Consider the following 110,455-nt stretch of genomic DNA (forward strand, 5'->3'; position numbering starts at 1 on the left):
CCCCTCCCGGCCCCACCCTCCGGGGCCTGCCGTCTCCCAGCCTCCACCCCCCAACGGGGCCGCCTCGGGTCCTCCCGGCTCTCAAACCCACCGGGACAACTCGGGGGCTCCGCACGGGGCCTCTCGGGCCGGGAGGTTTCCGGGTGTCCCTGCACCTAAGGGCCTGCCCCCGTGGCCCCCGGGCCCTCTCTGCCTCACACTCTCCTATCAGCCCTCAGGATCCCTCTGGGGTAGGGTCGCCTGGCTGAGTCCCTCCAATACGCCAGCCTGCAGGAAGCAGTCAGCAATCCCCAAGCATTTGGGATCTTCGCTAGTCCTCCACCTACTCACCCACCCTTCTCATTCCAGGAACCTCTCTCCTCCAGTGAGACATGCCTGCGTGCCGGAAGGCGGCCCCCCCAGGACCAGGAGGCGCCCAGGATCGATTTTTCCTGAGCCCTTACAATGCCCATGCGTCTCCTTCTTCCTTAGGACTCAACGCTCCCATCTCCTTCTTCCCTCCCCACCCTCTGGTGCCCTCCCATGTCCCCCGAGCCCCACCACAGCCCACTGGGCTTCCACCAGACCATCTGCTGCAGGGCAGGAGCTCAGAACAGACTCTTGTCTCTGTTGTCTCCCCACACAGCACAGGCCAGCACCCCATAAAAGCTCAGGGACTGACTAAGCAGAACATTCCCCCAACAACAGACGTCCACTCTATCCCCCTTGGGTTCCACCCCACTCCCAAGCTTCCAACCTACAAGGCTCACCCCAGGTACCCCATATCCGGAGTGCGGATCTGATTCTGAGGAACAGCTTGTGAGGGATGATATCATGATTGCTGGGAGGGACAGCAAGGGGACCTTGGGGAGCTTTTCTCAGCTGTCATAAAGAACATGCACATAAACCCATTCTCCTCCCCCAGCCAAGAGCCACAGATTGTCTTCCCCTTCAAGCCACTTCAGAAATCACAGTGCAAGCGGAGAGAGCTTCTGTGTAGTAGGAGGGAGGGTGGGAGGTGGGGGTGCAGGGGGAGAGGAGGGGGCATAGTTTCTCTGAGATGAAGGCGACATCTAGTGGTTTGGGGGGAAATTTAATGCTATTTTATTCTTAGGGACGGTATTTCTTTATGGAACACGGGCTGCCTTGCACAGCGGCAGGGGTGAATAAAAAAAATAGCTGGGTGATACAGTCCTTACCATTGAGGAGCATACAATTGGACCCATGAGGCTCCAAGACCAAAGGCAAGCCCCCCTTCAAATGTCTCTTGCCCCAAGCCCAGTAGAAATGGAAGACAGCTCGTTTTTTAACAAGGAGGAATGGTAACTGCAGTTCCAGCTTCCAACACTGGTAGTGAAAAGGAATTTTGTTTTATCTGAGCAAGGAAAAGAAGGATATAATAGTCAAAAGGGTGACAGGAAAAGAGACGGCTCTAACTTTAGACCAAGCTAACCAAATAATACTTTTCAAGCAACTACATGCAGCTTAATGAGAGAAGCAAGTCCCAAATGACACAAGCTCTGCCAGAGTCACAGAATGCCAGGGCTAGAAGGAATCTTATAAATATGTTGTGCAACCCCCTCCTTTAAAGAGGATTGAAACTAAGTCCCAGAGGGGAAGTCACATAGCTTCCTCCCCCGACCTGATGGTTTTTGATGGCAGAGCGGAGACTAAAATCAGGCTTGCTGGTCTCTAAGGTGGCGTTCTGTACAGATATTCTGCTGACTCATGGAACTCACTATATGAAGCCATGCTTACAGGGCAATGGCCACCAAAGACCCAGACAAGTCTCTCTGGAACACCACTGTTGCCCAGACTCCCAAATAAGTTCAAGTGTGTGATATGTCTCTTCAAGCATCTTTCCCCCTCCCTCTTCCTTCCACTGGCCACTAATACTAGAAAGTGAGAAGAGGCAGGTACTTTTCCATTGATTTTTAAGGAAAGTAGAAGAGAGAGGGAAAGACAGAGAGAAACATCGATGTGAGAGAAACACATTGATTGATTGCCTCCTGCAGGAGCCCCGATCAGGACCTAGGCTGGGGAGGAGCCTGCAACCAATGTATGCGCCCTTGACCAGAATCAAAACCAGGACCCTTCAGTCCACAGGCCAACACTCCATCCACTAGACTAAACTGGTTAGGGCGGCAGTGAAAGGTTTTTGTTTTGTTTTTCATTTGGGGATGGAGGGTTGAAAACGTTAGATAAATGAAAACTTTGGTTACCTATATATTCCAATGCCTGGGAAATCTAAAGATCCTGCTGGCCTGAGCCAGATAGGATCCAACTTTCTCTCTGTGAGGCTGATAATGCCTCCTTCGCAGACACTGTCTATAGTTCCTTCTGGGACAGGGCCAGCCCAAACACCTCATTTCTGATCCAAAACGAAGCTGTGGAGCATCGGATCAGCTTGCTGCTAGAAGCTGCTGTGGTTTCCAAGCTGCCCTGTCCCTTAGTGCAAAGAAATCCTGACCTCAGTCACACTCAGGCCAAAGGAACCTCAAGCCCCTTGCTGGGTCCTGGAACCACCATGGGATTTAGACTCATGCTGATCTCATGACAAGCCTCGATGCTGCCACCTGCCTCCCAGTTCAGCACGCAGCAGTTTTATGATTTACCTGATTCTGCAGCTAACTCTGGACCCTCAGGTTTGCTCTGCACCGGACCGTGCCTCCAGGCCTGTAAGACTCCAGAGAAATAAAACACCTTCCAGTCTTCTCTCTGCCTGGCTAACCTGACTTGCAGAACAAGATTTTGATTATATGCCGTTCTCTCCTGCACACAAGACAGACAGGTCCAAGAGAACTTGCCAACAGAGGCAGGAGAACAGCCATGGAAAATGAGATAAAATGAGGCAGAAAAGATACATTTCAGATGCAGCATTTCAATAAGGGAGAGGAGGAAGCAGTGTAAAAAGAGAAACATAGCCCTGGCCAGTTTTGCTCAGTGGATAGAGCGTCAGCCTGTGGACTGAAGGGTCCTGGGTTCGATTCTGGCCAAGAGCACATGCCCAGGTTGCGCGCTGGATCCCCAGTAGGGGGCATGCAGGAGGCAGCTGATCCGTGGTTCTCTCTCATCATTGATGTTTCTATCTCTCTCTGTCTCCCTCTCCCTTCTTCTCAGAAATCAATAAGAATATATTAAAAAAAAAGAGAGAGAGAGAGAGAGAGAAACATAGTGAAATGTGTTGAAAACAAAGAAAGACTTTACTAAAATTCTGCATTTTCTTTTAACCCCAGCAAGGGAGAGATAGAATCCTGAAAACAGGTCAAACCCCCATTATTGCTCATGTGGCCACACCCCTCCCCTGCCCTACTTCCCTCTCTTTATATAGCAGCACACAGTCCGGTTCTAGACCTTAGGTCCTTTTTAAAAAAAAAAAAAATATATATATATATATATATATATATATGTATGTTTTTATTGATTTCAGAGAAGAAGAGGGAGGGAGAGAGAGAGAGAGAGAGAGAGAGAGAGAGAGAGAGAGAGAGAGAGAGAAACATCAATGATAAGAGAGAATCATCGATCGGCTGCCTCCTGCACGCCCCACACTGGGGATGGAGCCCACAACCTGGCTATGTGCCCTGACCAGGAATCGAACCGTGACCTCCTGGTTCATAGGTCAGTGTCCAACCACTGAGCCACGCCGGCTGGGCTTAGGTCCAGTTCGCCTTCCAAATCCTTAAAGAGCTGCTGTTATTGTTTAAAAGGTCAAGGGGTTTTACTTTGCCCTCACACAATGCTTTCTTTTAGAGTTAAAAAGTTTTTAAACTTAAAATCTTTTCAAATCAGATCTCAGCTTCTAACTTACCTGTCTAGATATGTATTCTAAAAGTTGAACTGGGCCTGACTGCAGTGGCTCAGTGGTTGAGCATCGACTTATGAACCAGGAAGTCACTGGTTTGATTCCCAGTCAGGGCACATGCCCGGGGTTGTGGGCTCAAGGCAGCCGATCATTGATGTTTTTTTTTTTTGTGTTTTTTTTTTAAATATATTTTATTGACCTTTCACAGAGAGGAAGGGAGAGAGATAGAGAGCCAGAAACATCGACGAGAGAGAAACATCAACCAGCTGCCTCCCGCACATCTCCCACTGGGGATGTGCCCGCAACCCAGGCACACGCCCTTGACCGGAATCGAACCCGGGACCCCTCAGTCCGCAGGCCAACACCCTATCCACTGAGCCAAACCGGTTTCGGCGATCATTGATGTTTGTATCTCTCTCTCTCCCTCTCCCTCCCTCTCTGAAATCAATAAAAATATATTTAAAAATAAAATAAATAAAAGTTGAACTGGTAATGTACTCTAAGGGGCCAGAAATACATTTTGTGAAAAGATAGTCTAGAAGAGGAGTTTTTCTATGGAAAACCTTCATGGAGAGCCAGTGATCCCTAAGAGAGAATTTCAGAATTGTCAGGAGAATTTATCTTCAAGATGATTCAAGCTCCAAGTGCCCATTTTCACCTGTCTGCCCCACCCATACTTGGACCTGCACCTCTGTAAGTGTCCAGGAAGGTGCCAGTGGCATCCACGGCTCTTCCACACTTGGCCTGTTTTCCCAGCTACATATACTGCTTCCTTCTGTTCCTATTACCACCCTTCACCATTATCACCAACCCCAGTAATTACTCACCACCCCTGAGGATCATCTGATAGCATAATGTCTCAAATATAATATTCTCTGTCCTATTTTTTCTCCACTCCACTTAAAATTCTACTTGCTGTCTTCACAAAATCTTTCACTGAGAAAAGTGGCATGTGTCCCCTCACCGTTTAAGCCCTCAATTTACAAATATCTCACATAAAAAGAAACAAAGGAAACATGATCACAGCAGCTTGTAGGGAATTGAAAAGTATTCATCACTATTTCATTCTGCTCTGCTTAGAATTTTCTAGAGAAGCCAGAGACTGGAAGAGGAGGCAGAGAAATCTGAAGCAAGATTCGACACAACTGTACTCTTCTGCATGGCTGCAATGTCAGTACAACCAAAAGAGTAGCTAGCTGTGGCGATGTAGGGTTGGCTGGCAGACAGTTAAGAGGCTCCTAGAGAAATCTAATCATGAAATGCTAAGTGCCTGGTCTGGGATGATGGATTAATAGTAAAGAGAGAAATACATGTGAGATACTTTGAAGGAAGAAACTGTTGGGGTCCAACCCCAGCGGGTCCAGGGGTCCCTAAAGGTGTGGACGGAGTCAGTGATGAAGGAATGACATGGAGGCTACGTCAGTTGATCAGCATAGCAAGGTTCTCCCACCAGAGGTTCTGTAGCCAAGTTCTGGTGCCATGTTCTCTCGCTAGGTTCTCCATCCAGCTTCTCCAGGTTCTCCTGCCAAGTTCTGTAGCCAGGTTCTGTCCAGGATTTTTTGCCATGTTCTCTCACTAGGTTCTGTCTCTAGGTTCTGTGTGTAGGTTCTCTCTCTAGGTTCTTCAGCCAGGTTCTCTCGATAGGTTCTGTTTCTAGGTTCTGTGTAGGATCTCCAGCCAAGTCTTGTCTCTAGGCTCTGTCTTCTGTTGTCTTGTTACATCTGTATTTATACCAGTTGATTTTAATCCTATCAATTTCTATTCCAAAGGTTAGGGCGTTTCTTATTCCAGGGAGTAAAGATTATGTAGCTTAAGCGTGATTGTTCTTAGTTAAAGTGATTAACTACCCACCTGGCACTTAGTTAAGGGGTTTTATTCCCTCCCTAACTTCAGGGAAAAATCCCTACCTGGGAAAACAACCTTTCTCAGAGAGGTGACCTTGGTTAAAACACATAGCGCTAAGGGGAGCAAACATATTAAGAACAGTATGCCATATACGCCAGGTTCCTTGAAACATATGCTGTGCAGATGTTTCTTCTCTGCAGTGACTGTGTCAAGCAGCAAGGATGGACCGGCTCCCGGCAAGAAACAACAAGACTTGGTGGCAGCCTGGATCTACTGGATAAAGAGGAAAGATTACTCTAAGGCAGGGGTCACAGAGGCAAAGGCCAGGCAGAAAATGTAAATGCAAGAGGCAGCTGGATGAAGATTCGCAAACCAGGAAGCCCCTGCTCCATCTAAAGTGGATGCCACCACTCTGGGATGGAACCCAGAGCTGCCATTTTTTTAAAATATATGTTTTTATTGAGTTTAGGGAGAGGGATAGAAACATTGATGAGAAAGAAACATCCATCAGCTGCCTCCTGCATGTCTCCTACCAGGGATCAAGGCTGCAAACCAGGCATGTGCCCTGACTGGGAATCGAACCATGACCTTCTGATTCATAGGTCAATGCTCAACCACTGAGCCACACCAGCCGGGCCAGGACTGCCATTTCTTAGTTTTCCTTTAGATGTCTCAACAGCCTCTGCGACAACTCTCTGGGCCTCCAGTCTCACTTCCCTCCAATTCATCCTCCACAATGTGTTCAGATGCCAAAGTGACTTTTTGAAACAAAAACTTAATTATGTCACTTTGCTGCTTAAAATCCTTAAATGGTTCCCCATGAAAGCTGTGTTTTTCAAACTGTTATTTTTAGCAGCAAAACCCTTCCTTCAAATAAAAGCTTAAGCACAAAACAGAAAAGAAGCCCAGCTGCTGTAGATGAAGTAGCAGTGCAGGACCCAAAACCTGGGGCCCCCTGCCCTTAGCACCATCTGAACCCCTGAACCTCTGGGCGGTACCTCTCAAACAGGGGGAGCACAGAAAGATTTCCCAAGGGGTATGTATGTTCAGGTGGTTTCAAGGGAATGCATTTCCAGATCCTCATCTTCCACGTGGACTCTTCCCTAAAACTGATCTGCCCAAGAATGGGCCGGTGTTCACACAGTCCTCCCACTTTGCAAAAGAAAGTCATATCCCTTGCCTAGGCCAAATCTTGTGATGACGAACTGTTCTAGGGTGTGAAAACTGCAGGGACACCAAGCAAAGGGGTATGTAAATGAAGACCTTGGTTTAGGGAAACTTAAAGATGAATCAAGGTACTTTAAAGCGATAGGGCTTCCTGCCTTTTCCCACCATGTACATTCTTCTGTTCAGGGTAAAACTTGGCATTGGAAATGAGCTGTTTAGCCCATGCTGGGATTCCCTATAATCAGCACAGCCCAAGGAGACTACATTAATGACACACTTTCTTTTTAAAAGTAGCTGGAGTAAAAATAAATAAATAAACGTAACTGGAGCACATGAAAATAATTGAATTGTACTGTATGTAAATTATACTTCAGTGACCTGACTTAAAACAAATGAAAAAATGTAATTGGAAAGTTGTGCAGGCCATCAAAAAATTCAAATACACTGAATAAAAGCCATGGATAAAAAATTAAGTGACCACCTGGCCAGCATGACTCATTGGTTGAGTGTTGACCTATGAACCAGTAGGTCACAATTTGACTCCCGGTCAGGGTACATGCCTGGGGTTGTGGGCTCAGTCCCCAGTGGGGAGCATGCAGGGAGACAGCCAATCAATGATTCTCTCCCGTGTTTGATGTTTCTGTCTCTCTCCTCTCCCTTCCTCTCTGAAATCAATAAAAAAAATATTTTTAAAAATAAGTAACTTATTTGGTGTGCTTTATTCAATAAGATTTTATTCTACTTTAACAAATTATCATGAAATATTTATTATTACAGTAAATCCTCAGCTTATTTCAACTTATAAAGGGATTAATATTTTCTATCTCCCATTAACAATTCATAAATTTAAATTTGTGATAATAAATGTAAGATTTCAACTTAAAACTGTGTGAGAGGGTTATTATTACTTTAGGGAGCTCATGAGCAAAAAAGTTTTGAGCTCTGTGGCTCGAAATAATGTTTTGAAAAGCAATGGCTACATAGTGACTTGATCCTGTCAGACCTAAGTCTCCCTTCTTCTAATAAATATTTAAAATAATACCTAGCCAGTTTGGCTCAGTGGATAAAGCGTCAGCCTGCGGACTGAAGGGCCCCAGGTTCGATTCCGGTCAAGGGCATGTACCTTGGTTGCGGGCACATCCCCAGTAGGGGGCGTGCAGGAGGCAGCTGATTGATGTTTCTCTCTCATCGATGTTTCAAATTCTCTATCCCTCTCCCTTCCTCTCTGTAAAGAATCAATAAAATATATTTTAAAAAAATAAAATAAAATAACAGCACCTTTATTGATCTAAAATGAAATCCATAGATAACAACCTATCTATACACATAATTTCAAAACACCAAAAGTGTCTTTCCTAGCTGTGATATAAAAGAGGAATGAGGACAGTAATAATAATAGGTATTTCGATACATAAATGGTTGGACATGAGTATTACAGAAGACTTAAGGAAGCACTCAGATGCATGTACCTAACTATAAGAAATGAGTCAGTTAGGATTTAAGAGAAGTAAGATCAGAGGCCATCACATTAAAAACATGCTAGATTAAACACTGGTGTTAGGATAACTAATAACAGACCAATTTATTTATATATAACAATAACACCCTACACAAAAGTTTGGTGGAACATTCAAAAATTAGGCAGAACTCAGGATCTCTAAATCATATGAAATTCAGGACATTTATTTGACATCCCAAATGTATTGCCAATGTTGAAGTATGAAGAGTAACAAGATAACATTTCTTCTCTTATGGAATACATGACCTAGTGGGGTTGGTAGAAAAATAAACACCTACTTTAAAGCAATATATTCTTAATTATGTGGAACTGTTCTCACGTTGCACATTGCAGAGTCCAATATTTGTGGTCCCCAACTATCAAAATGCCCGTAAAATCCACCTCCCATCACTACAGAAATCAAAAACGCCCCACAAATGTTTAAAATGCCCCTCCAGGGGCAGTACCGCTGCTGTTAAGAACCGCTGGCCTCCTGGATAGAGAACAAGCATGTTAGCCCACTAGGATCTGGCTCTGGCCTTCTCTCCAGCCTTCTCTGCTGCTACGTCTGACTTCTAAACATAAAGAACTATTCTTAGTTCCCTAAGTGAGCCACATTAGTTCATCAGCCTGAAATGTCTTATCTTCCCTTGACTTCTGACTAACTGTTCTTCTTTGAAGCCTTCCACCCCACTTTTTATAACCCTTAATACATTATTTTAAATTTTTAAAATATATTCTTATTGATTTCAGAGAGGAAGGGAGAGGGAGAAAGAGACAGAAACATCAGTGATGAGAGAGAATCACTGATCGGCTGCCTCTTGCATGCCCCCTATTGGGGATCGAGTCCAAAACCCGGACATGTGCCCTTGACCAGAATCAAACCTGGGACCCTTCAGTCCACAAGCTGAAGCTCTATCCACTGAGCCAAACCAACTAGGGCAATACATTGTTTTTAAAGTAGATAGTTACTTTCTACCTACCCCACTAAATTGTGTATTCCATAAAAGAAAGAACTGTCATATTTAATCTTTGTACCTTAACACCGTGCAAGACGTTTTACAGTCAAATAAATGTTTTCTCAATGAATAAACAAGAGCACAGATGAATGGATTCACTTTACCAAAAAAGAGGGGCGGGGGACTATTTCCTCTGAGACTGCAGAGAAATATGGGACAATGGGTTCAAGGATGGATTTAGTGATAAATTTAACTTATCTCTTGAGCACTGAATTCAGTGAGATGTAAACATAAGCTCCTCTCCTACCAGCCTTCTTCACCTATGCCATGATAAATGTCTCCTTCCCACTCATCACAACAGCATGAACAGATTCCACACCTCTCTGCTCCCTTTTGGTTACGTGAGAACTCACTCCAACCCAACTGGTTTAAACTCCAATCTCAGGTTCAAGGTAGAAGTCATCTCCTCCCCTCTTCCAGCCCAAGCCCGAGCCATGGCTTAAGGAACCTGAAGTGAGGAGGAGTATATGGTCCCTTCTATGACGTCTCCTCTTCCTCTTCTAGTTCTCTAGAAGGCGCTCTAGAGGGGTTCTAGCTCTTCTGGGATTGCGCAGCAGGAAGAAAACAGAGAGGAAAGAGATAACAGTCTCGTCAGTCAACAGAGTAGTTACACAAACCACTGCTGGTTGTAGATGACAGGCCATTCCAGCCTGTTTCCAGGCAGACGTCAAAATGCCAGATCTCTTATAGGGCACTGTGTATGTTCTTTAGAAAGTCCCATGAGGCCTCTAATGTAGACAACCCTGCTCCAAGTCATCTCCTTTAACCCCTCTATCTTCTGTCCAGCAGGCAGCCTGTCAGATGGGCTACCAGCAAGATGCTCAAGTCCAGCTCTCTTTCCCAGGGTCCCTTTGACCACAAGAAACTCATGCGTCTTTGCTAAGCCAAGCTATTCCACCATCACCCTGCCCAGTCCTTCCACCTCTCTTTAATTTCCTTTCCTCTTCTCAGATCAATGCAGAGCCTACCAAGTCTACTGTCCAAACATAGTTTAACCAGGGAATGAGAGATCAGTCTCTCTTTCATGTATATGCTCTTTGATACCCTCTTGCCTGGTTTGGGGCGAGAGAGAGGAAAGTACTCCTTACTAAGCTCATGACTCCCTCCCTTGAGTCATCTTATATCTTGTTGACGGGAAGAACACTATCCTTCAGAGTCTAGAGGGTTCCTCCCAAAATGATATCTTTAAAAAACTCTAAACTCCCCCTTGTGATGCTGCCTCCTATCAGTCTGAGAGTCACACAGAAAATCAACCTCACTAGTGAGCATTCTAGTGTTTATTTTGTGCCTATGCCAACAATGTGCCATGAGTGTTACGTCTAGTAACTTATTTAACCTGCCTAACAGCCCTCTAAGACAGGTTCTATTATAGTCCCATTTCGTAAAGACACAGACCTAGAGATGTTAACCACTACCCAAAACTACTAGTTAGTAAGTGAGGGAACAGAAATGTGACCACTTCAGAGTCACATCTACATTCAATTAAAAACAGTAGCCCCCAGCCCTCACCGGTTTGGCTCAGTAGAGCGTCAGCCTTGGGATCAAAGGGTCCAGGATCTGATTCCGGTCAAAAGCATGTACCTTGGTTGCAGGCTCCTCCCCAGCCCAGTCCTGGTGAGGGCTCATGCAGGCAATCGAACTGTTTCTCTCACATTGATGTTTCTCTCTGTCTTTCCTCTCTCTTCCACTCTCCCTAAAAATCAATGGAAAAAAATCCTCGGGTGAGAATTAAAAAAAAACACAGTAGCATCCAGATTGATCCTTCACTTCATTAAGCCAATTTAGAATAATTTTTAGTTCTTTTGATAAAATTTATCTTCAAAGAATCACTATTTACCACATACACACACACACATATATATATGTATATACATATATATAATTTTAAGTGGCTATAAAATTTAAATGAAGAACTATTTTTTCATCTATAAAAATTGTTTCAGAAATAATACCTAATGCTAGCAAGTGTGTGGGAAAATGGTATTCTCGTACACTGCTAGTGAGGTATGATCTGGTACAACAGTAAAAAGCAGCTTGGCAATCTCCATTAAAAGCTTTTAAAATATTTTTAGCATTAACCTATCAATTCCACTTTAAGAATTTAGCTAAAGAAAATCATAGACTTAGCCTTGACCAGTGTGGCTGAGTGGATAGAGAATCAGTCAAGGGCATGTACCTGGGTTGCAGGTTCAATCCCCACCCCCCACCCCCAATCAGGGCGTATGCATCTCTCATATTGATGTTTAAAAAAAAAAAAGCATAGCTTTCACCTCAAAGATACTCAACAATCTTGTCTTTAATAATAAAAGGTTAGGAAATATCTAAATTTCTAATTATAGGGCATTGTATAATTAAACTAGAGGCCCGATGCATGAAATTCATGCCAGAGTAGGCCTTCCTTCCTCCGGCTGCCAGCACTGGCTTCCCTCTAGCACCCAGCACCTGAGACCCAGGCTTCCCTATGGCCACTGGCAGGCACCTGGGACCCAGGCTTCCCTCACAGCCCCGGCTTTGCCCTGAAGGTCATCTGGAAGGATGTCCGGTCTAATTAGCATATTACACTTTTATTATTACAGATTATATTACCCTTATACATTAAAATCCAAGCAGCCCATTAAACATTATTTCAGAGATATATGATATCAAAGATTGTTCACCATACATCATTAAGTGAAAATAGGTTGAAAGATGTATGGAATGAACCCAGTTTCATTAAAAATACACACACACACACACACACACACACGAAACCTCGAATTGCATAAATCAAAATGTTGAGACGGCTGTCTTTGGGGATAGTATGAGTTAGAATTTTATATTTAACTAGAGGCCCGGTGCACAAAAATTTGTGCACTCGGGGGGCGGGGGGGTCCCCCAGCCCAGCCTGTGCCCTCTCGCAGTCTGGGACCCCTCGGGAGATAACGACCTGCTGGCTTAGGCCTGCTCCCGGGTGGCAGAGGGCAGGCCCAATCCCTAGGTGCAGCCCCTGGTCAGGCTCAGAGCAGGGCTGATTGGGGAGTTGGGGCACCGCCCCCTGTCATGCACAGAGCAGGGCGGATCGGGAGGTTGCAATGCCACCCTCAGTCACACTCAGGATAGACTGATTGGGGGGTTAGGGCACTGCCCCCTGTTACACTCAAGGCAGGGTCAATGGGGAGGTTGTGGCGCCACACCCTGTCACGCACAGAGCAGGGCCAATCAGGGGGGTGGGGCGCTGCCCCCTGTCACTCACAGAGCAGGGCCAATCAGGGGGTTGGGGCGCTGCCCCCTGTCACTCACAGAGCAGGGCCCATCAGGGGGGTGGGGCGCTGCCCCCTGTCACTCACAGAGCAGGGCCCATCAGGGGGTTGAGGAGCTCCCCCCTGTCACTCACAGAGTAGGGCCGATAGGGGAGCTGGGACACCGCCCCCTGTCACACACAGAGCAGGGTGGATCAAGGGGTTGGGGCGCTGCACCCTGTCACACTCAGGACAGGGCCAATGGGGAGGTTATGGCTCTACCCTGTCACACACAGAGCAAGGCCCGTGGAGGGGGATTGGGGCGCCACCCTCTATCACCCACAGAACAGGGCCGATCAGGGGGTTGGGGCGCCACCACTGTCACACTCAGGGCAGGGCCGATGGAGAGGTTATGGTTCTACCCTGTCACACACAGAGCAGGGTCCGTGGGGGCGGGGGGGTTGGGGCGCCTCACCCTGTCACTCACAGAGCCGCAGCGCTGCCCCCTGTCACGCTGATCCCAATGCCGGGAGCCTTGCTGCTCCGCTGATCCCAGTGCTGGGAGGCATATTACCCTTTTGCTATATAGGATAGAGGCCTGGTGCATGGGTAGGGGCCGGCTGGTTTGCCCTGAAGGGTGTCCTGGATCAGGGTGGGGATCCCCACTGGGGTGCCTGGCCAGGCTGGCTGAGGGGCTGAGGGCTGTTTTCCCGCTGGCAGTTGACTAAAAGCTCCCAACTGTTACTTGTTTTCTTTTTTTTTTTTTATTCTGGGCCAGCTTTAGCTCTGAGGCCTTGCTGCTGAAAACATCAATACAATGTTGCAGTCCGGGGCTGACTGAAAGCCGGTTTTGTTTAGCTTCTTATTTGCAACATAGTATATAGTTGCTTAGAGTTGCAGTTGAGAGGCCGGCAAGTGAGGCGGGAACGTTGGAGCCTGCAGTCCCTGGAGGAAGCAAGCCTCCCTGCTCGCTTCAGTGCATGGCTGCCGGCCACCATCTTGGCTGACAGTTAATTTGCATAAGGATACGCTGATTAGCCAATGGGAGGGGTAGCGGTCATACGCCAATTACCATGTTTCTCTTTTATTAGTGTAGATTGTATTTTCAATGATTGTGTATTACTTTTGTAATAAGAAGTATATGAGGGTGTTTTCTCTTTTAAACGGTATCACGGGGATGAAAAGATACCAAAATATTTTTTATGTTATTGAAATAGGTCTGTAGTTTCCATTTAACAAATATACCAATAAAAATTAATGTAGCTTTTATATATAAATTACAGTATATTTGTTTACAAAGATATATTACTTAAAACATTTTATAACTCTTTTATACAGCCCTACCACAGTTAGTATGCAGCTCAATAAATACTTGAATTGAATTAAATAGCCTAGTGTAAAATTTTTATAAACAATCAGGAAGAACACAGTGAAGTCCCAGTTTATAAATCATAGTAAGTCCCTCCATTATACCTCAATCACATTTGACACTGTGGACCATCACCTTCTTCTTAAAGCTCTTCCCATGGCTCCTGCCACAGCTCATTATCCCAGTCATCCTTCCATCTCACTGTCCGGTGCTCTCTCACTCCAGCAAGACCCTCTTCCTCCTCTGAGCTGTAGGCTTCCCACCCCCATGCTGTAGTTTCAGCTTTCTGCATTCTCCTTTCCATACTCACTTCCTTGGTGAGTTTATCCACAGTCATGACATCACCTGCCACCTCAATGGAGATAATTTCAGGGGCATGACCTTACTTCATTGGGTGTGGGCATGTGTGCTGTCATTGCTACATATATAAGGTATTTTGATGTTGCCCAACAGCAATGATAGGATTTTACAGTACAGCTCACAGAGGGAAAGACTGCTTGGAGCACCTGAGGAAGAGTTGTGGGCATCGATGGCAATGAACTCCTTCCCCTCCCCATAAAAGAAACCAAATAAAAATACATAAATAAATAGTGAGCAAAGCACATGTCTTAAGTGGTCAGGTTAATGGTGTCATACCTTGTTTAGGGATGCAAGAAACTAAATGAAATAATTAGCCAATAGAAGATTTTTTAAAAAGTCCTAGATTCCACATTTACAAAGCTCACTTATATGAATAAAGTACATATTTTCTTCTAAGTATGTTTTTTATTGATTTTTAGAGAGAGAGGATTTTTAGGGATATAGCAATAGAAACATCGATGAAAGACAAACATCATTAATCAACTGCCTCCTGCATGACCCCCACTGGGGATTGAGCCAGAAACCTGCACATGTGCCCTGACCGGGAATCGAACTGTAACCTCTTGGTTCCTAGGTCGACGCTCAACAACTGAACCACACCAGTCAGGTAACAAAGTACATATTTTTATTAATCACATTTTTTTTACTTTTCTGGTGGTCAGTCCTTGTCAGCAAATCACATTACTCTGTGGACTCACCTTCAAGACTAATCTGCCTCCCTTCCCTTCCAGTCAGATTTCTGCCCTTAAGCTTCTCCGATGTAGGAATTGCAAGACGCCACTGGGCTTGCAAATTCATTCTTTACACTCAGGGTATGTTAGTCAGAGGTCCTGAAATAAGATCAGGGCAACAGGCATCCCTTGCATCCAGTACCCAGAACATAAAGGTCACAGATTTTGGGAATAGGAAGACAGCAATTATGGGCTAATTTCTGACTAATCCTGGCAAGGAGAAAAGCGTATGGTAGAAAGCTCCAGATGAGGAAAAATAAACGGTAGGTGCCGACAGCCCCGGCCGGTGTGACTCAGTTCATTGGAGCTTTGTCCCATTTGTCAAAAGGTGGCGCGTTCCACTCTTGGTCAGGGCACATACCCAAGTTGCTGGCACATGTGGGAGGCAACTGATCGATGTTTCTCTCTCACATCAATGTTTCTTTCTCTCAAAATTTAATAAAGAAGATTTTTTTTTTTTAAGGTGGGCGCTAACAGAAATAGCAGACCACAAGAATCTGTCCTCACAGGCTTGACAGGGTCAGGTATCATGGATGGGTTTCAACCACATGGTTCTTCCTTGGCAACAGGTGCGGCCGGTGCTGGGACACTTGGTGCTGAGGCAGGTACACATGAGTAAGCAGCCCCCTGCAGCTGCATGCACTGAGCTACCTGCTCAGCTAGGCCACATGCCTCTGGCATCTATACTAACTTACCTCAGATGGGAACAGGGACACAGGCCTGCATCATCCCTGCCTTACCTCGTCAATGATGGTATGAGTTAACTGGTACACGCTACTCACCTAAAGGTCTACTACATCTTCACAGCTGGGATCCCACACCTTTCAGAAGTCCTCAGATCAGTTTAACATAGTCTGACCTGACCATTTAGACAGTCTTTAAGGCACTGCTCAGACTCTCTTGAATAAAAATTTCTTGGTCTCTCAGATAGCCGCCTCTCCCCTGCTTCTCTGCTTGAGATGGATCTGGATGTACGAGGGGAAGGGGACTCTGCAGCAGCAGGAAAGAGGTGAACTTGAGCAAGTGGTCCTCTGGCCTCCTATACCCAGCGCAATGTTTCTTCACCCTGTTTGCTGCTTACACTGCTGGCGATCATGGGCCAACTCTGTAGCTGGTATAACTCTAGGATCCCTGAGTGGTGCCCTGTGGCAGAATCCATTGCACTGTCTTCCCCTGGCATTCTTTTTCTGAGTCTGGTTGTAATGCCTATCACACCCCTCCAATGTCTGTGTACTGAGCACATATGAACAGAAACTGTTCCTGTAGTCTCTGCACCAAGGGCTTCCCCGTTGCACATGAAAATGCCCCACATCTTGACTTCCAGGGTCAGACGTTTTCAAGAAGTCTCACTGATGCCACTTTCAAAATATCTCTCCATTTAAAATCTACATTCCGCCCCCCGCCCCCCCCCCCCCCCATCTAGTTCCAGGCTTACCAGTCTGTGCCCACACTCAGCAAGAATGAGTGCATGATCGATTAATAATGTCTGCTCTGGATAGATGATAGGGGAGCCACACCATGAACAATCGTTAATTTCTTCTTCCTCAAATCCATCAATCCAAATTAATCTGCCCTCTTTATTTGTATCTACCAAAATCCTCTCAGAATTAGTTCAAGGGAGAGAAAAAAATGGCGGAGGCTTAGACGGACGTGTTGGTCCTTCGTCCCGGAGCAGATAGGGGCGAGCAGCTGAAACGGGTAACAACCAGCCCGATCAAGCTGGGGAGGTTCAGCTGAGAGACAGTCTGCAGCCAGGAAAGACAGAGAACTCCTGAAAAATGCGGATGGTTAGAGATTGAGGCTGAAACTTCCCCCTGGGCGCCAGCGCAGCGGCGAGACCACGCCATCTTGGGAAGCGGTTACCTACCGGCATCCAGAGATCGGCTACTAACCCAGCGGCTACTAACCCGGAGGCGGCGACTTGCGGGCGGCGCGACTGCGGGAGCCCAGAGGAGGCCTGCGCCCCTCCACGGAGGGGCGGACACTCCTCGGCGGCCAGCAGAGGCACAGCGACCACACCATCTTGGGAAACAGAGCTGCTTGAGACTAGGATCCTGGCCTCAGCACCACCCAGTCTGATCTCAGACGCATACCAGGACCCTGCAGCCACTGGGGACAGAGACCTGTGACCACAGCTACAGACCTGCAGACACGGAAAGTTCGGAGATCCCTGCTGCAGATCCGTGAGTAGCAGAGCCCATCCCCCCTTCCCCCAGGATCGCGGGCAGTGCCAGAGTAACTAACTGATAGACCTACCCCTTGCCGGGGCCTCAGCGCTGCAGAAACTTTGGCCTGAAAGTGCGCGAGCACCTTAGAACTGATCCTATGCGCACTTCGGGCTTCAGAGCCCTGGGCTGGGAGCAAAAACGCGCACAGCACCAGGAACTAATCCTGTGCGCACTGCTGGCATCAGAGCCCTGGGCTGGGAGCAAAAACGCGCACAGCACCAGGAACTAATCCTGTGCGCACTGCTGGCATCAGAGCCCTGGGCTGGGAGCAAAAACGCGCACAGCACCAGGAACTAATCCTGTGCGCACTGCTGGCATCAGAGCCCTGGGCTGGGAGCAAAAACGCGCACAGCACCAGGAACTAATCCTGCGCGCACTGCTGGCATCAGAGCCCTGGGCTGGGAGCAATCGCGCGAACGGGAGTTTGTCCGCCTAGCACAGGCCCAGAAACCCCGTTTCTCAGGGCAGGAGGCAGCACCAAGCACCAGTGACTTGACTGTGTTTCTTATCACCTGCGCCTGAGATCCTGATTTCCTGTGCATTCATACTAAGAGCCAGTGAATCCAATTCCTGGTGCAAGGGCACACAGGGACCCTGATTCTCAAGGTGAGGTTGCGCGAAGCAACAGAGACTCTGATACTGAACTCTTGGGGAACTCTGACTCCTGGCGCAAGCTAGGGGGCTCTGCTCTGGTGCTAAACACGCGTCAGGGGGGCCTCTATTTCAGCACAGTGCAGGCAGGGTCCCTAATTCTAAGGGCACGCGCGAGGCCACATTGAGTGTTGGCAACACTGACACAGAGCGAGCCTGGTTCCCACCAACCAACAACAACCACACATCTTAGTGTCAGAGCTCTTCAGTGACACTAGGGTGGTGGGAGCCTCCCACTGCGCACGGCCCAGGCCCACGCAACTCAACCTTTGAACCATCAGGAGATAATCAGAATGAAGAGACGACACAATACCCAGAGGAAAGACAATGAAGAATCACCAAGAAAGGAAATTAATGAAGCTGAAGCGTGCAACATGACAGAAAAAGAATTCAGAATGATGGTTGTACAATTCATTCACCGGATGGATGAGAAAATCAACAACCTATGCAAGAATCAGGAAGAAATGAAAAGTGATATAGCTACAATCAAAAACACCATGGAAAGTTTCAACAGCAGACTAGAAGAAGCAGAAGACCGAATTAGTGAGTTAGAAGATAAGGCAGAGAAACAAGCTCAATCTGAACAGCAACTGGAGAAAAGAATTAAAAAACAGGAGGAGAGCCTAAGGGAGCTTCAGGACAACATGAAACGAAGTAACATACGCATAATAGGGCTGCAAGAAGGACAAGAAGAGCAGCAAGGATTAGAAAATCTATTTGAAGAAATAATGACAGAAAACTTCCCAGATATGGGGAAGAAAAAAGTTACACAAATACAGAGAGTCCCAGGCAAGATGAACCCCAAAAGACCGACACCAAGACACGTCATAATAACGATGGCAAATGTACAAGACAAAGAGAGAATCTTAAAGGCTGCAAGAGAGAAACAGAGAGTTACCTACAAAGGGTCCCCCATCAGATTATCAAACGATTTCTCAACAGAAACACATCAGGCCAGAAAAGAATGGACGGAAATCTACAAAGTGATGCAAAGCAAAGGACTGAATCCAAGAATACTCTATCCAGCAAGGCTATCATTCAAAATTGAAGGGGAAATAAGAAGCTTCACAGACAAAAAAAGGCTAAGGGAGTTCATCACCACCAAGCCAGCAATGCAAGAAATGCTAAAGGGACTGGTGTAAAAAGAAGAAATAAAAAGCCCAGAAAGAAAGCAGCCACAAAAAAATAGAAATGGCTACAAACAAGTACCTTTCAATAATAACTTTAAATGTAAATGGACTAAATGGTCCAATCAAAAGATATCGAGTGGCTGAATGGATAAAAAAACATGACCCATACATTTGCTGTCTACAAGAGACCCACCTCATTAGAAGGGACTCACACAGACTGAAAGTGAAGGGATGGAAAAATATCTTTCAGGCAAATGGAAATGAAAAAAAAGCTGGGGTAGCAATACTTATATCCGACAAAATAGACCTCAAAGTGAAGGCCATAACCAGAGATAAGGAAGGCCACTTCATAATACTAAAGGGATCAATACAACAAGAGGATATAACCCTGATAAACATATATGCACCCAATGCAGGAGCACCCACATACATAAGAAAACTCCTGGAAGGTATCAGGGGAGAGATCGACAACAATACAATCATAGTAGGGGACTTTAATACACCACTAACATCACTGGATAAATCCGCTAGACAAAAACTCAGCAAAGAAACAGCAATCCTAAATGACTCACTAGATCAGATGGACTTAATTGACATCTTCAGAACACTTCACCCCACAGCTGCGGAATATACATTCCTCTCAGGTGCTCATGGGACATATTCAAAAATAGACCACATATTGGGTCACAAGCAAAGTCTCCACAAATTCAAGAAGATTGAAATCATAAAAAGCATCTTCTCAGACCACGATGGCATAATGTTAGAAATAAACCACAATAAAAACAACCCAAAATACTCAAACACTTGGAAGCTGAATAGCATGTTATTAAATATTGATTGGGTTACCGATGACATCAAAGAAGAAATTAAAAACATCCTGGACACTAATGACAATGAAAACACAACAATCCAAAACCTCTGGGACACAATGAAAGCAGTCCTGAGAGGGAAGTTTATAGCTCTACAGGCCTACCTCAAAAAACAAGAAAAAATGGTAGTTAATCATCTAACTCTACAACTCAAAGAATTAGAAAGAGAGCAACAAGAAAAGCCCAGAGTGAGCAGAAGGAAGGAGATAATAAAGATTAGAGCAGAAATCAATGAAATAGAGACCAAAAAAACAATACAGAAAATCAATGAAACCAAGAGCTGGTTCTTTGAAAGGATAAACAAGATTGACAAACCCCTAGCCAGGCTCACCAAGAAGCAAAGAGAGAGGTCCCAAATAAACCAAATCAGAAATGATAGAGGCGAAATAACAACAGACCCCAAAGAAATACAAATGATTGTTAAACAATACTACGGACAACTCTACTCCAACAAACTAGACAACCTGGAGGAAATGGACAAATTCCTAGAAAAATACAACATTCCAAAACTCAATCAGGAAGAATCTAAAAATCTCAATAGGCCAATAACGATGGAAGAAATTGAAGCAGTCATCAAAAAGCTTCCAGCAAACAAAAGCCCAGGACCAGACGGCTTCTCAGGGGAGTTTTACCAAACTTTTAAGGAAGAACTGAAACCTATCCTCCTCAGATTACTACATAAAGTCCAAGAGGATGGAACACTTCCAAACACATTTTATGAAGCTAGCATCACCCTAATACCAAAACCAGGTAAAGACAACACAATGAAAGAGAATTACAGGCCAATATCCCTCATGAACATAGATGCCAAAATCTTCAACAAAATCTTAGCAAATCGGATCCAGCAGTACATCAGAAGGATCATACACCATGACCAAGTAGGATTTATCCCAAGGATGCAAGGATGGTACAACATCCGTAAATCAATAAACGTGATACATCACATAAACAAATTGAAAGAAAAAAACCACATGGTCATATCAATTGATGCAGAAAAAGCATTTGACAAAATCCAACACCCATTTTTGATAAAAACTCTCAGCAAGGTGGGAATAGAAGGATCATACCTCAACATAATAAAAGCCATATATGGCAGGCCCACAGCCAACATCATACTCAATGGACAAAAACTAACACCATTTCCCCTAAGAACAGGAACAAGACAGGGATGTCCACTCTCTCCACTCCTGTTCAACATAGTCCTGGAAGTATTAGCCATTGCAATTAGGCAAGAAGAAGGAATAAAAGGCATCCAAATTGGAAAAGAGGAAGTAAAACTGTCCTTATTTGCAGATGACATGATATTATACATACAGAACCCTAGAGACTCCATCAAAAAACTACTAGACTTAATACATGAATTTGGCAATGTAGCAGGATACAAAATTAACCCCAAGAAATCCGAGGCATTTCTATATACCAATAGTGAACTTTCAGAAAGAGAGATTATAAAAACAATCCCATTTACCATCGCACCCCAAAAATTAAGATACCTAGGAATAAACTTAACTAAAGAGGTAAAAGACCTCTACTCAGAAAACTATAGGACGTTGAAAAAAGAGATAGAGGAAGACATAAACAGATGGAAGAACATACCATGTTCTTGGATTGGTAGAATCAACATCATTAAAATGTCCATACTACCCAAAGCAATCTATAAATTCAACGCACTTCCCATTAAAATACCAATGGCCTTCTTCAAGGATCTAGAACGAACTCTCCAAAAATTCATCTGGAATAAAAAAAGACCCCGAATAGCTGCAGCGATCCTGAGAAAAAACAAAGTAGGTGGGATCTCAATGCCAGATATCAAGCTGTATTACAAAGCCACTGTTCTCAAAACTGCCTGGTACTGGCACAAGAACAGACATATAGACCAGTGGAATAGAATAGAGAGTCCAGAAATTAGCCCGAACCAATATGCTCAATTAATTTTTGACAAAGGAGGCATGAACATACAATGGAGCCAAGATAGTCTCTTCAATAAATGGTGTTGGGAAAATTGGACAGATATATGCAAGAAAATGAAACTAGACCACCAACTTACACCATACACAAGAATAAACTCAAAATGGATAAAGGACTTAAATGTACGACAGGAAACCATAAAAATTCTAGAAGAATACAAAGGCAACAAAATCTCAGACTTATGCCAAAACAATTTCTTCACTGACACAGCTCCTAGGGCAGTTGAAACTAAAGAGAAACTGAACAAATGGGACTACATCAAAATAAAAAGCTTCTGCACAGCAAAAGAAACCATCAACAAAACAACAAGAAAACCCACCTCGTGGGAAAACATATTTGCCAACGTCATATCTGATAAGGGCTTAATCTCCAAAATTTATAGGGAACTCATACAACTTAACAAAAAGAAGATAAACAATCCAATCAAAAAATGGGCAAAGGATCTAAATAGACACCTTTCAAAAGAGGACATTCAGAAAGCCAAGAGACATATGAAAACATGCTCAAAGTCACTAATCATCCGAGAGATGCAAATCAAAACAACAATGAGGTACCATCTCACACCTGTCAGAATGGCCATCATCAACAAATCAATAAACGACAAGTGCTGGAGAGGATGTGGAGAAAAAGGAACACTTGTGCACTGCTGGTGGGAATGCAGACTGGTGCAGCCACTATGGAAGGCAGTATGGAGGTTCCTCAAAAAATTGGAAATGGAACTCCCATTTGACCCTGTGATCCCACTTCTAGGAATATATCCCAAGAAACCAGAAACACCAATCAGAAAGGATATATGCACCCCGATGTTCATAGCAGCACAATTCACCATAGCTAAGATCTGGAAACAGCCTAAGTGCCCATCAGTAGATGAATGGATTAGAAAGCTGTGGTACATCTACACGATGGAATACTATGCTGCTGTAAAAAAGAAGGAATTCTTACCATTTGCAACAGCATGGATGGAACTGGAGAGCATTATGCTAAGTGAAATAAGCCAGTCAATGAAGGAAAAATACCACATGATCTCACTCATTCATGGATAATAAAGACCATTACAAACTTTTGAACAATAATAGATACAGAGGCAGAGCTGCCTCAAACTGATTGTCAAACTGCAGTGGGAAGGCCAGGGAGGGTTGGGGGGGAGGAGGGAGGGGATTAAGAGATCAACCGAAGGACTGGTATGCATCCATATAACCATAACTAATGGACATAAGACACTGGGGGGTAAGGGAGGGCAGGGGTCTGTCAAGGGCGGGGGGGGAAAAAAGGACACTTATGTAATACACTTTGTAATACTTTTAGCGAAAAATTAAAAAAAAAAAAAAAGAAAAAAAAAAAGAATTAGTTCAAGCTTTATTTCTTCTATGAAAATCACCTGGGCTATAGTGGCTTTACCCTGATTTGAATTAACATCATTTATCTAGTTACGTAATATTAATACTGGTTTATAAATATTGATAGTAAATAGCACTTATTACTGACACTTGAAGTGGCTTGAAGAAAGGTGGTATCATTAACACAGAGCATGACTTGTTTTAAAGAAAATGTGAATGGTTAGCTATAGAGATACCTGGTGCTCTGGCCACCAGAAAAGAGGCCTAGCAGTTCTCTGAAGATACTATCAGTGAACTCTTTTGGCAAAAAAAAAAAAAAAGATATCAAAAATGGGACTGAGCCCTAACCGGGTTGGCTCAGTGGATAGAGCGTCAGCCTGCGGACTGAATGGTCCCAAGTTCGATTCCAGGCAAAGGCATGTATCTTGGTTGCGGGCACATCCCCAGTGGGGGGTGTGCAGGAGGCAGCTGATGGACTTTTCTCTTTCATCGATGTTTCTAACTCTCTATCCCTCTCTCTTCCTCTCTGTAAAATATCAATAAAATATTTTTTTTTAAATGGGACTGAAACAAAAAACAAATTGTTTTTGCTTAATTAAAGAAGAGAGTATTGCCCTAGCCAGTTTGGCTCAATGGACAGAGTGACAGCCTGCGGATCAAAGGGTCCTGGGTTCGATTCCAAGGGCATATACCTTGGTTGCAGGCTCTCCCCCACCTCCCCACCTGAGCCCTCAGGGCTCGTGCAGGAGGCAACCAATCGATGTTCTTCTCTCACATCGATATATCTCTGTCTTTCCCTCTCTTCCACTCGCCCTAAAAAAAGCAAATATGAGATATTGTGGAAATAAGCATCAGTGGAAAAATATCCTCGGGTGAGGATTAACATAAACAAACAAACAAATAAACAAATAAAAAATAAACTTTACCTTTTAATTTGAAAAGAAAAAAAGGAAAGAAAGATTATTTTTAAAAAAAGAGAAGAGCCCAGCTGGTGTGGCTTTGTGGTTGAGCGTCGAACTATGAACTAGGAGGTGGGGGCACATGCCTGGGTTGCAGGTGTGTGCAGGAGGCAGCCGATCAATGATTCTCTCTCATCATTGATGTTTCTATCTTTCTCTCCCTCTTCCTTCTTTTCTGAAATTAATAGAAAGTATTTTTTTTTTTTTAAAGAAGAAAGCATTAAGTCTGGTCACTATTCCTCAACAGTAACAGAAGCATGAGCTCACTTACTATGATTTTCCACCCTGTTCTATGATGCCACTCCCCATATTGCACTGTAGCTGACTATATGTAGCCTGAGTCCCTTTTCTCAACAAATCAGTGACCCTTTGTGGAAAAAGGTTCTTCCTCTCTATCATACAGGAAGATAAAGTAGTTTGCCAAGGAACTGAAATTCTTCCTTCAGTTGAGGAATCACAATAACATTTTCTTGACTTTGCCAATCATACAATGGGATGTTCACTAAAACACAACTACTCCCACCCTAACCGGTTTGGCTCAGGGGATAGAGCGTCGGCCTGCAGACTCAAGGGTCCCAGGTTCGATTCCAGTCAAGGGCATGTATGTTGCGGGCACATACCCAGTGGGGAGTGTGCAGGAGGCAGCTGATCGATGTTTCTCTCTTATTGATGTTTCTCTCTATCCCTATCCCTTCCTCTCTGTAAAAAACAACCCAATAAAATATATTTAAAAAACAACAACAAAAGAAACCACAACCACTCCCATTAAAATGTAAACTCCATGGAGCAAGGACATTGTCTAGTGTTTTCATCACTGTATTGCCAGCACCTGATCCAGTAGGTGACTGATATATATTTTACTAGTGAATCGTTAATACTTAATAAATAGTAGATGAAGACAATACACAGAAAAAGCTAATGTTTATATCCTACCATGTCTGTTTTGAGAGAGGTAATCTTCATTTCAGATTCGTCTTTTCCTATTGCACCTGTTGTGCTGCGAGGAGAAAGTTAAGAAAATGATCAAAATGAATCATAAACATAAAAAGACTGAAATATAAAAGCTAAAACTTCTAGATATAGAAAAAAACACAGGAGAAAAACTTTGTCACTTTGGTGTAAGCAAAGATTTCTTATGTAGGGCACAAAAAAGCAATAGTCATACAAGAAAGAAGGAAAAAATTAGATTTCACAAAAATTTAAAATTTATGCTCTTCAAAAGACTCCATAAAGAAAATAAAAAGGCAATATAAAAGAAGCCATGATGAGACTGAAATATTCATTTTTTTTAAAAATCATTAAAAATAAAAAGCCAAGCCACAGACTGGGAAGAAATATTTTTTAAAATATATTTTTTATTCCTCCCCATCCCCTTTCCTTTCTCAATCCACCTCATCAAAGTTAAGGTCTGTTATCAATTTGGTGTGTTTTCTTCCAATTTCTATACACCTCATTTTTGTGTGTGTTTTTTATGTATGTATTTGTACTACAAATAGGATTATATAAAACATTGTTATGCAACTTCTTTTTATGAGATCTATTTTTTTTCTAGTCTTCTATTTCTTTTGTATCTTCTCATTATCCTTAATTAAAACTGTACACATAAAAATTCTGCCAAAGTTGGAGTCTAGAGGTAGGGTGGGTCTCAATTAATCTCACTATTATATGGCCCATTAATCACCCATAATAGGATGGACTCGGGCTCAGCTTAGCTGAACAATGAAGATCCTAAAGAATGTTAACCATGTGTCAGGCTGAAAAGTTCCTTTCAGCAATATGGAGAAGGTTCTTAAGCAGGGAAATCTCATGATGAAGACCATGTTTCATGAAGAATAACATGGCAACAGTGTATATGATATAGACCAGAAGAAGGAGAGATTGGATAACAGGGAGACTAGCTCAGTGACGAATAGGAAATAGTAAAGCTGAAGAAATAAAATTCTGGACTATAGTTGTGGCCAGTGAAATGAAGAGAAACTTTTACTGAATTATAAGAAGGTAGACTAGTAGAGGGGGAAAAAACCCACAAATGACTGGAATTAGAAGAGCTAGATTTGAATTCCAACTGTGAAATTTATTAGCTATGTGACCTTCTGGCAAGGCACTTCTCTGCTCCATATCTCAGTTTGCCTGTCAATAAAATGAAGAACTTGGAATACTGGGGTCTCTAAGAGTATTTTTCAGAACTCTTTTTTTTTCTGGAAAAAAATTTTATTTTATTATTTTTTTAAAAAATATTTTTTATTGATTTTTTACAGAGAGGAAGGGAGAGGGACAGAGAGTTAGAAACATCGATGAGAGAGAAACATCGACCAGCTGCCTCCTGCACACCTCCCACTGGGGATGTGCCTGCAACCAAGGTACATGCCCTTGACCGGAATCGAACCCGGGACCCCCCAGTCCACAAGCCGACGCTCGATCCACTGAGCCAAACCGGTTTGGCTGGAAAAAAATTTTAAAGGCAAGATTGTTCTCACAGAAGCATGGCTAACGGGCTAATAGCGCCAGCTATCCTTAATTTCACCTCTCAGCCACCCTTGAGGCATTCTTGAGGAATCGCCAGAGGACTAGAGAACAACATTTGATAAATATCTAAAGACTCTACTATCAGCTCTAATATTCAATGACTCAAGGGGTAAAATTAGCAAAGAGAGGTACCCAGGAAAATAGTAATGATGTTAATAGCTGCCACAAAATCATATAATAGAAAGGGTGAACTGACTTCCAATAAATTTACCTGCTTCCCTTTATAGGCCAAACTCAAATTAATGTCCAAAATCTCATCCAAACCTTGTGCAATGATAATCTAACCTCCATATAAACAATTCAGTCACAAGTAGTTCATTGCCTAATGTCAGCTCATTCCAATTTGAGGTCCTCTAACTACTTAAATGTTCTTCCTTATTAAGCCAAATTCTGTGCCCCATCACTGTTATCTGAAATAAAGGTCTGCATTCCACCTCTGGAACCATTCTAACCCTTCCACAGGACAGTCTTTCAACTGTTTGAAAAGGGCTATCCAGTCTGCCTTGATTCTCTCTCGCTCTAGCCTGCCATGCATGGTCCACGGAGGTGGCCTACTCTGGTTTTGGATCAATTCAACAGTTTCTAAGCATCTAAATGCAAGTAGATTTTCATTTACTTGTGGGTTTAACCAGTTAATTGCCACATTATTTTGAATTTAATTAAAAAAAGCTCTGCTGCTTGTGTCTATAGATGCTTATGATGTACAAATGTTTAAATACTTAATCAAAACAGATAATCTTCCTTTAAATGTCTAGTTTCGTAATGAAATGTAAATAGAACCCAAATTCATAATATGTTGACTATTCTTTTCTTGCTAAACATACACTGCTCCCAGTGTATCAGAAGTAGATTGCTAAATCTTCGACCCAAAGCCAATTGTAAAAACATCTAGCCAGGAATGCAAAGAGATCCAAGACTCAAGGTCCAATGAAGCAACTGGGACTCTACAGCTCATAATCTTATCAACTTTCAGGGGAATCTAATTCTCACCAGTACAAAACTCAATTATCACCAAGGTAACAGGGACTATCAATGTGAAAAAGCTCCATTCACCTTTCTTCATCCCATTCATTCCATATTCCACTACCAGGTCTGCAAAATCAGGGTCTGTGACTTGGGCCTGGGTATCTGCTATACTGGGTAGTTGGAGAACGGGGAGTAGGAAGTATGACTGAGTCCCTTCGGTGAAAGCAAGCCGGCATGGCCACAGTCTGATCCCTTGTGGGAGGGCTGCGCCTTTACGGTTTCCTGTGCTCCAGTTGTCCGGGTAACCTGAGGCCTCCCTATTTGTGTTGGCATCATGAGGCCAAGAGCGGAAGCAAAGCTGGAGCAACCAGGAAGACCTGCAGGAAAAAAATGTGGGTAATGCAGCAGTTATACCACAGGAAGGTCAAGCCCAGGGCATAAGAATTACCTGTTTGGGAAGGGGTTGGGGTACTGCCTTGTAAAAATTTTATTTCCAAATTCCACTTCCAGAATTTCTGATTCAGTAGGCCTCGGATGAGATCAGGAACCTGCAATTTTAAGAGGCTCCCTCCTACCAAGTAAGACAAAGACCACACTTTTAAAAATCTAGGCTAAGCAAACAAATCACAAATTGGGAAGAAAAAGTATAACCATCTATCAACTTCAGAAAGGTGATATTCTAGAACAGCAGTTCTCAACAAGAGGAGAGGGTGGGGAAATGTTGCCCTCCAGGGCACATCTGGCGATGTCTGGAGGTATTGTGGGTTGTCACAATGGAGAGGGTACCTCTCCAACCCACAGAGATCAATGCTGCATGCAGTTTTATGTCACAGGACAGAGACTTAGGGGAGAGCCCCTGGAAAAAATGAGAACCCAAAAATGATCTTTTAAAAATAGTGAACGTTATTATAAATATGGACAAGGAGGAGATGAGAAGAACAGACAATACTGGGAGGGATGCGTGGACAACAATGGTGAGCAGGGAAGGGAGTCGGGACAAAGGGCACCGGGGACAGCAGTGGGAAATGAATGCTGCTCCCCCGGTTGGAGGCAGCCTATGCAATGTAGAAGGCTGGTGAAGAGGGGATACGCTTATTAAAAATAATATACAAGCAAAATAATTTTAAAAGACAAATGGATAAAGGAATTGTGAAGAAGTAGCTTTAGGATCTGTTAAGCATAGATCTGGAGTGAAAAGATGTTAGAGAAACTTCTGCAAAAAGAATGCTGAAGACTGTTCAGCAATGACAAAAGAAAATGAGAGAACTTCTAGAAGGAGATCAAGAGTTATGTGAGAAAGGAAAAGAAGTTACTTATGACCTCCTAGCCACAATCACCCCCAAGAAAGACGATTCCAGAAGTTCCCTGGATTTACTGAGCAGAGATCATAAAAGGGAAGAGGAGCTGGAGACACACCTAAGAGCTCTCCTCGAAAGGGAAGAGGGCAGACGTGGTGCTCACAGAGAATGGAGGAGTAAGGTTCAAAGAGGAGGAAAGTCATTTGTGAGAGAAAAGAGAAGGGAGGGATTTGGCAGCCATTATGGAGAGGAACTTCAGGGGCTCTTTCCCTTAGAGAAAGAGAGAGATTGAATAAGGAATTTTTTGCCCTAACTGGTTTGGCTCAGTGGATAGAGCATCGGCCTGCGGACTGAAGGGTCCCGGGTTCGATTCCAGTCAAGGGCATGTACCTTGGTTGTGGGCACATCCCCCGTAGGGGGTGTGCAGGAGGCAGCTGATTGAGGTTTCTCTCTCTTTGATGTTTCTAATTCTCTATCCCTCTTCCTTCCACTCTGTAAAAAAAAACAATAAAATATATATATTTTTTTTTTAAAAAAAAGGAATTTTTTAAGTTTTGCTTTGAGTTATGGAAGATGACAGGAAACCTTCATCTTTTACCCCTCCTAAGAAAGCTTCTATAAAAACTGACACTATCAATATAAGCCTAACCAATGGACACAGACAACAGGGGGGTGGGGGCATAAGTTGGGGGAGGGGTAATGGGGAGATAAGGACACATATGTAATAGTTTAATCAATAAAGAAATAAAAAAACTGACACTATCAGGACTCTAGAGGTTAGGTTTGTGTTTTTTTCTAGGTTGTGCCAACATGTAAGACTGGCCTCCAAACAGACAAGAGCCCAGCTTTGCGTGTTTTCCTGTGTTTGAGGTGACCGTAAGATTTTTTTGAAACAGTCAGAAGACAGCCAGTGATGAAGTACTAAGTTCCAGAGTTTTTAGAGCTCGCTAACACAAGAGTCACTCAACTCATCTGGCTATTTAAACTTAAATAACTAAAATTAAGTAAAATTAGAATTCTGTTTTGTAGTCACATCGTGCTAGCCACATTTCCAAGGGGCTGGTGCCTAATCATTAGACAGGACAGGCAGGGAACATTTCCATCAGTGCAGAAAATTCTACTGGACATGCTGGAGGGGAAAAACACACAGACAAAAAACAAACCCCTTTCAAATCTTTAAAGAGCTGCCACACTGAAAAGAAAAATTTCTTCCATGCTGTTTCAAAAAGCAAAACTCCAGGAAAATATGAGATAACTAAAGCTAGATAGCAGAACTGGCAGCCCCCACTGCAGGAGAAGTAACGCACTCCTTTCGGTAGAGACAATCAAGCAAAATCTACTCTGTCACCTTCCAGCGATGAGAACTAGATGCATTCTGCCTATTTAGTTTGAGTCTATAATTTTAAGAAAAGAGCAATTTATCAATGAGATAAAAGCGAGAGTCTCATAAATGGAATTTTAAAAGTCACTACTGCAATAAGCAGATTGTGGAGCAGGCAGGAAAAATAAAAGCAAATAGGGAATTCAGTTAAATTAGAGGGTGGTTAATTATGAGTGCAAGCAGAAAAAAAAAACAAAAAACAGAAAAATTTGGTGAGAATGGTTCCAGAGGTGGGGTAGGAAAACTTCAATATGGGTTATTAATAGAAACTTAACTATAGTTGAAATCCAAACTACAACCATAGCATCTTTTATATTCTCTGCCAGAGAGAACACTGGTCTGTTTGGGTATAGCAATTGTATGTTCTTGAAACTCTGGCCCCTCCCTCCCACCCAGCTACCTTTCATCACAGCCTTACAAGTCTCTCTCAGCTCCTGAAACACAGCCTCTTTCATGAAGTCTCTTCATGTTCACAGGAATGACTCTCCTCTCAGCCTTCTCCAGTCTGAATACAGAATGCCAAACGGTGCTGTCTCTTAAACTTCTATCCTAGCTATAAATTTACCCATCCTCATCTTTCACCCTAAAATATATTTGGTCTGATTATAATGTAATATACTAAACACATATTCATTTTTATTTATTTTTTTAAATCAAGTCTCTGGAGATTGGCCCAGACACCACCATTTTTTTAAAAATTGATTTGAGAGAGAGAGAGGGAGAGAGAGAGAAATACTGATCAGCTGCCTTCTGCAGGACCCCCACTGGGATCATGCCCAGACCAGGAATCATACTGGTGACCTCTTGGTGTACAGGACGACGCCCAACCAAGCCACATCAACCAGGGCCATGTTCATATACTTATATTATACTTATATTGACTTATGGTTCTATTTTCTGTGCATTTTAGTCTGTGTGTGTACGTGAGAACATTTATTCACACACATGAAAACCTCTATTACTGGCAAGCATTTAGGAATCTGACACTAAGATATGAAGTTCATTATACAGTGCCCTGCCCAACACCAGGCTTCAGTCGATTTTACAATAATGGTCATGCGTCTGGATGCAGAATGTGGGAAAAAGAGACTGAAGTAGATGTGAATTTGAAAACTTTTTTTCTTATAGGAAAAATAAGGAAACATAAGCATTTTTGCTATATCTAGAAGACTGTTTAATCACAAAGGGAAGGCCGAAGACTTGGTGAAAGCAAGCATGATAGATTTTACAAACAATCCAGAATAAGAAAAAGGTGATAGAAGAGCAAAGAAGATAGAAGTGGATCATGCAGAATAAATAAAGCATTACCTTTTAAAAATCTGAAGTCTTCCCAAAGAGAAAGGAGAGGAAAAGAGATTTCAACAAGAGTGTTAAAGATGGAAAAGAGCCAGAAAGGGCTGTGAGCTTAAAAAAAAAAAATTCACTGAAGAAGCGGTGGTGTATGTTGGCAAAGAGAAGTGTAGAATTGAGGGGAGGGAGAATTTATAGTAGAGGAAGTTGGTGTGAAGTTTTCCTTTAAAGATGCCCAGCAGAGCAAAGCAGGAATGAAGGCGAAGGCCACTGGGAATAAGGTAGGGCTGGAGCTGAAACAGCACAGGAGAAAGCAACTGGGCTCAAAGTGGGTGTTGTTGTTTTTTTAATTAACTGACCCAGATTTTCTTGTTTGGAGCCAAAGGCAACTGTAGGATTTAAGAATCTTAAAAATAAATTATAAAGATCCTAATCCTTATAATTGCTATTGGCCCAAGGTAACATAAATTATAAAGACCATAACAGAATTAGAATGAGTTTCAGACAAATACCAAATACCATTTTAGAGTTGGTTTTAGAAGAGAAATTGGACTTTATTGCTATGCTGTAGAAATACTGTCATGAATAAGACTGCTTTAGGTCCTAGCTGGTTTGGCTCAGTGGATAGTGTGGCCTGGGGACTGAAGGGTCCTGGGTTCGATTCTGGTCAAGGGCACATACCTGGTTGTAGTCTCGATCCCCAGTAGGGGGCATGTAGGAGGCAGCTGATCAATGATTCTCTCTCATCATTGATGTTTCTATCTCTCTCCCCCCTCCCTTCCTATCTGAAATCAATAAAAATATATTTTTTAAAAAAACTACTTTAGCTTTCTCTCCTTATCAGCCACAGGGAAAATATAGAAACTTTGTAGCTACATACAAAGACACAGAAGATAGTATGTAACCTAACATATATGGTAAAACAGAGTTACTTGTCTTTGTACATTGTAGCCCAATGCCTCCGTCCCAAGAAATGTTTTACTTGGTTCAGGATACATAGGGCAGGTTAAAGGACTGGACAGAAAAAAAATTAAGGTTAAAAATAAAGACCACAGCCCTAACTGGTTTGGCTCTGTGGATAGAGCATCGGCCTGCGGACTGAAAGGTCCCAGGTTCGATTCTAGTCAAGGGCATGTACCTTGCTTGCGGGCACATCCCCAGTGGGGGGTGTGCAGGAGGCAGCTGATCGATGTTTCTCTCTCATCGATGTTTCTAACTCTCTATCCCTCTCCTTACTCTCTGTAAAAAATCAATAAAAATATATATAAAAAAATAAATAAAGACCTTAATATGAGGGAGAGGAAAACTAGAAGGGCTATGCTACTGATACAGAAAACAGAGACATTAAAGACATGGAATTCAGTCAAATCAGTGAGGGGAAAATGGAGGCAAGACAAAGGAAGGAAGGCTCAATACTATATAACATCTTGGTAGCCTCACTTTGGATTTCAAATCAGAAATTGAGTCAAATTTTTCAATTATTAACAAAATTCAACAGATTTAAATTGTTTGATAAATATAGTCATGCAATTTAAAATAACTATAAAAAGTTGCAAATCAATCTCTCTCTCTCTCTCTTTTTTTTACAAAGACTTAATGACAGGCAATAAAGCTAGATACAAATAATCTTGTCTTTTAAGCCATTCACTACTCTTCCTACTCAGAGAACAAAACCAAATTCCTCACATCTGCATTCAAAGCCTTTAATGAGCTGGGCTGGCCTGGCTCAGTGGTTGAGCATTGACCTATGAACCAGGAGGTCACCTTTGGATTTCTGGTAGGTGCACATGCCAATCAGTGATTCTCTCTCATCATTGATGTTCCTCTCTCTCTCCCTCTCCCTCTCCCTTCCTCTCTGAAATCAATAAAAATGTGTGTGTGTTTAAAGCCTTTCGTGACCTAGCCACAACTGCACCCAAATAACCTTAACTCCCCCCACTCCCTTACCTACTCTTCACTCTCCCCGTGCACAGGCCTCCTGACCGAGTCTAGGGGGTGGCCATCCCCACCTGCCTACCTGACATGGCAGTCTCCTTCCACCTACAGGCTCTGGCTGGCCAAGGCCTACACTGGCGAGGTGTCGTCCGGCTGCTCGCCCTCCTCATTGCGCTGCAACCCTCCCTCCCTTTCTGGGCCTCCGGGACTCGGATTCTCCGATTTGCCCGGGCCCCTTTCCCTCCCCACGCTAGGGCCTTCTCCCTGATCCAGGACGTTCTCCCAGGGGCTCGTTCCCACCTGCTCCACTCAGGCACAAGCTCTGCACTCGGCCTCTATTAGGTCTTTCCCACCTGGGGCGGAACCAGAACCTGGACGTTCAGCACCCCCTCGCTGCTCCCCAACTCTCTCGGGTGCTTCCATCACCCTCCAGGTGCTCCCTGCAGCCACCCCTCTGGAACTCCGGTTCCCCAAACCTCCCCGCGGCCGCAGCCAATCCTTCCTATCCGGCCAAGGCGGTGGGGGTCAGCGGTGACTCACCCGAGAGCTGGCCGGCGGCTGGGGGGCCGGAATGCGCTCACTTCCTCAGCGCGCACCTGCCCGGTGCTGCTGGAGCGCTGCCCGGCCGGGCCTCCGGCGGATGTTTTCTGTCCCCGCGCTGGCGGCGTGCGCCAAACGCCCCCGCGCGCCAACCGAGGCGCCCCCTCAACTGGCATCTCGGAGGCCGCAGGAATCAGGAATCACGGGGTTGAGCCCTAATAACTAACACTCCTACACACACACTCAAAAGCTGGGCCTCCAGCCCCAAGAACCTACACAGATGCGCACGCACACACACACCAATAGACATGCAAATGGATTCAACCGACACCTTCCCGCCACTCCCCCACCCTGGGAGAGGGATCTTGGCTCAGCCCCAGCCTTTCTTCCCAGGAGCCCCCTACTCCTACCTCATCTTCATTACAGGCAGTTCTCACTTCTGTCGCCATGCCCCCCCATCAACGCCAATCCCCACTGGGCCCCTTCGCCTTCCAGCATCACCGCCACCACCTGCATGCTCTCTAGCTCTCCACTAGTGTCGCCCCCTACTAGGCTGGCTCCAGGCTGCAGGAGCAGAAGGTAGTCCATGATCCAGACCTCAGGTGTCAGCTAGTGTCCCTCGCACAGAAAGGCAGCAGCAGAGCTATTGACCACGAACCAGGTTGCTGGGCCCTTGTGGTAGACAGGCTTCCTAATCCACCTGCTCCAGCCAACAGAGCAGTCCAAGGCCATGCCTCCCACATGCCAGCCTACATCAGGGCACCCTGCTTCAGCCATGAGGTTCCTTCTCTCTCTTGGCACTCCTCTAACGTGGAAAGGCTATCAGCCCTGACGAGGGTGAAAGTGTGGTACAGTCTGCATCTCCTTCCACTTAAGCTGTCTCCTTGGAAGAGGACAGATAGGGAGTTTGAGGTGGACTGATGAGTTGCTTCTGAACAGTGAAGAGCGGAGAGGCAGGGTAACCTTCTACAGAAGTCAGCCAGAGTAGCTGTATCTGACCCACTGGATGACAAGGAGTCTCGGGGTAAATGGGACTAGAGACTTGGATGGAAAAATAAAATCCATGCCAAAGTGACTGGCCCTGTCGGTAGGAGGGGACTCCCTGGAATAGGAGCCTGTGGCGTGTAGAAAAATGAAAGAAATCCAGTTTAGCCAGAGGACATTGGTACCAAAGAGATGGCCAGCATTAGAGTGATCAGAAAAGAGAACGTGAGAGTTTGCATGAGTGAGGATGGGAAGAAATGGATCAAAATCCACAAGAAAAAGCAGTACTAAGTGAGCTGGTAGGATAAGAAAATCTCTCTTCCCAGGGTAGAAGTGAGGGTACTGGCCTAGGGAAAACAGTTTTATCAGCAACACTGTTGCTCAAACCAAACACTTAGAATTTCAAAGATACAAAGACCAAAACCAAAAACCAAAATGCTCCTGGAGGTAGTTTTTAAAGGAGGTGGTAGGGATGACATGGAGCATGAGTGTGAAAGGGACATGAGTCTATGCCTGGAGACAGCAGAAGCTCAATGTCATTAAAAGGAATATCTACCCATTTTGTCTCTGAGCTCTAGCACCAACCTCAGTAGCTAATATTTTCTGAGGGCTATGTGCTGGGGACAGATAACATGCATGATCTCATTTAATATTCTTAGCAACCCTACGAGTAGTACCATCCCAATTTATAGATAAGGAAACAGATTTAGAGAGGTGAGTAACTTGCCAAAAGTCACATAGCTCTTAAGTGGAGTCAGGATCTGAATCCAATAGTCTGACTCTGCAACCTTTGCTCTTAATCACCCATCTCGGGTTCTCCACAACCTGCAGGAAACCCAGAAGAGTATGTCAAGGGGTAAATTCCTAAATCCTCCCTCCATAACATACAGGAGAGAGGGGCACCTCTGGGAAACAGACGACTCCTACGTTAGAGCATTTGGAGGAAACGTCCCTCTGAAAAACCATCCAGACGGGGAGATCGCCTATCTGCTATATGTTTGGGTGATGAACAATGGAGAGCCCATCTCTGGATGCCTGTGGAAAAGAGACAACCTACCCCCTGACCCCCATCTCAGGGGAGCCATGTCTCTAGGATACTTCAGGGAGACCCTGCCCTGGGGTCTGAGAGAAACAGTCTCCACTCCAGGTGCCTGTTTGCTCTCCTGGAGCCTCTGGCCGTCGCACCCTACAGCAGCTCCTGGGTTTGGCTGGGGCACAGGATTAGCCATCCCCAGGAAATGCCTCCCTCCGGTCCAGGCAGGGATCCCAGCACATCCACCCCTGGAGAGAGTGTGTGTGGTATGGTGGGGTGGGGTGGAGTGGGGTGGGAGATGGTGGAATGCTTCCTTCTCTCCAGGTCAGAGATCTGGGGACCACCTGGGGGCCCGCACCCCTCCCACCTCCTTGCTGGGGGAGTGCCCAGTCCAGTGCCTCCTCCATGGCCACCTCCCTCCCCCTAGCTGTGCAGGGGCATGAATCAGCTCTCACAGCTTGTTAAAGCTGGACCTCTTGTTTTCATGCCCTCACCCCAGGAAACAGAGTTACAGCTTTTCCAGCTCTACTCAGCAGGGGGCCAGGGTCCTCACTTTATAAACATCTCCAAGCCTGTGAGAGCAGAGGGCACGGAGATGGTGTGAGACAGGAGCCCAGGGGAAAAGACAGACACTAAGACTCGAGGAGAGAAACGAAGAAGAGCCAAGGAGACAAGACCGGAGTAGCCTGACCAGAAGCCAAGAGGGTCCGAAAGGGCTGTGCTCCAGAAATGGCCCTAAGGATGTTCTGGGCTGGACAGGCTAAGGGGATCCTGGGAGGCTGGAGGATCATCTGCTTGGTGATATCTCTGCTCCTTCAGCACCCAGGAGTCCACAGCAAATGCTACTTCCAAGCTCAAGGTAACGCTGGGTGAGGCATTAGGAAAGGAAAAGGAGCAGAGGGCATTCACTGGTTGGAGGGGGGCTTAGAGATGATTCGGGGTCACTCAAAAAAGGAAAGACTAACTATGGGGAGAGTGTGCCCGTAGCTCTCTCCTACTCCAGGATGATTCTATCTGCCGCCACTGCTCCCCGATACACTAACATTTCCTGTTCTTCCCCAGCCCCCTGCCACTATGAAGGGAAATATTTTACCCTGGGTGAGTCTTGGCTCCGCAAGGACTGCTTCCACTGCACCTGCCTGCATCCTGTCGGAGTGGGCTGCTGTGACACGTGAGTGATCAGAAACGGCCAGAGAGAATGGCTCTGATGGGAGAGATGGCCAGGGCAGGACTAGATTCTGTCATGTTAGAATGAACAGAATATCAGTATGAGGCCGACCAAACCTGAAGGTAACAAGAGTGTGAGAGAGAAAGCTTCAGGCTACAAAGTGTGGAAGGTAGGGGTGGATCGAGAAGGAAAATATTGCTGCTATGAAATGAAAAAAATCCAACTATGGTAGGTGAGAATTTAGTTAGGGGGACCAAAGGGGCACCAGGGGAAGATCTGGGAGGACTGCTGGGAGAAAGGGAATGTGGGGAGGGAAAGGTGGCCCTTCACTGTGCTGACTCCTTCCCCATCCTTTGGGTCCCCAGGTCCCAGCATCCCATCGACTTCCCTGCTGAGTGTGAGGTACGACAGGAGGCAGGAACCTGCCAATTCTCCCTGGTACAAAAATCTGACCCTCGGCTGCCCTGCAAAGGGGGAGGGCCTGACCCAGAGTGGGGCTCGGCTAATACCCCTGTGCCTGGGGCTCCTGCTCCCCACTCCGGCTAAACTCAACTGATCACCCTTCTGCTGACTGCCCACTGCTGCTGCCACTTCCAGGGAAACCACTAGCAGCTGCCAATTTATTCTGAATAAATAAATTAATGCTACAGCTGAAAGCCTGCTTCTCATTGTCCGTGTCATTGGGCCCCAGGTGGAAAAAACGGGCCCTACTAGAGTCCAGGTGCCGAGTTCTCAGGATCCTGAAGAAAGTAGTGCTGTGGTGGGCCAGTTTCAGATGGTTATGGTGCTGGTACTGGGGCCTGGGGCTGCATATGAGGCCAGGGTCGGGCTTGTGGGCAGCACCTTGATGGGGAGGTCCCAGCTGAAGGTGTCTACAGGCACCTGCTCAGGCCCTGTCCAGGTGACAGGCTCCGGCTGTTCCATAGGAGGTAGGAGCACCAAACCTGGTTCTCGGGATGTTACAAATTCAAAATGCAATCGCCACTTCAGGGACACTGGAAAAAAAGACATAGACAGAGGCATTAGAAGCTAGAATTAAAAGCCAATGACAGGGTATGGTTAGCAAATTAGCAAAAACCTGTATTTGGGAGGGGGAAAAATCACAGGACAGGGAGCTAGGATCAAGGGGTTTTTCAAAGTAATCTAGTGTGTTAACCAGAATGTGACAATAAGGACAGCAATGTCAAGAATCTAACAGCCCAAATGTGAGACAGTCAAGATGTGATAGCCTAAAGTTAAAGGGCTCGGGAATCAGCGATCAGTGAATCACAGGTCCCCGTGAGAATGGGTAGGGAAGGAGAGCTCCAAAGCTGTTAAGCGTGTAGGGGTCAGTGCATCTAGGAAACAGGTTGAAGATCTAATAGAGTGTTAAGGGTCAGAAACTGGATGTGTGTCCGAGTGTTAAGAATCAGGATCCATTACATTGTACCTAAGGACAGTATTTTGCTCTCTCCCCACCTCCGATAATGGTCAGGGTCTCACCAATGGCAGTGCAGAAGCCTGGGGTGGAGCTGAGAGGGATGGGGAGGGAGAAGCTGGTTCTGGTTGTATGGAGGCAGGACTCCTGGTGTCGGGCATGAGTCACATGGGACACAGAGGGGGCACCCCCTGCCCCGCGGCGCCGCTGGTACTCTGGCTGTACACGCTCCTCGGTCTGCAAACTTACTGAAAACTGGGAGCAAGAACAGTGTGTGCTAGCAGGCACTGGGAACTGCCGACTCGAGGTGAGAGGGCAGCCCAGCCTCAGCCTGCTTTACCAGAGACCCCACTCTCCACTATACATACCACCCCTCTTTATGCAGGCCCTTCTGCTACCCTAGCCCTTCAAGCCCAGCATCCCATAAGCCTCTCTCCCTTCTCACCTGCAAACAAGCTACAGTTCCTTCCCCTAAGTTTAAGGTTCCCACCACGTCCTCGCCAAGTCTGTATACAGATTTGAAGATGCCAAATGTCCCAACTTTTCCTCGGCCGTCACTGATATTGTATAGATCTGGGGAAACAGGACACTGTAAGCCTGGAGTCCACACTGGAGAATGTCTAGGACTTGGAGCCAGAAGCCAAAAGCGGGGGCGGGGGCGGGGGGGGGGTGCCTTTTCTTTATAATCTGGGTGAGGTATTAGTGGATCCTCAGAAGCATGTGGCAGTTAGGAGAACTTGCCCCTGAGACAGGAGGGGAGGAGGGGGTGGGACAATCTTGAAAGGATTCTCACGGAGGCTGCGGCAGGATGTGGCAGCCATGAGGCGCTCCCCAGCCAGCTCAGCTAGCCATGAATCCTTCTTCCCCCCTTCATCCTCCTCCAAGAATGGACTGGATGGGGCTACAGCCTCATCCTGGGGAAACCGGACATCCTGAAGGCCTGGAAAGAAAATGAGCAGAGAAGTAGTGCTGGGAGGGAACAGAGGTAAGAGTAGAAGTTAGGTAAGAGTGGACCCCAACCTGAGAGGGCTGCAGGTCAGAGGAGACATGGCTGGGGTACACATCTAAACCTCTTCTCCAGAGCTCGCCCTCTACAACCCCCTCGCACCTGCCCTAAGACCAGGAAGCTTCCCTCCAGCCCCTCTCACCAGCTCTCTAACCCCATTTCTGCTTTGGTGAGCCTCTTCCCTAGCCCTTCCCTCCAGGAACCCTTACTTACCAGTCAGCACAAGAACCCTCAGAGGGACCCTGAGTAGCGTGATGGGTGAGTTGACACGCTGGCAGCCAATGGTCAGTTTGTAGACATACTTAACTGACTGACCTCGGAAGGAGGGTGGTCCCTCTATGGGCAGCACTTCGCTGTAGGAGTCTGGTTGGGAAGTAGTAGTCAGGGCAGCCAGAGGCAGCCAGAGAAGTCCTCCCTCCGGGAATCTCAGAAGGGGTGGGAGACAGCCACTTACATGATTTGGACTCCCCAGGTTCTAGCCTCAGGTCACAGAATAGGATTTTTGGTGGAGTGGAAAGGATACACTGACCCCTCTCACCTAAAAAAGATAAAGACTGCAGTTTAATGACCCCATTGTCCAGTACTGGACGAGGCTAGCACATCAAGTGGGGGCAGTAAGCACTGCCAACAAATGACAGCTCACAGTAAGCTATCCCTCTTTTCCTGTTGTGAGATAGCAACAGTCTTACATCCCCAAAGCAACAACTGAAACCCCCACATCCCCAAGTCACGGAGACTGTAATGACCCGCCGGAACAACTTAAAAATTCCACCTTCATCCCACCAAAGGCAACTGCCCGTCTCTAACCTCGGTGTGGTAGAAAGACAGTCTGGCTCTCAGGCTGAACATCTGGCTGGTTGGAGTCTGGGGGAGGCAGTGCGACTCGACTCTCACTGGCATGGAACTGGCAGTGGATCTGTGCACTGGCCCAGGCCAGAGCCTCACTGTGGGAGGAAGTAAAGGAGGCATCAGGGGAGTTCCTGACCTCACCAGAGCTCTCCCAAACGCCCTACCACACTGTCTAGAGACCAACATGGTTAGGTGCTGTCTTAGGGCCAGGAAATCAGGACCCCAAAAGGAAACCATTATTACCAGAAGGGAGAGGGGGGTGGGGAAGGTAGAAGAGGGCAAAGAGGGGATAAATGGTGACAGAAGACTTGCCTTTGGGTAATGAGCACACTGTACAATATACAGACGATATTATAGAACTGTATACTTGAAACCTACATGATTTTATTAACCAATAAGCTCAATAAAAAGAAAAAGAGACCATTAAATAGAGAAGTGCACTGTGGGTAAAAGGGAATGGGGGAGGGGGGTGGACGGCAGAGTGGAGAGCTATGCCAACCCCATCGGATAAACAGTCGCTGCTCCAATGACAGCACAATGCGCAGGAAGGTGGCGGTGTCGCTGCAGGACAACCTGAGCTCTGGCTTCGCACTGCAGACACCAGGCTTCCTGCCAGAGGACCACCTCAGGGCCAGCATTCCCACCTGGATGCCGAGGTGGCCGTGGGGGGCAGCGGGTTGGTGACCGTCACCACACACTCCAGCGCCTCCCCCGCCAGGAACACAGGACCCCGGCTCAGCTCTGCCACTACTTCGATCATGTCAGCTCCGGAACCGGACCTGGGAGGAAACAAAGCGGGTCAGAAGTCAGTCCCCTGGCAGGGGGGGGTGTCTGCGTGGAGCTCGGGGGTGAGGACGCAAAAGACCGGCGCCAGCACCGCGGCGTCGGAGGGAAGCGCCTGCCTTTGGGTGCGGGAGGCGGGTGGGCGGTAGGGCCAGCTGGCTCAGCGCTGCCCAGGCGGAGGGCGTCGCTCCGGGTGCCCGCTGCCCGCCCTCCTCTCAGTACCTGGTTAGTCCCCCTCCTCCCTAACCCCAGCCCGGCCTCTGCCCTCCGCCCCCCGCGGCTCCACGTCCCAGCCCCAGACCTCGGACACCCGTCCCCTGGCGCCCGCAGCCCAGGCACCTCGCCAGGAGGAAACCCGGGGGTCTCGGCGCACAGAGGCCCTCACCTGCCCGCCCCTCCCGTCCCGGCCCCGTGAGTGACGGCGTCCGCGGTAGAGGCGGGACTTCCCTTCGGCTCCCTCCCGGGACCGAGCCCCTTCCTGCCGGAAGCGCCCGGCGGGCCGGACCGGAAGGGGTTCGCGTCCTGCCGCCGTGGGTCACCTTCCCACGGCCTGGCACCTGGGCGCGGGCGCTGTCCCAGTCCCCGGCCGGCGGGACCCGGCGCCCAGCCCGGGGGGACCCGGTGCCGCGGCCCGGGGACGAGGCGGAGGCGGCCGCGCGCGCCCCGGCCGGTCCCGGGGGCGGTGCCTCGCGGGCCGGCCCCTCCCCTTTCCGCTGGCCCAGTAGTCGCCCTTTGGCCCGGCTCGCTCATCATCGCGGCCCAATGACGACGAGGCCCGACCCTTCCCGCCCAGGCCCCGGAGAGACGACGACGGGGAGCTCGAGGCGGCTTCACTGCTGTCGCCTCCGCCGCAGCTGCAGCCTCAGCTCCCGGGTTACACGGAGACACCTGCTCACCGCAGCTTCCCCCAGCGGCCGGCCCGCCAGGACGGCACCTAACAACAGTCGGCATCCGCCTCTGCACTTGGCTGGCGAGATACTTTGTATCAGAAGGCGCGGGACCTGGGGCCATCGAGGTCGTGGGGACCCAGGATCCAGGGAGCATGGGGACCGGAGTCCCCGCCTCGGAGCAGACCAGCTGTGCCAAAGGGGACCCACAGGTTTACTGCGCTAAAGACACTGGAGACTCTGAGGCTGTGCAGGTCACTGACGGCGAGAGCCCTGAGGACAGTCGATCCCGAGATGAGCGGGGCTACAGCGATCCGGAGGACCCTGGGCAGCTGATGGCCTCCTACGAGGGGAGAGCCAAGGGCTACCAGGTGCCTTCCTTTGGCTGGCGCATCTGCTTGGCTCATGAGTTTGCAGAGAAGAGGAAACCCTTTAATGCCAATGACATCTCCCTCAGCAACCTGATAAAGCACCTGGGCATGGGCTTGAGGTGAGTAGATCCCACCGCCTAGAGTCCCGAGGCTTCACTTGGTTCCAGCACGAGACTTCCAGCAGAAGTGGGAAGGGGTGAGAAAGCGGGATGTGCCTTGACCCAATCAAGTGGCTTTTATCCCCAACAGATTCTAAGCCTTGATTTTGAAGAGTAAGACCAGGTCACATCTTGTTGCAACCCTTTACTCCCAGTAACTTGCCTTTTTAGTAGGAAAGAGCAGAAACATCTAGGCCTGCAGCCAGCCTTTCCCATTAAGCTCCCTCTCACATGCTCCCTCTTTTCCAAAGATTGGTCTTTGGAGTTAGCTCTGTGTTGTAGGATAGGAAAGGATAGTGTGGCTGCTGAGGTACTGACACAATGTTGTTTTATTGGGGCGGGGATGCGTCTCAGAATCCCCTGAGCAGCTGGAGTATTCTCAGTACCTCATTGAGGCACACCACATTACAGTCCAGCACCCATCACGCTTTAGTTCCAAGGCTGCCAGCTCTCTCAATCCTGAGAGGGTGATGAGGGGTGCTGCTCACTCTACTCTGAGATAGACTGGCCCTCTGATCAGAGGCACTGCCATAGGTGTCCCCAGAGCTCTTAGGAATAGCCTTCCAGAGCCTGCCCGGGTGTCTCCCTTGCCCCCGCACTCCCTACCCAAGGATTGCAGACACCCGAAGAGCTTACTCTGGCTGTAGAACTCCTCTAAGTCCCTCCATATCCCCACTGAATTAAAAAACTAGAGACTAGAGACCAAGACCCATTAACAGGAACAGGTGGATGTGAGGACAAAAAGCATCACCCTGAGGTCATCCTGAGTCATTCTACACAGTAAACACAGAGCCACGGAGTGAGGCTTGAAGGCTGTGAAACCCAGCGCTGACAGCCAAAGGGTGCTTCCCTACCCTGGCTGGTTGTGCTCAGTGGTTAGAGGGACGTCCCATTCACCAAAAGGTCCAGGGTTGAATTCCCAGTCAGGGCCCGTGCATGAGGCAACCGATGGATGTTTCTCTCACATTGATGTGTTTTTTTCCCTCTCCCTCTCCCTCCTTCCCTCCATCCCTCCCCCATCCCGTCTTTCTCTAGAATCAATGAAAAAATATATCCTCGAGTGAGGATTTTTAAAAATAAATAAATGGATCCTTTCCTTTCCCATTCAGTGCTCTGGGGCTGGGGTGGGGAGTCCGTTTACCTAACCCCAGACCTGGGTAGTGGGAAGGGCCTGGTGCCGCCTAGGAATGCCTCTCCTTTGCTAGTAACTGTGGGTGGCCAGTACCAGAGAACAGTCATCCCTAGCCCAACCTTTGGGTCAAAATAGAATGTAGAGCTAAGGTGCTAAGAGAAGCACTTTGGGGTGCATGTGGTGGGGACATTGAGGTCAAGAACAGTTGTTTGGAGCATTATCCTATACACCAGGGGTCCTCAAACTTTTTAAACAGGGGGCCAGTTCACTGTCCCTCAGACCATTGGAGGGCCGGACTATAGTTTAAAAAAAAACTATGAACAAATTCCTATGCACACTGCACATATCTTATTTTGAAGTAAAAAAACAAAACGGGAACAAGTACAAAATTTGTATTTGCATATGGCCCGCGGGCCGTAGTTTGAGGACCCCTGCTATACACCAAAAGGTTGCAGGTTCAATTCCCGGTCAGGGCACATACTTAGTTGGGGTGCATACGGGAGGCAACTGATCAACGTTTCTCTCTCACATTGATGTTTCTCCCAGTCTCTCTTTCTCTTCCTCTCTCTTTAAAGATGTTTCTCATCGATGTTTCTATCTCTTTATCTCTCCTTTCCCCTTTCTTTAAAATCAATAAAAACATATCCTCAGGCAAGGATTAAAAAAAAGAGCAGGTGGGTATCCTACCCCTCTGTCCCTGTGTATGAGCTGCATCAGAGGCCTGAAGCTATGCGCAGGCCCCTGGACCTTGGCTTCCCACATCAGCATAGAGTGCAGGCCACTGACACAGGGCTTTTGGAGTGGGATGAGGTCCTGCTCTGGGGAGAAACAGGGGTGAGACGGAAGAATTCTGAATGGTAATTCTTAAGTTGGGGCTGAAATTATGGAAAGGCCAAATAGGTCAAGAATGGTCAGCTACTAAATTCGGGGAATGGGAGAAACCTAAGAGAAAGCTGAACTGAGGGTCCTCGAATCAGGAGCTCCAAAAAGACAGAGTTCTCTTGGCCTCAGTGTGGTAAGAACTCAATTTTGATTGCTCTCCCAGACAGAGTCCATTCATTCAATAAATATTTAAGTGCCAGTTCTATACTAGATACTCCTTTGTTCTGCCTCTCCTCATTGCCCTAATGCCCACTGCACTCTCTTTCCCTTCACCAGTCCTTTCTGGCCTCTAGTTTCAGAGTCCAGTTTCCTCTAAGTTGGCAGGAAGGATCGTCTGCTTTCCCATCATCTCATCTTTGTCTTCCCTCCCTTTCCCTCTACCCCCAGAATGTAACTTCCCTATTCGTTATGCACATTTCTCCTCCCCTTGCTCCTGTCTATGTTCATCTCTCTTACGCCCCACTGTTTGTACAATCATATGTAAATTCAGCAAATATTGACTGCAGACCACGTGCCCTGCCCTGTGCTTGAAGCAATGGGTAATAATCATCTAGTCGTTGTCACTGTCCCTTTCCCCAAGGAACTTAAAAGTATGTCAGACTCACGTGAGGACACTGAAATAACAAGACAGCATCTGATTGGGAATTGAGATAGTGTATGTACAAGTAATGACCATACCTGACACAGGTATTCCACTTTATGGCCTTCCTACCTATTATGTCATTTGCTCATTCCATGAGGTGGGTAGTTTGGTAGGGCAGGAGGTATCCTCATTTTGTAGATGAGGAAACTGAGGCTCAGAAGGGTTACTTACACAAGTACATGGTTATAAGTGTTGTGCTTGAATAGTGAATATAAAATGGCTGGGTAGGGAGTAGAACTGGGAGAGGGCAGGGTTGCAAGAAAGTAAGATTAGAAGATGGTCTAGGACAGATGTCATTGAATCCCAAACAGAATCATTTGCCTGTGGGACACAGAGCTGTGACAAGCCCAGGGAAATGTTGTTGTTTTTTAAGACTTTACTGGGATATTACAAGAGAGCAAAATCACAAAACTTACAGCTTAGAAATCAAAACTGGCCCTTTCAACACCTCGGACAAAAGCTGCTGGGGTGAGTAAAGCAGTGGCCATGGAGTTAGAGGTGAGGAAAGATCAGAAAGCTCCTGAGGAGAACAGAGAAAAGAAACAAAGACAGTCCCACACTGTAAGCTGGGGACTGGGAAGATGAGGGGACCTTGATCTGTAGAGAAGTTGAGAGGAGGAGGTTTGGAAGCAAAGGTGGGATCCCTGGAACATGTGATGGGAAATCACAGCTGGGTGTCCAGAAAGAGGTAGGCGACTGCAGCCGGGAAGGCACTCGCCCACAACCCCTTCCATCACACTGCCTCCTGCTCCTCAGGTACTTGCAGTGGTGGTACCAGAAGACTCAGGTGGAGAAGAAGAAACCTTTCATCGACCTCATCAACTCTGTACCCCTGAGACAGATCTATGGTGAGCCCCACCCCAGCTCTGCCCTGTTCAGAGAGGGCGCAGCCTCCAGAGAGGGCACAGAGTGAGGCAAAGATGTTTCCACTTAGGCAAGCTTTACTGCCCCCAGCCTCTAGGGCAGCGGTTCTCAACCTGTGGGTCACGACCCCTTTGGGGGTCGAATGACCCTTTCACAGGGGTTGCCTAAGACCATCGGAAAACACATATATAATTACACTGTTTTTGTGATTCATCATTATGCTTTAATTATGTTCAATTTGTAACAATGAAATTGGGGGTCACCACAACATGAGGAACTGTATTAAAGGGTCGCAGCATTAGGAAGGTTGAGAACCACTGCCCTAGGGGGTCCCCTCCCAGCTTTATTGATATAATTGACATATAACATTGTATAAGTTAAAGTGTACATGTTGATTTCATATGCCCATGGTTTTTAGAGGAACCCATCTTTATAGTCTAGAAAGTGAGAAATGGGCTTGTTTTCCTCTACCCATTACCCTAGTCATGGTCCTGATTCTCTTTCTAGGTTGTCCCTTGGGTGGCATCGGAGGAGGCACTATAACCCGAGGCTGGAGAGGCCAGTTCTGTCGTTGGCAGCTTAATCCTGGAATGTACCAGCACCGGACAGTCATTGCTGACCAAGTAAGAGCCAGTGGTGGAGGAGAGGGCCAAGACAGTACCTCCCCATGCCAGGAAGGGCCTCTTAGCCATGTAGGATGTGGCAGGCAGATGTGTAAATGATTCAGTCCAGTAAGTCCTTTCAGGATGCTTCCTGTGTGCCCAGCCCTGTGTACTGTAGGAATGAGACACTCACAGAGTACACGTTCCTTGAAAGAGTTTACAGCCCTGGCACCTCTGCCCTCCATTTTTCTAATAAATACCTTCTACCTACGTGCTGCCCCCCAGCTCCACTCACTGAGCCAGTACTCAGCCACAGAGTGCAGAGAATTCCCAGATCACTTCACCTGCTTGAAAGAACACATGGTAGGACCAGAAGGGGAAACAAAACCAATGTCTGCAAATCATGAGGAAAACAGATGCATATAAAGCACCAACTGCTCACCATGATTTGCCAGCCCTCAGCCAGAGGTCAGCTCCTCTGCTGGTGATCACTCTTCTGGTCTCTCTGGCTGAGGGCCTGGGAAGCCCCTCGTCTCCCAAGCACAGATTTCTAGCCTTCCCTTTTCTGAAGCTTTGCTTCTTTTCCCTCTGTTCCTTCCTGGGCTGAGATTGCCAGAGGCATGTGATCTACTTTTCATCATCTCTAGTGACCTCTCATGTTGAGTTGTCCACCAAGTTCCTATTTCCTGTCTAAGGGATGCCTCCAGCTTCAGCTCATCTTCAAAGGAGAAATGACTAGCAGACCTTGAGTCCAATTAATGACAGTGCCCTTCCTAGTTAGCTTTACCAACCCTGCCCAATGGTCCCAAGCTTCCTTTCTGGCTCATCACTCAGGTATCCCAAGGGGAATGCCTTCCAGAATCATGACTCTACAGTTAAAGTAGTCATTGCATGCTTAACATGTGTTAGAACTTTTGTGTAATATTTAATACTTAAAGACAATCCTATAAGGTAAGTATATTATTATACCCGTTTACAGAAGAAGAAACTAAGATCTAAAGGAGTTTAGTAACGTGCCCAAGATCATATGGTTGGTAAAGGGAAGTACTGGGATTCAGTTCCCTCTGTGGTTAAGAGCCCATGGTCTTGCCTAGCCTTTGTGGTTCAGTGTTTGAGCGTCAAACCTGTGAGCCAGGAGGTCATGGTTCGATGCCTGACCAGGGCACATGCCCGGGTTGCAGGCTTGATCCCCAGTGTGGGATGTGTGGAAGGCAGCCAATCGATGATTCTCTCTCATCATTGTTGTTTCTCTCTCTCTCCGTCTCCCTTCCTCTCTGAAATCAATAAAAAAAATTTTTTTTAAAAAAAACACAAAACTATTTTTTTATATATGTTTTAAAATATCAGACATACTCTGAACCAAGGGAAGAGATATCAACCCTTCATAGCCCTATCCTCCAGAAGCTTAAATCTTTTTTTTTCAAATTCTCACCTGAGGGCATATTTTTATTGATGTTTTAGAGAGAAGGGTATGGAGAGAGAAACACTGATTGGTTGTCTCCTATACATGCCAACCAGGGATCAAACTGGTGACCTGGGTATGTGCCCTGACTGGGAATTGAACTTGCAACCTTTTTGGTATATGGGATGCCTACTAACTGAGCCACCTGGCCAGGCAAAGCTTAAATTTTTATTATTGATTTTATAGAGGAAGGGAGAGGGAGAGAAAGAGATAGAAACATCAATGATGAGAGAGCACTGATCAGCTACCTCCTGCACGCCCCACACTGGGGGTCAAACCCACAACCCGGGTTTGTGCCCTGACTAGCATTCGAACCGTGATCTCCTGGTTCATAGGTTAACGCTCAACACTGAGCCACACTGGCCGGGCAAGCTTAAATTTTTATTAGGGGACTTTGAGAAGAAGACACTGTGAGACCACATCAATGCCAAAATGAGAGACACTGAGCAAAAAAGGACACTGCTGCAGACTTTGCCCTTCTCTTCCTACTCATGCCAACGCTGCCTGACTGATTGGGAGTCACAGCTGGAGAGGGGGACCTCAGTGAACTAGAAAGGGTCCCTGCCCTCAACCCATGGAGCAGTCAGAGCCAGAATGTAAATAAACACATTGTCACACACTAGAGGCATAGGGGGATACACAGGAGAATGACTCAACGATTGAAGAGAAGAGATGGTATTTGGCCTAGGCCTAAAAAGACGGGGGTGTTTCACCAGATTTAGAATGAGCATGGGCAAAAGCATGGAGGAAATGTAGTGTGCTCAAGGCATAGAGTATTTGATATGACCAGAATATAGGTGCTTCAACAGGTAATGAGTCTAATGAGCAGCGACAGGCCAGATCAAGGTCTGGAAATCCAGGTAGAAGAGTTTAGTCTGAAGGCCATGGGGAGTCACTGAAACCTAAACACAGACTAGCATATCTTGATTTGTCTATAAGAAAGAACTGATACCCAGATGCATAGGGATGGAGGGTAAAAGCAGAGATGGCGAGGGCTGGCTTAGGGCAAGAAGACCACAGTGGTGAGAAGGGAGAGGAAGTCTGGGAGATAAATGGAGGAGGCCGGACGTGGTGGTGACTCACTGAGCTTGGGGGAGAGGCCTGGGGGTGAGTGAGGCTGTGATGCAGTGGTAACCATTGCAGGCTCTGGAAGCAGAGGAGCTACTTGGAAGAGAGGGAGACTAGTGTGAAGTGCTTGTGGGTTACCAGGTTCTAGCCTATCTTCTTTCTTGGTTTAGTTCACAGTGTGCTTGCGTCGGGAAGGGCAGACTGTGTACCAGCAAGTCCTGTCCGTGGAGCGCCCAAGTGTCTTGCGCAGCTGGAACTGGGGCCTGTGTGGGTTCTTTGCATTCTACCATGCCCTCTATCCCCGAGCCTGGACTGTCTATCAGCTTCCTGGCCAGAATGTCACCCTCACCTGCCGCCAGATCACACCCATCTTGCCCCATGACTACCAGGTGAGAGTCCCTCTGTTTCCTCCATTGTCCTCCCTTCCCTGGGATCTGTCTCTGTTGGAAATTCCATGACCTGTGAAAGGGGTTGGAGCATGAACATCATACTGTTTTCCAGGACCACTGCCCAACTGGTCTTCTGTCTCCTGGTAGGTAGCCTGCCTGGGAATATGGAGAGATGCTAGTGGAAATCAAGAATATTTTGGGAGCCGAAACCGGTTTGGCTCGGTGGATGGAGCATCGGCCTGCGGACTGAAGGGTCCCAGGTTCGATTCCGGTCAGGGACATGTACCTGGGTTGCGGGCACATCCCCAGTGGGAGATGTGCAGGAGGCAGCTGATCGATGTTTCTCTCTCATCGATGTTTCTAGCTCTCCATCTCTCTCCCTTCCTCTCTGTAAAGAATCAATAAAATATATTTTAAAAAAAAAAAAAGAATATTTTGGGAGGCCCGGGCAGTGTGGCTCAGTAAGTTCAGCATCAGCCCATGCAGCAGGAGTTCACTGGTTTGATTCCCGGTCAGGGCACATACCCGGGTTGCAGGCTTGATCCCTGGTAGGGGGCATGCAGGAAGCAGCCGATTGATGTTTCTCTCTTATCAATGGTTCTATCTCTCTCCCTTTCCTCTCCCTCAATTTGAAAAAAAAAAAAAATTAAAAAGAATATATTGGGAGTATTTGAGTCAGGTCCTTGATACAAGGCTTGATCATGGGGAATGGGCCCAGGAGGAGCCACACTGGGACCATCTGAGTCTGATCTCTTGTTCCCAGGACAGCAGTCTGCCTGTAGGAGTCTTTGTGTGGGATGTGGAAAATGAAGGTGATGAAGCCCTGGATGTGTCCATCATGTTCTCCATGCGGAATGGACTGGGAGGTGGGGACGATGCTTCAGGGGGTTTGTGGAATGAACCCTTTTGTCTGGAGCGTAATGGGGAGACCATACGGGGGCTGCTGCTGCATCATCCAACCCTTCCAAATCCCTACACGATGGCTGTGGCTGCACGACTCACGGTACGGAGCCGCCTGTCCTATACTATACCTTAACCTGCAACCCCTACTCCCAGCCAGCCCGAGCCCACCCCATCCCACCGTGGTCTCTTCATTTCCCAAACTCCTGAGTCCCACTCTCACCACAGCCCATAAGCCTGTGGAACTTGGAGGAGGTGGGAATATGTAACAGGAGCTTGAGCAGTTTGGAAGCCAGCATTCTTTGGAGCTTCCCTTCACAGCTTTTGGCCCTTTAACAGGCAGACACGACGGTAACCCACATCACAGCTTTTGACCCTGACGGCACTGGGCAGCAGGTGTGGCAGGATCTACTTCAGGATGGACAGCTGGACTCCCCCGCTGGTGATGGGGGGGTCTAACAGGGAGGTGGTGGGAAAAGAGATTGTCCCTGTCTTGAGAGCAGGGTGGGAGGCCTGGTAATGAATTGGCCTTGCTCCCGTCTTAGGGATCCTTGGGGATGAAGGAGGTGTCTGTGCTGATTCCTCTGTGCTTCTCTCAGGTCGAAGCACCCTCTCGCAGAAAGGGGTAGGCATCGCTGGGGCTGTGTGTGTTACGAGTAAGCTGCCACCTCGAGGCCGGTGCCGCCTGGAGTTCTCACTGGCCTGGGACATGCCCAGAATCATGTTTGGAGCTCAGGGCCAGACCTACTACAGGTGAGGGGACAGAGAATAGGGATCCAAGGTGGTAGGGTGTGACCTGGAGCCCATGTTCTTACCCCTCCCCTTTCTTCTCATCCCAGGCGATACACAAGGTTCTTTGGCTCAGATGGTGATGCAGCACCCGCCCTTAGTCACTATGCACTGTGCCAATACGCAGACTGGGAAGAGAGGATCTCAGCTTGGCAGAGCCCAGTACTGGATGACAGGTGTCAATGGGGCCATCTCTTCCCTTCCTCCCAGGCACTCACACTCCAATTGGGGCTCCTTAATTCATTCTCCACCCACCAAAGTCGGCAGACTTGAGCTGGGATTCACTTAGTGCCCCCACTCAACTGAACCGCAGAGTCCTTCCTTTCCTGGGAGGTCCACACTTATTAGACCACTCCTTCCTGACTCCCCAGGTCCCTGCCTGCCTGGTACAAATCTGCACTCTTCAATGAACTCTACTTCCTGGCTGATGGAGGCACAGTATGGCTGGAAGTTCCTGAGGACTCCCTACCAGAGGAGCTGGGAGGGAGCATGTGTCAGCTCCACCCCCTCCTCACGGAGTATGGTCGATTTGGCTACCTTGAAGGTACGGGCTGCTGGTGGCCATAGTATGGCAGGCCGTATCTGTGAGGCCAGTTAGTGCCCTACCACCAGGCAGGATGGTGAGTGTTGCCTGCCCAGGTCATTGGTTGGGATGATGGGTAACTGGCAGGTATAGTGTGACAGTGCCCCACCCCCAACTCCAGAGGACAAGCTAGGTAGGGAGGGGAACATGAAGAGGAATTCTGGCAACAGTGTGTATCCCTCCTTCCTCCAGGCCAGGAATATCGCATGTACAACACATATGATGTCCACTTCTACGCTTCCTTCGCCCTCATCATGCTATGGCCCAAACTCGAGCTCAGCCTGCAGTATGACATGGGTGAGGGTCTCTTTTGTGCCTCTTCTGCCCCCTTAGCTCCTCCGACCCCTGAACCTTTGTGGTCCCTCACATTGTCTTTTTCCCCCATCATAACCTATACCCGATTTACTGGTTTCCTTCTGGGGTCACACACAGCCTTACACCACCCCAAGACTGCCCATTCCCCCCCGCCCCCCCCGCCCCCCAACTTGTATGTTTGCTCCCCCAGCTCTGGCCACACTTGGGGAAGACCTGACATGGCGACGGTACCTGATGAGTGGGGTAATGGCACCTGTGAAAAGGAGGAATGTCATCCCCCATGATATTGGGGACCCAGGTAAAAATCCTTCCACCTCAAGGTCAGCTTCCCTCCCTCTTCCCTACCACCAACACAAATAAACCAGGTTCCCTTCCCTCCTGCAGATGACGAGCCATGGCTCCGGGTCAATGCGTATGTGATCCATGATACTGCTGACTGGAAAGACCTGAATTTGAAGTTTGTGCTGCAGGTTTATCGGGACTATTACCTGACAGGGGACCAGGGCTTCCTGAGGGACATGTGGCCTGTGTGTCTGGTAAGGGATGCATGTACAGGGGCATGACTGGTGTTTGGGGAGAGAGAGCTGGCTGTCTTTCCCTAGTATCTAGGTCTGCACTCTCTTGGTCCCTCTCTAGGCCGTGATGGAGTCTGAAATGAAGTTTGACAAGGACCAAGATGGACTCATTGAAAATGGAGGCTATGCAGACCAGACCTATGACGCTTGGGTCACCACAGGCCCCAGGTTGGGGGACAGGGATTTACAGGGGACCTGAGATGGCAACTAAGCACTAAGGGACTGTGGGCTCAAGGAAGGGTGACTCATTGCTTGTTATATAGCATGGGAATGGCTGGAGCTGCCAAGTCTGACCCCTAAACCCATTTTCCTGATCAGTGCTTATTGTGGAGGACTGTGGCTGGCAGCTGTGGCTATGATGGTCCAGATGGCTGCTCTGTGTGGGACACAGGACATTCAAGATAAGTTTTCTTCCATCCTTAGCCGGGGCCAGCAAGCCTATGAGAGACTGCTATGGAATGGTGAGCTGGGGGATTCCTAAGGAGTCTTAAGGCAGCTGTGGGAACACAAAGAGACTTACTTTTGCCCTTCCTCCACTCCAGGCCGCTATTACAACTATGATTGCAGCTCTCAGCCTCAGTCCTGTAGCATCATGTCTGACCAGTGTGCTGGCCAGTGGTTCCTGAGGGCTAGTGGCCTAGGAGAAGGAGAAACTGAGGTGAGAGAGACTAGGAGGAGGAACCAGGTGGGTTTTTCTTGGAAGAAGCAAGTTTAAGAGACTGTTTCTGCCTTTGCCCCTCTAGGTATTTCCTACCCAACACGTGGTTCGTGCTCTCCAAACTATCTTTGAATTCAATGTCCAGGCCTTTGCAGGAGGGACCATGGGGGCTGTGAATGGGATGCAGCCCCAGGGTGTCCCTGATAGATCCAGTGTCCAGTCTGATGAAGTCTGGGTGGGCGTGGTCTATGGGCTGGCAGCCACCATGATCCAGGAGGTAATGCACTGCCTTCCCCATCTCTCCCCTGTCTGTCTCATGGCCCAGCACTTCCTCAGCCCTCAGTTATTTGTACTGCCTAACCCATGCCATCTTATTCACCTAGAAAGCCTCCCTCTTTCCCCTGGCATGCATTCCATCTCCTGCCTTCAGTCATCTGCCTGTGGGTTAAATTTATCTCCCCCGTTAGCTGGGAACTGCCTAAGGGCAGAGACCCCATTGCCTCCATCTGTCCAGTTAGAGACTATTCAGGGGGTGCCAACTAATGTGACTGCCATCTCTCCCTACAGGGCCTGACTTGCGAGGGCTTCCAGACAGCTGAAGGCTGCTACCGTACTGTGTGGGAGCGCCTGGGCCTGGGCTTCCAGACCCCGGAGGCATACTGCCAAAAGCGAGTGTTCCGCTCCCTGGCCTACATGCGGCCACTGAGCATCTGGGCCATGCAGCTGGCCCTGCAGCAGCAGCATAAAAAGGCTGAGCTCCAAACATCCAGGGCACAGGACTAAGCACAGGGTCTAAACTCGGACCAAAGGAAGTCATGGCAAACCCAAGTCCAGAGTGAGCCCCCTGAACTGTGGGAGGGAGGCACTAACATAAATCCCACATGGCATTTGCTCTTCCCTAGCCCCCGTCTTCTGCAACCCTGAGCCACTAGGACAATCATGCTCCCCTCCCCTTCTCCCCACCAACTCACACCAGTAAAGGGGTCGAGGGTAACCCAGGCATCAGAATCACTTATTTATTTATTTCCTCATCCCATCCCCTCACTGCATGAAATGTTCAAGGTCAATTGATTCCCCCAGGTCCATTCATGGGGTGATAGACATACATGGGTACAAATAAAAGACCCAGAAAGATGGTAAGTGTGGTGTGTTGGAGCCCTAAGGCATCCTGACGGGGCACAGATGCTAAAACTAGCCTTCTCGTATTCCTTTTCATTTGGCCTCCCATCTAGCCTGAGTATCTGCCCTGCAAGATAACAGATATGGGGCTGTGGGCAGGGAGCCATTCCCCTTCTCTTGTGAGATTTGCATGCAGGGGAACGATGGGACCCAGGGAGGCGAACTTTGAAAAGGGATCAGGGAGTGGCAACTTCAGGGGAGGCTCTGTGCCCGGAGCCTGAGGCATGTGGGAGGGCAGGCAGCAAGAGTTGCCAGGAGCCTGGAGCTCATGGTCTGAGCTATCCTTTGGTTCCTCCGACTGCAGGACAGACAGCTCCAGCTGATGAGGGAGGGCACGAAGCTGGCGGGATAATACTGAGAAGAAAAAGACTCTTTAGAAGCAGGCCAGGCTTCTCCCACTAGTTCACCCATAATACTATCCTCAAGCCCCTCACCTCCATGCTCAGCTGGCAGGCTCCCCCTGGTGCCAGAGGAGTACATAGCAGGTACAAGGGCGAGACAGAAGGAGAACAGTAGGACCTGGAACACAAGAAAAGGAAATGATGAAGAGCTCTGGATTGCACCCATCCCTGCACCTGGAAGAAGGATCTCTCCTTCCATCACCATCCTTACTAGGACACAGGTGCTGCTGCTGCTGCTGGTTTTGTTAGATATCTCAATCACCATGGCCTGGAGTCTCCTCAACTGATCCAGGAGGGACCTAGAAGAAGAGGGGACAGTGAGCAGCCCTATCCTGGCACCCTGAGATACAATGAAACCTTTCTGTTAAGGCCACCCCTCCATCTGTGCACTAGAGCAGGGGTCCTCAAACTTTTTGGCCAGTTCACTGTCCCTCAGACCGTTGGAGGGCTGGACTATAGTTTTAAAAAAAACTATGAACAAATTCCTATGCACACTGCACATATCTTATTTTGAAGTAAAAAAACAAAACGGGAACAAATACAATATTTGTATTTGCATGTGGCCCGCGGGCCGTAGTTTGAGGACCCCTGCACTAGAGCCTCTAAAAATTTAAATTTAATAACATGTATACCTCCTGTATACATGAGAGAGACCTAGAAACAGTAATTCTCTTTATGTCCTATTTTTGCAAATGACTTCCTCCTCTCTGTGGACAAAATGCCTAAAGTTCCTCATTAAAACAAATACACACCTCTGCCCTGACTTAAACTCCTTTGCAAATAGTCAGTGGTTCTACACTGCCTAATTAGCTACACACATAACCCTCACCAGGCAGTCTAGATTCTCTACCTCTGGCCCAACTCACCTATGTTAGGGTTCCAGCCAAACTGAACTACTCTGTTCTCTCCCTACAACGCTCCTCTCCTTCTATACCCCCACCCCAACTCCTAGAGTCCTATCTATTATTAAATGTCATCTGCCCTATGAGGTCTTTCTTACTCTCTCTTTTTTAAAAATATATTTTTATTGATTTCAGAGAGGGGGAGAGAAACATCCATGATGAGAGAGAATCATTGACTGGCTGCCTCCTGCACGCCCCACACTGGGGGTCGAACCCACAACCTGGGTATGTGCCCTGAACAGGAACTGAACTGTGACCTGGTTCATAGGTCAAAACTCAACCACTGAGCCACTCCAGCTGGGCTTTCTTGTCTTTCTTGATACTTAACTTATCCTTCGTTATGTGTGAATGTATTCCCCATTACTGTGAGCTTAGAATCAGAAACCAAATAAGGGCAAAGAATCAGACCTTGCATGTAGGAGCTGCCCAGTTGGAAATCAAGTGTGGAGCAGGAAAAAAGTGAGACAGCAGGAGAGGGAGTGATGTTACAGAGAGGTGCTTACAGGTTCTGTTCCTCCAGGAGCTGTACTTTGTTCTGTAGCTCCAGATTCTGGGCTGTGTATTTCAAGACCCTGAGGGAATAACAGGGATGTGGGGATATGGCCTGGCTCCTCTCTTCAAAAACCTCCCACTTCCAACTACTTCTGTTCCCCCAACCCCAGAGTCCCTCTCCCGTCATACCTGCTCTCTAAACCCCCCACATACACCTTCTTCTTCCTGCGGCTCTCCTGAGCAGACTTTTTATTTCGAATCTTCCTCCGTACTCGTTTCAAAACTTGTTCCTCCATCTGAGAGAATGAATACAAGGAAAGGGGGTCTCAGACCAGAGTTAGAAGGTAACTGAGTTCAATCATCTTCCCGATGCAGAAATCCCTTCTACAGCCTCCCTTACCAATAGGCACTTCGATTCTGGCTGAATGCCTCCGAGGACCCGCTGTTAACACCCTCACAAGCCAGACCATTTTTAATAATTTTATTAATTAAAAATCTTCCTTATTCTGAGCCAACTCCTGCCTTCCACCCATTGCACTTACCTAATACCTACTCTCTGGGCCATATAGAACAAATTAAATGCTATTTTAATTTGGCTATTTTAGGGCACTCAACATTTCCTAAGTTAATCTGGGCAAAAATTTACCTCATTTATCTCCTCAGAATGGACCACATCCTTTTAATATCTGGGCTCAAACCTGGACAGTAAGATGTGGTCTATCCAGTGTAATGAAGAACAAGACAGGAGCTGCCCTTCTAGAGGCAATACCTCTTAATATAGCCTCCAAACCCCACTCACCTTCTTAGTAACCATATCACAATGCTGATTCATGCTTTGAAGAAATTAAAATTTCTTAATCTTTGCCAGTAAATAATGATTGCATCATAGTATATCATGCTTGTGAAGCTGCCACGCATTCTTGCTATACTACTTAATCCAGCCTAAAAACTTAACTCTACCTTTCAGCTATAGATGGATTACCGTGAAGGCAGTGAAGTCTAAGTGTCAGGACCCCTTGTTTGCAGTCCTTTCCAAGTCCCTATACTACTAACGCACTAATACTTTTGAATTCTTCTTAAAGAGAACACGCAAATTCGTGTAAGCCCCACAAAACCAGGATCTCCCCCTGCAGCTAGCATACTAACTACATCCCCCAGTTTCCTATTAACAGCAAATTTGCTAAATTTCTCACTTCAGTCCTTTTTCAAGTTACTGATAAAATTAACAGAACTGGCCTACTTGGGACTCACAACCCCCCTCCAGCCTTTACTCAACCGATGGAAGGCCTACCTTAGTGAGAGGCAGCGTTCCAGGCAGAGTAAGCCCCTCCTGCTCCAATAGCCTCTTTTCCTCATCTGTCAGGATCAGCCCAACAACCTCCTGGGGTTAGGAAAGGTGGGCAGCAGAGGAGCAAGGGGATGTCAGAGAGGAGTGAGGGATCCGGCCCCACCTCCGCAATGTGGGAATAATCCTCCTGAAAATCAAGTCCAGTACCTGCTCTTCCGGGTCCTCCACGTGCAGGGGGGTCATCTGGACCCCCTCTTTTCCACAGCTCCCACTATCTGCAAAAGGGAAAGTGAATAGCCAGGCCCTTGCGTCCTCTCCTTCCCCCCAAACTTCACTATTTCATGCTCACCTAGATCTATGGAAACATGTTCTTGGGAGAGAGAGTAGGTGTGGTCATGGTGGACAAGACAGGGATTAGAGTTGCTGAAAATGTTCAACGACGCTGGGGGGCTCGGCAGGGAGCGCAGGAAATCCTCGACGTCCCAATCGCTCAGTGCCTGCACGGGGTTCAAATGAACAGTCCTGGACCTATCACCACCCATGCCCCACGAACACCCCGGCCCGCGCCGACCGGCCTCAGAGCCCCCACCCACCTCCGAAAGCGGCAACTCCCAGTCCAGCGGAGCCTCCAAGACCTCATCGGGCGCCGCCCCCAAATCTCCCCTTTCCTCTAGCAGGAAGCCCAGCAGGTCCTGTTCACCCGGGTCCAACGCCAGCTCCATATGGGAAATCTACCGGGAAAAATGGACATAAACACAGGAGTTCAGCCCTCCACCTGGCCCCAACCCCGAATCCCAGGCACAACACCCACCGACGGTCAGCCGGCCCCACCTAACCGCGACTCCCTCTTCAGCCGGCTTTCCGCCTCCCAGTCTCGATTTTCCTCAGCTTCCAACACAGCGGAAGTGACGCAGACCCCGAGGTATTCTGGGAGTTGGAGTTCTCGGAGACGCGGAAGTGGCCTACGTGCGGCGCCACGTCCCGGGAGCTATGCAAATAAAGGGGACGTCCCTGCAGCCTCCTCACACCCTGAGGGCGGGCATTCTGCGCCCCCGGCTCCGCCTGCGCCCCGGGCTAAGGAAACGGAGGATCAGAGACTAAAGGGGAACTCGAGCGCAGTCGGAGCGTTTTTCCCCCGGGTTGCGCCGCACCCTCGCTTCCTGCCGGGAGTGGTGGCCCGTCTTCGGTGGGATCCCGAGCACCGAGAGCTGGGGCCAGAGCAGCTTCCTGCAGTCCCCGCAACCATAGAGCGCGGGCCCAGGGCGCCGCCCACGGGTGGGGGACGTTCCGGGGACGGAAGTGGCCCAGAGAGTGCCGAAGGGAGGGCGAGGCCGGATCTCGGGAGCCACCGGGAGAACGAGCCGGCTAGCGGGCCGGCGGGCGGGGCATAAGCCAGGCAGCGCAGGTACGTCCGACCGGGCCGAGCGGGAGCGTTTGGGTGGGGCCGCGAGGCCAGGCGCGGGAGGCGCGCGGGCGGGGCCCCTGACTCCTGCGCCTGCTGTTTCGGGGCTTGTTGGAGAGGTCAGCGTCCAGTCTATTTTGGCTTGGGCTCGGAATTTAAAGTAGATCCTTTTGGGGAGCCAGGCCCTTTCTGGGAGCGATCCTCTGACTCAGATGAGTTTGGGGAGGGCGGGGAGTGGGGTGACAGTGAGGTGCAGGGCGGGGATCGGTTTTGAGGTTTGCTGATAGCCGGTATGTGGGTAGGAGAGCTTTGGGTGAGCCTGGGATGAGGTGGAATTGGGTTGAGGAATCAAGGTTAGCTTTAGAAGTTATAGAGCCCAGGTTAAACATTTAGAGTTACTAGTGTGTCAGGTCGGTTTGATGTGTGCAAAGTTTGGATTAAGGTCACTATTTTGTGTTCTAGGATGGCCAACCGTAAGTCAGCGTTCAGGGTCAACAACAGGAACTGGTTAGGAATTCAGTTTTTAGGGATTAGAGAACCATGGCATGGTCAGTTTTAGGACTAAATAGTGGAGGGATGGGCCAGGAAAGGGATGAATGTCAAAGCCGGTGTGGGGAAACAGGAAACAAATTAGGGTCAAGGTTAATGTTAGGAATTAGGGTCAGTTCTAGAGGTGGTGGTTGAGGTCAGGGTAGATGACCTGAGGCAAGTAAAATTGAAGAAGTTGACAGTAGCAAATCTGAGCTTTCCCATCATTTCATAGCACTCTCCCACCATTTTCACTCACTCATTCATCTGCATACTTCTTGGTCGTCTGATGAATAGCCTACACCCAGCCCAACAGAACTAGTCCATGCTCTGTGCCACCCCCTGGTTCTAAGCCTCCTTAATTTCTTGGTCTAGTTGTAGGTCCCCTTCCCCCACTCCCCAAACAGAAAAGAGGAAATGAGACCCAAAGAGGAAACTGGGTCTTGCAGATCCCACGCCCAGCCAGGCCACTGACCACACCCCCAAGTCACTCCCAGCATGACCCTGCCACTGACCATAGCACTGTCCCTTACGCAGTCTGACCCAGCCACTGGCTGCAGCCCATCCCCCCTCCACCACTCCAGCTTTACTTAGACACTTCCAGTGTCCCTTCACTCTTCCTCCATCCCCGCCTAATTTAGCCACTGACCACAGCCCCATCTCTTCTCAGCCTTCTGTAGCCTGACCTAGCCTGTGACCTCACTTCATCATTCCCTGATTTAGCCACTGTCCACATAATTATTCTTCCCCTTCTCCCAGCCTGATCTGGTGACTGATTATCTACTACCATCTTCCCCAGCCTTCCTCTATAACCTTGTCTTCCCCATTTCCAGCCCGATACAGTCACTAACCCCATCCCCCCTTTTTTCTTCTTTTTTTAATTTTAAGGGAAGGTATGTACATGCTTTTGATTTTTTTAAAAATTACAGTTGACATACAGTAATTTCAGGTGTGCCACAGGGTGTTTAGGCATTTATATACCTTACAAAGTGGTCACACCAATAAGTCCAGTACCCATCAGGCACAGTGCACTAACCTTCTGCCCCTACCTAGTGCTAACCACATCCCATCCCCTTTTCCCCAAAGGCTAACCACATCCCCTGACCACAGCCTCATCTTCACATTCCCAGCTCAGCCTGATCCTTCCTTTCCCCCTTCCCAGTTTCTTACCTAAACTCAAGCTTCCCCAGCTACAGAGTAGCTGTTAATGACAAGAAAAACCCAGCCTGACTTTGGGTTCTGGTTCCTGATGGTTGACAGAACATACTGTCATCAGGTCCTGTCTGTTCTACCTCTTAAACTTCCTAATGAGTGACATCCTTCTCTCCACTGTTCTATCTCTGGCTTCATTACTTCTCACTTATGCAAATGCAGTGTCTTTCTAATCTCCAAGGTTATTTTTCTAAAGTCCAGTTCTGGTATTTTCCTTCTCTACTCACAGCCTCCCTTAGCCTCCTGTTACCCTCCAGTAGGTCAGATCCCTCATACGTCTCTCTAGTCCTCCCTGGCCTTTTCATCTAACCCTGACTTGCCCATCACTGCTCCCTTGCAGGTACCCTGTGCTTCAGCCAGCCTGTCTACTCACTTCCCTGAATGCTCCTACGTGATTTCCTGCTTCTTCACCTTTGCTTATGCTATTCTCTCTGCCTGGAATGCTACCCCTGACTCATCTGCAGCTGGTCTAGTGGAGAGCTTGGGCTTTGGAGTCAGAGGGACCTGGGTTCGGATCGTGGCTTCACAACTTAAGTGTGTGACTTTGGACAAGTACCTTGAACAAGTGTTTAACGTCTTTGAACCTCAGTTTTATAATCTGTAAAAATGGAAATAATGACACCTACCTTGCAGGGTTGTTGTAAGGATTAAATGAAATTATGTATACAAAGCAATGGACATATAGTTAATAAAAAGATAGATGGCTGTTATTTCTATATTACCTTTATTTTTTTTAAATCCTGACTTCTAAGAACATTTTTCATGGAGACATTTTGGTCCTCCTTCCCTAACCTAAAGGGATCCTCCCCTGAGCACACACCTCTTGGCTTTTACCACATCCTGCCCTCTGGTACAATTCTGTGCTTAACTTATCCACTACTCTGACTGGGAGCCCCTTGAGAGCAAAAACCAGGGAGGGCTTATCTTGGTTCCCAGGGTCTTCCCTACAGCAGGACTTCAGAAATGCTTGCTGGATGAATGGAGGGAGGATAGCTACATAATGGGAGAAGAGATGTGGGGCGACAGTTGTGCTTGCTGATAGAGGTGTATTTGTGGGGAAGCTGTGTGTGTGGGATGAGGTCTTTATGGGAAGATAATGTGGTTGTGATGGGATCTGTGTAGGGGCTGTGTGTTTGAGATAATGTGTATCTAGAGACAGTGTAAGTAGCTTTGTGGGAAAGAGCCCTGTGCGTAGGCTCTCTTGGGGTACGTTTGGGGAGAATGAATGTGCATGGGTAAGGGCATAGGTGAGGAGAGGCGGTGTTGGGAGAGGTCAGGTCCAGACCTTTAGCTGCCCAGTCCAGCCCTAAATGAGCCTCCAGCAACTTGAGGCCGGATATGTCAGTCTCACCCACAACCCTCACCACTCCCCCTCCTCGCGGTTGCGGACTCAGAAGCCAAATTTGGTAACAGACTGAGTGTTGCTCCCCCAACCCTCTTCCATTCTGACTCTGTCTTTAGCTTTCTCTCCCGCTTTGTCCCTCTCTCTAACTCCCTCCCTATCTTTCTGCGCCTCCGTTTGTGGGTATCTGCTCTGACTGTATTCTCTATGTGCCCCACATTCCTCATCCCCGGTATACTGACATTCCATTCCTTGCTGGGATTTGACCTCCTGTCCTCCATCCCTCTCCCGCCCCCCCCCCCCCCCTCCAATTGCCCAACTCCTCTGGAATGTATCTCAGGAATGTCTTGAGGGAGGAGGAGTTCCCTGGGAGGGGGACTTGAGGGGGGGGGGTGTTGTTGTTGCGCTTCCTCCATAAAATATGGGAAGGGTAAGAAAGTTCTCAGGCCAGAGCAGGAACTAGGTAGCTTCTCCCTATACTTCCAGGGGCCTGGTTCTATGCCCTCATCACCCTCAATTCACTCCTCCGTTCCCTTCCCTTCCCACCCTCTGGTAACTTGTGGATGTCCACTCAGGACCAGCCTGAGAGTAGGGGTAGGGATGACTCAACTCCCTTATCGGGGTCTCACCAGAGGTTTCCGTACTTGAGGAAGAAGGGGGTGTCCATATGTCCGGAGGAAATGGGGGGAGATGTGCAATTTCAGCTTTGGGTGGAGGGTCCTTTCAGTCTTGCCCTCGGCTCCTCATCAGACTCCTCCACCAGCTTCGCTCCAGTCCTCCAGAGACCCCACATCCAGGTCTGTCCACCTCCTGGGAGAAGTGCCAGGGAATGGGGAGGTGGGCAGAGAGCTGGACCGGGAGACGGGGAGGGTGCTCTCTTGCTTGGGAGTAAAGTTAGAGCGAGCTGTGGTTTCCTCTCTTTTGAGACTCTTGGCTGTTGAGGATGTCAAAATGGTCCATTAGACCCTAACCCAGGCCCTGCCCTGTCTCCTGTTTCTACCTAAATTTTCAATCCCCCACACCCCATCCTTTCTAATTTCTTCACCCCAAAAAAATATACCCCTCTCAACTTCCCTGGTACTCAACTATCTTCTGTATCCCAACACTCCTAATTCTGCTTCCAACTTTGCCCCTAATCCTGCTATCCCACTTGGGGCTAGCAGTTTACCAGGAGGGGACCGGGCAGCCTGGATGTGCTCACTCGGTTAAGAAGCCAATCCCCTTACGGAGCTGGGTCACATCATCAGCTGCCAGGCAGACTTGGCTTCCTGTGCACTATGCGCCACCTGCCGCCTCTAGTGGCTCCTCCAGCCCACTAGAGTTGGTGCCAGGAGGCCGGCGGCCGGCAGGTTGGGACTAGTATCCTGAGAAGCACTGAAAATACCATCGGGGAGGGAGCGGAGCCGGAGGGAGAGTCTGAGAAGGACTTACTGAAGAGGAGAGAGTGGGAGGGGTTGTGAGGGGTTGTTGACTTAGAAGGAGCTGGGACTGGGTTAGAAGAACCGGGCTCTTCCTCTGACCTGCCTTGAACCTACACCCCCGCCCCCTCCCCCCCCCCCCCCCCCCCCGCCCCGTTCTTCCACAGGGTCTGATTCTTTCTGCAAAATTGAAGAGTTGACTAGATAATTTCTGAGATCCCTTTGGATTGGAGGGTCATTATTCTAGCTTGATTGCCAGGGAAGCCAAATATGGGCGAAGCTCCTTGCACATCTCAAGTTAGAGGAAAGCTGGGACAGGAGTGCATCTAGGTGGCTTGAACAGCCAGTATTTGGTCTTCCTGCCAAACTAGCTGGACTCAGTGTTTGCAGGCTTCAGAAGCCCTTGGGAATTATCTAATGTAATATCTTCAGGTTGTAGAGAAGGAAGCTGAAGCTGTGAGAGAGAAGGTCACACAATGAGTCAGGGCAGAGCTCTGAAAATCCCAGACAGGGAAAAGCCAGCAAGCAGGATTCCATGTGAGACAGAGAGAAAAAGGCTGAACCCGGAAAAGATGAAAACAAGGCAGAGTCGGGCTGGGAAAGGAGCAGAGACAAGGAGCAAGAAAGAGACACTTGGAAGAAAGAAAGGAGGCACAGATTCTAGTGGTGAGGACAGGCGCCGTCCCAGGTAACATGGAATCCCAGACCTGCTCTTGCACCTTGCACACCAGCTTCTCCTTCAGATGTCTTAGATGGTTAGGACTGGTCCTTTTGATGTAACTAACCTTTCACTCTTTAAAATTACTAAATAAAACAAAAGCAGCCTCATTACTGTCTGTTTTGGTGAGTCCCTTTCAAAAACACCCCTCCCTGGGACTCCATATGGGAGACCTTCTCTCCTCCTGTGAGGGTGTCCTAACACCCTGATGCCATGGGCCAGGTGTAGCCAGGCTGGAGAAGAGAAGCTGCCACCATGGTTGCACTTTCGCTGAAGATCAGCATTGGGAATGTGGTGAAGACGATGCAGTTCGAGCCGTCCACCATGGTGTACGATGCTTGTCGCATGATCCGTGAACGGATTCCAGAGGCACCAGCTGGACCTCGTGAGTCTGATTACCCATGTGACTGGGGCAGGATTGCTCAGTCCCTTCTGTGTTCCCAGGCTCTTAGCCTCGAGGGATGACCCTTTTGCCCCCTAAGGCTGCTTATCCCTCAGGTCTATGCTCCATGGTTCCCGCCCTCCCCTTTTAGCCCTGAGTCCCTGAGGAACTAGTAAGGGCAGTGATGCAGCCATTCAGCCACATTGGGGTCCTCAATTCTGAGGTGATCCATCCTCTCTCTTAGCCAGCGACTTTGGGCTGTTTCTGTCCGATGATGACCCCAAAAAGGGCATATGGCTGGAGGCCGGGAAAGCTTTGGATTACTACATGCTCCGCAATGGGGTGAGTGTCGCTTCATCAAGGATCACCAACATCCTCTTCCATCAACTTCCCGGTTCCACCTCCTGTTTTCAGCACCCACGTCTGTTGCCTCTGACCCCTCCCATGCTCTCTGTCTATGACGAGCAGTCATAATACCCTGCCTTTGAGTGAGCCGTTCTTGTCCTTGTAATCTTTCCTCCCTCTGGCCCTGTTAAAAGGAAGTAATGCCTCTAGCTTAAAGTGGGCCCCTATCTCCTATTCCTGCCCCACAGGACACCATGGAGTACAGGAAGAAGCAGAGGCCCCTGAAGATCCGCATGCTGGATGGGACTGTGAAGACTATCATGGTGGATGACTCTAAGACCGTCACTGATATGCTCATGACTATCTGTGCCCGTATCGGTAAGGGCGCTCAGGGCTCAGGAGGGAGGCTCCAGCTCTGGCAAAAGACGCTGCCTCCTACCCCTCCCTCTCTCCTCCCTCCAGGCATCACCAACCATGATGAATATTCTCTGGTTCGAGAGCTCATGGAAGAGAAAAAGGAGGAAGTGACAGGCACCTTACGAAAGGACAAGACACTGCTCCGAGATGAGAAGAAGATGGAGAAACTAAAGCAGAAACTGCACACAGATGATGAGTGTAAGCAGAAGTAGAAATAAGTGGGCCCTGGAAATGGTCAGGGTGGCAGGGGTCAGCCACTTACTGTTATTTACTGAACACCCACTTTTGCAAGCACTGTTTCAGACACGGGGGATGCATCAGTAACCAAACAAAGTCCTATACTCACAGAACTTAGCACATGAGTGGGAGAAGGTAGGAAATGAAGAAATGAACAGACAAAAAGCCAGAGATAGCACAGGGGCCATGGGGCCCGGCACTGAGCAGACTCTGTGTCCCAGTGAACTGGCTGGACCACGGCCGCACACTGAGGGAGCAAGGAGTGGAGGAGAACGAGACGCTTCTGCTGCGGAGGAAGTTCTTCTACTCAGACCAGAATGTGGACTCTCGCGACCCTGTACAGCTGAACCTTCTCTATGTGCAGGTGTGGAGAGGATTTGCCTGGGGCAGTGGAGGTGGGAGCGGGGCCAGCGAGGGGCACACAGCATTCACCTCCTTTCCCTCTGCTCTCCAGGCACGAGATGATATCCTGAATGGCTCCCACCCTGTCTCCTTTGACAAGGCCTGTGAGTTTGCTGGCTTCCAATGCCAGATCCAGTTTGGGCCCCACAATGAGCAGAAGCACAAGGCGGGCTTCCTTGAGTGAGTGACTCAACGTTCCACACCCCGTCAGCGCCCAGGACTCTCTGCCTCTGTGGCCCCAATAGTCCTGTCTCCATCCCAGGCCTTCTCACCCCACTTTCTCTCCTGAGGTGCCAGGGTTTGACCACATGGGTACCCTTTTAGCTCCTATCAGCCATTTGTCTTCTTACTGGCCTCATGTGGAATATGAATATAGTTCACATCTCTTCCCCTGCTACGTATGTCTGAAGCAGGCATATAGCTTTCTTGAGATCCTCTGAGGAATTTTACTGCAGTGGCCAGAGGGAAATAAAGGGTACATTTTTACTCAAGCGTCCTACAGGCATGGCCATTCTAGTGAGCACCTTCTGCTCCTGGCTCCCAGAAATCATGCTCTTGACCCTCTTTCCCTCAGGGACTGAGCCTCCAACTCAAGTTCCCTCAGTCCCTTTCCCTGTAGGGAGAGACACAGGCTGCATTCAAGAGCTAATGCTAAGTCACCTCGATTTCAGGAACAATTCGGACTCTGTTCCCTCAGAGTCTTCCTTCTCCCTAAAGCTAACACTGTGTAGACATTTCCTCACACCCCTAGGCCCACAGTCATGGCCCTTATGTCCCCGATGCCATCCACTACATGCTGACCCTCCCTTTTCTGGTGTAGCCTGAAGGACTTCCTGCCCAAGGAGTATGTGAAGCAGAAGGGAGAACGTAAGATCTTTCAGGTGAATGGGGACGGGAAAACGTTTGGGATGACCTGGGAGCTTTGCTGCTTAATCCTACTGACTAAATGGACCCCTGCCCCCTCCCATCTGCTCCCACCTCGCTTCTACCCACCGCGCTGTGCTCCCGCCTTTCCTGTGCCAAGAAAGCAGAAGACTTGGGCTTAAAGTCTCAGCTCCATCACTGTATTTGCCGTGGAATGCAACTCAATATTCCTGTTTTCTTTTGTTTACCTCTCACATGGGATAACAGTCCCTGCCCTGCTAGGGTTGATAGGAGAAGCGTATAAGACAGTGCACCTGAAATTACTGTGAAAAGTATGCCTTTGTACAAATGTAAGGTGTTACCCGCACTCTGAATATTCAGCCCCAAAGGCCATCTGTTTGACCTGCCTCCTGACTGTCCATTCATGCCTCCAGAATGTCTGCCAGTTCCTTACCTGTGTCCCTTGAACTTCGCACCTGCAGATCCTTTATCAGCCCCCAACGCTTCACCCTCTCATTTCTCACACTCTGCACTCCCTCACCTTTCCTTTATCCCCCTAATACTCTCCCTTACAGTTAACATCCCAACCTAACTCCTTGTCTGTGACATTATCCTCCCCAGAGTTTGCTAAATCTTTTCTCATTTCATGCTCTAAGGCACACAAGAATTGTGGACAGATGAGTGAGATTGAGGCCAAGGTACGCTACGTAAAGCTAGCCCGTTCTCTCAAGACCTACGGTGTCTCCTTCTTCCTGGTTAAGGTGGGTTGTGGACCTTCTCACTGTCCTTGCTTCCACTCTCACCCTTGCCTCTCTGAAAGTCGGATCCTGCCCTCAGTCTCGTTTCCCAGCATTCTCTACCTAGTGAAAGCTTGCCTGTTGTCAGTTCTCCACCACCACATCCCTCCCTACCCTTTGTTTTCCCTCCCTTTCCCTTTTCCCTAAAGTAGCCTTGTCCTGGGCCCACCCATAGACACCCTCGTTTAGCGCTCCTGCTCACCTCAGCACCCCCTTGTGGTCTTAATCTGAACTGACGGCTCACTTCTCATTCAACCTCTGACCTATAACACCAACACCAACAGGAAAAGATGAAAGGAAAGAACAAGCTGGTGCCCAGGCTTCTGGGCATCACTAAGGAGTGTGTGATGCGAGTGGATGAGAAGACCAAGGAGGTGATCCAGGAATGGAATCTCACCAACATCAAGCGCTGGGCTGCCTCTCCCAAGAGCTTCACCCTGGTGAGCCTTGGGGGCTCAGGGGAAATGGCTTTGGAAATTTCAGAGAATGGGCAGCTGCAGAGGTCTTTCCACCTCCCTCAGGGCAGGTGTACTGAATGCGACTCCAGATAAAAAGGAGAATTTGGAACTATTGCAGGAATATGGAGGTTAAAGGAGAGGAGAGACTCCTAGAGACTTAGGTGACGTTTAAATGAAACTTATTCATTAAGATAAATAGAACAAATTGTAAATGTTAAACTGAGATCACGGGAAATGGGGAGAGGGAAGAAAAGGGTGATGGAAAACATGCTTTCCCTGTTTCAGCAGCAACTGTGCACTGTAATATTCCCCTCTGGCTTTATAATTTTGGTGTTATGAATTGAAACTGATACCAACTTGACAAAGTGCCCTAATGAGAGAAATTAGTAAATGCTAGTTTTCAGTTTTTAAAACGTGCTAACCTTCAAGTGTGGTCATTTAATGGTAAATGTTAGTGTCCTTCTAATTTTATTACCCTGAGAGAAAAGAGATTTCCTAAATAGTATGTGTAGCATAAAGACCACTGCTCAGAATAAAATATTTCCCTCCAGTGAGGGACATAGAGAAATAGGAGATTGATGAAAATGGAGAAATAAAATGAGGCAAGCTCGTCCTAGAGGGCTGTTGGCGTGGGAAGAAACCCCATCAGCTAGACCTTGGGGCTCCCATTTGCCCTTTTGCATCCTGGACAGATTACCAAGCTTTCCCACTGAGCCCCCCCTTGTCACCCTAGGATTTCGGGGACTACCAAGATGGCTACTACTCAGTACAGACAACTGAGGGGGAGCAGATCGCACAGCTCATCGCCGGCTACATAGATATCATCCTTAAGAAGGTGGGCACTCCCCACCAGCCTTCTTTTTATCTTCCTGTACCTTCTCCCCAAGCTGCTCCGTTAGAAATGGGGACCCAGATTCTGGAAAATGGGTGATTGGGGGGAAAAAGAGTTTGCCTTTTCCTCACCTCCTCTTCCTTAACTCTTGTTCCTTTTTTCCTTTCTACAGAAAAAAAGCAAAGACCACTTTGGGATGGAGGGAGATGAGGAGTCTACTATGCTAGAGGACTCTGTGTCCCCCAAAAAGTACGAAGGGGGCTGGGCTGATCCCATCCTTCAGGGGCGGGGAAGGCAAGCCTAGACTCCACATAGTGTTGCGGGGTATGGAATACTTAGAGCAGTCCTGTAACAAGTCGAAGGCTTAAGGAGACCTCACACACCACTCAGACCGCAGGCCCTGCGACGGCAGTAGAGCTGGTGGGAAGGGCATGAGAGGAAGGAGGCCTGAGTGCTCCTCAGTGTGTCCCCTCTCTAGGTCGACAGTCCTTCAGCAGCAGTATAACCGGGTGGGGAAAGTGGAGCATGGCTCTGTGGCCCTGCCTGCCATCATGCGCTCTGGAGCTTCTGGTCCTGAGAACTTCCAGGTGGGCAGCATGCCACCGGCCCAGCAGCAGATTACCAGTGGCCAGATGCACCGAGGACACATGCCTCCTTTGGTAAGAGCGCCCCCACTGCTACCACAGTACTAGTCCCGCCCCCGACCGCAGCTGGGCCCAGCCCCAAGTTAGGCAGTCCCTTCCCCGACCCTATTTGTATTCCTCTCCCTGGCCTCAAGTTCTCACATACCTTCTCTCCGTGTTCCCTCGTCCTCCTCTCCTTGTAGACCTCGGCCCAGCAGGCACTCACGGGAACCATCAACTCCAGCATGCAGGCTGTGCAGGCCGCTCAGGCCACTCTGGATGACTTTGACACTCTGCCCCCTCTGGGTCAGGATGCTGTGAGTATGGGATGGAGGAGAGGTCAGCTGTACTGAAGCTGAGACTCCAGGGAACAGGGTTGGGGTTCATCAAAACAGAGCAGATCTTGAGGTGTGTTTCTCTTTCTCTCAGGCCTCTAAGGCCTGGCGCAAGAACAAGATGGATGAATCAAAGCATGAGATCCACTCCCAGGTAGATGCCATCACAGCCGGTACTGCCTCCGTGGTGAACCTGACAGCAGGTAGGCTGCACGCCGAGCTCACTGTGTGGTGGGTTAGGAGGAGGGCGAGCGTGTGCAAGCACGAGTATGACAGGCTCGGGTGTGACTGCACCTTGACTCACGGAAGGGACAGTGTGACGTCTCTCAGGACACGTGTGTGACTGGGTGCCTGTGACTGTGCTCCTTCCCAGCCGTCCTCTAGTCTGCCCTGCCTCTCACACATGCTCCCCTTCCTCCTCTCAGGGGACCCTGCTGAGACAGACTATACTGCAGTGGGCTGCGCAGTCACCACAATCTCCTCCAACCTGACGGAGATGTCCCGTGGCGTGAAGCTGCTGGCCGCCCTGCTGGAGGATGAAGGCGGCAGTGGCCGTCCCCTGCTGCAGGCAGCCAAGGGCCTCGCAGGCGCAGTGTCAGAACTGCTGCGCAGCGCCCAGCCGGCCAGCGCTGAGGTCAGGGGCTATGGGATGGAGCTGAGGAGGACAGAGGGTTCAAGCCCAAGGAAGAGGGGACAGTTCTAGCCACAGGATGAAAGTGTGGGAGCCCTGAGCACGTAGGACCCATGGGCGTGTGGGCAGGGGTTGGGCAGCTTCTGACTGGTGTTCACTCTCCACAGCCCCGTCAGAACCTGCTGCAAGCAGCTGGGAACGTGGGCCAGGCCAGTGGGGAGCTGTTGCAGCAAATTGGGGAAAGTGATACTGACCCCCACTTCCAGGTTGGTGACTTACCCAACCCCCAGAACCCCAGCTCCTAGGAGGTGACCTCTGATCCTGAGTCCAGCTCCTAGCCCTGCTCTCTGAATTGACCCCTCAGAGCTAACCTGAACCTGTCTCCAGGAATGAAACTGGGAACCTCCGATCCTTTTTTAGGGGATGAGAATTCAGAACCTCTGAATCCAAACTTAACCTACTAACTAGTTCACCCTTGGTCCTCATTGATTATATTTTTTAGCCACCTGTCCTCTTTTCCCTATCTTTCCCATACATAACCCTGGCCCTCACTCGAGGACATCTTAAACCCCTGCCGTCCTTTAGGCCTTACCACCCTGAGGACACTGTTCCTCTAGCCCCTTCCCCACCCCGTGCCAGTTTCCATTTTCCTCAGTTGACTTGTCATCCTGAATTTCCCATGCAGATATGTGCACCCAGAGGGTCTGGGGTTCGATCTCCCCACGATCCCCCCACGGTAACGGCCTCTGGCCTGGGCCTTCCCAGCTTTGTCCTCTGAGCCGCATACACTCGCTTCTGCACCTCTCCCCCAGCCTCCTGGGGAGCAGGACATGATGGGAGATGGGGAGGCAGGGCTTGGGAAATGGGATCAGGGAGGGTAGTGCAGGGACTTGTTCCCAAGACTCCAGGGCGACTGCTCCCAAGATGGAGAAGAAATGAAGAAAAGAAGCTGGGGATGAGAGGGGCCCTCTAATTACCTCCTCTGTCCACCCCTGTAACAGTGCTGCCCTTCCCTCCCATCGCCGACCGAGTGTATCCGCCTCGCACATTTCTCCCTTGGGTGTAGGCTCTGTTTCTCTCGGTGTAGGTTCTGTCCTACTGGGCGCTCAAGGCAGGGGCTTGGGGTAGGTTCTGGTTGCTTCTGCATACTGTCCTGTGATTGGAGTCAGTGGGAATAATGAACCAGCTTACGCCTCCGAGAAGGGTCCAGGGATCCAAGCCTGATCTCAGGCCAAGCTGACTGCTTTTCTCTCACAGGAGGTGCTGATGCAACTAGCCAAGGCCGTGGCAAGTGCTGCAGCTGCCCTGGTCCTCAAGGCCAAGAGTGTGGCCCAGCGGACGGAGGACTCAGGTCTTCAGACCCAGGTTATTGCTGCGGCAACTCAGTGTGCCCTGTCCACCTCCCAGCTGGTGGCCTGTACCAAGGTGAGTCCCAAAGGTTGCTCTAGCCCAGCGGTTCTCAACCTGTGGGTCGCGACCCCTTTGGCGGTCGAACGACCCTTTCACAAGGGTCGCCTAAAACCATCCTGCATATCAGATATTTACATTACCATTCATAACAGTAGCAACATTACAGTTACAAAGTAGCAACAAAAATAATTTTATGGTTGGGTCACAACATGAGGAACTGTATTTAAAGGGCCAGAAGGTTGAGAACCTCTGCTCTAGCCCATGCCGAAGGCGGGTGCTGCCACCCACACAAGAGCCTCTTATTTTATCTCTCTGGTTCCCGTGGTCTCGTTACCCAACCCAGTGACAAACACCCCGCCTCATGACTCCTTTCCCTTGCCTACAATTCTGACATTCAGCTTGCCCACAGGTGGTGGCACCTACAATCAGCTCACCTGTCTGCCAAGAGCAGCTGGTGGAGGCCGGACGACTAGTAGCCAAAGCTGTGGAGGGCTGTGTGTCCGCTTCCCAGGCAGCAACAGAGGATGGGCAGCTATTGAGGGGGGTTGGGGCGGCAGCCACAGCCGTCACCCAGGCCCTGAATGACCTGCTGCAGCATGTGAGGGCCCATGCGACTGGGGCTGGGCCTGCTGGTCGTTACGACCAGGCCACTGACACCATCCTGACTGTCACCGAGAACATCTTCAGCTCCATGGGTGATGCTGGTAAGGACACCACTCCTGGGAAGACAGAGAAGCCCAGTGAGGTTCGCCGAGCCCATTGGACATTCCCTTGCAGACCTGCCACCTCCCCCTAAGGACTCAGCACAGGAGACTGGGTTCCCCGTCTGTAAAGCAGGAGTAGAACCCCTGCCCTGCCTTCCGTGGCGCATTGAAGAATATATGAAAGTGTATATAAAAACAGATGGAAGGTGGCATTAGGCGCTTTACCCCACCCATCACTCCCTAAAGCCTTTACAAAACATGTCTCATCCTATTTGCTGAAAATACCCATGGAAGACTTTTCCCTCCCATCAAAGCCCACTGGGAAATTTGTTTCTCTCCAAGATCCTAGATCCAGAAAATAATAACTCCAAGGAAATCACTCAAGAATTTCTCCCAAGTCTCTGTGGTCACAAAAAGCCTCATCTCTGCGTTGTCTGCACCATTGTCCTGCACCCCTGGCACCCTCTCAGTGTCTCGGGTCCTCACCTGATTGTGCCCTGTCCCCTCAGGTGAGATGGTGCGACAGGCCCGCATCCTGGCCCAAGCTACCTCCGACCTGGTCAATGCCATCAAGGCTGATGCCGAAGGGGAGAGTGACCTGGAGAACTCCCGCAAGCTATTAAGCGCTGCCAAGATCCTGGCTGATGCCACAGCCAAGATGGTGGAGGCTGCCAAGGTACAGAGACTTCTGTGCAGACTCCCAGGGTGGGCCCTGAAGGGAAGTAGACCAGTCCAGACGGTCACCCTCATCTGATGGGGAGACCCAAGTGAAGCAGAAAATACAAGAGAACAAATACAGGAGCTCTTAGGAAGTAAATATGTCCCTAAGTTGCCGGTGGACGGTGGCCCAAGCTTCCAGCCAGTATGATTCCCAGAGTCCTTGCTGCCTGATTGGCAACTGTACCCCTTTTCTTCCTTTGAGTCCAAGGTCTGCTGTTTCTTCTTTTCCCTACTTTGCTGCCATCACCTGCCTGGATCCCTCTGCTTCCTGGTCTCTCCTGTGAATGCACATAGGCCTCAGCCCCAGGGCCTCCGCTGCTAGCACTGCAAAGACAAAGCAGTAGGACACGGGGCACAGGGTGCAGGGGACCATCAGGAAGAAGCCAGAAGAATCCCCGGCCCCTGGGCTCTGGATGTTTCAGTTTGCAGGAGTAATCAGGTCCCCTGCCTTGGTATTCCCGAGGTCCCTGCTCCAAACTGCATTCTTGTCCCAGAGAGTCCTGCTCACCCCATTTGCCAGTGGGATTTTGTAGAGGCGGGGGGAGAGAATATGATCCCTTCCCCAAAGAGGAAACGAAACAGTTTCACCTAAAGAAGGGGTTTCAGCATCCCTAAGGGAATCCAGGGTCCACCTCAGATTTCCCATCCCCTGGCCTGAGAGGGCTCCTCTCAGTGGTGATCATGACTTCAGGAGAAGAAGTCTGAGTCTGGAGAGGTCAGAGCAGAGCTTATTGAGGGTGATGGCTGTCTCTCTCCACCTCTCAGGGAGCAGCTGCCAACCCTGACAGTGAGGAGCAGCAGCAGCGGCTACGGGAGGCAGCTGAGGGCCTACGCATGGCGACTAATGCAGCTGCACAGAATGCCATCAAGAAAAAGCTGGTGCAGCGCCTCGAGGTGAGGCTGGGAAATGAACCAGGAGCAATTGTGTGCATGCAGTGGGAGGACTGAGGCTGGGAGGGACCTGTGAAGAGAGTCACTTAATATTTCCTTGGAGGATGGCATGGGCAGGATAGGCCAGGGACTGGGCATGGGAATGCCTGGGGCTTGTCCTGACTACTCCTTCCTCACAGCACGCAGCCAAACAGGCTGCCGCCTCGGCTACGCAGACCATTGCTGCAGCCCAACATGCAGCCTCCACCCCCAAGGTCTCTGCTGGCCCCCAGCCCCTGCTGGTGCAGAGCTGCAAGGTGAGACTCCAGGAAGCATGGGGTGGGAGGAGGTGTGGGAGGAGAGGGACTTTCCCCCAGCTTGGGGATGGGGTGACTGTCATGACATTTTCATCTGCAGGCTGTGGCAGAGCAGATTCCACTGCTGGTGCAAGGTGTCCGAGGGAGCCAAGCCCAGCCTGACAGTCCCAGCGCCCAGCTAGCTCTCATTGCTGCCAGCCAGAGCTTCCTTCAGGCAAGGCATCTTCTCCCCACCTCTCAGACCAGACCCTTCCCACCCTCCTGTGTCCCCTATAGCTCCCACAATTTAAATCTCTGCCCGTAGCCTCTGTCCCAGTACTCAGCCCAAATGCTCACCACGTCCTGGCTATCATCAGTCCTTGTACCAAGCCCAGAGGAAGGATGGTGCCCTTCATCTGCCTACCTATTTCCCTACAGCCAGGTGGGAAGATGGTGGCAGCTGCGAAGGCCTCAGTGCCCACAATTCAGGACCAGGCTTCAGCCATGCAGTTGAGTCAATGCGCTAAAAACCTTGGCACCGCACTGGCTGAGCTCCGCACCGCTGCCCAGAAGGTATGGGAGCTGGCTGTCTTTTTGGAAGATGAGGGTGGAGTCCTGGGATACTGGGGAATCTGCAGAATAACCTAAAACAGGAATAATCATGTAACCTGAATCATCAGTGGGACATAGCGGTACCTCGTACATCCCAAACCCCCATGTCATTGTAGGCTCAGGAAGCATGTGGGCCTTTGGAGATGGATTCTGCACTGAGTTTGGTACAGAATCTAGAGAGAGACCTACAGGAGGTGAAGGCAGCTGCTCGAGATGGCAAGCTTAAACCCCTACCTGGGGAGACGGTAAGTATGCTCAAGATCTTGTTCTTACTCAAACCCTGACGTCTTTCTCCCACCTATGCCCCAGAGCTTCCCAGACGCTCACTTACCTGCTGGCTGCCCCCAAGTAGCTTCTCAAGTTCCCCCTTCCCAGTCCCCCTTGTATCTGATCCCCCACCTCTGAGACTCCCCTTTTATCCCTAGATGGAGAAGTGTGCCCAGGACCTGGGCAACAGCACCAAAGCAGTGAGCTCTGCCATCGCCCAGCTGCTGGGGGAGGTTGCCCAGGGCAATGAGAATTATGCAGGTCTGTGGGCAGGGCCCGGAATGGGCATCTGGTGAGGGGGCCGGGGGAGTAGGAGCTGGATGAGGGATGGGGCCTGGCAGAGGAGACCACTGGGACCAGGGCCTGGTGATGAAGGGTTTTTCCCCTCTTCCTTCTTCTCCTGTCTTCCCAGGTATTGCAGCACGGGATGTGGCAGGTGGACTGCGGTCCCTGGCCCAGGCCGCTAGGGGCGTAGCTGCCCTGACATCGGATCCTGCAGTGCAGGCCATTGTGCTTGACACGGCCAGTGATGTCCTGGACAAGGCCAGCAGCCTCATTGAGGAGGCAAAAAAGGCAACTGGCCATCCAGGGGACCCTGAGAACCAGCAACGGCTTGCCCAGGTCAGGTATTGGGAAGGGGCCACTTCCTCCCTCACCCCCAGATCCCATGAGAAGGCCCACTCCGATGGGCAAAGCCTCATCTGCACTGACAAAGGCACAGCTTCTCAGGTCTGCTCCTGAGATCTGGACCCCACCCTCTCTCTCCACCCTAGCACACCTTCTCAGTTAGGCTGAGGCAGGGACAGCTAAACACCAAGTTTGGGGAAGCTGATCGCTGTTACTTGATACCCTAACTTCAGCCCACTCAGCTACAACACCCCCTTTCCCCTTCACTTTCAGAGGCAGTAGTGTCCCATGGGGAGAGGAGGGGATCTCCCACATTGTCTCCATTTTGACACCTCATCCCCTTCCTGCCTCAGGTGGCTAAAGCAGTGACCCAGGCACTGAACCGCTGTGTCAGCTGCCTACCTGGCCAGCGCGATGTGGATAACGCCCTGAGAGCAGTGGGAGATGCCAGCAAGCGACTCCTCAGTGACTCGGTAGGAGGACTGGGGCTTTTCCTTTCATCTCCAGACCTCTCCCTGAGCCTAACTTCCCAGACTTACTCCCTTCCATTGCTCCCAGGCTCTGGGCCCACCTCCCAGCACTCCTTTACCGAGTTCTCCCTCGCATTCTTGCATCCGATGTCTCTCTGACCCTGCAGCTTCCTCCCAGCACCGGGACATTTCAAGAAGCTCAGAGCCGGCTGAATGAAGCAGCTGCTGGGCTGAATCAGGCAGCCACAGAACTGGTGCAGGCCTCTCGGGGGACCCCTCAGGACCTGGCTCGAGCCTCAGGTCGATTTGGACAGGACTTCAGCACCTTCCTGGAAGCTGGCGTGGAGATGGCAGGGCAGGCTCCGGTATGAAGAGGGTTAGATAAGGCACCTGTGTGACCAGGGAGTCCTTTCCTGCTCCTGGCTCCCTCCCCTCCCCAGTCTCTAGCAGTACTTGAGTGTGGAGAGAAGATACCTTTTAGAGACAGGTAAGAAAGGACTAGACAATCTGTTGACTTCCTCACCTTCAACAGAGCCAGGAGGACCGGGCCCAGGTTGTGTCCAATTTGAAGGGCATCTCCATGTCTTCAAGCAAACTTCTTCTGGCTGCCAAGGCCCTGTCCACAGACCCGGCTGCCCCCAACCTCAAGAGTCAGCTGGCTGCAGCTGCCCGGTAAGTAGGAGCTGGGAAGCCCAGCCCTAGAACATTGGAGAGACTGGGAAAGGGGCATTTCACAAGATGTCCCTGGCTTAGAAGTGGTTCCATACAAAAGAGAAATAGCTAGAGACTCCCCATGTATATAGGACCCAGGAATGATGACCTGTGCACCCATTCACTGAACTCTCTGCTCCTCGCAGGGCAGTGACCGACAGCATCAACCAGCTCATCACCATGTGCACCCAGCAGGCGCCAGGCCAGAAAGAGTGTGACAATGCCCTGCGAGAACTGGAGGTGGGCACTTGGCAGGGTTGAGGTTGAGGAAGGTGTTCCGGGTTTGGAGTGAGAGAGGTGTCTTACTTGGCTCTCCACCTACACAGACGGTCCGGGAACTCCTAGAGAACCCAGTCCAGCCCATCAGTGACATGTCCTACTTTGGCTGCCTGGACAGTGTAATGGAGAACTCAAAGGTAAGTGCAGCCGGGAACCCAGGAGGACAGGGCAGGAATTGGAACTACCCAGGGGCTGCTCTACCCCGCTGATGACAGAAGCTGACTCCCCTGACACCCTCTGTTCCTCAGGTACTGGGTGAGGCCATGACTGGCATCTCCCAAAATGCCAAGAATGGAAACCTGCCGGAGTTCGGAGAGGCCATTGCCACAGCTTCCAAGGCCCTCTGTGGGTTCACCGAGGCAGCTGCACAGGTTATTCTCAGTGGCTCCTGGAATGCTCCTGCTTTCCCTACCCCACCTCCTCACAGCCTGACACACCTTATGTTTCCCAAGCCGACTCTATGGAAACGGGTTCTTTATCCCTCCTGGAGTACAGAGATTTGTCAGTAATCATAGAACACCAACAGTTACGATCAGTGTCTCCCCGAACCCTGGTGCTTTGGGTTATGATTACAGTGTCCAACACTGGGCCTTTTCCAGCCCTCGCTTTCTTGGTATGTACTAATTAGCATATGTCCATAATTTTTCACATAATTATTACTTGATTAAAGTACCAATGACTAAATTTCCAGTTATCTGAGTTACCACTTAACTTTGCCTTTTTCCACATTATAAAATATAAAACAACCTGTGGTAGCTCTGAGAATATTTTGCTTTAGTATATGAATTCTTAATACTAGCTTGAAAGTTCATCATCTTGACTTAAAGGCCTGCCGTCCAGCTCCCTCAATCTCCCCTAGCTCCCGTTCCCTTTTCTATTGGGTGGCCTGCTTTAAATGGCTTGACTTATTCTGGAAGAGCATGAAGAGGAAAAAGCAAAGCTATCATGTGTTGAAGTACAAACCAAGCCTTATGATAGTTTTCCAAGCATACAAAAGTTTTGGCAACCATTATACCCTTTCCTCTCTCCAAATCTCTGAAGCTTGGAGGAGTTGTAAATGTTAATTAGCCTAATGACCTCCATAGTTTTAGAACTATGTCTTTAAAAGAGGCTTTGCATGCAGGGGGTGGGGTGGGGAGCTTTCTATAGTGTCACTATAGTTTACACATACCTTTAATTTAATTTGTTAATAACTTATTAATGATGGTTTAATTTGTTAATAACCATTTCATTAATATTGTTTAATAACTTAAGTTGTGAATACCTAATTTGTATTGTTTATTAATATTTCTACTCATATAGAACCCCGGTCACTAAACTTACTCCTACTCTCCTTTGTCCCCACTGTCACTATTTGATTCCTACCTGAGGAGTATTCTTTATTCCTCACCCCGAATTTCTCTCTCCCCAGGCTGCTTATCTGGTTGGTGTTTCTGACCCCAACAGCCAAGCTGGACAACAAGGGCTGGTGGAGCCCACACAGTTTGCCCGTGCAAACCAGGCAATTCAGATGGCCTGTCAGAGTTTGGGGGAGTCTGGCTGTACCCAAGCCCAGGTAACCCAAGGAAACAGGTACCATGGGCAAGTCTGGGAAAGGATACTGAGCCAGGATGGACTGGCCCCGTGGGGAACGGGGAGATGCAGGGCGTGTGGGGAAGGAGAGGGCGGAGAGCCATCTCTCGGCTTCCACACACAGCTTCTCTTGGGGTCACTGTCTTTTCCTGCCACATTTCTCATCATTCTTTCAGTTACTGCTGAGTTCACAATTACTCTGTAGATGCTTGAACTTACTCTCCTACTGACCTATTAGAAGTTCTCCATTAGTCTTCCTGACTTTTATTTCCCCCTCCCTCACACCCTGTTCATCTTTGGGAATCTCTGTCTCCCAAGTCTTTCCTAATTAGATTTCCAAAGGTATCATTCTATAGTGGCTCCTCCCTGAGTGTGTACCCTTCCCTCCTGCCCTCATCATGGCTCTCCACGTGTCTGTCTCCTAGGTGCTCTCTGCAGCTACCATTGTGGCCAAACACACCTCGGCACTGTGTAACAGCTGCCGCCTGGCTTCTGCTCGTACCGCCAATCCTACCGCCAAGCGCCAGTTTGTCCAATCGGCCAAGGAGGTGGCCAACAGCACAGCCAATCTTGTCAAGACCATCAAGGTTCCCAGTGTTTGAATTCCCGGCCTTTCCCTGACCTGTCCAGTCTTCTCTCCCCTGAGTCCCCCCGCCATCATTCCCCCAGGCCTTTACCAAATCCCGTCTTCCTGAGCCCAAGCCCTTTCCTATTCTTACTGGTCATTACCCGCCTGTCCCCACACCTTGAAGCCCAGGAGGGAGACCTGGGCTTCACCTCCTTTGCCTACAATCCGTCCTGAGGGCCTCTCTGTCTCCCACTTGCAGGCGCTAGACGGAGCCTTCACGGACGAGAACCGTGCCCAGTGCCAAGCAGCAACAGCCCCTCTGCTGGAGGCTGTGGACAATCTGAGTGCCTTTGCATCCAACCCTGAGTTTGCCAGCATTCCTGCCCAGATCAGCCCTGAGGTGAGGCCACGTGAAGGGAGGACTGATGAGCCAGCTGCCACCTCATCTCCTTGGGAGTCATGAGACTCACCTCCCTCCTCTCTTCCCAGGGCCGGGCTGCCATGGAGCCCATTGTGATCTCTGCCAAGACAATGCTGGAGAGCGCCGGGGGACTGATCCAGACGGCTCGGGCCCTGGCAGTCAATCCCCGGGACCCTCCCCGCTGGTCAGTGCTGGCTGGCCACTCCCGCACTGTCTCGGACTCCATCAAGAAGCTTATTACAAGCATGAGGTACTGAGGGGATGGAGAACCAGTGTGATGGGGGGACATGCACTGTGGCAGAATGGAGGGGTGGGTGCTGAGATGCAATTAGATGGGATAGTGTCGGGGACACCTGCTGTCGGATTCGGAGGATACAGGGATAGATAGGCTAGCTTTGTTTTAGGGGATATTCTTGGTGGTAGAGCCTCTGATGTGTCTGCAGGGACAAGGCTCCAGGGCAGCTGGAGTGTGAGGCGGCCATCGCAGCTCTGAACAGCTGTCTGCGGGACCTCGACCAGGCTTCCCTTGCTGCGGTCAGCCAGCAGCTTGCTCCCCGCGAGGGGATCTCTCAGGAGGTAAGGGAAGCGGGTTTGTGAAAGGTTGTGTCTGAGAAGAGAGAGGACAGACTTGAAGACAGGGATGCAGGAAGGGGCTTCACAGAGACATCAAGAGGCTGCAACATGCCAAGGGGAGTTAGCTTGGTATGGAAGGAAGCGTGGGGTCTGTGCGAGCAGAGGGTCCTAGTCCAGGTCCCAGGCTAAAGTCCACTTCCTCTGCAGGCCTTGCACACTCAGATGCTCACTGCAGTGCAGGAAATCTCCCACCTTATTGAGCCACTGGCCAGTGCTGCCCGGGCTGAAGCCTCCCAGCTGGGACACAAGGTATTTGGGGAGACACGTGGGCGTTCCGGGGGTAAGGTAAAAGAGGGCACCTGGCCCCGCTGACCGCCATCCCAACCCCTGCCTCAGGTGTCTCAGATGGTGCAGTACTTTGAGCCACTCACCCTGGCTGCAGTGGGTGCTGCCTCCAAGACCCTGAGCCACCCACAGCAGATGGCACTCCTGGACCAGACTAAAACCTTGGCAGAGTCTGCCTTGCAGCTGCTGTACACAGCCAAGGAGGCTGGCGGCAACCCCAAGGTATTGAGGTCTGGGAGGGAGGGGCTGCTGGTTAGTGGTTAGAGGAGCAGGAGCAGGCCCGCCCTCCACTCACTCACTCTTACCCACAGCAAGCAGCTCACACCCAGGAAGCCCTGGAGGAGGCTGTGCAGATGATGACAGAGGCTGTAGAGGACCTGACAACAACCCTCAATGAGGCAGCCAGTGCTGCTGGGGTCGTCGGTGGCATGGTGGACTCCATCAGCCAGGCCATCAACCAGGTTAGCGTCTTGGGGTGCCTGTGGGCACTGAGGCTATCCAGGGCCAGGGTTCCTGAGCACAGTGGCAGAGACCCTGACGATCTTTCCCCTTCCCTCGTTCTCCCCCTCAGCTAGATGAAGGACCAATGGGTGAACCAGAAGGTTCCTTCGTGGATTACCAGACAACTATGGTGCGGACAGCCAAAGCCATTGCCGTCACCGTTCAAGAGATGGTGAGTTTGGAAGAGTATAAGAGGACTGCCCTCGGGGAGCTGAGTTTGGACATAACTTCACCCTTCCCATCATTACCAGGTAACCAAGTCCAACACCAGCCCTGAGGAGCTGGGCCCTCTTGCTAACCAGCTGACCAGTGACTATGGACGTCTGGCCTTACAGGCCAAGCCTGCAGCAGTTGCTGCTGAAAACGAAGAGGTAAACATGGAAGCAGCTGTGACCTTCCCCCTGCTCCTCACAGAGAACCCCAGTGGCATGTCCCTTGTCCCCATCAAGTCAGCCTTTGTGGCTGTCCCACCCACAACTCCCTCTAGTCTTCATAGAACGAGGAACACACCCTCAGGGCCATTCCACTGAAGAGCGATCAGAGCTTTGTGTGGGGACAGGCTCAGAGCCTTCAGGTACAGGGATGAGGGAGACAGCCTGGGATGTGGGGTTTCCCAGTCTGCTGTTGTTGCCTCTGCCAACCCTCTTCTGGGCCTATGGCTGCTGCTCTGCTGCAAGTCTGTATGCCCTTCTCAGTTCTACTTTGTTGCAGGGCCATGAAGCCCTTCCTTCCCTAAGCTCCTGGCTTTCCAAGAAAGCTAGTAATTGAATCTCAGCAAGACACACCTAATCCCCACCCCAAAACCCTCCACAACCACATACAGGCCAAGTTGTAATCCATGGCCCTGTGATTTCAAATGCCCCCGCATACAGTGCTTCTCCACTCTCCTCTTCACTGCTTAACACCATCCTCACCAGCCGGTACCCACATGCTATTATTATCCATGTGTAGGAGGTGACCTCCTGTCGAAAGGATATGAAACAGGAAAAGTCTGTGCTGCGATGCATGTTTTCTTAGGTACTTGGTGACTCTCCCAAGCACAGTGGAAATGTCTGTGCCTCTGGTAAAACCCATCTCCCTTTCCCATCTGCTCACAGATCGGTGCCCACATCAAGCACCGGGTACAGGAGCTGGGGCACGGCTGTTCTGCTCTGGTCACCAAGGCAGGCGCCCTGCAGTGCAGCCCCAGTGACGCCTACACCAAAAAGGAACTCATAGAGTGTGCCCGGAGAGTCTCAGAAAAGGTGACAGTGCTCATCCATGGCCTCCAGCCCCACCGCCTTTCCCCGCCCTCTCCTCTGTGCCTTCTCCCAGGCACCCAGTGACCTGCCACAGTCACCGTGTGACTACCCTCCCCTAGGTCTCCCACGTGCTGGCTGCACTCCAAGCCGGGAATCGTGGCACCCAGGCCTGCATCACAGCGGCCAGTGCTGTGTCCGGCATCATTGCCGACCTGGACACCACCATCATGTTTGCGACAGCCGGCACACTCAATCGCGAGGGTGCTGAAACTTTCGCTGACCACCGGTGAGGAGGGGATGGGGTCTCAGGGAGGCGGGGTGGGGTGGGGCCTGGAGAGGCTGGAGGGCAAGGGACCTGAGGAGAGCTGACTGGGCTGGGCCTCCCTCAGGGAGGGCATTCTGAAGACCGCGAAGGTGCTGGTGGAGGACACCAAGGTCCTGGTGCAGAATGCCGCCGGGAGCCAGGAGAAGTTGGCACAGGCCGCCCAGTCCTCTGTGTCCACCATCACCCGCCTCGCTGATGTGGTCAAGCTGGGTGCAGCCAGCCTGGGATCCGAGGACCCTGAGACCCAGGTATCCACCTAACACCCCTAATCCTGGTCAGATGCACTTCCTGTTCCCCCTTTTCCTCCCACAGACCAGAGCCTCTGCTCTCCCACACAGGTGGTGCTGATCAACGCCGTGAAAGATGTGGCCAAGGCCCTGGGAGACCTCATCAGTGCCACAAAGGCTGCAGCCGGCAAAGTTGGGGATGACCCTGCTGTGTGGCAGCTCAAGAACTCTGCCAAGGTTGGGGAGCATGAGCACAGCCTCGGGAGAGGGAATGGGTCCAAGTGCTTCCTCCTGTTCCTTAAAATGACCCTCCCCACTCCGCTGACACCCCTAGGTGATGGTGACCAACGTGACATCATTGCTCAAGACTGTGAAAGCTGTGGAAGATGAGGCGACCAAAGGCACACGGGCCCTGGAGGCAACCACAGAACACATACGGCAGGAACTGGCGGTGAGCACGCGTCGGGGCTGCAGGGCCTCGAGTCAGAGAGGGATCGTGCGAGACTGCAGCTGCACCTCACATGTATTCACAGAAGTGTAAACAGTCACACACATTCCCCTCGCGCATCACCAGACCTCTCAAGTGGGCTACGCTCGGGCTTCCCCTCCTCACCTTTTCACTCCTCAGCATTTTACAACTGTCTTCTTTCACCACCATCCTCCCACTTCCTCCCGTCACAGTGGCCTACTTGCCGCATTGGAGTGTGGAAATAAGCCGCTCTTTAAAACTTTTCTTCCTTTGGCTTTCGGGACACTAGTTTTTCTCTTGCCTCTAACATCTCCATAGTCGTCATTGCATCACCTTCAACCTAGTGAATGAAGAGGCCGTCCCACATCGTACAGAGAGCCTCTTCCTCTCTTCTCTTTGGCAAATTCAACCACTTTCATTATTGCTCTCTAAGAAGTTGACTCCCAATTCTGAGGTTAGTTATTTTCATCAGCCTGTTTGACATTAGCACCGGGGTGCAGTGCCCTCCAGCCACTCTCCTTCCTGACATGCTACTTCCTTCCTGTGGATGGTGGTAACAACCTCCCAGGCATAAAGAGTCCCTCGGTCATCTTTGACTTCACTGCCTTATTCACCATATCAGGCCATTGCCAAGTCCTTCCAGCTACCCTTCTCCATTCTCTTTCCTCTCCAGGCCCAGTCAGCACTCATTCAGCTTTCTGCTCGCCCTCCCTCACTGGGACTGCTACACCAGTTTTCACGGGTCTCCCTGCCTTTATTCTCTGGCAGTTCCACCTCTCCTCCTCATCTTTCTCACTTCTGAAGTCATCCTTCTGCTATGCTGTTTTCATCTCTAATTGGAGATGTCCAAATGGAAACTTTTCCCTTTTTGCCTTCCGGGCCTGATTATTCCCTCGTCCTTCCCATCTCAGGAAATGTCACCTGTCAGTAACTCAGTCCTAAAGCCAGAAACCCAGCTTTAATGTTTTTCTCTTGTTCCCCACATCTAAGCCCATTAGCAAGTCTTGATAATGCTCCCTCCGGATCTCATTGTCTCTTCTCCTCATCTCTACCACCACCACCTCATCCAAACCATCATCAATCCTTAGTTATACTTATGCTATAGCCTCAATCTCATCTCTCATCTCCCTGCTTCTTTACTCGCCCCCCCCCAATCCATTTTCTCTACACAACAGTCAGAATTATCTTTTTAAAATATAAATTATATCATGTCACTTTACTATTTAAACCCTTTAGTGACTGCCTGGCTTCTGTGGTAGATTCACTCCTCACTCACCATGGCCGTCCCTGGCTCCTGCTGACTTCCCCAGGCCCACCCTGTCCCTCTTTTGTTCTGCACCCAGTTCCACTCCAGGCCCTTGCACTTGCTTCTCTCCAGCTTTTTGAACATTTGGCTCCTTTCAGTCCTTCAGGCTTCGGCTTCAGTGTCTGCTCCTTAGAGAGGCCTTTCCTGATCACCTATCTGCAATGGGACCTCTTTTTTTAATCGTATTTCTAAAAATATGTTTGTATTGATTTCAGAGAAGAAGGGAGAGGGAGAAAGAAATAGAAACATCAGTGATGAGAGAGAAGCATCAAGCGGCTGCCTCCTGCACACCCCACACTGGGGATCAAGCTGGCAACCCGGACATGTGCCCTGACCAGGAATCAAACTGTGATCTCTTGGTTCATAGGTCGATGCTCAACCACTGAGCTACACTGGCCAGACAGGACCTCATTTTTATTTCTCATCACAGCACCCGCCTCCTTTCCTTCACAACCCAAATCACAGTCTTTAGCATTTCTGCTTATTTACTTACTTTTTGGTCTGTATCCAGAACTAGAAAATAAGCTCCACAATAAGGACCTTGTCTATCTTTTTCCCCATTGCATCCCTAGCACCTCACACAGAATCTGCCACCTAGCTGATCTTTAATAATTTGTTGGAGGGACACATACATCAAAATATTTTTTATTACTTCTATATAGTATGTAAAATTCTAAGTACCTTGGTCTGATATTCAAGGCCCCAACAACCTTTTCTCCATCTATATAGTCTAGAACAGCTGTCGCCAACCGGTGGTCCGCGAGGTCTGAAAGGTTGGCAACCGCTGGTCTAGAACGAGCCTTAATACTGTCCCACTTGATATTCTGGGTGTTCACATGCAACCATTTACCCAAAATACTCTTTTGTCAGAGAAAAGGGGGTCTTTGAGACAGGTTCAAGGTGATTGCCTGGGACAAACTGCCGCTGTCCATTTCTGTTCTGGTTGCAAGCCTCATGGGGTCCCTTAAAGTTTAGTAGATGCATGCCTGTGGGGGGAAGAAGAGGGAGGGGGCAGGGGGAGGTGTGGGCATGCTCCCAGGAGGGAGAGCGTGCACCTCTGGTAGCTGTATCTCTTAAGACCCCAGTCAGTTCCTTCTTGCCCTGCCTCAGCCACTCACCCCCTCAAGTCTTCTTTGCAGTTTAGGAATAAAAACCCACCTCAAAAGCTGCTTCCTTAATTTCAAACAAACCCTCCCCAATCACTGCAGTCAGAAATGATGACCAGCTGCCTGCTATTATATTAGCTATGAATGTGTGAACTTCTCCCAGGACTTGACCTACAATAAGTACTCAGCAAATGCTTGTTGAGTGAACACAGGGATGAATGAACCAGATTACGTAAGTGGTACATTGTCTTATAGTCTCACTGTAAAATTTTTCTTCTTGTTCTGCCCCAACAGGTCTTCTGTTCCCCAGAGCCACCTGCCAAGACCTCTACCCCAGAAGATTTCATCCGAATGACCAAGGGTATCACCATGGCAACAGCCAAAGCTGTTGCTGCTGGCAACTCCTGTCGCCAGGAGGATGTCATTGCCACAGCCAATCTGAGTCGTCGTGCTATTGCAGATATGCTTCGGGCTTGCAAGGTAGTAACCCTGGCAGTGAAGCAGCCTTATGGCAGAGTATGGTAGGGGAGAAATTACAGGGGTTTGGGGGACCTGAAGCTCTTTGGGATCCTAAAGTTAACATACTACTCTGTGATATAGGAAGCTGCTTACCACCCAGAAGTGGCCCCTGATGTGCGGCTTCGAGCCCTACACTATGGCCGGGAATGTGCCAATGGCTACCTGGAACTGTTGGACCATGTGCTCCTGGTAAGGAGGAAGTTTCCTGCTCCTCATACCAGCTTCCCTGAATGCACAGTCCTCTTGCCATAAGTCTCAGACCCAGCTCTCTAATATTTCTTTCAAATCTCCTCCCACCCCATCATCCTATTTCCCAAATCTGTTCTTATTTCCAAGCCTCCATTCCACTGGTGCCCCATCATTCTTAGCATCTTAGGTTCTCCCGCTCACCTCTTTCTCTTTTTTTTCTTATCTCCTTTGTTCCCATCTGATTTCCTCCTTCTCTACCTTCGTCATCTCTTCTTTCTCCTCATTTCACCATTCTCCTTGCTCCTTGCCAGCCGGTGAGTGACATGCAGCCACTGTCTTTACCACGTGTGCAGAGCACACCTGGATAGGCAGCGTGGTGTTTGAGGGCTGTGGTGTGGGGTGGCTTAGGGATGGTGTCGGGAGGCCACGGTCTGCCCCACTTTTAGGTCAGGGTAGAAGCTAAAATCTGATGCTCTCTGCTCCGTCCCTTTCTTCCCCAGACCCTGCAGAAGCCAAACCCAGAATTGAAGCAGCAATTGACAGGACACTCAAAGCGTGTAGCTGGCTCAGTCACTGAGCTCATTCAGGCTGCTGAGGCCATGAAAGGTGAGGGGTGACCAGGGGCAGGGAGGAAAGGGAGACCTTTGTCATGGGAGATGCTCGCTTCCCGGGTGCACTGCTCTGAGCTGGCCTCTGCCACTAGTCCCCACAGGTCCCAGGGGCCTGGTGATACGAACCATGTTGCCCTGTGCCACTGACCTCCCTGCTCTGGCTTAGCCCCTTCCTTCCCCCCTTCATCCCTTCAGGAACAGAGTGGGTGGACCCAGAGGACCCTACCGTCATTGCTGAGAATGAGCTCCTGGGAGCTGCAGCCGCCATTGAGGCTGCAGCAAAAAAGCTGGAGCAGCTGAAGCCCCGGGCCAAACCCAAGGTCAGTCCCGCTCCCTCCCTCTTCCCTACCCTCCTAATGGCATAATGTCCCCACCTTCAGCCCCCTCTGACTTTGCATCTCTCTCTGAAACCTTTGTCTCCATTGCAGGAGGCGGATGAGTCCTTGAACTTTGAGGAGCAGATACTGGAAGCTGCTAAGTCCATTGCAGCAGCCACCAGTGCCCTGGTAAAGGCTGCGTCAGCTGCCCAGAGGGAACTGGTAGCCCAAGGGAAGGTAAGTACTTGGATACCCAGAAGCATAGGGATAGCGGCAGCCTTGTAAAGGGAGGCTTTTACATGCACGGAGAGCACAGGTCTCAGCAAGCTCTCCTCCTTCCTCCACAGGTGGGCGCCATTCCCGCCAACGCACTGGATGATGGGCAGTGGTCCCAGGGCCTCATTTCTGCTGTGAGTGTACAACTCCCACTAGGTCTCTGAGCTGGAGAGACTTGACAAGGCTAGAGAGGGGGTGGACCAGGGCAAGAGGCACATTTTAATCCTATCTCCTCACTTTAGGCTCGGATGGTGGCTGCAGCCACCAACAATCTGTGTGAGGCAGCCAATGCAGCTGTACAAGGCCACGCCAGCCAGGAGAAGCTCATCTCATCAGCCAAGCAGGTAGCCGCCTCCACAGCCCAGCTCCTTGTGGCCTGCAAGGTCAAGGCTGACCAGGACTCTGAAGCAATGAAACGGCTTCAGGTGAGGAACCTTAACCCATCCCATTGTACCTTGGACTGTGCTGCTTTAAGACATGCTTTTCTGTGGAGGGACTCTCAGTTGGGAACCCTACCTGAATTCTCAACCTCATGCTGCCCAGGTTGCCGGCAATGCAGTGAAGCGAGCCTCGGACAACCTGGTGAAGGCGGCACAGAAGGCAGCAGCCTTTGAAGACCAGGAGAACGAGACAGTGGTGGTAAAGGAGAAGATGGTCGGGGGCATTGCCCAGGTGAGCTCTGCCCTGGGCGCTCTGAGGGACACCGTCAGCAGGGCAGTAACGTTGGTCCCAGCTACCCTATGCCCTTCTGCACATACTCGCTGAGCTGAGTTCCTGATCTCCATCCCTCAGATCATTGCTGCCCAGGAAGAGATGCTCCGGAAGGAACGGGAGCTGGAGGAGGCGCGGAAGAAGCTGGCCCAGATCCGACAGCAACAGTACAAGTTCCTGCCTTCAGAGCTTCGAGATGAGCACTAACGCAGCCGCTTCTATTTAACGCAGACCCAGCCCAGAGACTGTGCCTGCCACTACCAAAGCCTTCTGGGCTGTCGGGCCCAACCTGCCCAACCCCAGCACTCCCCAAAGTGCCTGCCAAACCCCGGGCCTGGCCCTGCCTGGTCCTGCTGCACATCCCCTGTCCCCTCCCAACTCCAAGTGCCTTCATGCCCTAAGGCCCCCTAAGTGCCTGCCCCTCCCCAGAGTATTAACGCTCTAAGAGTATTATTAACGCTGCTGTACCTCATTCTGAACCTGCCAAGGCCCCAGCCCGTTCCACTCTGCCAGCAGCTTCTGGCAAGTCCCATAGCCTCAGCTCTACTCATCCTTTTTGATACTATCCTCCTTCTTGCACCCCCAGCTACCTGTGGGTGCTGTGGGGTCAGAAGCCTCAAACAGGTCATGCTCCAATAAAGGTGATTCTGCCTGCGACTCTGCCTGGCTTTATGAGATGGGAGTTCCCCCCAGAAGGGGGAGAGGATGGGATTGAGTTCTGCCACCAGCTTGATCTGACTCAGGAATGGAGTGGGGCAGACGATGGCGATCTGCCCGTGAGGCCCCTTCCTCCTCCTTGCACCCACATCCCTAAAGCCATTCTAGCCGGGAAGCTGTCCCTGAGAAGTCATACTCCTGTTGTCCCCTATTTCACTGGCCAGCGCCTATTCCTCCCCAAGTGTCTGTCTTCTGTGGCAGGGACAGCAGCTGCCACTGTGCTTTGTGGCTACCAGGGACACTCTGTCCTTCATAACTGCTCAGAGTATGTGAACAAATCCAGCCTTGGCCAAATTTGAATTTTCAAAAGCTAAAAATAATAAGCCTGTAAAATAAAAGTGTCTGAGCCTAAGAGAATTATGGCCACAGATTTGGTTGGGGCAAAAAAAAAATCCAGCTGGGCTGCCTTAGGTTGGTTCTGTTGACTGGGTTGGGGCGCTTCTAGCCCCTCTGAGGTCTTGTCCTACTGCCGAGACAGTGATGGCGAACCTATGACACGCGTGTCAGAGGTGACACTCGAACTCATTTTTTTGGTTGATTTTTCTTTGTTAAATGGCATTTAAATATATAAAATAAATATCAAAAATATAAATCTTTGTTTTACTATGGTTGCAAATATCAAAGAATTTCTATATGTGACACGGCACCGGAGTTAAGTTAGGGTTTTTCCAAATGCTGATACGCCGAGCTCAAAAGGTTCGCCATCACTGGCCTAGAATAACACTAGAAGAAAAGGATCTGAAAAAGCTTGACCCAGGTGTGAGGCTGTAGAGTTAGGAGCAGAGCTCCCCTAGTGGCCAGGCTGGTGCTGGTAGCCCTGTTCCAGCTGCCTGCTGACCTGGAGGTTCAGTGGAGGAGGTGGTCAAGGAGAAGGGAGTTGAGGGATGGGTGCTTCCACTTCCTTCTGCATTCGCCTCCTCTGCCCACACTGCCTGGACTAGCTGGCAGATCCTGTAGGAGTGCCACTGTTTTCATGCGTGATTCTTTAATCAACCCTGTTGCCCAATATGTTTCCTTGCTTCTCCTTCCAAATAGAACACAAATACCACCATCTGCTGCTCCTCAGGGCACCTTTCACCTTCCTGAGGCCATGGCATCTACTCCCACCCCATTAGAGTCAGTATAAAGAAGACAGAATTACTTTGTCCTCCCCAGGGCAGCCCATTAAGGAAGGTGCCAACTTCCTACTCTTGCTCCTGTCACCTGTGATTAATTCATTCAATATTTACTAAGCCATGCCCGTGCTAAGCACTGGAAAATAGAGATGTATTATCACCTCCCTGACGCAGGGGACTGGCAACTCCAACACACACTGCTGTGGCCCTCTAAGCTCAGATTCAATGTCCTAGCATAGTGAGTTGAGGATCTTCGAGCTCAAATCCCTTCTCCAACCTCCCCAGCAAGTGGTAGTCCAGACTGGTAACTCCAGCTATGAGCCCAGGACAGCTGTTCACTCCTGCTACCACTTCCCTGTCATGTTTCCACATCCCCAACCACACACTCTCACTAGTGATGCCTTGGGGAGCCTTCTGGGGAGTGAACTGAGTACCCATTACACCAGCAGTTCTTAAAATGTGGTCCTCAGGCACAGGGGTTCCCAAGACCCTTTCAGGGATCCATGAGGTCAAGATTATTCTCATAGTAATACTAAGCCTTTATTTTCCTTTTTCAGGGTCAACGTTTGTACTGATGTTGTAAAAACCTTAGTGGGTAAACTGCCTTAGCACAAATCAAGACAGTGTACTTGCCAAAACCGGTTTGGCTCAGTAGATAGAGCGTCGGCCTGTGGACTGAAGGGTCCCAGGTTCGATTCTGGTCAAGGGCATGTACCTGGGTTTCGGGCACATCCCCGGTGGGAGATGTGCGGGAGGCGGATGATCGATGTTTCTCTCTCATCGATGTTTCTAGCTCTCTATCCCTCTCCCTTCCTCTCTGTAAAATATCAATAAAATAAAATAAAAAAGACAGTGTACTAATAGCCATTGTATTCTCACCACCATGCACTAGCAACTTAAAAAAAAAAATGCTAGTTTCACTCCAGACCATCCTTAATGAAGCAGTGAGACCTTATTAATTTTATTAAATCTTATCCCTGGAGTAACAAGTCTCCAATATTCTCTGTGATGAACTGGGAAGTGGGCATAGAGCTTCCGCTAGACACAAGAGTATGATGGTGTCTTGAGGAAAGCACTTAGTTTGTTGAGTTGTGAGATGAGCCAACTGCTTTTTTTCATGGAACTCCCCGTTGACCTGAAAGGATGACCGGCAGAGGAACCATGATGATCAGACTTGGGTAGCAGGCCGACCTTTTCTCACAAAGGAGCAAAGTGGGTCTGTCAATTCAGAGAAAAACCTGACAGTATTTGGTGCCAAGGATAGAATTGGAGCTTTCAAGTAAAGATTAGAATTTTGAAAACCTGTATCTGCTACCATGAGCTTCAAAACGTCCCAAAACTTTCCTGTTGAAAACACTCCTGATATTCAGAAATGTAATTTTAAAAATATATATATATATATACTCAAATGTGTCAACATTTGGAACATTTGCTTAGCTCAGTGAATCAATATTTTCCACATGACCGATGTGTGATGTTACAAAATTATTCCTGGGTAAAACCACCCAAGTGCAATACAGACCAATGGACTTTAAAGTAAAAAAGGCTATTGATATGGTTTCAGGTTCCACTTTGCACCTAACCTTTGAAAAACTACCATTTGTCAAGTGTTCGTGTTATAGCAAGAATATCCACAATTACCTGAAAAGGCTATCTATACACCACTCTCTTTCCCACTATGTTTCTGAGTGAGACTAGATTTTCTTCATATATAGTACTTCAAAGAAACCAAAGTAGAGCAACAGACAGAAAGCCAAGTAGAGTCTGAGAACGCAGCTGTCCTCTATTAAGCCAGAGAGTGAGGAGATTTGCAAAAATGTAAAATAACGGCCATCCTCACTAATGTGGGGAGGTGAGTATAGTTATTTTTCATGAAAAACATGGTTTATTTCTATGAAGTACTATTTAAAATTTTTCTCAGCTCCCATTTTAATATGGTAAATATTGATAGATGTAACCTACTTCAACGAAGGCTTTTTGGATCTTCAAATGCCACTCAATGTCTAAGAGTGTAAGGGGTTCTAAGACCAATCCACATAGTATTGGTATTTCGGGGTATCTGGGACCCAGTGCATAAAAAATTCACCTGGCAAATGTTTACCCAGTGCCAACTCTATGCCGGATGCTCCGCTAGGCAGGGGGGATTCGGAATTGGAGGACTCACAGACCAGGGGAGAAGACCAACAGGTAAGAGTTATAAAAGGGACAATGATGAGAATCGAGGAGCCGGCACCGGGAGCATACAGCCATTAGGGAGGGGGTGAAAGAGCAAGTAGCCAGGGATGCTTCCCAGAGGGGCGGACACTCCACCTGAGCCTGTAAGGCCAGGTAAGGGGGAGCATGCTAGGGAGGGGGAACAGAATGCCTAGAGGGCAGAGGCTTTAAGAAAAGTTTGGCTATTTCCAGCGCCTACAGTAAGTAGCTCAGTATGAAAGCAGCATGAAGTGCAGGCCTGTGTACTGGAGGTGAGTTGGGGGTGGACGGGGGCCGAGCGATGCCTTTCCTGAGTCCAGAAAGCGGGGAGACGGAGGGCGTTCACAGTGAGAGGTCGGCTGGTTCCGTGAGCAGCAGCCACACAGACCGAGATACATTGACGTTCCCCTCCTCCGCCTCCGCCCCCACCCCCGGCCCAGGCCAGGCCCACGGGTCCCCGGTTCCCACCCCTCGGCCCCTGGGGAGCGAGGCGAAGCGCTCCCCCCGCCACCCCCGGCTCCCTCGGCCCGGCCCCCCTTAACCGCCCGGGGCGGTTCTCCACTCCCTCTCCCCCACCCCGTCCCCAGGAAACAGCGAACACAGCCCCGCGCCCGCGCTCCAGGCTCCCGACCCCAGGACCGGCTCTGGGGGCAGTGGCTCGCGGTCTCGGCTGGCTGGGGGCCCCCTCTCCCCAGCTCCCGACCCCCAGCCTGCCCCGCCCCTGCCCAGCCCCGCCTCCCCTCGGGGAAACATCCCAAAAAAGGGCAGAAAAGAAAGTTCGGCGTAAACTCGGCCTCGGGGGGAGAGGAGAGTCCGCTGGGAGAAGGGGGGTGCGCGGGGCCACCACGCCGGGGGTGGGGGGGGGTGGGGGGGGAGGCAGGGTGACTGGAGGGCGGCCGGACTCCGGGGCGAGGAGGGGGCGAGGCGGGGGCAGGGACGCGCCCGGGGAGGGGGGCGAGGGCGGGCGGCGCGCGTCCCTCCCGGCTGCGCCGCGTGGAAACTATGCGGGGCACGTGGGGGCGGGGCGGGCCGGCGCGGGGTTGGGCTCCCGGCCGCCGGGCGACCGCAGAGGAGGGGCCCTGGCCCCGGGGGCTGAGCTGGAGGGGGAGCGAGGGCAGGAGAGGTCGAGCCCGCCCTCGGGGGCCGCAGCCCGGGCCGCGCCCCCTGCTCGGGGCGCCCCTCCTGCCCCCATGCCCCCAGGTCCCCGGGAGGCGCTCCGTGATCCCCGCCGCGTCGGCAACGCCAGTCCCGCGTCCGGGGCTGGGGGTAAACTGAGGCATCGCGCCGCGGAGGGGCCCCGCCTCCCAGGAGACATTCAATCCGGGGGGGATTTGCAGGAAACTTCTAAATTAAGGTCGGCGGCTGCTGCAGCTCCGGGGGGGCACGCGGTCCCTGCGCCCGGGCAGCTGCCGTGAGCTCACGCCCCGAAATAGCCCCGGGGGCCCCGCCGCAGCTGCCGCCGGGCCGGGTTGTCACTCAGGAGCGAGCGCAGAGCCCCCCGGCCCGAGGGTCCCTCCCCGCCCCGCCACTCCCTCCGCAGGGGTAGGCTTTTTACCGGACGGTCCGGGCTACCTTCCCTTCCGACGGCCTGGAGGGGGCGTGGGGGGAGGGAGGGAGGGGCGGGGCCGGAGGGGGCGGTCCCGAGGGGGTGGGCGCCGGGGGCGACCGCGCCCCCCGACCGGGCCGAGCTTCTGCCCCTACAAGGTTCGGGTCGCGGCGGGGGAGGGTCCCGGCCCCCGGCTCCGCCCGGCTCCTCCCGGCCTTTTAGGCGCCCTCGCGGCGGGACCGCCCCAGTCCCACCCGGCACTCCTCGCCCACCGCCCGCGCGCCCAGCCCGCGCGCCCAGCCCGCGCAGCCAGCCCATTGCCCCCGGTCCGCACCGCCGCCGCCGGCCGGCCCGTCCCCCACCGCAGCCATGGACGCCATCAAGAAGAAGATGCAGATGCTCAAGCTGGACAAGGAGAACGCCATCGACCGCGCTGAGCAGGCCGAGGCCGACAAGAAGCAAGCTGAGGACCGCTGCAAGCAGGTGGAGACCCAGGGCCTGGCCCTAGGGCGACCCCCTACCCCCACCCCCAACGAGGGTGGGGTAGGCTCTGCCCCGTGTCCCTTATTCTAGGTGCTCTCTGAGGCTCTCTCCCCGTACAGTGCACCTTCATAGGACCCCTAGGGACCTAGCCAGAGCCAGACTTTATCCTCCCCACCAGAGCCCGGGACCCACCGTCCCCCAATTCCCACACCTGCCCTTGAAGAACAATGAGGGGCCCTGCTTCTTGGGGCTGGAAACTCTGTACCGCCCTCAGTTCTCCTGGCTGCACTGCTTCTCCTCTGCTATCCCTCTTCCTCCCTGACAGCCTCTAAATTATCTTAGTACCCCTCACACACCCCTGCCTCCTCCCCGGGGCCCGGCCGGGCCTGGCTGAACCGCACTCTCTCTCCAGCTGGAGGAGGAACAGCAGGCCCTCCAGAAGAAGCTGAAAGGGACGGAGGATGAGGTGGAAAAGTATTCAGAGGCAGTGAAGGACGCCCAGGAGAAACTGGAGCTGGCTGAGAAGAAGGCCACCGATGTGAGTGTGGACCTGGGGGGCAGGGGGGGAGGGGAGTTTGCACACTGGGAGGGGTCCTGGACATGGGAATGAAGGGAGAGGAGACCTATATATCCCAGCACCAGGACAGAAATGTTTTCCCTCAGGAACCCGGGCCAGGGCAAGCTTGCACAAATAATCATAATCCCAGGCAGTGGGTAAATCAAAACCACCTACCACTTCCCTCAGAGGACGGAGCCTTGTAATTCCTTTTGGCTCCAGCTCTTTCGACGTACAGTGATCAAACAGTGAGTCATCGTGGGGGTGGGTGGTACAAGAATTCGCCATCCGCCTCCATTAATCCTGCAGCTGAAAATGGAGAGGAGACTACAGCTACACTGGTGGGGTGTGGGTCTCGGTGCTGTTAGGCAGGGGGAGAGAGAGGAATCTGAAAGTGGGCCCTGACTTGAGTTACACTCCTGGGGGGGCATTAGAAATTCCCTGGCCCTGACCTCTGGCTCCGGTAGCCCTGCTGGGCACTGGGGCCCCTTATTTACCCTCATTAAGTTGTCAGCCTCGAGACCATGCCAGGCCACAGGGCAAAGGGACAGGGCCACAAATGCCAGGGCAGCTGCTTTGGCAGGCCTTGCTCACTCGGATGCCTCTGCCCACCCCACACTCTCTAACCAGACTTCTCTAGCCCCTGTCATTCCCAACCCCCACCTTGAGGTAAGAGAATAGCCGTAAGACTTTGGACACGGTTACTTGTACCATTCTCTGCCTCAGTTTCCCCGTTTGCCTTGTACCCAGGATTGTTCTAAGTTTAAGACGAGCCTACAGATGTGTTGGTGGGGTGGGGGGATTAGCATAAGCATGGTCTGAATGAGGGTTCAGAGATGGCATCACTGTTTGTGTTGACCATGATCCATGTTTCCCACTTCCCTCCCCCCATGCCCACCCTGACCTCCAACCTTTGGTTTTGGTTCTCCACCAGCCTTGGCACTTGGGAGGGAACTGACCCGCACGCAGCTGCTCGCAAAGACAACCCTGGGCATCTGATACTCTATAAATAACCAAGGCCCAGTGCAGCTGGAGGCAGGACTGGAAACTCAAGGAGCTGGGTGGGGGCTGGAGGGAAGGAGGGTGGACAGGGACAGAGCTGGGGAAGCTGGGCAGCAGTGCCAGGAGGAGAAAGGAAACTGCCCAAACTTATTTTGTGACCTTGAACACCACACGTGACTTACACAGTTCCTTCCTCCATTTCTCCCTTCTTTCCTGCTCCCTATTTGTCCAATGGCGACAGTAGTGCCTGTCTGTTGTTAGAAAGCAGCATCCATAACCAAGAGCTTGAAAAGCAGAAAATGGTAAATGTCCGTCCTGTCATGAGGACCCCAGGACTTCCCAGTTGTTTGTCACCCCACTATCGTGAAGCGTTTTCCTTTCACAGTCTCATCTCTCTCTTGAGTCGCCCCCCCCCCAACCCCCATGTCATGCTTCCCAACCCCCAGTGCTGTTCCCAGAGTCCTTCCGCCTTGAGTCATCCGGCCCTGTGCCCACGATGGGCTCCTGTCACTGTACGTGGCCTTCAGCACCTGGAGGACAAGCTACTACTTTCTATATATGGTGCTGTTTCCCTCACCCTCGTACCACCAGGGCCTGCTTTCTACGCCCTCTGTCCCCAGTGCTGCACCCCCTCTCCCCTCTCACTTCTTCCCCTACACTGATCCTTTCTCCTCTCCAGTCTTAAATCTCAGGGTGCCTATGTCTTTGTGTCTGAGGAAGCACCAGGGATAACTAACATTTATGGCGTGTGGACTCTGCTGGCAATGTGTTCACGTGCTTTTTTGCATATTATTTTATTTCCCCCAAATCATCCGAATTGCTTAGGAGCCTTAAAAAAATAAAAATAGGATTTTCAAGTTCCTGCGCTGGAGATCTCAGTTTAGTGGATCTAGCAAGGAGCTAGAGAACCTGTTTCATTATGTAATCCCTGATTGTCCTGTTGATTAACAGTCTATGAAGAAGGATCTGCTATTGTCAACTCGGATTTTAAAAGGAGAAAACCGAGGCTTAGAGAGACTAAATAAGTTGCCCAAGATCACACGAGTGTTGAGTGGCTGAGCCGTGGCTCAGAGAGAACAGTCCAACTCAGAGCCGAAACTCTTAGTTCCAGACTGGACTGCTTCTCTCCTTTTCTTTTGTTGGAGCCCTTCCTTCTTGCTCTGCCCTCTCTTTTCCTCAAGATATCAGCAGTTCCCATGGAACTTCTCCAGAACCTCCACGTTTTGCCTGTGTATTTTAGGATCAGTGTCTGAGTATCCGTCACTCACGCTGCCCTTGCACTGCCCCCAGTTGCCTCTTCATCTCGCCAGGGAACCCCTTGCTACAGCTCTGGTGTCCCCATACAGGTCTGGCTTTCCTCCAGAGCCCCTTGCTGGGAGTCTGCATGGCAACTGGTGACGTCACTTGAACTTGATTCTATGATTGGCTATTTTTGGCAGCATTGCTGTTAAGTTGGCCTGATTCTTCCCCACTCCCTTACCTTGACCGGCCTTGCTGTGGAGTCAGGGATGCCTCAGATCTGGTCCCAGCACTTGGAGTGTTCTCTGAGGGGACAGAGCTGCATGCCTAACTATGCTCAGTGCCTGCACTGGCCCTGTAGCAGAGACTGGAGCTTGTTGAGGAATGCGTATTTGGGGCTGGAGCATAGAGTCTGGGCAGAAGATACATGGTTGGTTAGAGGGTAAAAAATAGGAAGACAGGAAACCTAGGTTCTTTCTAATAAGAATCTTACCATCCTCTGGATCCTCCCTGATCCTCATCCAAGGTAGACAAAGCCTGTCTGATCTCTCACCTTTGACCCATAGGCCGAGGCAGATGTGGCCTCCCTGAACCGCCGCATTCAGCTGGTAGAGGAGGAGCTGGACCGGGCGCAGGAGCGCCTCGCTACAGCCCTGCAAAAGCTGGAGGAGGCTGAGAAGGCAGCTGATGAGAGCGAGAGGTGGGCAGGGGGTCCTCAGGGTGGAGCCAGGGAAGGGGGATGCTCTCTGCTGGTCCTGACCCCACCCTCACCCCTCTCTCTGCCTCACAGAGGAATGAAGGTCATTGAAAACCGAGCCATGAAGGATGAGGAAAAGATGGAACTGCAGGAGATGCAGCTGAAGGAGGCCAAGCACATCGCTGAGGATTCAGATCGCAAATATGAGGAGGTGACAGCCCCGCTCCACTTCCTCTCACTCCCACGCTCCACACACCCCTAGTCATTCACCAGGGACCTATGCCTCTCTCTCCTGCCTCACCTCAGGTGGCCAGGAAGCTGGTGATCCTGGAAGGAGAGCTGGAGCGCTCAGAAGAAAGAGCTGAGGTGGCTGAGAGGTAAGGTTACCCTGGGGTGGGAGTGAAACTTAGCCTGAGCCGGTGACCATGGGCACTCTGCACAGTGGGAAAGCAGTTTCTCAGGCTTGGGGCCCTAGGGACAGGTCCTGTCCTCTGACCCCTACCTGCTGCCCCCAGCCGAGCCAGGCAGCTGGAGGAGGAACTTCGAACCATGGACCAGGCCCTCAAGTCCCTGATGGCCTCAGAAGAGGAGGTAGTGACCTCTCTGGACCTTTCTGGGCAATAGCGCCTTCTCTCATCTCACCTTCCCCTCCATCTCAGGCTGCTCTCTCTCATCTGCTGGGGGTCGGGAAGGGCCAGGGGCTCCGAACACTGCCTGCTGTCACTCTCACAACTTTGCTCTTCTCTTCTCTCCTCCCCCTCCCCCACTGTGCCGTCTCCACTGTCTCCCCCCACTGTGCCCTCACACCCCACCCTGCCACACATCCCCTGCAGTAAATGTGGGGACCTAGAGGAGGAGCTGAAAATTGTTACCAACAACTTGAAATCCCTGGAAGCCCAAGCAGACAAGGTAGAGGGGGGTAGAGGGGCAGTGAGGATGGGGTCCTGCAGGGGAGGGAGGTGATGGGCCAGGCAGGGTGGGGCTGGATGGTCCATGGAGACAAGATCATGAGTAGCCTGCGGGGCCCAGGAGAAATGAAGGATGTGTGGAGGCAATCTACTAATGGCATTGTATGTCCCTAAAAGTATTCCACCAAAGAAGATAAATATGAAGAGGAGATCAAACTGCTGGAGGAGAAGCTAAAAGAGGTGAGCGTCCTTCAAGTCCCCACCTTCCCGTCAAGCCCCACAGTCCCTAGCAGAGACTGCCTGTAGCGGGGAGTCTGGAGACCGGGATAGAGGAAAAGGTTGCCTTAAGTGATAGTGTCTGGGAGGGCCTCATTTTGGGGTCATTTCCGCATCTTGCCTTTACTCCCAGGCTGAGACCCGAGCAGAGTTTGCCGAAAGGTCTGTGGCGAAGCTGGAGAAAACCATCGATGACCTGGAAGGTAAAGGAAGTCGCCCCTCCACCCCCAAACCGCACTCCCTGTGACTGTGAGCTCATCCCTTTTCCTCGCATCCCATTATACAGTATCTGTGACCGATAAACTAGGGCTGTACCACCTAAGACTCCACACACTCTGGAGCTCAGTGCCTGCCGTTTAAGTCCCCGTAACCAGCGACACCTCCAGTGCTTCTTAAACTTGAGCGTCCCCCAGAGGTTTTAAAAGGCAGATTTCTGGGTCCTGCTCCGAAATGACTGCTGACTTTGGGCTGGAGAATCTGTACGTCTAACAAGCTCTCTGGTAAAGCAGACGCTGCTGCTCGGTCCTCGGACCACAATGAGTAGCACTGATTTAGACAAGTCTGTCTCCAAGTGCAACACAGGGGAGCCATATCACAGAGACTTCTTCGTGACCTAGAGAGCTATTTGGTTTAACATCTAGGTTTGCAAGACAACATTGATGTAAAGTACTATTTTAAGCTAGATTTGGTGTAAACAATCATGCAGGTATTTGCTAGTCTATGGCTATTTCCCACTGTCACCAACATCGTGCCTAGGACTGACTTTCCTTCCGATTGTACGATAACCCTTCACTTTCATAATTCCGGTTTCCCTTGTGTCCAGCCTTCTCAAGCAAGCCTCTGTTTTATCTCCAACTTTGTAAGACTTTAGGTCTTTCTGGCTTGAACTCTCTTCACTTGAAGCGAGCACTCCTGCTTATCAAAAAGCACTGTGCCCCCAGGCCCCCAGAGGAGGCAGCAACTCCTGGCAGAAGAACCAATTTAGGGTACAGAGAAGGACAAGAGAGACAGGGGTACAGAGAAGGGAGGAGGGAGCCCTGAGGACTGACTAGCCTGCTCTCTGGCCTCTGTCTCTCACTCGTCCTTGCCCACCTCTCTCTGATTCTTGTTCTCTCTTTCCATTATCCTCTCTCCTGCCGTTCCTCTTCCCCTCTATTCCCTCTCCCCACACTCCCATCCATCCCTGGACCCCCTCCAGACGAAGTCTATGCGCAGAAGATGAAGTACAAGGCCATCAGCGAGGAGCTGGACAACGCACTCAATGACATCACCTCTCTCTGAGCCCCTCACCAGTGTGGCCCCCTCGGCCCCTTCTCTCCTCTCCTTTCTATTCTCTCTCTGAGGAGGGATCAGGCAGGAGGAGAAAAGTTGCCAACACTGCATAGCCAGGCTGGGCGCAGCCTGGGAGAGCACCCATCACACGTGCTGCCCACCCTGGCACTTGCTTCTTCCTTCTACCCATCACTCCACCCTCCACCCTCCGGCCTCTACCTCTCTCTGCTGCTTAATAAACTCAACTTGGTCTCCGTGCTGTTTTCCTGTCCTCCAGAGAGCACTTCCTTCCTTTTCCCCCACAAGAGCACTGCTGAGACCTTGGCTCTTACAGACACCCCAATCTTGTGACACCCACAAAGCTCTGTGGCCCACACCAAGATCCCCTCTGCATGGCACGCACAGTCTGTCACTGTCACTGCTGCATGTGGGCATGGTATGACTCCACCCATCACCCTGCGCTCCCGGTGCCTCTGCAGACCCAGGCCTGTCACTGACCTTGGAGCGCTGAGCTGGGCTTCCAGGATCTCAAGGAATGACCAGAAGGGAGATGGGGTGGGGAGGGGAGAGGAGGGGTAAGAAGGTTGTCAAAGGTCTGAGATGAAGTTTGGAAAAACGTTGGATGCCAGCAACGTGGGTTTTTCACTGCAGGTCTGTTTTCTGCCTCAAGTTTGTCTGTCTACCCCTCTCTTTCCTGGCTAAGTCTTTGTCCTTCCTTCTGTTTCCAACTCTCTTAAAGCTTCTCAAGAAGAATGGTAAATTAGTTTATGACTTAGGCCTTCCCGTCCCACCTCCATGACCCCAGAGTCTTGAGTGAGGCATCCATGTCTGTCCTGGTCAGTTCATCCATTTGCCCCTGCCATGGGGTCCCCAGTCCCTGAATGCTGTGTCTTCATGTGCCTCCAACCCACTTCATGTCTGTTTGTCACACCCCGTGTCCATGCTCCCCACGTCTGTCCCCTAGTGTCTCCCCTCCCCCTCCTCATGTGCTGCTTCCTCTCACAGAGACCTTGGCCAGTGCCAAGGAGGAGAACGTGGAGATTCACCAGACCCTCGACCAGACCCTGCTGGAACTCAACAACCTGTGAGGGTTGGCCCTGCCTCCAGCCAGGCTACAGTTGCCGCCCCAACCCAATAAAACTGACGTTACTGGTATCACAGGGCCCTCTCAGCCTTTCTTTGGTGTTGGCAATGGTGGTGGTAGTTTTCCAACGTGGAGAAGGCTGAGATGATGCCTGAGGGGAGCAATGGAGTGGGAAGGCCCCTGAGGAGCAGGGCCTGGGTCTGTGCTCTATGACTTCCTTTTTGATGGTAGCTGGGCGGGGTTGGGGGTGGGGGGTTCCGCTCATTTAGGAGGGGTGGCGACCAGGCTGTGTGGAGCAGAGAGGCCCAGAGGGCTGGGGTTACATTCTGGACTTGACTCCCCAAAGGGCAAAGGAGCTGCTGTCAGCACCACTGCCCCATTCCAGCAGGTGCCTGAGCCAGGCAACATAAGCTGAAGACAAAATTGCAAAGCTACACAGAATTTACTTGAGCAGGAGAAAGCCCCAAAGCCTCAATGTGATTTTAAGCCTAGACGCTGAGCCTGCCCTATTCCCAGTTACATACACTGGTCTACATACACATACATGCGCGCGCACACACACACACACACACACACACGACCATTTCCACAATCTCAGTAATTTCTGCCCCCTTCCTGATAGCAGATGACCCCCCCCCCCCCCCGCCCCAACCACCACCAAAGATGTTCACACCCTAATCTTGTGAAATGTGACTGCATGGGAAAGGGACCTTGTGAGTCAGCTAAGATGTTTGAGATGGGGCGGTCACCCTGGGTTATCTGAATAGGCCCATGTAACCACCAGGGTCCTTAGAAGAGGGAGGCAAAAAGGTCAAAAGTGGATGCGGGAGATGTGACAATGGAGCAATGTGATGCAGGGGCCACAAGCCAAGGAATGTGTGGCTTCCAGAAGCTGAAAGGGGCAGGGAAACACTCTCTGATCAATGCCCAGGCCTGCCAACACCTGGACTTTAGCCCTTAAAATTCATTTTGGACTTCTCACCTCCAGAAGTCTAAGTGAATAAATTCACATTGCCATTGAGATGGTGATACTTTGTTATAGCAGCAGTAGGAAATGGATACACTATCCTGATTTGGGGAACAAAGCTACCTTCCACATATTTTATTAGAAACATTTATTTTAAAAAAAATCTTTGGTGACTAAAAAGGAAGTGGTGTAATAGGCAGGACAGACCCAAGTCTCCAGCTCCCCTCAGATTCCTCTGGCTGGCTTCTCGGCACATTCTCCAAGTTCCAGGCCTCTAGGCCACAGTCTCGGTGACCTCTGCTGGATGGTAGCTAACGGTCCCTTTGCTCCCACTTGGATGTCTACACGACAGGGAAGCCTAATCAGAAAACTGGCCCAGGACCAGCTCATTTGTGCAATTTGCATGAAGCTGTTCTGGACTCCACACAGGAAGTGGGGGTTGTGCCTGAGGAACAGGGTCAGTACAATACATACTTTTGCTGCCTTCTCATTTGCACAAGAAAGGCAAGGCTGGTCACAGCAAAGAGAATGCCAAAAACCAGGGCCAGGATGTCACCTGTAGGGAGAGGAGAGACTGCCTCAGGGTGTGAGAGCCAGTAGGGTCCCCTCAGGGCCTACTTCCCTGTGCTGGGTCTCCCCAACCCAGCCCTAAGTTCTCCAGCTGCCCCCAGCATATCAGAAACTAGAAGAGACCAGCAAAGGGATGGAGATGAATGGGGAAAACAAGCACCTTTTTTTCCTCCCTAAAAAGGAAGTAAAAGAGGTCATTTGGGAAAAAGACATGCTAGATTTTTGGAGCTTCATTCTGAACAACTCTTGCCGTGGGGGACAGTAAAGGACCCCCCACCATGACCTGACACTCTATCCTGTTGGGTTTGGAGGTCTGTTCTGCAGAAAAGGAAGGGCAGTAGACGTGGTCCTGACTAGTCCCTGGGACTAAACTGTGCCCAGGGTCGTCCCCAGCATCAGGAGCCAGAGGAGAGGTGCAGACTCACCAGCAGCGAGGCAGGAGTTCAGATGGACTGAAGAGAAAAGGGAGACATTAGAGCCGGGGCTGTGACCACCAGTGACGGACAAATGAGGGCACAGGGGAGGATGTGAGACCTGGGCTGGGCAGCAGTGACATGGGGTACAGACAAAGCCGCACCTGGCTGAACAGTCTCAACAGTCCGCTCCGCTCCAGTAGGGAAGGAGGCCTCGATCGTTCGCCCATTCAGAGGCTGCGTGGCTCGGAAGTTCAGCTGTAGCCGAGAGCCCTCAGGTCCCCACAGGGAGTCAGAGAGGGTGTGGAGCTATGGAGGTCATTAGGCAGTGGAAGGAGGGCCCAAGACAAGGAAGCGGATCAGAGGCCTATTCACAGACAGTACCTCAGGTCTCCACCCTCCATGCCCCCTCTCTCCCACACCACCCTTTCTTTATGCCTCCTCTTTCTACACCCCTCCCCCCACATCCCCACACGTTCCAGCCCCACCTGCTTAGCACTCAGTCTCACTGTCTGGTTGAAAACAGTCCAGATGACCCCTTGGGCACAGGGGGGTGTGGTCAGAGACCCCTCATATCGGAAGTAGCGGCTGAGATCCGAGGGCAGCAGTGCAGATACGTCCAGTCCTGGCACCAAAGTCTCTGAGTCTGCGGAGAGGACCTGTGCTGGAAGCTCACCTAGATGGCCCCCCTCCAAAGCTCTGGGTATAGGGATAGGGACACAGTTTCATATCTCGGAAGCCACGTTGACTCAGTTCCCTGAGACCACTTCTTCACTAAGTGCATCCCTTCCCCACACTCAGCACAAGACAACTCAGGAGCAAGCGAAGGGCTCTGGAGCCGCACAGAGGGAGAGAATTGCGCCTTAGCTGCTCCCTCTGAGTCTTCATTCTCATTTTGCCTACTATGGTACATGCTGGGCCACACAGTGAAGCTCAGAGAAAATAAAAAAAGGAAATGAGCTGAATAACTTCTAATCTAAATAAATATAACTATAAAAAAAAACACACAAAAAAACTGAAAAAGCATAGCTCCTTGTATTTTAGCAAAACTTAACATCCAGCTGGGTGAGATTCAAAATGACCCAGAATGACTGAGAAGAAAAAGATTTCCAACAAAAGTATTTACATATTTAAAATATGTGATGCTTGCCTGGCTGGCATGACTCAGTGGTTGAGCATTGACCTATGAACCAGGAGGAGGTCAAGGTTTGATTCCTGGTCAGGGCACATGCCCAGGTTTTAGGCTCGACCCCCAGTGTGGGGCGTGCAGGAGGCAGCCGATCAATGATTCTCTCTCATCATTGATGTTTCTATCTCTCTCTCTCTCTCCCTCTCCCTTCCTCTTTGACTTCCATAGCTCCACACCATCTCTGGCTCCCCATGGGGACCTGAGGACTCTTGGCTACAAATGAACTTCCAAGCCACGCAATCTTTCAATAAAAAATAATAAATAAATAAATATAAAAATATGTGATGCTTATGAAGAATAGATAGTTCTCAGAAAAATTTGAGCTCCCCAGACTCAACTCCAGAAGTTCCAAACACATTTTTGTTTTTGGTCTTATTTGGTTTTTGCCTTATTTTGGTTTTTTATTCGGTGTTTGGTTTTAAACCATAAAACCTGTGGGCGGAAGTTTGCTTTTGCGTGTTTGCCTCTGTTCAACTTCATAGCTATTATCAAGATCATAGTCGTCTAGTTCACACGTCAACCCTCTGCCTGTGGGAGAGACCCCATCTGCATACCTTCCTCGGCGACTTCTTCCAAATGAGACAGCAGCTGCTCATAGGCGCTGTTTTCTTCTGGGCCTTCCTAGGAGATGACAGTGCAGGAAGGTAATACATGCATCTGGGCCATGGCTAGCGGCCTGAAGGTGAGGTGGGGTGCCCAGAGTCCTCCCTCATTTCTCAGCTCTGAGAACGCTGGGGGAAACACAAAATCTTATGCATTATTACTCAGAGTTGACTTACTCTGCGAACTAACCCAACAAGCGCTGCAGGCTAGTGTGCAATAGCAAATCGGAGGAGGAGGTGGAGGAGGGTGGGTCACTAAGACACAAGGCCTTCATGACCTGGGCCCCACTCCTGAAAACCATAATGACCTTTGTACTCATGTTACCTCTGCATTCACCTTAATAATCCATGTGATTGACTTGGAGCAAGGACATGTTCTTTCTGAGGCACTTCTCTGAACTTTGTACTTTGAGGTTGGCATTCAGGAGTCAGTTAGGGTGTGAATGAGCCTCCCGTGTCTCAACGTCTCCTCATTTTACCAGCTTCCTCTAATCACTGTGTATGTGGTCTTAATCATTACAGGTCCAGAGAAAAGAGGTCACTGAATGTTCCTCTAGACTTGATTGCATTTCACAAAGGGGGTATTATTGTTATAGGGGCGTTAAAGAAATCACTCCTCTTGATGTCCCCTTTATTGCATCTGTCATTCCCTGAGTGGGTCACATTCTGAGTCTTTGCACATACCATTTGCTCTGCATGAACATCTTTTCTTTCCCACTAGTGAAGTCTTCACGTTTCACCTCCTCCGAGAAGCCTTCCCTGACCACCTCTTTTACTCTGTCCTTGGTGTATGTCTACCTGTGGGCCGCGGTCACTGGCTGTGAACTCATAGAGACAAGGACCCACGGTTTCGAATCCTTTGTTAGGCCCAGTGCCTCCCTCACAGTGGCGTTGAATGAATGAACTAATGAGTGAATGAGGATAAGCAGGTGCCAGGGTGAGTGTGCTGGGATGGGGCAAATACACTGAGCCTGGGGGCAGGCGGAGGACGGTGTGGGGGACGCCCAGGGCTCGTACCTGCAGAAAGGCGGCCAGCACGGCCAGGCCCCCTGGGCGCCCCAAGGCCTCCTCAACTTTGGCAAATGCAGTGCTGAGGTGAACCACGTGGATCTGGAGAAGACAGGTGGTAGGAATGGGCAAGATCCGCTCGCCAGCGCCCCGCTTCGCCCCGCTGCAGACAGCTGCACGCTCACCTCGGCAGGGAAACGGTGGCCGCCAACCGTGTGCTCCGAGCCGGGGCGACCCGCAGACCCCCAGTGCAGATGCAACTGCAGGGCCCGGTACTCCCGCCCGGGACCCAGGGCCATCTCCAGCCCGGGAGGCAGAGTCAGCCGCACTGCGAGGGAGAGCCGGTGAGCCGGTGAGTGGGCTCGGCGCCCCGAGAGCCAGCCTCGTCCCCAAGCACGGCAGGGACTGTGCCCAGGAACCCGGGAGCCCCGCCCCTTCCCTAAGGCTCCGCCCCGGCCCGCCTCACCCGTGTGGCCATTGTTTCGGAGGCGCAGTTCGGGGAGAGGCGGGAGCTCAAAGCCTAGGAGTTCCAGGGGTCCCAGGGCGGGGCAAAAAGCCGTGTGCTCCGGGCGGATGTCCACCGGGGACTGGAAGCGGCCGGCGCAGGTTGGGGACACTTGGGGCCAGGGCGGGTCGCCTGTGGTAGGAGTATGAACAGGAGTCTAATGATAAGATCAGGAACTTTTAGGGAAGCGGGATAGAAAAAGTGAGGAGGTGGAGTCTGAAGACACTGGGGCGGGAAATAGAAATCGGACCGATGTGGATGCGGTGCGTGGGACGCCCAGGACTAGATTATGGTTGGGGGTCAGACCAGCAGGCGTGGGTGCCCAGATTGGGTCTGTGCGGGCGGGGCGGTTGTCTCACCTCCATAGCGCCAATGACTGTGGTCATCCCCTGCATGAATGAGAAGGGTTAGGAGTGCGATCTTTGAGCCCAGACCCTCCCCGCTGGCCAGAACGAGGTGGGGGGCCCCTCACTACCCGGGCTTCACAAACCCAGACGCCTTACAGAGGCATAGCAGGGAACAGAAATGCCTAAAGCTGAGATCCTAAGGGCCCTCCAGTTTGCAGCCACTGTGTTAGTAAAATGGGGGGGGGGCGGGGGGGGGGGCTGGGGAAGGCCTCAGTCCCAGGCCCAAATCAGTAGAGCATCTTTCCTTTCTTTTCCCGAAATTCCTGGCTTGGGAGTCAAGGTGCCAGGGCCCCTACTGGCTACTTCCTTCTTCCCAGGTCTGTTTCCTCACCTGCAAACTGAGGATGAGGTGACCTCCACAAGCCCTCCTGCGCTTTCCCCGGAGCCCCCCTCTTTCCTCTTCGCTCCCCTCATACGCTTACTCCTCCCTACCTACGTTTTCTCTCTTTTCATGTTTCTAGTATCTTTCTCCTCTCCAACCTTCCCCTTTTGTTCCCACCTCTTCCTACTATCTCTTTCCATCTGTGCCTCATTCCTGTCTCCCCACCATCCCCTTTTAGCTCTGAAAGGGGAAAGGGTCTGGTATCACCGGAACCCTGGGGTTGGGAAAGGCCACTGTCGGCCAACAGGCTCCTCTCCCCTGAACAATCCCTGCCTGGGCGGGAGTTTGGTGAAAGGAAGCACACACCTCCTGGAGCCTAGATTTGAAGGGCTGACGACCACTTACCTTTGTTGTTCCTGTGAGTGTCCCCGGGAGCCGTAGTGGGTAGATCCTCTACCTTCAGAGAGTCCTCTTCTGCTTCAGTCTTCACTCCAGGCGTGTCCTCCTCTCCAGGCAGATCCTCTTCACTGGGCAGGTCCTCCTCGCCCAGTGGATCATCTTCCCCAGATGAATCTCCTCCCATGGAGGGAGTCCCCTGCATCCGGGATAGGCGCTGGGGATGGGTAGGTACCAAGAGCAGCAGTAACAGCAGCAGATGCACAGTGGGGCCTGGAGCAGGAGCTGAGATCTGCAGAGGGAGCCAGGGACTGGGGCCCAGGGGAGCCATGTGGCTGACTGTACGGTGTCCCAGACACGGTGTGTACGGGGTGTACGTGCATTGGAAACAGGAGCTGGGTGGGGGAGGAGCAAGCCTGGAGGGGAGCAGGCTGACTCACAGAGTTCCCTTTTGTAGAGATGGAGCCAAAGTCCCTGCGTTCTGCCTGGCCCTGTGCCCCCTCCTCCATACCATAGCCCGGATTGGGGTGGAGTGAGGGCAGGTGTGTGCGTAGGCACAAGGTTATCGGGGTCATGGTGTAAGCCTGGAACTTAAGGCACCACCTGGCACTGCGCAGGCTTCCCTGGCACCACCAGGCTGCCTGCCCGCCAGCCTCAGCTAACCCTGGCCTGCCTCCCAGCCCCAAGCAGGGAAGGGGAAAGACAGCGAGAGGGAAGCAGACCATGTGTGCATCCCCTGCCCAGCCAGGGAGCTGGTGAAGGGGTAGGGCAAGCTGCCGCAGGAGCTCTGGGAGGGGGGTGGATGGGTAGGTGGGGGGTTAATTTGAGTATGAATGGAAAACTGAGTATATGTATGAGAGGGACTCTGATGGGTGTAAAGTAAATTTGTTTTTCATCATATTACACCTCTGCTCAAAAACTTTCATTGACTTCCTACGGTCTATCAAAGTATCTTCCATCTGCCCATCTTCTCTCTCTAGTTGACTTCCACATCCCTGCAAAATCTTACCCAAGATACCTTCCCATCTCATCTCTTCCTACTGTCCCTCATATTCCAGCCAAATTAAACCATTCATTTTTTTTCCCAAATGACTGCCTTCCTTCATATAGTTCTCACTACTGGGAATGCCTGCCATTCACACTTTAAAAAATTTTTTTAATTGATTTTTTAAAAATATGTCATTGATTTTTTAGAGAAAGAGGAAGGGAGATAGAACCATCCACGAGAGAGAATCATTGATCGGCTATCTCCTGTATGCCCCCTATTGGGAATCAAGCCCGCAACCCAGGCATGTGCCCTGACTGGGAATCAAACCGGCAACCTTCAAGTGCACCAGGAGATGCTCAAACAACTGAGCCACACTGGCCAGGGCAGCCATTCACTCTTATAGGTAACAAATATTGATTTAGCATATAACATATGTCAGGCACTGGGCTAGAAGTATGACTAAGACACAGCTGCTGTCCTGAGGAGCTCATGTCCAGGGAGTGAGAGCAAACACTACCATAAGATTTAGGGGAGAGACTTGGTTCTGCCTCAGAAGGTAATGCAGAAGTAGGAAGATTCGGTCAGGGCTGTGAAGAAGTAGAAGTTCAATTCGGTAATAACGATTGGGAGGATGGTATTCTGGGAAAAGGGGAGGCATCAAATATTTTGGGAGAATGACAGAATGCAATTCCCATATTAGGTCATGTTGAGGACTGGAGCATGGATTGGAGGGGGAGAGTGGGTGCTAGGAGACAAATGAGAGGACCCCAATATGGGCTTGGGGTTCCCAGTCTCTGCCTACTCATTTAACGAACATTTATTGACCCTCCTCCAATCCTCCAGGTACTGTTCTAGGCCCTAGGGATACAGCATTGGACTGGAAACAGCCTCTACTGTTCTGTAGCTCACACTGTAGTAAGGCCCCTATGGCTTCAACAAAGCAAATCAGAGTAAGGCCATCACAGGAG

At 50.2% G+C, this 110,455-nt stretch overlaps 7 protein-coding genes and 1 long non-coding RNA gene across 14 annotated transcripts; 4 read left to right on the forward strand and 4 right to left on the reverse strand.

Annotated features, from left to right (window-relative positions):
* Positions 1-8,249: 8,249 nt before the first annotated feature.
* On the reverse strand, positions 8,250-25,171 carry LOC139021066 (uncharacterized). The gene is made up of 3 exons (XR_011473397.1): positions 25,064-25,171; positions 10,892-11,003; positions 8,250-9,850 (listed from the first exon to the last, which is right to left on the reverse strand). It is a non-coding gene; the product is annotated as an uncharacterized lncRNA (long non-coding RNA).
* An 11,430-nt stretch (positions 25,172-36,601) lies between these two features.
* Positions 36,602-37,871, forward strand: MSMP (microseminoprotein, prostate associated). The gene is made up of 3 exons (XM_070431245.1): positions 36,602-36,942; positions 37,146-37,254; positions 37,617-37,871. Exons 1-3 carry the CDS (start codon positions 36,813-36,815, stop codon positions 37,795-37,797), a joined length of 420 nt encoding a protein of 139 aa, XP_070287346.1. The 5' UTR covers positions 36,602-36,812; the 3' UTR covers positions 37,798-37,871.
* Positions 37,843-54,087, reverse strand: RGP1 (RGP1 homolog, RAB6A GEF complex partner 1). 2 transcript variants are annotated; one of them, XM_070431237.1, is made up of 9 exons: positions 53,447-54,087; positions 41,168-41,302; positions 40,482-40,618; positions 40,129-40,212; positions 39,888-40,037; positions 39,462-39,608; positions 39,114-39,241; positions 38,734-38,923; positions 37,843-38,246 (listed from the first exon to the last, which is right to left on the reverse strand). In XM_070431237.1, the coding sequence occupies exons 2-9, from the start codon at positions 41,281-41,283 to the stop codon at positions 38,023-38,025; spliced, it is 1,176 nt and encodes a 391-aa protein (XP_070287338.1). In that variant the 5' UTR covers positions 41,284-41,302; positions 53,447-54,087; the 3' UTR covers positions 37,843-38,022. The 2 variants fall into 2 exon arrangements, with proteins under 2 accessions (XP_070287338.1, XP_070287337.1); XM_070431236.1 differs by lacking the exon at positions 53,447-54,087 and adding an exon at positions 41,692-41,918.
* On the forward strand, positions 42,093-54,719 carry GBA2 (glucosylceramidase beta 2). The gene is made up of 17 exons (XM_070431235.1): positions 42,093-42,683; positions 46,136-46,227; positions 46,751-46,866; positions 49,546-49,764; positions 50,528-50,767; positions 51,004-51,106; positions 51,264-51,417; positions 51,504-51,629; positions 51,825-51,997; positions 52,229-52,333; positions 52,542-52,649; positions 52,736-52,887; positions 52,988-53,094; positions 53,245-53,387; positions 53,469-53,584; positions 53,670-53,861; positions 54,152-54,719. The coding sequence occupies exons 1-17, from the start codon at positions 42,349-42,351 to the stop codon at positions 54,365-54,367; spliced, it is 2,697 nt and encodes an 898-aa protein (XP_070287336.1). The 5' UTR covers positions 42,093-42,348; the 3' UTR covers positions 54,368-54,719.
* On the reverse strand, positions 54,587-58,777 carry CREB3 (cAMP responsive element binding protein 3). 2 transcript variants are annotated; one of them, XM_070431239.1, is made up of 10 exons: positions 58,678-58,777; positions 58,440-58,577; positions 58,196-58,343; positions 58,054-58,121; positions 57,850-57,939; positions 56,748-56,854; positions 56,570-56,638; positions 55,376-55,463; positions 55,198-55,282; positions 54,587-55,117 (listed from the first exon to the last, which is right to left on the reverse strand). In XM_070431239.1, exons 2-10 carry the CDS (start codon positions 58,566-58,568, stop codon positions 54,813-54,815), a joined length of 1,089 nt encoding a protein of 362 aa, XP_070287340.1. In that variant the 5' UTR covers positions 58,569-58,577; positions 58,678-58,777; the 3' UTR covers positions 54,587-54,812. The 2 variants fall into 2 exon arrangements, with proteins under 2 accessions (XP_070287340.1, XP_070287339.1); XM_070431238.1 differs by having other exon boundaries at positions 58,658-58,761.
* Positions 58,778-58,899: 122 nt separating this feature from the next.
* TLN1 (talin 1) lies at positions 58,900-89,689 on the forward strand. Of its 2 annotated transcripts, XM_070431233.1 has the most exons (58): positions 58,900-59,251; positions 64,689-64,851; positions 65,093-65,190; positions 65,442-65,571; positions 65,656-65,808; positions 66,069-66,211; positions 66,302-66,429; positions 67,070-67,130; positions 67,770-67,874; positions 68,195-68,350; positions 69,102-69,203; positions 69,373-69,449; positions 69,679-69,859; positions 70,027-70,140; positions 70,253-70,361; positions 70,584-70,792; positions 70,957-71,055; positions 71,475-71,525; positions 72,047-72,214; positions 72,609-72,903; positions 73,413-73,579; positions 74,389-74,517; positions 74,694-74,810; positions 74,911-75,024; positions 75,228-75,362; positions 75,518-75,646; positions 75,827-75,929; positions 76,081-76,289; positions 76,649-76,768; positions 76,933-77,130; positions 77,298-77,437; positions 77,623-77,716; positions 77,803-77,892; positions 78,004-78,126; positions 79,167-79,310; positions 79,753-79,914; positions 80,155-80,295; positions 80,385-80,566; positions 80,760-80,892; positions 81,097-81,198; positions 81,286-81,456; positions 81,546-81,695; positions 81,806-81,907; positions 81,987-82,106; positions 82,833-82,979; positions 83,096-83,262; positions 83,366-83,549; positions 83,640-83,765; positions 83,863-83,979; positions 86,704-86,889; positions 87,010-87,117; positions 87,618-87,723; positions 87,924-88,048; positions 88,157-88,282; positions 88,393-88,455; positions 88,564-88,746; positions 88,865-88,993; positions 89,114-89,689. In XM_070431233.1, the coding sequence occupies exons 2-58, from the start codon at positions 64,722-64,724 to the stop codon at positions 89,237-89,239; spliced, it is 7,677 nt and encodes a 2,558-aa protein (XP_070287334.1). In that variant the 5' UTR covers positions 58,900-59,251; positions 64,689-64,721; the 3' UTR covers positions 89,240-89,689. The 2 variants fall into 2 exon arrangements, with proteins under 2 accessions (XP_070287334.1, XP_070287335.1); XM_070431234.1 differs by lacking the exon at positions 71,475-71,525.
* Positions 89,690-94,836: 5,147 nt separating this feature from the next.
* Positions 94,837-102,191, forward strand: TPM2 (tropomyosin 2). Of its 4 annotated transcripts, none has more exons than XM_070431242.1 (9): positions 94,837-95,086; positions 95,499-95,624; positions 98,450-98,583; positions 98,674-98,791; positions 98,887-98,957; positions 99,096-99,171; positions 99,666-99,728; positions 99,898-99,967; positions 102,042-102,191. In XM_070431242.1, the coding sequence occupies exons 1-9, from the start codon at positions 94,973-94,975 to the stop codon at positions 102,122-102,124; spliced, it is 855 nt and encodes a 284-aa protein (XP_070287343.1). In that variant the 5' UTR covers positions 94,837-94,972; the 3' UTR covers positions 102,125-102,191. The 4 variants fall into 4 exon arrangements, with proteins under 4 accessions (XP_070287343.1, XP_070287344.1, XP_070287341.1 ...); XM_070431243.1 differs by lacking the exon at positions 99,096-99,171 and adding an exon at positions 99,414-99,489; XM_070431240.1 differs by lacking the exon at positions 102,042-102,191 and adding an exon at positions 100,963-101,307 and having other exon boundaries at positions 94,838-95,086.
* Positions 102,192-103,220: 1,029 nt separating this feature from the next.
* On the reverse strand, positions 103,221-108,872 carry CA9 (carbonic anhydrase 9). The gene is made up of 11 exons (XM_070431246.1): positions 108,509-108,872; positions 107,734-107,763; positions 107,336-107,506; positions 107,055-107,197; positions 106,879-106,971; positions 105,814-105,880; positions 104,559-104,716; positions 104,235-104,379; positions 104,083-104,109; positions 103,562-103,643; positions 103,221-103,428 (listed from the first exon to the last, which is right to left on the reverse strand). Exons 1-11 carry the CDS (start codon positions 108,828-108,830, stop codon positions 103,362-103,364), a joined length of 1,305 nt encoding a protein of 434 aa, XP_070287347.1. The 5' UTR covers positions 108,831-108,872; the 3' UTR covers positions 103,221-103,361.
* Between the last annotated feature and the right edge of the window lie 1,583 nt (positions 108,873-110,455).

Source organism: Myotis yumanensis, unplaced genomic scaffold (assembly GCF_028538775.1).
Source record: "Myotis yumanensis isolate MYYU_CA2020_CCGP unplaced genomic scaffold, mMyoYum1.0.hap1 SCAF_12, whole genome shotgun sequence".
NCBI classification, from domain to species: domain Eukaryota; kingdom Metazoa; phylum Chordata; class Mammalia; order Chiroptera; family Vespertilionidae; genus Myotis; species Myotis yumanensis.

Excerpts from the sequence above, each read along its gene's own strand:
- TPM2 (XM_070431242.1), top strand. The coding sequence starts at position 94,973 with ATGGACGCCATCAAGAAGAAGATGCAGATGCTCAAGCTGGACAAGGAG. Across the intron at positions 98,584-98,673 it reads GCAGCTGATGAGAGCGAGAG|AGGAATGAAGGTCATTGAAA; the intron begins GTGGGCAGGGGG and ends TCTGCCTCACAG. Across the intron at positions 99,172-99,665 it reads TGATGGCCTCAGAAGAGGAG|TATTCCACCAAAGAAGATAA; the intron begins GTAGTGACCTCT and ends TGTCCCTAAAAG.
- CA9 (XM_070431246.1), bottom strand. The coding sequence starts at position 108,830 with ATGGCTCCCCTGGGCCCCAGTCCCTGGCTCCCTCTGCAGATCTCAGCT. Across the intron at positions 104,717-105,813 it reads GGAAGAAGTCGCCGAGGAAG|ACTCAGAGACTTTGGTGCCA; the intron begins GTATGCAGATGG and ends TCCTCTCCGCAG. Across the intron at positions 103,644-104,082 it reads GAACTCCTGCCTCGCTGCTG|GTGACATCCTGGCCCTGGTT; the intron begins GTGAGTCTGCAC and ends CTCTCCCTACAG.
- MSMP (XM_070431245.1), top strand. The coding sequence starts at position 36,813 with ATGGCCCTAAGGATGTTCTGGGCTGGACAGGCTAAGGGGATCCTGGGA. Across the intron at positions 36,943-37,145 it reads ATGCTACTTCCAAGCTCAAG|CCCCCTGCCACTATGAAGGG; the intron begins GTAACGCTGGGT and ends GTTCTTCCCCAG. Across the intron at positions 37,255-37,616 it reads GGAGTGGGCTGCTGTGACAC|GTCCCAGCATCCCATCGACT; the intron begins GTGAGTGATCAG and ends TTGGGTCCCCAG.
- GBA2 (XM_070431235.1), top strand. The coding sequence starts at position 42,349 with ATGGGGACCGGAGTCCCCGCCTCGGAGCAGACCAGCTGTGCCAAAGGG. Across the intron at positions 51,418-51,503 it reads CAGGGCCAGACCTACTACAG|GCGATACACAAGGTTCTTTG; the intron begins GTGAGGGGACAG and ends TTCTCATCCCAG. Across the intron at positions 51,630-51,824 it reads AGCCCAGTACTGGATGACAG|GTCCCTGCCTGCCTGGTACA; the intron begins GTGTCAATGGGG and ends CTGACTCCCCAG.
- RGP1 (XM_070431237.1), bottom strand. The coding sequence starts at position 41,283 with ATGATCGAAGTAGTGGCAGAGCTGAGCCGGGGTCCTGTGTTCCTGGCG. Across the intron at positions 38,924-39,113 it reads GAACTGTAGCTTGTTTGCAG|TTTTCAGTAAGTTTGCAGAC; the intron begins GTGAGAAGGGAG and ends TCTTGCTCCCAG. Across the intron at positions 38,247-38,733 it reads AGGCTTCTGCACTGCCATTG|TGTCCCTGAAGTGGCGATTG; the intron begins GTGAGACCCTGA and ends CTTTTTTTCCAG.
- TLN1 (XM_070431233.1), top strand. The coding sequence starts at position 64,722 with ATGGTTGCACTTTCGCTGAAGATCAGCATTGGGAATGTGGTGAAGACG. Across the intron at positions 66,430-67,069 it reads CACAAGGCGGGCTTCCTTGA|CCTGAAGGACTTCCTGCCCA; the intron begins GTGAGTGACTCA and ends TTTCTGGTGTAG. Across the intron at positions 67,131-67,769 it reads GAGAACGTAAGATCTTTCAG|GCACACAAGAATTGTGGACA; the intron begins GTGAATGGGGAC and ends TCATGCTCTAAG.
- CREB3 (XM_070431239.1), bottom strand. The coding sequence starts at position 58,568 with ATGGAGCTGGCGTTGGACCCGGGTGAACAGGACCTGCTGGGCTTCCTG. Across the intron at positions 55,283-55,375 it reads GCAGCAGCACCTGTGTCCTA|GTCCTACTGTTCTCCTTCTG; the intron begins GTAAGGATGGTG and ends CTTGTGTTCCAG. Across the intron at positions 55,118-55,197 it reads CCTGCCAGCTGAGCATGGAG|TATTATCCCGCCAGCTTCGT; the intron begins GTGAGGGGCTTG and ends TTTTCTTCTCAG.